The sequence below is a fragment of the Rhinoderma darwinii genome, chromosome 2 (assembly GCF_050947455.1).
Source record: "Rhinoderma darwinii isolate aRhiDar2 chromosome 2, aRhiDar2.hap1, whole genome shotgun sequence".
In the NCBI taxonomy this organism is placed as follows: domain Eukaryota; kingdom Metazoa; phylum Chordata; class Amphibia; order Anura; family Rhinodermatidae; genus Rhinoderma; species Rhinoderma darwinii.
This window is the reverse complement of record NC_134688.1, coordinates 37052537-37190402: the sequence shown is the minus strand read 5'-3', so window position 1 is coordinate 37190402 and position 137866 is coordinate 37052537. Positions and strand designations below refer to the sequence as shown.

The 137866-nt window shown below is 45.3% G+C and overlaps 2 protein-coding genes and 1 long non-coding RNA gene across 3 annotated transcripts; 2 read left to right on the top strand and 1 right to left on the bottom strand.

The window, feature by feature from the left end:
- Positions 1 to 36539: 36539 nt before the first annotated feature.
- On the top strand, positions 36540 to 50872 carry LOC142742101 (stromelysin-1-like). Its single transcript, XM_075851534.1, has 5 exons — positions 36540 to 36668; positions 38272 to 38492; positions 47768 to 47916; positions 48568 to 48693; positions 49680 to 50872. The coding sequence occupies exons 1-5, from the start codon at positions 36558 to 36560 to the stop codon at positions 49856 to 49858; spliced, it is 786 nt and encodes a 261-aa protein (XP_075707649.1). The 5' UTR covers positions 36540 to 36557; the 3' UTR covers positions 49859 to 50872.
- Positions 50873 to 68988: 18116 nt separating this feature from the next.
- LOC142742103 (uncharacterized) lies at positions 68989 to 129080 on the bottom strand. Its single transcript, XR_012881304.1, has 4 exons — positions 128951 to 129080; positions 128620 to 128734; positions 127959 to 128053; positions 68989 to 69100 (listed from the first exon to the last, which is right to left on the bottom strand). It is a non-coding gene; the product is annotated as an uncharacterized LOC142742103 (long non-coding RNA).
- On the top strand, positions 94442 to 128121 carry LOC142742102 (stromelysin-1-like). Its single transcript, XM_075851535.1, has 9 exons — positions 94442 to 94668; positions 102569 to 102717; positions 102796 to 102921; positions 111273 to 111443; positions 115182 to 115503; positions 118246 to 118376; positions 120125 to 120284; positions 126987 to 127090; positions 127954 to 128121. Exons 1-9 carry the CDS (start codon positions 94517 to 94519, stop codon positions 128055 to 128057), a joined length of 1419 nt encoding a protein of 472 aa, XP_075707650.1. The 5' UTR covers positions 94442 to 94516; the 3' UTR covers positions 128058 to 128121.
- Positions 129081 to 137866: the final 8786 nt, after the last annotated feature.

Sequence of the window (137866 nt, the reverse complement as noted above, 5' to 3'; positions counted from 1 at the left end):
GACACGTGACAATACGCTTGAAACTTTAGATATTATTCATCATGCACAAACACACCATATTCCTCTCGTGATTCTGTCCCTAGACGCCGAAAAGGCATTTGATAGAATATCCTGGCCTGGTCCACGCCACACTCTTCAACATATAGGACTGGGCGCCTTCCTCACTAATAAAATACTAGCCCTCTATCAATCACCCTCCACCCAATTCAAAATTAATGGTTCCCTTTCTGCGCCATTTACCATCCATAATGGCACTAGTCAGGGATGCCCATTGTCCCCATTGCTATATGTCCTCGTTATGGAACATCTGATGGCTTCTATTCGAGTTAGCTTGGATAGTAAAGGCATTTCCATAAGTGGAGTGGAATAAAAGTGCTCAACATTTGCTGATGACCTGCTGGTTTATCTCACTAATCCGCATGTATCTCTTCCCTTGTTGATGTCCGAGCTGTCCCGTTTTGGAGCGTGGTCCAACTTTAATATTAACCTTTCTGAATCAGAGGCTTTAAATGTTTCCCTTTCTACCTCAACAGTGTCACTCCTTAAAAGTAACTTCCCCTTTTCCTGGCCTACTGGGGGTATAACCTATCTGGGAATACGAATAACTAAAGACCTCTCCCATTTGTTCACACACAACTTCGTCCCCCTTCTATCCAAATTTCGTATAGATCACGCATCTTGGAATAAAAAAAGAATTCTCCTGGTTTGGCCGTATTAATATAATAAAAATGTCACTTCTATCTAGATTATTGTACCTCCTGCAGACGATCCACATCCCCTATCCCATACTCCTTTTGGCTGCATGTCCAAAGATGCTTTGGGTCCTTCATTTGGCCATCAGGTCGACCTCTAATTGGTAGGTGAATTCTTACACTCACAAGAGAAGTTGGTGGGGTTGGTCTGCCGGATTGTCATCTCTATTACCTTGCGGCGACTCATGTCGCCACTCAAAAACTTGGGTTCGCCTAGCCCAACAATTAAGCACCCGTGATCCATCCACTCTCCCGTGGACCTCGCCCAGGACTGATCTGACTCAATTGATCCGATTTCTTTTGTTGTCTCTCAGACCCTCTTGGCGCTGCGTTCCACAGGAGTGGGAGGCTGCCTTGCAGACACATTAGGCCCACTGACCCCCGTCACTGACTTCCCAGCAGGACAAACTCGTCTGTCCTTCTTGGGTAGTTCTTCCAATAATCCCATGTACTTTACTCAAGTCCTCTCTGACTCTTCCCTAGTCCCATTAACCGAGATCCTCTCAACTGAGACCCCCTCAACACGCAACAAGTTTGAATATAATCAATTAAAACACTTTTACAATGTAACGAAACGTCATGCCCATCTTCATCGCACATTAACAGACTTTGAATGCTTGAGTGTTTCCACCATGTCCCCCACGCACATTATTTCTGTATTGTATAAATTTCTCCTCTCCCAACGTTCACAACAACTCCCATCATATTGCAAGACTTGGTAGAAGGAATTGGACAAAAAATTTGCTGACATGCAATGGAAGAGGTGTTTTTTCCTCTCACAGAAGTCCGCCATTGCAGTGCGGGCTCAAGAAACTAGTTATAAAATCATCTCTAGATGGTATCGGGTCCCTACCTCTCTCCATAAATGGTACCCATCCGTACCAGACAACTTCTGGCGTTGTGGTGCCGGGGGTGGTTCTATGTCTATTTGGTGGGCTGCCCCTCCTTGCAGAGTTTTTGGAATGTTGTACTTAGAATTATATACGTGGTCACTGGGGTGGTAGTCCCCAGTTTCCCTGAAGCAGCTTTGTTGTTTATGTTCCCTATGCCTCTATCCACATACAAAAGATCTCTAGCTAGACATCTTCTACAGGCTGCAGGCTGCTAAGTCAGTCACCCCACGTAAATGGAAACCGGTGGATCCTCCCACTCTGGATGAGTGGTTTCAGGAAATCGCCATGATGCAGAGAATGGAACACCTAATGGCACAATCTTCAACTGCCTCCGCACGATATATTTCTACATGGTCCCATTGGACTACTTTCCTTTCTTCGCCCACATATCTTACTTTGGTAACTTGAGACTCACCCTCCCTTTCGTGGGAGCCCGCATTGCACTGGAGAAGACATAGTTTTGTGACACATTCCGTAAGACTTGCTGCTCACGTCCTTTATTATAATAATAATCCGGAACTGTAGTCCAGGTTCACCATGACTTCAGTTGTTCTAAAAAATAAACAGTTAAATAAAGTTTTTTTAAATTTACAAAAAAATATATTAAAAGTTCAAGAAACCCCTCTTTTTCTTATTTTTTAAGTAATGTTAAAAAAGTGAAAAGTTAAAATAACTGCGTAAAAGTCCTAACTATTACAATATAACATTATTTAACATTCACGTGAATGCCGTAAAAAAAATTAAGACGTGGAATAAGCTAATCAGAAAGTTGCCTGTATCCCAAAATTGCACCAATAAGGGTATGTTCACATGGCCTATTTTCAGACGTAATTCGGGCGTTTTACGCCTCGAATTACGACTGAAAATACGGCTCCATTACGCCTTCAAACATCTGCCCATTGTTGCAATGGGTTTTACAATGTTCTGTTCAGACGAGGTGTCATTTTACGCGTAGCTGTCAAAAGACGGCGCGTAAAAAGATGTCACTTCTTTGGACGTTTTTGGAGCCGTTTTTCATTGACTCCATTGAAAAACAGCTCCAATTACGTCCGTAATGGATGCAAAAACTTCTGAAATTCAGGAGCTGTTTGCGCCTGAAAACAGACGTAATTTGTTAAGACGTGTGAACATACCCTAAAAGCTACAGCTTGCCCCGCAAGAAATAAGGCTTCACACTGCTAAATAGACAAAAATAAAAAAGTTATGGCTCTCAGAATATGGCGACACAAATAAAAAAATTTAAACAAATATTTTTTTTTATAAAAGTGGTAAAACATATAAAAAAACCATATAAATGTGGTATTGCCGTAATCTTATCAACCCATAGAATAAAGTGAACATGTCGTTTTTACCGTTCAACACTGCAAAAACGAAACCCCAAAGAAAATGACACAATCGCTGGTTTTTGCCCATTTCACTCCACAAATACTTTATTTTTAGTTTCCCATTACATTATATGGTATAGTAAATGGTGTCATCAAAAACTACAACTTGTCCCTCAAAAAATAAGCCCTCATATGGCTATGTCAACAAAAAATAAAAAAAATGGTGGTTTTTGGAAGGCTGGGAGGATGGAAAAAATGAACACTTACCTTGCCATTAAAGGCTATGTACACCTTTGAAAACGTTATCGATCACATCTAAGTTATGAACTGTCAGAGACATGCAGGACCTGCTGACACTGAACCCGTCAGTCCCGCTGATCTGACGGATATAGGTTTCAGCGCTAGATACAGCTGCTCCGTATACAGGATACAAAGCAGCTGTATCTCAAAAAGTTAAAATAATTTTTAATACAATGTAATTAGAAAGTTGCACCAATCACACCGATACACTGTTGTTTTATTATTATTAATAATAATAATAATAATAATAATAATAATAAACTAAAAAATTCTAACGTTTTCATAGATGGTAAGGGGCAAAAATGATTGCAATTATGTAACTTACCTCTGACTTCAGGTAGGAACATCTTAAAATTGCACATGATATCATTTCCTTCCCTAATATTCTATCAAGTAAACAACTCCATTAAGCAGTTTCTATGTGAGGAAATATATTTAAACTGTAGGTTCACTATACATGTGTATTTTCTAACCACCTATACAGTCATTATCTAATGTACTTCTGCTATCAGAATCGTCACATTTATGAGAGAGAGAGAAATTCACAATGCCAGCAATTCTCTAATTTTACAATTTGAGGTAGGTGCACCCCTTTAAGTATTTTAGGTAAATGTATTCTGCTGGACAGCCTGCAAGCTATACAGTTAGGTCCAGAATTATTTGGACAGTGACACAGTCTTCATGATTTGGGCTCTTCATGCCACAACATTGGATTTGAAATGAAACAACTGAGATGCAATTGAATTGTAGACTTTCAGGTTTAATTCAAGGGGTTGAACAAAAATATCGTGTGAAACGTTTAGGAATTGCAACTATTTTTTACACAGCCTCCTCATTTCAGGGACCCAAAAGTAATTGGACAAATTAACATTACCATAAATAAAATGTTTTTTTTGTAATACTTTGTAGAAAATCCTTTGCAGGCAATGACGGCCTGAAGTCTGGAACCCATGGACATCACCACACGCCAGGTTTCCTTCTTTGTAATGCTTTGCACAGCCTTTACTGCAGTTGTCTTCAATTTTTGCTTGTTTGTGGGTCTTTCTGCCTTAATGGGGTTGTCCACTTTCTGACAACTGATGACCTATCCACCGGATAGGTCATCAGTATGTCATCGGTGTAGGTCCGACAACCGGACCCAGCACCAATAAGCCGCTCCGTTGGCCTGCGGGCACCGAATGTTGTGGCCCATAATGCTATGTACGGAGCCCGGAAGCAGTTGGTTCTGTACATAGCATAGCGGCCGTGCTGCAGAACTGCAGGTCCGCTCCTATTCACTTGTGCTAACTGCTTCCGGCTTTATATGTCCGATGCACAGAGGCACCGGACCAGCTGATCAGTGAGGGGCCCAGGTGTCGGACCCCCACAGATCATGTACTGATGACCTATCCGGAGGTCATCAGTTGTCAGAAGCTGAAAAAACCCTTTAAGTATTGTCTTAAGCAAGTGCATGCTCCATCCGGTTGAGATCTGGTGATTGACTTGGCCATTGCAGAATATTCCACCTAAAAAAACTCCTGGTTTGCTTTCGCAGTATGTTTTGGGTCATTGTCCATCTGTCCTGTGAAGCGATGTCCAATCAACCTTGCTGCATTTGGTTGAATCTGAGCAGAAAGTAAATCCCTGAACACTTCAGAATTCATCCAGCTGCTTCTGTCTTCAGTCACATCATCAATAAACACTAGTGACCCAGTGCATTTGGCAGCCATGCATGCCCATGCCATCACACTGCCTCCACCATGTTTTACAGAGGACGTGGTGTACTTTGGATCAAGAGCCGCTCCAAGCCTTCTCCATACTTTCTTCCTCCCATCATTCTGGTACAGGTTGATCTTAGTTTCATGCTGTTCCAGAACTGGGCGGCTTCTTTACATGTTTTTTGGGGCTAATTAATGGTTTGCACCTTGTGGGGAACCTCTGTATTTGCTCTCATGAAGTCTTCTCTTTATGGTACACTTAGATACTGATACTCCTACTTCCAGGAGAGTGTTCTTCACCTGGGTAGCTGTTGTGAAGAGGTTTTTCTTTACCATGGAAAGGATTCTGCGATCATCCACCACTGTTGTCTTCCGTGGACGTCCTGGCCTTTTGGAGTTCACGAGATCACCAGTTCGCTCTTTTTTTTCAAGAATGTACCACACTGTTGATTTGGCCACTCCTAACATTTGTGTTATATCTCTGATGGATTTATTCTTTTTTTTCAGCCTAACGATGGTCTGTTTCACTTGCATTGAGAGCTCCTTTGACCTCATGTTATGGGTTCACAGCAACAGCTTTCAGATGCAAATGCCACAAAGGGAATCAACTCCAGACCTTTTACCTGCTTAATTGATGATGGATTAAAGAGGCAATAGCCCATGCAGCCTATTAAATAGCTTTTGAGATAATTGTCCAATTACCTTTGGTCCCTTGAAAAAGAGGCAGCTACATATTAAAGAGCTGTAATACCTAAACTCTTCCCTTTAAATTAGGATGTAAATACCCTCAAATCAAAGCTGATAGTCTGCACGTTAAGCCCATATTGATTATATAACTGTATATTCAATGTTTTGGTAAACAGCTAAAATGCCCAAACTTGTGTCACTGTCCAAATAATTCTGGACCTAACTGTACATACACTATATGGCCAAAAGTACGTGGACACCCCTCCTAAATATTGAGTTCAGGTGTTTCAGTCACACACGCATTGCAAACAGGTGCATAAAATCAAGCACACAGCCATGCAATCCCAATAGACAAACATTGGTAGTAGTATGGTTTGTACTGAAGAGCTGAGTGACTTTAAACATGGCACTGTCATAGGATGGCATCTTTGCCACAAGTCAGTTCATGACATTTCTGATCTGCTAGATCTGTCCCGGTTACCTGTATTGTGAAGTGGAAGCGTCTAGGAGTAACAACAGCTCAGCCACAAAGCAGTAGACCACACAAACACACACAGCGGGCCACTGAGTGCTGAAACACATGGTGTGTCAAAATCACCTATCCTCTCTTGTATCACTCACTACAGAGATCCACACTGAATCTGGCAGTGACATCAGCACCAGAACTGTGAGTCCAGAGTTTTATGAAATGGATTTCCATGGTTGAGCAGCAGCACACAAGTCTAAGATCATAATGCACAATGCCAAGCGTGTGCTGGAGTGGTGTAAAGCATGTCATCACTGAACTCTGGAGCAGCATGTTCTCTGGAGTGATGAATCACTGCTCACTATCTGGCAGTCTGATGGAGGAATCTGGGTTTGGCAGATGCCAAAACGCTACCTACTGGGATGCATCATGCTACTGTAACATTTGGGGGAGGAGAAATAATGGTCTGGGCTGTTTTTCAGGGTTTGGCCCTATATTTTTAGTGAATAGACATTTTACACAATTTAGCTTCTAACCTTCTAGTATCAGTTTGGTGTTTGGCCTTTTCCTGCTCCAGAAAGACTGTACCCCAGTGCACACAGCGAACTCCATAAAGACTTGGTGTGAGGAGTTCAGTGAGGAGGTACTCGAGTGGTTGCAACAAGGCCTGACTTCAACCTCATCCAACACCTTTGAAATAAATTGGAAGGCTGATTGTGAGCCAGACCTTCTCCCCCAACATTAGTGTCTGACTGCACAAATTTTCTTTTGACCGAATGGGCCCAAATTCCAACATAAAAACTCCAAAATCTTATGGAAAACCTTCTTAAAACCATTAGGAGGCTGCTATAGTCACAAAGGGGGCTTAACTCCACACAAACACCCATAGTTTTGGACTGGTATGTCCAACAAGCTCATATAGGTGTGATGGTCACGTGTCCAGATACTTTTGCCCATATAGTGTATGAGCGATCCTCCAAAGCCATCAGACTACCAGTGATTCTGTAGCAGGATATTTCTTTTGACATACTAAATATTTCATGTATGTTCCATCTGAGCTAAAGGCTGAATGGCACTAGTCAAAGGCAGATCAGGAATAGTATATTCCTGTAATGGCAGGAAGGAGGTGAAGGGAAAGTGAGCCCTAATCTACCCACCGCCCTGTCCCTGCCTACTTGCAACGACCCGCCCTAGGCGACGAGGTACAACTGGGCGGCGGTCCCTACGCTGGCTAAGTGCACAGGAAGACAAACAGGGAACACGCAAGGGAAGGGGCAGTAGCCACGGAACGCCACGAGGAAACGGGGCGGCGAACGAACAGTCAGGACCAGGATGAAGTGAGTACAACCGAGCGGGCATGGAGACAGAAGCAAGCCAGGGGCAAAGCAAAGCAGATCAAGCAGAACTGCAGCAAGGCAGAAGCACGGCAGAAGCAGGCTGGAGCAAGCAGCAGTGGGGCCAGGAATCCAAAAGAATTACAAGCACCGAGGGAGAGCACAGGGCAGGTAATAAAGGGCAGGGGGCGGAGCTAACTCCGACAGACCAGGCCGCGATAGGCTCTCCCACTCCTGAGCCTGCCACCCTGGTTGGTGGGAGATGGTGTCAGTCGAACAGGTCTGGCCTCAGGTGTGGATTGATTAATCCCAGGAGTATAGCTAGATGAAGTACCTGGCAGATCCCTAACAGTACTCCCCCTTTTATGAGGGGCCACCGGACCCTTACTAAGGGGACCCGGTTTAGTGGGGAAGAGGAGGTGGAACCTCCTGATCAATACCCCAGCGTGAACATCACGGGCAGGTACCCAAGTCCTCTCCTCCGGCCCGTATCCTCTCCAATGGACCAGGTACTGGAGGGAGCCCTGGACCATCCTACTGTCCATAATCTTGGCCACCTCGAATTCCACCCCCTCAGGGGTGAGAACGGGGACAGGAGGTATCCTCGAGGGGGACCAGGACGGGGAGCAGCGTTTAAGGAGGGAGGCATGGAAGACGTCATGTATGCGAAAGGATGGGGGGAGCTCCAGACGGAAGGATACAGGGTTGAGGACTTCAATGATCTTATAAGGTCCAATAAATCGGGGAGCAAACTTCCTGGACGGGACCTTAAGGCGCAAGTTCCTGGACGACAACCAGACCAAATCCCCGACGACAAACCGGGGGTTAGCAGAACGTCTACTATCCGCCTGAATCTTTTGTGCGCTCTGGGACGCCTCTAGGTTCTTCTGAACCTGGGCCCAGACAGTGCACAGTTCCCGATGAACCTCCTCTACCTCAGGATTATTGGAACAACCAGGGGAGACGGAGGAGAACCTTGGGTTAAACCCGAAATTACAGAAAAACGGGGAGACCCCTGACGAGTTACTGACCCGGTTATTCAGGGAAAATTCAGCAAGGGGAAGGAATGAGACCCAATCGAATTGACAGTCAGAGATGAAGCACCTTAAATATTGTTCCAGGGATTGGTTGGTCCTTTCCGTTTGGCCATTAGTTTCGGGATGGAAGGCGGAGGAGAAGGACAGATCAATCTCCAACTTTTTACAAAAAGCTCTCCAAAATAAGGAAACAAATTGTACCCCTCTGTCAGAAACGATATTGACTGGGGCCCCATGGAGACGCAGGATGTGTTTCACAAACAAAGAAGCTAACGTCTTGGCGTTAGGTAGCTTCTTAAGGGGCACAAAGTGGCACATCTTGCTGAAGCGGTCGACTACCACCCACACCACCGACTTGCCCTGAGATGGAGGCAAATCGGTGATAAAATCCATGGAGATATGGGTCCAAGGTCTCTGGGGAATGGGCAAGGAACGTAGTAGGCCCGCAGGTCGGGACCTAGGGGTTTTGGACCTAGCGCAAACCTCACAAGCGGCGACGTAAGCCCTAACATCTTTAGGCAACCCAGGCCACCAATAGTTTCTGGTAATGAGGTGTTTGGTGCCCAAGATGCCAGGATGACCAGATAGAGCGGAGTCATGGTTTTCCCTGAGTACCCTCAGCCGGTATTGCAGGGGAACAAACAGTTTGTCCCCAGGGACGTTCCCGGGAGCTGCACCCTGATCAGCCGCGATATCAGAAGCTAAATCAGAATCCGTGGCAGAGACGATTATACCAGGGGGTAAAATACAAGCAGGATCCTTCTCGGAAGGAGGATTGGCCATGAAACTACGTGACAGAGCGTCAGCCTTAATATTCTTGGACCCAGCCCTATAGGTAACCAAGAAATTAAATCTGGTAAAGAATAGTGCCCACCGAGCTTGTCTAGGATTAAGCCTCCGGGCCGATTCTAGGAAAACCAGATTCTTGTGATCCGTAAGGACCGTTACCTGGTGTCTGGCCCCCTCCAGGAAGTGCCGCCACTCCTCAAAAGCCCATTTAATGGCTAGAAGTTCGCGGTTGCCAATATCATAGTTACTCTCCGTGGGCGAAAACTTCCTAGAGAAGTAAGCACAGGGGCGGAGATGGGTGAGGGAGCTGGTACCCTGGGACAAGACGGCCCCCACTCCCACCTCGGAAGCGTCAACCTCCACAATAAATGGCTCCTCTTTGTTGGGCTGAATCAGCACGGGGGCCGAGATAAAGCACTTCTTGAGAGTCTCAAAGGCCTGGACGGCCTCAGGGGGCCAATGGAGGACATCGGCACCCTTGCGGGTAAGGTCCGTAAGAGGCTTAGCGACGACCGAGAAGTTGGCAATAAATCTCCTGTAATAGTTGGCGAACCCTAAAAAACACTGTAACGCCTTAAGGGAGGCAGGTTGGACCCATTCCGCCACAGCTTGAACCTTGGCAGGGTCCATGCGGAATTCATGAGGAGTGAGGATTTGCCCTAAAAATGGTATCTCCTGTACCCCAAAGACACATTTTTCAGTCTTAGCAAACAGATTATTCTCCCGAAGGACCTGGAGCACCTTCCTGACATGCTCCACGTGGGAGGACCAGTCCTTGGAAAACACCAGTATGTCATCAAGGTACACAACAAGAAAATTACCCAGGTACTCTCTCAGGATTTCATTAATAAAATTCTGGAAGACAGCAGGGGCATTACACAACCCAAAGGGCATGACCAGGTATTCGAAATGACCCTCGAGTGTGTTGAACGCAGTTTTCCACTCATCCCCCTCTTTGATGCGGATAAGGTTATATGCCCCCCGTAGATCGAACTTAGAAAACCATTGGGCTCCCTGAACCTGATTAAAAAGATCCGGAATCAAAGGAAGTGGGTACTGGTTCCTTACGGTGACCTTATTCAGGTTACGATAATCAATGCACGGCCTAAGACCACCATCCTTCTTCCCCACGAAGAAGAAGCCAGCATCTACAGGAGAAGTCGAGGGGCGAATGAAACCCTTGGCCAGGCATTCTTGGATATACACCCTCATCGCTTCACGTTCAGGACATGAAAGATTAAATATCCTACCCTTAGGAAGCTTGGCACCAGGCACCAAATCGATAGCGCAATCGTAATCTCTATGGGGGGGCAACACCTCGGAGGCCTCCTTAGAAAACACATCGGCGAAGTCCTGAACAAACTCAGGAAGCGTGTTTACCTCCTCCCGGGGAGAAATAGAGTTAACGGAAAGACATGACATAAGACATTCATTACCCCATTTGGTGAGATCCCCAGTATTCCAATCAAATGTGGGATTATGCAACTGCAACCAGGGAAGACCTAATACCAGATCAGACGATAATCCCTGCATCACCAGTACAGAGCACTGCTCCAAATGCATGGAGCCAACCAGGAGTTCAAAAACAGGAGTATGCTGAGTAAAATAACCATTAGCAAGGGGGGTTGAGTCGATTCCTACTACAGGGATAGGATAAGGTAAATCAATACAAGGCATCTTTAGAGACATAGCAAATTCCACAGACATGATATTAGCAGATGAGCCAGAATCCACGAAAGCACTGCCCGTGGCAGACCGGCCAGCAAACGAGACCTGAAAGGGAAGCAAAATTTTATTGCGTTTCACATTAACGGGAAATACCTGTGCGCCCAAGTGACCTCCCCGATGATCACTTAGGCGCGGAAGTTTTCCGGCTTCTTATTCTTGCGCCTGGGACAGGTGTTCAGTAGATGCTTGTCGTCCCCACAGTAGAAGCAGAGACCATTCATTCTGCGAAACTCCCTACGTTGTCGAGGGGACATGGAGGCCCCGAGTTGCATAGGTACCTCCGAGTCCTCCGTGGAGGGGCGAGGAGACGGGACCTCGGGGGGGATCGCAGAAAAGTCAGAGGGGAGCACACTGAAGCGTTCCAGCTGACGTTCCCTGAGACGTCGGTCAAGTCGTACTGCTAGGGCCATAACCTGGTCAAGGGAGTCAGGCGAGGGGTAGCTAACCAGCAGATCCTTCAGGGCGTCAGATAATCCTAACCTAAACTGGCACCTTAGGGCCGGATCGTTCCACTGAGAAGCTACGCACCACTTCCTAAAATCAGAACAGTATTCCTCAACCGGTCTCCTACCCTGACGTAAGGTCACCAGCTGACTCTCGGCTAAAGCAGTCCTGTCAGTCTCGTCGTAAATGAGTCCGAGGGCAGAGAAAAAACGATCAACAGAGGAAAGTTCAGGGGCGTCAGGAGCCAAGGAGAAGGCCCACTCTTGGGGCCCTTCCTGGAGTCGGGATATGATGATACCCACCCGCTGGTTCTCGGAACCTGAGGAGTGGGGCTTTAGGCGGAAATACAGTCTGCAACTCTCCCGGAAGGAGAGAAACGTCTTACGGTCCCCTGAAAACCGGTCAGGTAACTTGAGGTCGGGTTCTAGAGGTGAGGTGAGGGGTACTACTAAAGCAGCGTCACCCTGATTGACCCTTTGGGCCAGGGCCTGGACCTGTAGGGAGAGGCCCTGCATCTGCTGGGTCAGGGTCTCAAGGGGGTCCATGACAGCGTCAGCGTAGGAGAAAGGGTAGACTAGGTAAGGGCTTGTAATTATGTAATGGCAGGAAGGAGGTGAAGGGAAAGTGAGCCCTAATCTACCCACCGCCCTGTCCCTGCCTACTTGCAACGACCCGCCCTAGGCGACGAGGTACAACTGGGCGGCGGTCCCTACGCTGGCTAAGTGCACAGGAAGACAAACAGGGAACACGCAAGGGAAGGGGCAGTAGCCACGGAACGCCACGAGGAAACGGGGCGGCGAACGAACAGTCAGGACCAGGACGAAGTGAGTACAACCGAGCGGGCACGGAGACAGAAGCAAGCCAGGGGCAAAGCAAAGCAGGTCAAGCAGAACTGCAGCAAGGCAGAAGCACGGCAGAAGCAGGCTGGAGCAAGCAGCAGTGGGGCCAGGAATCCAAAAGAATTACAAGCACCGAGGGAGAGCACAGGGCAGGTAATAAAGGGCAGGGGGCGGAGCTAACTCCGACAGACCAGGCCGCGATAGGCTCTCCCACTCCTGAGCCTGCCACCCTGGTTGGTGGGAGATGGTGTCAGTCGAACAGGTCTGGCCTCAGGTGTGGATTGATTAATCCCAGGAGTATAGCTAGATGAAGTACCTGGCAGATCCCTAACAATTCCATTGGAACACAAAAGTGCACAGTCAAAGAGAAGAATTGGTATGAGAAATGACCAGTTAAAGTGAATGTTCAATTTTCTTCTTTAATTTCAATAGATCCAATATTCTGTACTGATTAATTTTATAATATATATCTTTACAGCAGATTGAGCCCTGTTTTTCTGTTACAGAGCTCCAAATCCCCAGCATAGCTACAGAGTAAAAATTATAACATTCTGCATCCTCCGCATCCGTTCCATATGTTCCATAGGTTTGACTTGAATTGGCAAGTACGAGCCGTAAACACTGAAAGGAATAGGACTTGCTCTGAGTTTTGCTGCCCGGTCCCAAGGCCCCCACACAGATCTGTGAAAACATCGGTCGTGTGCATGTAGCCTTACTCCGCAATACTACAGGCCCTCTGACTTGTATGGCCCACGTTGGCTCACCATTTAGGCAACTTTCACTTGGTTCCGGTACACTCACCATGAAGCGGGCCTGTAGTTTATCTTTCAAAATCTTCGGAAACGGGTCTCACAAGGAAAAAGCTCTGGGGCCACTGCTTAATACTCTACACACTAACACATCTCTAAGCCAACACGCTGGACCCCACATCTGGATTAATAATAAAACTTTAGGCACACATTTCTGTTTTGCATATCCACAAGAGGAGGATCCTGGGAGGGAATATTTCCATCCACATGTTAGAACAAGAAAGTCCACACTATAAGTACACATGACTATAGAACGTGGTGGAACAGAGCCAATAACATGACTTTAGGAAACAGTAAAAACACCTGCAGCATGTTCAAGTGACAGCGTCAATAAATATTTAGTGCTTTCTTTCGGACACCACATATTTGCCCCCGGTTAAAAAGGATCTGTCACTAGTTTAGTAATGCCCAATCTCCTATCTAATCTAATAGGCGCTGTCACACTGATAATACTAGTGAAAATTGTGTCCCAAAACATCTATTATTTTTAAAAGTTATGAGCTTTTTTTCTAAATATGCAAATGAGCTTATACTAGACAAGTGGGAGGTAACATTAGCGATTCTCCTGAGGTGGAGCCTCCTCAGAGCCACTGACGCTGTCCTATCCGCATGAAGCTGCTTTAGGCTACATTCAGACCAGCGTGGGCAACCTCGGAAGTGAAAAACAGAAGAGTTAAACGCTCGTCTGTATAAGCCCTTACACACAGTGTGAGAGACTGTGGCTGGAGGAAAGGGGGATCACTTCAAATAGCCATATCTCCAGCCGTGGACCACCTAGAACAGCGGTTCCTGTGGCATATGAAAGATGATATTTTAATCTTTTATATGGCGCCAGTTCTAGCTGTGAAACAACAACGGCGGTATCACCAATTGAAAACTCAGTCGGGAATGGAAGGTGTATACGATATGATCACGCTGTGTTGCTGATCAGGGAAGGGGGAGAAGCTGTATGCTGATTGGACAGAGTCATACAGAAAACATAACACATAAAAGAAAGAGTCACCTCCTATTTGGCAAGTATAGCCAAATTAGCATATTTATTAAAATGCTCAGAACTTTGAAAATATGAAATCTTTTTGAAGAAAAAAAATTACACTGTAGTTATCAGCATCATAGCACCTATTAGAATAGTTAGGAGATAGGGAATTAATAAACTAGTGACAGATCCTCTTTAAGTAGTGTTGCTGTGGTGATATCGGGTGTTTGGTATCGCCGTTGTGGGTGATATAATCCAGGCGGACGCAGAAAATAGTTTAACAGTTAAAATAGAGTGTTTATTTGAGGGAGACACAGGGGGCACAGTACACATAACACTCGCTGTGATAAAGTCTATTGGTTGATGGTAAATACTCTGCTTTCTTTCTTTACTCTGGACCCTGGATACCCCATCTGTAAATGGCTCACTCCAACCTCCAATTGCTTTTTCTTACCAACTGTCATGCAACACCAGCCACGCCTCCTGCGCACGCAACAGTCCAAAAGGGGAAATTCTATGAGGGGAGATAGAGGGGAATAATGGGAGAGTCCAGGAGGGGAAATAGAGGGGAATAAAGGGACGATACAAGGGCCGATTACCAGGCTTCCTTTAAGAACAACTGTCTAAATGTGGTACGGGTGGGAAAGACTGACATGATCTGACACTTGGCGCCAGAACACCACTCCCGTTCTGCCACAGTTGCCTTTAACAATTCCTTTCCTGCAACGAGAACGCACAGAATAATACAACATAACCTTTACACTCCTGTAAGACTAATTACTTCACTCCTTTAAGGGAAATTATCCATAATGCAATTCCTGTGAAATATAAAAGATAAGGTGACTTGCATTAATTAAATACAATGGAAATTATAAGGCAACATTTTAGCATCTGTAAAGGCCCTTTTACATGGGCCAATTATGGGGCAAACAAGCGTTCATAGAACGCTCGTTCCCGATCATTGCTGTGTGTAAATAGGGCAAGGATCAGCCGATAAACGAGCAAACACTCGTTCATCGGCTGACTGTATAGTTTATGCAGCTGAAAATATTATCGTTGTCGGCAGCATATCACCTTGTGTAAACAGGGAGACGTGCTGCCGACATGATAGAAATGTATGTGGACGAGCTGCCTCGTTGATCGGCACTGGTTTGCACGGCCCATGTCGGGCTGTGTAAGAGGACCCTAAGGCCCATAAAATATCTGTTACTTGTTCTCCATTACTCTGCAGTGACGATATTCACATCTTAAGTAGACTTTGGCACCATAAGTTCCTCAGCATGGGATTTGGGCACCACGGGTGCAATATGGATACAAGATGGATGTCCAGTAAAATATCTGTTTTTCTTTCAAAATGGCATCAGCCAACTGTGGGTCAAACAATGACAATGTTTTCCGGCCCAACAAGAAGCAAATAAAGGGACTCCTGCCCAACAGGGATAATTTGTACTGTGCCATGCTTTGGGTGCACACAAATGTCTCTTTACTCCAGATATTTTGCAGGCCTTTTTTCCTCTGGTAGACCTCTCTGACCTTCTAGGAGGGTCGCTAACAGTAGGTGGCAATAAATCAATAGGTACACTTTGGCCAGGAACAGTTTGTGGGCCACTTTGTTGCATCCAAGTTCCAAAAGGCCGGCTAACGGAGAACATATGACCTGCCTCTTCCATGGGTAGCCCCATTATCTCCTAAGGGGATGTCTCATCTGGAGTGATTTCTTCACTGGAGTCCTCCGACAGACCAAACTTCAAGTGATTACGGTGCACCACTTTGGTATTCTCTTGGTCCTCTTTCCTGATCTCATAGATTTTTGTTCCTTTCACATTGAACAGGCTGGGTTCCCATTTGTCGTCTAGCTTGCTGGTTCTATGTTTTTCTTTAACCAAACTCGATCTCCTATTTTCAAAGGTTCAGCTTTTGGCTGATGTATGCTACTTTTTAGGCAGCAGTGGAATACATCGTAGGTATACTTCAAGGCTTACTCCCAGCAACATAGCTCCGACATTTAGCCCAAACGCAATGTGAACAGAGCCATAGAATGACTTATATTGAAATGAAGTAAAGCAAATCTGCTGTGATATTTACTTTAACTTATACAATTTGAATACAATTTGTCTGAAGTCTGAATAAAAATTAACAAAATCCTTCTTTTTTACGCATCCATCATTTAAAAAAGCTTATGTAAATTAAACACTACCATATAAGTACCTGAAACTGATGCCTACAAAAAAAGGAACAACTCGCCCTACAAAAAAATTTCGACATAGCCTTCAAAATAAACAATGGCTAGGAGGTAATGCTAGTAGGTAAAAACAAAAAATTTCCTTAGTTCTTAAAGGGGTTGTCTCATAAGCCCCTATAAGAGCATGAAAATTGCAAAGGGGAGCTCCCTCCATTGGTACCCCCCCCCCCAATGACCCAGAAAGGAGAGCCATTTAAATGATCGCCATGTAATACTACATTCAGCCAACTTGCCTTGGGAAAATCAGCTGTTTGCCACTGGTGCTGAGAGCCTAACCGCGGCTCTTTTCTCAAAGGGGTTGTCTCAGATGAGACAAACCATTTAAGGCCAAAATTGTCTCGGTCCTTAAGAAGTTAAAGGAACAGTGTCATGGCAAATAATTTTTTTTATATGTTAAAGATGTTAGTGCTTTAATAAAAACGTTTTTATTCATTTGTGTGTTTGTGTTTTACTTTTTCTTATTTTTACACTTTTTCTTCCCTATGGGGGCTGCCATTTTTTGTTCCATTTCTGTGTGTGTCGATTAACGACACACACAGACATTGAGTACGGCAGCCACAGTCCCATAGGGACTGTGAACGGCTCCCGTCCCATTCACGTCCGTGTACGGCGTTTGTGTGGGAACTGCGCATGCGCCGCTCCCACACAGTCCTATTCGAAATTGGCGCCGTCCGGCGCCATTTTCCTGTGGACCGGAAGTCGCGGCCGGACTGTAATATTACTACTTCCGGTCGCGGCTTCCGGACTTGTGCACATGGAACAGCGACAGCAAAGGGAGCGGACGGGCCGGAGGGAGCCGCGGCGGCAGGAGCAGGTAAGCGATTTCAATGTATGTTAGTGTTTGTGTGTGTTTACTACTGTATGTAAACCTACTACACTGTGGGTTACCTCAAAAAATGGCGACACACAGTGTAGGAGGTTAAACCTTTCAAACCCCTCGTTTATCCCGGCACTAGCTAGGATAAAGGAGGGGGGATGCAGAGAGCTCACTAGAGCGAGAGCTTTTAACCCAATGTTGCAATGCTGCAATTTTGGGAACTAGCTCCAACTAGCTCCATCTAGTGACCAAAAATGGGTAGTATTATAAATTTTGAAAAATTTGAAAAAATTTATAATATTTCCTGACTCGCGAAAAAAATAAAAAAAATTTGAACAATGTTTAATCACCCACACACTAAATGTTTAAATTTTAAAAAAAAAACATGTTTTTGGGGCGACACCATGCCTTTAATCTTGTTTCTTAAGGGTAGTTCAAAGTTAATTTTGAAGATGCTTTGGATCATTGTCTATTTATCTTCACTATTTTCACTGACTTTGGGACATGCATCAAGGATTTGTTGATATTTGTATAATCGGTTCTTTCCTCTGTCGGCACAATATTTCCAATGTTACTGGCTGCCACACAACTTCACAGCAGAACAGAAGCACCCGCATACCAAACTGTTGACAATGTGTATTATCCTGAAGGCCTCATACCAAGTTAAATTAACATTTATTGGATATCCCTGTTACTCACCTATCCCATACCAGTGCCATGATCCCCCTGGCAGCTGATATTCGGCAACATGACTCACCAGTCCTTGCTCCAGCGAAGCCCTTTGCTGGCGGCCATAGACCTGCTCCTCAAGTCTGCGGCACTCCATCTTTCCACTGCTGTTCACGTTGGATTGCCGCCTGTGCTTTTAGGTGACGCTTGCCCAGATAGTCTATTTATAGGGGACACCAGCCTGAACACCCTGTCTGCAGATTAAGGAACACTCTTGTTTGGCTCTTTGTTCCTGATCCTAACCCTCACCTTTACCTTATCATTGATCCTGACCCTGATCTTGGCTTTGTTTTTGGATTTGGCTTTTGTCTTGCTTCTTGGATTTGTCGCCTGGTACTGTACCTGTAGTTCTACTCATGGTCCTGACCCTTGGCCGTTCTCTGATTACAATTACGATCTCTTGCTCTGACTTGACGCATCCTGATCACTTCTCTGTTGATGTCTTATGGATTAGTTCCTGACTATGCTACAGTTTCTTCAGCGCACCTGCCGCCAATCGGTGACTGTTTGTGGGACTGTGACCTGGGAATCCGACCAGTAAAGTACATATCTCCTTGCAGGGGTTAAGGGTGAAGAACTGGGAGTTTACTTAGACTCCGCACCCCAGTCTAGCCACCGCCAAACCGATTGTAGCTAAGAGGATCCACTTCTCTGGTGAAAACCGTAATATTCCCATTAGAAAGCAGAAATACTGGCAATAATTGAGACTCGATAAAGGGAATGAGGTAACTATACAGTCTATAATTTCAAGTAGAAACATCCAAAATTGCACATGTATTCATTTCCTTCCTTAATATTATATCAAGTAAACAACTAGATTCAATTGTTTCTATGGTGAGGAAATGTATAGGCTCATTAAACTTGCAGTGGAAAACAAGTCCATGGGGTCAATAAGTCCAGGGAGGCCATCTGCCACATCGATCCATTCAAGGTTTAGCACACAAGTTCTTGATGTTCTTGACCAGCTTCAGGAGGTTGATTACAGCTGCGCATCCAAGGTCCTGACGCTAAGTAATATTAGGGTGTTGTGCGCTACGACACATATAACATCCTGAAGCTGGCGTCAACACCTGTGTGCAGCGCTCTGGAGACAAGAGAAGTCAGAGAGAGGAGAAGTAAGTCAATACCTGTTACATTTTTTATAGTTTGATTGCTTTTAGGCTCTCATTGTTTTTTGTATGTGGTCTGCCTAAGAGATCTGACTTAAAGTCCTCTTATATGGCCGAACATGGCCATGAAAACTAGCGCCAATCAACGAGGTAGCTCCTTGATCGGTGCTCATTTGCTCCTTTGAAAGCGATCAATGATCAGTAATGTATGGGGACGAGCGATCATTACTACAATCGGTCGTCCCCATACATTTCTATCATGTCGACAGCACATCCCTCTGTTTACACAAAGAGATGTCCTGCGGACAACGATAATATTTCTTGCTGCATGAAAGATATAATCAGCTGATGAACAAGCATTTGCTCATTCATCGGCTGATCGTTCCCCTGTTTAAACAGGGCAATTATCGGGAACGAGCGTTCATATGAACGCTCGTTTGCCCGATCATTGGCCCATTTAAAAGGCCCCTTAGAGATCTGATCTGGGGTCTGAATAATTTAGTAGTCTGGTGTCTAATTTAGGGGTTTGACCTGGAGTCTGAATCAATTTGGGGGTCTGGTTTGGGGTCTCAATTTATTGTGGGGTTTGGTCTGCGGTCTGAATTAATTTTGGGGTCTAATTTAGGAGACTGATCTTGGGTCTGATTAATTTAGGTGTCTGGTCTGGGGATTCAATGATTAAGGGTCTGGTCAGGGGCCTGATTTAGTGGTCTGGTCTGGGCAGTGGCGTAACTACCGCTGTAGCAGTCATAGCGGCTGCTACGGGGCCCGCAGCATGAGGGGGCCCATGCCATCAGCCGGCACAGCCCCCCCCATGCCCGGAGGTTTTGCTAGCAGCCGCTACGGCTGCTACAGTGGTAGCGACGCCACACTCAATAGTGTCTGCATGCTTCGGCGGTATCTCCCTGCTCTGCCATAGGCTACTGTTAATTGTGCCGCAGCTCTAGGGGTCGCAATTGCGACAGGCCCCTAAGCAGGGGCGTAACTAGGAAAGACTGGGCCCCATAGCAAACTTTTGACTGGGGCCCCCCCTCCCCCGGGTGTCACACAACCCCCCCCCCTTGTAAATAGTGCCTTTTTTACAAACCCCCCCTTTTATAACGCCATACAGCCCCCCTGTAGATAACAGCATACAGCCCCCTTTGTAGATATCTACAGAGCGGGCTGTATGGTGTTATCTACAGGGGGGCTGTATGGCGTTATCTACGGGGGGACTGTATGGCGTTATCTACAGGGGGACTGTATGGCGTTATCTACAGGGGGACTGTTTGGCGTTATCTACGGGGGGACTGTATGGCGTTATCTACAGGGGGGCTGTATGGCGTTATCTACGGGGGGACTGTGTGGCGTTATCTACAGGGGGGACTGTATGGCGTTATCTATGTGGGGACTGTATGGCGTTCCCTACAGGGGGGACTGTATGGCGCTATCTACAGAGGGGTCTGTATGGCGTTATCTAGAGGGGGGGCTGTATGGCGTTATCTAGAGGGGGGACTGTATGGCGTTATCTACGAGGGGGGCTGTATGGCGTTCCCTACAGAGGGGGCTGTCTGGCGTTATCTACAGGGGGGACTGTATGGCGTTACCTACAGGGAGTCTGTATGGCGTTCCCTACAGGGGTGGTCTGTAGGGAACGCCATAAAGCCCCCGCCTGTAGGGAATGCCATACAGCCCCCCCATGTAGGGAACGCCATACAGCGTCCCCCCTCCCAAAAAAATGCGACCTACAGTGTGTCCTAATAAAAGACATGTATCCCCTACCCACAGGACAGGGGATACATGTGTGATCGCTGGCAGCGATAGGGAGAACGGGGGACTGAAAGTCCCCCTGAAGTTCTCCATGACTAACCTCTGACTTCTGGCGTCTGCGCAGCTCAATAAAAATGAAAGGAGCGCTGGTCACGCATGCGCACAAGCGGGACCGGCGCTCCATTCATTTCTCCGGAGCTGCAGACAGACCCCGGAAGTCCAAAGTTTGTGATGGAGAACTTCAGGGGACTTTCAGTCCCCCGTTCTCCTTATCGCTGCCAGCGATCACACATGTATCCCCTGTCCTGTGGATAGGGGATACATGTCTTTTGTTTAATGGCAGAGCGGGGAGATACCTCCGTGCTCTGCCGTAGTGATCAGTGGTGTCCCGCTGTAGCAGCCATAGCGGCTGCTAGCGGAGCCTCCGGCCATGGTGGGGGCCCGTGCCAGCGGGCCACATGGGCCCCCTCATGCTGCGGGCCCCGTAGCAGCCGCTACTGCTGCTACGGCGGTAGTTACGCCACTGCCCCTAAGCCTGGGGGGCCCGCTGGGCCCCCGTAGCCACGCAGCGCTAAGTGCGCTGGTCCCGCTTCCTGATACAGTTTTAATGCTGGAGCACGGAGCAGACAGCTCCGTGCTCCAGCATTCACTCTGCCGTGAGCGGCTTGGCGTAGGCCGGAGCGATGTAGTGACGTCATCATGCCTGTCTGCTCCGTGTCCCTCACAGCATAGACCAGAGGAGGAGGATCCACCAACCGTCGTGGGAACGGTGATAGGTAAGCAAATATGTTATTATTTTTCTATTAGGCACTATGGGGCATTATACTGGGTAGGGAAGGGGGGCTGATATGGTGGGTGCTATGGGAGCATTTTACTATATGGGGGGCATTATACTGTATGTGGGGCTTTATACTGTGGGGACAGCTATGGGGGCATTATACTGTGGGGGCAGCTATGGGGGCCATTATACGGTGTGGGCAGTTATGGTGGCATTATACTGTGTGGGGCATTATACTGTGGGGGCTTCTATAAGGGCATTATACTGTATGGGGCAGCTATGAGGGGGCATTATACTGTGTGGGGTGCAGCTATGGGGGACATTCTACTGTATGGTGCAGCTATGGGGGCATTATACTGTGTGGGGCATTATACTGTGGGGGCTGCTATGGGGGCATTATACTGTGTGGGGCCGCTATGGGGGTTATTATACTGTGTGGGGCATTATACTGTAGGGGCAGTTATGGGGGGCATTATACTGTGGGCGGCATTATACTGTGTGGGCTGCCATAAGGGCATTATACTGTATGGGGCAGCTATGAGGGGGCATTATACTGTGTGGGGTGCAGCTATGGGAAATTCTACTGTATGGGCAGCTATGGGGGCGTTATACTGTGTGGGGCATTATACTGTGGGGGCTGCTATAGGGGCATTATACTGTGTGGGGCAGCTATGGGGGGGCATTATACTTTGTGGGGCATTATACTGTGGGGGCAGCTATGGAGAGAATTATACTGTGGTGGTCAGCTATGGGTGGCATTATACTGTGGTGGCAGCTATGAGGGGCATTATACTGTGGTGGTCAACTATGGGTGGTGTTACACTGTGGGGGCAGCTATGTGGGGGCATTATACTGTGTGGGGCATTATACTGTGGGGGCAGCTATGGGTGGCATTATACGGTGGTGGCAGCTATGAGGGGCATTATACTGTAATGGGCAGCTCAGGTGGTATTATGCTGCATGTGGGCAGCTATGGGGCATAATGCTGTATGGGAGAATTTGGGCATTGTACTGCATCGGGGCATCTGTGTGTGCATTATACTGTATGGGGCATCTGTGTGGGCATTATACTGTATGGGGCATCTGTGTGAGCATTATACTGTATGGGGGCATTATACTGTGTGGGGGGCACTATGGGAGCATGATACTGTGTGCTGAACCGGGTGTGTATGGCCGCAGATTGGGTGGGATTAGAGACGTGGCTTAAAAGGAAAAAAAATGCTGCTGTGCGCCGCATCGCACTTTGTCACACTTTGTGATTCTTGAAAGTATAGCACTATCTACAGGGAGGGCTTTATAGCACTGTATGGGGAGGCTGTATAGCCCTGTCTACAGGGGGCGCTGTGTAGTACTGTCTACAGGGGGCCTGTATAGCATAGTCTACAAGACGGGGCTGTATAGCACTATTTACAGGGGGGCACTATCTACACGGACGGGCTGTGTGTGGCACCCAGGGGTGGGGGGCCCAGTCAAAAGTTTGCTATGGGGCCCAGTGTTTCCTAGTTACGCCCCTGGGTCTGGGGTCTGGTCATTTATCACATCATGCTGGGAGTTTTCACAGAGTGTCTTCACCCTAATTTTCACTCGGAGGTGGAAAATGCTCGGAAAAGGGGGCATTCAAACCTTTGGTATGGGCCCAGGCATTTTCTAGTTACGCCACTGTACATTTGTATATTTTGTAATTGCATATACAGTTATTAGCTAATATTCTTCTGCTTTTACAATCGCCACCTTTATGAGTCGATCTACGCCAACGCTAGGGTTGCACGATGCCGTGCACCCATGGTTCAATACCATTAATTCATGTATTTCGATACTACGCTGTGCGGCCACAGATAGAGGAAGTTGCAACAAATTTATTAAGAGGCGTACGAGACGCAAGTCATAATCTGTTTCTCAGTGTCCAAACATTTCTTGTAGCCAGCAAAGAGTCTTTGTACTTTTTGCTGTAGGGGTTTTTCCCCACTCTTCCTTGTGGCTTCTATATCAGAAATATTCTTTAGCCGTTTTGGATACACATCATGTTTGAGATTCTACCCACAGATGTTCGCTAATTTTCACTTCTTATGACTGTAAGGCCCTGTTCACAGAGTTTTTTGCGTCCTTTGAAACTAATGCAAGGTCCGCGGGCAAAAAAACGCAGCAAAAAAACACTCGGAAGTGAGCGTTGCATGTTCTTCTGCCTCTCATTTATTTCAATGGAAAGTCAGAGACAAAACCACGGCAAGAAAGGGAAGGGCATGCAGCTTTTATTTCCCGGCCAAAAGCCTCTCAGGAAAAAAAACCACCTCTGCTTCCCATTGAAATCAATGGTTGGCGATTTCGGAAGTTTTTTGGTGCTGATTTTGACGCGCTTTTTGCGTCAAATTCAGTGCCAAAAAAACTCTGTGTGAACAGGTCCTAAAGGTCATTCCAAAATTGTAATCTTTGAGTTTTTTCTAAATAGTTCAAGATTGATTTTGAAGTATGTTTTGGATCACTGTCTTTTCTGTCTCTTTTAACTTCAGTTTCTTCACTAACTGAATTTCAGGATTTAGATCAACAATAGCGGAAGACATACATGTAATGTTACTACCAAAATAGTCAAAAAGTGTATAATCATTAAGGGTAAGCCCACAGGTAGCGTAAATACTGCAGATTTTCCGCAATTTATTTTATTGCGGAAAATCCGCAACATTTACAGTAGCAGCAGAGTGGATGAGATTTGAACAAATCTCATCCACAAACTGCGTAAAAAATCAGCTGAAAAAACGTTCATAAATTGACCTACAGTGCGTTTTTTTAATCCACAACATGTTAATTTATGAAGCGGAATCGCTTGTTTTAAGTTGCGGGTTTTCCCCATTGAATTCAGTGGGAGGTAAAACCTGCCCAAATAGCAGATGTTGCGATTTTTGACGCAAGAATTGCAAATCAGAAAAAAGAAATGATTATACTTACCCGGATCTCTCTGCTTCTGCATCCAGGTCGGCCTTCAGGGATGACATTTCATCCCATGTGACTGCTGCAGTCAGAGGGACACGTCGCCATAACTACGGGCAAGTATAAGAATAATGTTTTTACCTGCTGTTTTCCGCAGCGGACATTCTGACTGAAAAACTGCACCACAATTTGGTGCGTTTTTTCGCCGGAAATAACCTGCGGGGTCCAGGGCAGATACGCCCTGGTCTTAGACTGAAATAGATAACAAGAGTGCATGAAGAGCCAAATGTAGTATTAAAAAGTATCCATTCATATAATCAAATGCACACATAAGAAATGAGTCCCACAATATAGAAAGGATGGCATCCACAGGTCATATTCATCCACCATAAAAATCAACATGATATCATTTAACATGAACTCAGGGGCGTAGCTAGGGGGGGCAGGTGGGTCATGTGCCCCGGGCGCAACTTAGACCCAGGGCGCCAGCCCCACCTCCTCCTGTACTATAATTGTACCTGCGTCTATAGGACACAGGTACAATTAGAAGCAATGAATTGCCGGGTACGTTCCGTGCCCGGCCATTCAGCTCTTTTCTACGTGCCACACAGACCCCCTTGTAGATAGTGCCACACCGACCCCCCTGTAGATAGTGCCACACAGACCCCCCCTGTAGATAGTGCCATGCAGACCCCCTGTAGATAGTGCCACACAGACCGCCTGTAGATAGTGCCACACATACCTCCTGTAGATAGTGCCACACAGACCCCCTGTAGATTATGCCACACAGCCCCCAGTAGATATTGCCACACAGACCCCCCTGTAGATAGTGCCACACACAGACCCCCCTGTAGATAGTGCCACACACAGCTCCCTTCTATATATAGTGCCACACAGCCCCTTGTATATAGTGCCACACAGCAATCCCTCCTGTATATAGTGCTACACAACAATTCCCCCCTGTATATATTGCTAGACAGCCCTCTTCTCCCCTTGTATATAGTGCTACACAGCCCCCTCTCCCCTTGTATATAGTGCTACACAGCCCCCCTTTCCCCTTGTATATAGTGCTACACAGCCCCCCTCTCCTCTTGTATATAGTGCTACACAGCACCCTCCTCCTCTCATGTATATAGTGCTGCACAGCCCCCCTCCCCTTGTATATAGTGCTACACACATACCTCCCAACCGTCCTGGATTCAGTGGGACAGTCCCAGATTACGGGCGGTGTCCTGCTGTCCCAGCCGGGCGGCCGTGGTTATGTCCCACTATCAAACTAATTGTGAAGCAGGGAACCATCAGCTCCCTGCTTCAGAAGTAGTTCATAGCGGAGGAGCAGAGGGAGCTCCTCCGCTCGCCAAAGACTCCCCGGACACAGCGCTATTTTAAGCGCTGTGCTCGTGAAAGCCCTTGACGAAACTGTCCATTTATGAGCAGAATCCCCAGTGAGAGTCGGCAAGGGGGTTTCCGCTCAAGGATTAGCCACTGACATCACTGTCCATATATGGACAGTACCGTCAAGGGCTTTCCCGAGCACAGCGCTTAAAGTAGCGGTGTGTCCGGGGAGCCTTCAGCGAACGGAGGAGCTCCCTCCGCTCTGAACTAATTATAAAGCAGGGAGCTGATAGTTCCCTGCTTCAGAATTAGTGGCTACTCCTTGAGCGGAATCCCCGTTGCCTATGATCGAGCCAGGGATTCTGCTCCTAGTGGAAACCCCTGAGGTCACTGTCCATATATGGGCATTGATGTCAGTGGCTCCTCCTGGAGCGGAATCCCTGGCTACAGTCGGCAAGGGGGATTCGCTCAAGGAGTAGCCACTGACATCACTGTCCATATATGGACAGTGACATCAGGGCTTCCCTCTAGGAGCGGAATCCCCGGCCTATGCTCTGGCTGGAGGTTCCGCTCCTAGAGGGTTGTCCAAATGGCGCTATATACAGGGCGGGGGAAGCGCTATCTACTTGGGGTGGCACTATCAACATGGAAACTGTGGCACTATATAGGGGCTTTATCTACATGGGCACTGTGGCACTATCAAGAGGGCACTGGCACTTTGTATATGGGTACTGGCATTAGGTGCAGCTTTAGGGGTATTATGCTGAATAAGGGCATCTATGGGGGCATTATGCTGTAGGGGGGCTTTAAGCTGTATGGGGCAGCTATGGGGCTTTATACTGTATGGGGCAGTTATGGGGCATTATAATGTATGGGGCAGCTATGGGGGCATTATACTGTATGGGGGCATCTGTATTGGGTATTTTACTGTATGGCGCAGCTGTGGGGGCATTATGCTGCATGGGGCAGCTATGGGGTATTATACTGCATGGGGCATCTGTATGGGCATTAGACAGCATGGGAGAATCTATGTGGGCATTATACTGTATGGTGGCAGCAAGAGGGCAATATACTGTGGCACTACCTACTTGGGCACTGTGTCACTATCTCCAAGGGCACTGGAACTAGGGGCAGCTAACGGAGCATTATACTGTATTGGGGCAGATATGGGGGCATTATGCTGTATGGGGGATGCTATGGGGCATTATGCTGTATGGGGGAATTTGTTTTGGCATTATACTGCATGGGGTATCTGTATGGGCATTATACTGCATGGGAGAATATGTGTGGGCATTATACTGTATGGGGGCATCTATGTTAGCTTTATACTGTATGGGTGCATCTATGGGGCATTATACTGTATGGTGGCAGCTATGGGGGCATTATACTGGATGGTGGCAGCTAAAGGGCATTATACTGTGATGGGGCAGCTATTTGGTATTATACTGTGTGGGAGGCACTATGGGATCATGATACTGTGTGGGCTGAATCGTGTGTGTATGGATGGGGATTGTGTGGGATTAGAGGCGTGGCTTTAAAAAAATTGACTGCCCCCCTCCCCTTGTATATAGTGCTACACAGCCCCCCCCCCTCTCCCCTTGTATATAGTGCTACACAGCCCCCCTCCTCCCCTCATGTATATAGTGCTGCACAGCCCCCCCTCTCCCCATGTATATCGTGCTACACAGCCCCCCTCCCCTTGTATACAGCGCTACACAGCAATTCCCCCTGTATATAGTGTTACACAGCCCCCTCCTCCCCTTGTATATAGTGCTACACAGCCCCACTCCTCCCCTTGTATGTAGTGCTACACAGCTCCCCTCCTCCCCTTGTATATAATGCTACACAGCGCCCCTCCTCCCCTTGTGTATATAGTGCTACACAGCCGCCCTCCTTTTGTATATAGTTCTACACAGCCCCACTCCTCCCCTTGTATGTAGTTCTACACAGCCCCCTTCCTCCCCTTGTATATAGTGCTACACAGCCCCCTTCCTCTCCTTGTGTATATAGTGCTACACAGCCCCCTCCCCTTGTATATAGTGCTACACAGCCCCACTCCTCCCCTTGTACAAAGTTCTACATTGCCCCCCTCCTCCCCTTTTGTATATAGTGCTATACAGCCCCCTCACCTTGTGTATAGTGCTACATAGCCCCATCCTTCCCTTGTGTATATAGTGTTGCACAGCCCCTCTCCTCCCCTTGTATATAGTGCTACACAGCCCCCCTCCCCTTGTATATAGTGCAAGCAACAAACCACTGGGCACCAGGCACTGAGGGAACAAACTACTGGGGCCTCCAAGACAGTATTCTGTACAAAGCAGTGCTGTAGTATATATACACAGTTAGGTCCAGAATTATTTGGACAGTGACACAATCTTCATGATTTGGGCTCTTCATGCCACAACATTGGATTTGAAATGAAACAACTGAGATACAATTGAATTGTAGACTTTCAGGTTTAATTCAAGGGGTTGAACAAAAATATCCTGTGAAACGTTTAGGAATTGCAACCATTTTTCTACACAGCCTCCTCATTTCAGGGGCTCAAAAGTAATTGGACAAATTAACATTACCATAAATAAAATGTTTTTTAATACTTTGTAGAGAATCCTTTGCAGGCAATGACTGCCTGAAGTCTGGAACCCATGGACATCACCAGACGCTGGGTTTACTCCTTTTTGATGCTTTGCCGGCCTTTACTGCAGCATCTTCAGTTGTTGCTTGTTTGTGGGTCTTTCTGCCTTAAGTTTTGTCTTAAGCAAGTGAAATGCAGCTCGATCGGGTTGAGATCTGGTGATTGACTCGGCTATTGCAGAATATTCCACTTCCTCGCCTTAAAAAACTCCTGGGTTGCTTTCGCAGTATGTTTTGGGTCATTGTCCATCTGTCCTGTGAAGCGACGTCCAATCAACCTTGCTGCAGTTGGATGAATCTGAGCAGAAAGTAAATCCCTGAACACTTCAGAATTCATCCGGCTGCTTCTCTCTTCAGTCACATCATCAATAAACACTAGTGACCCAGTGCCTTTGGCAGCCATGCATGCCCATGCTGTCACACTACCACCACCATGCCATCACACTGCCCCCACTATGCCATCACACTGCCCCCACCATGTTTTACAGAGGACGTGGTGTACTTTGGATCAAGAGCCGCTCCAAGCCTTCTCCATACTTTCTTCCTCCCATCATTCTGGTACAGGTTGATCTTAGTTTCATGCTGTTCCAGAACTGGGCGGCTTCTTTACATGTTTTTTGGGGCTAATTAATGGTTTGCACCTTGTGGGGAACCTCTGTATTTGCTCTCATGAAGTCTTCTCTTTATGGTAGACTTAGATACTGATACACCAACTTCCAGGAGAGAGTTCTTCACCTGGGTAGATGTTGTGAAGGGGTTTTTCTTCACCATGGAAAGGATTCTGCGATCATTCACCACTGTTGTCTTCCGTGGACGTTCAGGCCTTTTGGAGTTCACGAGATCACCTTTTTTCAAGAATGTACCAAACTGTTGATTTGGCCACTACTAACATTTGTTCTATCTCTCTGATGGATTTCTTCATTGTTTTCAGCCTAACGACGGTCTGTTTCACTTGCATTGAGAGCTCTTTTGACCTCATTTTGTGGGTTCACAGCAACAGCTTCCAAATGCAAATGCCACACCTGGAACCAACTCCAAACCTTTTACCTGCTTAATTGATGATGGATTAACAAGGGAATAGCCCATGCAGCCCATTAAATAGCTTTTGAGATAATTGTCCAATTACCTTTGGTCCCTTGAAAAAGAGACAGCTACATATTAAAGAGCTGTAATTCCTAAACCCTTCATCAAATTAGGATGTGAATACCCTCAAATTAAAGCTGAGAGTCTGCACTTTAAGCCCATATTGATTATATAACTATATATTCTATATGTTTTGGTAAACAGCTAAAATGCCAAAACTTGTGTCACTGTCCAAATAATTCTGGATCTAACTGTATATGAGTGATCACAGAATATAATAAAACAGTAACAGTATACTGTACTTCATGATTCACTGTAAGCATAACTGTGTGAAAAAGATCATCCGGCTGACACATTCACGTCAAGTACATTTACGATTTGACACACAGTTGTGTGCACTTCTATCTGACCATTATATGTAGGTATTTATCCGAATGGTACAGTTACTATTTTGTTGTAATATTACGTTTTAACACTTTAAAGGCGTTCTCCCTTTTCTAGTAAATAAAGTTTAAAAGGAAATTATGTACATTGTGCTTCATGTACAGATGTAGCCACGTTTATCTTGAGTCTGATAACTTGTTGCAGCGTGATATCACACAACAAAAGCCATTAAAAAGTCAAGTTAAAGTTTCTTGTCGCTGTGTATTTAACGCGTTAAAAGTCAAGATAAGGATGACTACATCTGTATACACCAGTTCTTTACACAGACTGCTTCAGGAGCTGTATACGCGCAATGTTGTTGTCTATTATCCAAGGGAGATAGCGGTTTTCATTCACTGCGGCTGCATGTGCAGCAGTAAAACATCATCTACATTCAGACATGTATGGGGAGAATTTATTAAATGTTCTACGAAATGCAAATGCATAAAATTTGTGATTTTTTTTTAACCTTTGATGGATTTATGCCACTCATACCACTTTAGCAAAAAGTGGGTGGAGCTTGTGGAAGGGGCAGGGCCATCTGTAGTCCAACACCTTTACTATATGCATACATTATAGCAGTAATCTACACTGGCTTGTAGCTGGTGTAGAATTCCCTTTCTGGCGCACGGAAAATAAGGGCAAATATTTTATGAGGTGTGCGTCTCTTATTAAATTAGGCTCAGTTCACATCTGGTTTTGTGCATCTGGTTTTTAAAGTTACAAAAACGTATGCATTTGTAACATATGCTTACTTTTTTTGTAGTATACGTCGTATATGTTTTTATACGTTTCTGTCCGTGCTTACTTATAAAAACGTATACCATGTTTTGTTCTTTAGCTAAATTAAACTTTGGAAAGTCACGATTTCCCATGTAAGGTTTCAAAAATGTGTACATTTTACGTATGCAAACATAGCGTTTAATATTGCATACGTCGTCCATGCGTCGCCATTGACTTCAATACAAATGTGCACGCTGTGGTACACGTTTTAACAAGGTTTTCTCGTGTCAAAACGTGCACGTCAGACGTAAAGTAAAAACGAGATGTGAACACAGCCTTAGGCCGGATTCACACGAGCGTGTGCGTTTTGCGCGCGCAAAAAATGTGGCAAAAGGTCCATAACAGCTCCATGTGTCATCGCCATATGATGCGTGGCTACGTGATATTCGCGCAGCCGCCATCATTATGACACTCTGTTTGTATGTTTGTAAACAGAAAAGCAAGTGGTGCTTTTCTGTTTTCATTCATAGTTTTGACTGCTGTATCGCGCATCAGGCGCGGCACACGGAAGTGCGTCTGTGTGCCGTGCGCGGTTTTCACGCACCCATTGACTTCAATGGGTGCGTGATGCGCGAAAAACGGCCAAATATAGGACATGTGGTGAGTTTTACGCAGCGGACATACGATGCATAAAAATCAGTGACTGTCTGCACGGCCCCATAGACTAACATAGGTCCGTGCGCCGCACGCAAAAATCATGCGCATAGCAAGGACGTATTACACGTTCGTCTGAATAAGCCATTAGCTGCATTTTACTCCTGCAGGCTTCATGCTGATTGGTTAATGACACACCAGTCTTAGTTAATCTGCCCCGTAGTGTGTATGTGTCTCCAGTCAGTGATCTTTCAACACAGGACTTTGGCATAAAGAACCTAAGAGCGCAGCTGTCAATCACACTGCAGTCCCACCCCTGGACACCAAACGAGCTAGTGACAAAGAGCAAAAAGTCTGCCATCACACAGGCACTCAACAAAAACAGGGTGCATGCGAGTATAACAGGAAGGGGGGCCCTACTACCAAAGAGAACATTGATAAGGACCTCCTGAATAGGACAGAAGACTGCTGTCCTGTAGACCTGAGCAAGACATTGTACTAAAAACATTTTTGTCAAAAACCAAGCACTGCGTTGAAACATAAAAATCTCATCCGAACTGTGAAATGCAGTGTTGACAGAGTCAAGGTTGACTGCCCTGATGGCTCGCCTTTATTATTACCACTATGGGAGAACATTAGGACATCTGTATGTGATCAGAACAGAACCTGAAGAGAAGGTGGGTCTTTTTGCAAGACAACACCCCTAAAAACCAAAGTCAATCTACCAAAAATTTACTAAATTTAGAATTTAAAAATTGTCAACTCAAATTCCAGAGCTTAATCCAACAGAAATATTGTGGTAGGACCCAAAATGGGGTGCATGGAAACATTATTGGGTTAAAAAGCCGTTCTGTAAGGAGTAGTGCACCGATATTCCTACATGTGTGGCCTGGTCAAGTGTTACCGTAAACAGTTGGTTAGTGACGTTCAAGGTGACCATACCATTTTATAAAAGCCTAGGTTTACAGTACATATTTTTCCCAACACCCGCATTTAAAAGGGTGTCCCCAACTGGACAACGCCTGATGAAAGCAAGTATGTGTCCGAGAGTCCGGCTATTTTATTGTAACTCCTCTGCGATTAAATGATATCACGGCGGTAGCTGTGGGTGGCTAAACATTTCCCTGCAGTAAACATTGTGCTCCTGAGTCCGTCAGAGCAGGAGACGCTCTTTGCAGTGGTTCTCCACCCTAGTGATGGACCACCCCTCTATAATATCTATATGTCCTAATAGTGCATCACAGGATGCTCATAGGATACGGCTTGTGCACTATTCACCTGCATCTGGTATTTTACAATTTAACAAGACTTTTTGTTTTAGGATTGATCTGTGTTATCGGGAAACAAGAGTGTACGTACCAAAGAGACTGCTATGGGGCCCTTGAAAAGAGGGGGCTCAGCCCTGGTTGGTCCCATCCCCTTTGCTTTTAGGCAGCGTGAGCCCCCGCAGTACTCCCTTTTCAAAGGAACTGCATTTCTAGCAAACAAGGGGTAGGAAATTGGCATAAGGGTCTAGAAAAGGGCATGGGTGGGGAAGCAAATACTAGGCCCTTCAGTCCTGGGTGAAAAATCCGGGCACCATACTGAGTGGCCCGGTTTGAACTATGTTATGGGGCTCTTCTCTGTACACCACCGTACATATTTCCAAATGTGCATTTCCATTGTATGTCCAAACTCTTGTTTGTTTTAAACACATAAACCAAAGTCTCTTACGGAATCAATGGTGAAGAACCACAACTATTGGGTAAACGATGCCCGCTTTCCAGACACAGCAGTTCCTCTTTAGTCACTTTGAGCAATGCAATACTTGAATACATAGAAATTTGACGGTACATTAAATGTAAGTTGAGATTGTGTAAGAAATATAAGAAACTTCCTCAGTGTGGTTATATATTTCTTTTCTAGGAAGTCTCAGTGTGATTTTTATGTAAGATTTTAATAGGCTAGAATATAGAAGTGAATCATCGTCTGATTAAAAAAAAACGTACAAGAATGATTTTTTTCATATGGGAGTTCAAAAGATTCATTAACCCCTTAACAATATGTCACGTACAAGTTCGTGACAGCCATTAAGGGGAAGTATGGAGCAGGCTCACGGGCTGAGCGCGCTCCATACTCAGCGGGTGACGACTGTGTTATACAACCGACACCTCACTGCAATTGGCGGAATCAAAGATCACTTTTAACATCTTAAATGGCGCGGTCTATTGCAGCCACGGCATTTAAATTGCTAGAATCAGGGGTTCGCCCCGCTCCAACGCGTCATCGCCCACTCCACGACGCGATCGGGGGGTGCCAATGATTGTCATGGCAGCCTGGGGGCCTAATAAAGCAGAGGAGTAGCTAGATTCTCCTAAACCGGGCAAAGATTCTGATTGGCACCCCCCCCCCACTTCTTTCCCGACATTTCCTTCCCCCTCGACATGTTTGCTTTCTCTCCAATCAATGAGATATAATTTTTTTTTCACCTTTTTTTAATGTACAGATGTAGCCGTCTTTATCTTGTAGATAGCGCCACACACAGCCCCCTGTAGATAGCGCCACACACAGCCCCGTGTAGATAGCGCCACATACAGCCCCGTGTAGATAGCGCCACACACAGCCCCCTGTAGATAGCGCCATACACAGCCCCCTGTAGATAGTGACACGCACAGCCCCCTTGTAGATAGCGCCACATATAGCCCCCTGTAGATAGTGCCACACACAGCCCCCCTTGTAGATAGCGCCACACACAGCTCCCTGTAGATAGCTCCACACACCACACCCTTGTAGATAGCGCCACACACCGCCCCCTGTAGATAGTGCCATACACAGCCCCCCTTGTAGATAGCATCACACACAGCCCCGTGTAGATGGCTCCACTTACAGCCCCCTGTACATAGTGCCACACACAGCCCCCCTGTAGATAGCTCCACACATAGCCCCCCTGTAGATAACTCCACACACAGCCCCCCTGTAGATAGCTCCAGATACAGCCCCCCAGTACATAGCGCCAGGGAGCTGCTCCGCCATAGTATTCAATTGTATCTGCAACGCTAGCACACATTTGTTAATATTTTGTTATCACCGGGGAAGACAGGTCTAGGTATACATGCAGGAGAAAAGTAACATTACATGGACGTCAATGTAATGAATGGACTCGTCTGGTCCACCAGAGCGGGAATCGCTGTAATAGGGCATATGGACAGAGATAGTCACCCTGGAACAATCCCTTTAACTTAATGAACATATGAGGGACACAAAGAATATTAATTTTTAAATAATAACAAACAAAAAAGCCTATTGCCATGTATAGCCCAGACTAATACCTTATTAGCCAGATTAAAGAACCCCTGCAAAGATCTGTTCTCCATCTGATTAAGGCCTCATGCACACGGCCGTGCCAATAATCACGGCCCGTGATTGCGGGCACGGCCGCCAACGGTCGCGGGCTGCAGCCCGCATTTCAGGGCCGTTCTCCAATACAAAGTTTGGGAGCATGGCCCGTAAAATACGAAAAGTAGGATATGCTTCATAATTACAGGCACAGTTCTACGGCACGGACACCTATCCGTAGTGATACGAAAAGGTGTCCGTGGCCAATAGAACTGAACGGGTCCATACTTGCGGACAGTATTGCGGTCCGCAATTACAGAGATTTTTTTACGGCCGTGTGCATGGGGCCTAACCAGTGAGACCCTCAGAGATCAACTAATCCTGTGCCCATTATAGAATTGATGGGAAAAAAAACATGGTTGGATATCAATTTTGATCAATATGTGCATTAAGAAACTCACATTTACATTTTGCTTTGCATGAATTAATCACTTTAACATTTCGAGGAGCAAACCATGTTTTTTTTCTCTTTTTTTAAATGTTATTGCTTTTATATACTTGGTGGTCCTGCACAATTATGTATTATTATGTTTCTCTTGACATGACCTGACCAGTGGTTGTTCTAACAGCTGCTTATGCATATTTCTATGAAAGGCACAGTATACCGGAATAGATACAGTAAGCATGCCCGTATATTGTATTTATAAAAATCTAAGTAAAGTTTAATTAAAAAAGTAACAAAATATAAATAAAATAAAGTATCATTAAAGATAAAAGAAACAAAAAGGTTATAAAACTTTGCAGTATAAAAATAACAACGTAGTGTATACTCTTATTTTAGGAAATAAACAACATTAAAAAAAGGGGGAAAAAACATGTCAGAATAGTTTTTTTTCTTTTGCTTGTCCCCCAAAAGTAGAAAGAGTAGAAAGTAACACTTAGGGTATGTGCACACGACCTCTTTTCAGACGTAATGGAGGCGTTTTACGCCTCGAATTACGCCGAAAAAGACGGCTCCATTATGTTGGCAAACATCTGCCCATTGCTTGTAATGGGTCTTATGATGTTCTGTGCAGACGAGCTGTCATTTTACGCGTCGCTGTCAAAAGACGGCGCATAAAATTAAGCCCGCGGCAAAGAAGTGCAGGACACTTCTTGGGACGTAATTGGAGCCATTTTTCATTGACTCCAATGAAAACCAGCTCCTATTACGTCCGTAAAAGACGCCGGGAAAAACGCGTGCACTTGTAAAAACGTCTGAAATTCAGAAGCTGTTTTCTCCTGAGAACAGCTCCATAATTTCAGACGTATTTGGCGTTGTCGTGTGCACATACCCTTAGGGTATGTTCACACGGCCTATTTTCAGCCATTTTTCGGGCCGTAAACGCCCGAAAAACGGACGAGAAATCGGAAGCAGAACGCCTCCAAACATCTCCCCATTTATTTCAATGGGAAAACGGCGTTCTGTTTCGACCGAGTGTTTTTGGCTGCGTTTTTTTACGCGTTAAAAAACGGCCGTGAAAAAAACGTGCAGGACACTTCTTGGGACATTTTTTGAGCCGTTTTCCATAGACTCTATTGAAAAAAGCTTCAAAAACGGCCATGAAAATCGCGAGTGGCACAAAAACCGTCTGAAAATCAAACAGTTAAGCCAAAAATAGAAAAAATATATTAAAAAAATTATAAAACTGCTCAAACGGTTCAGCAACAAAATGAGAAGTTAATATCTAGTTTAATTGTGTGGGTTTCCGATAGACTGAATGACCACATAGAATGAAATACCTGGGTTGATATTTGCTGATTTATGATTACAATGGACATTTGTCTGTACAGTTATAGGAATATTAGCGTGAAAAGACCTGAGGTTAATTTTGCAATGAATCACGACATTGCAACACACCTTCCTCTATAAAATATGATGCTGTGAGTGGCACGGCACAGTGCAGGCTCTGAACTCTGACTGCCACAATGCTGAAAGTACATTGCCTGGTCCTCGCTTCACTGTGCTATGGCGCACTTGCCATGCCGGTACCTGAAACCGACCCGGGCATCAGTTCTACAGATCAGGACTTTGCACAGGTATGTATAAATATAAATATTACTAGAGACTTTTATACATATATATATATATATATATATATATATATATATATATATATATATATATATATATATATATATATATATACATACCTTTTGTATTCATTTCTACCGGTTTTTAAGATCTCTGCTTGTTGTCATTCAGTAGGAACATTCATTGTTTACTTCCAGTGGATACAGTTCTGTCCATGGTCATGTGCTGGGATCGTTACAAGGCACGGCTCTGATACACAAACTGTAACGAGTTGTGCACCTGTGTGTCCATCACATGACCATGGACAGAACTGTATCCACTGGAAGTAAACAATAAATGTTATTACTAAATAACAACAAGCAGGGATTTTGATAACCGTGAGGAATTAATACGGAACATATATTGGTAAGTTGTATAACTTTAAATTATAAAAAAAAAAAAATAACAATAATTTGCTATAAACAGGAGTACCTCTTTAAGGGTGTGTTACATGTGCGGTTTCACAGGGCACATTAGTTGCTCCTGCTAAAGGGGGCAGCACAGATAGCCTAGCACCCAAGGCTTGTGACCCCCAGGAGTCTAATTACTAAGGGCAGGTTCAGACGTGGGGGAATTGCTGTGGAATTCTCCAGCGGCCGTTTTTTACATTTGTTTCAATACATTTTTAGGCAAGTTAGTTCAGACGATGCGGAAAACTTGGCTGTGGTGCAGATTTTCCCTCCGCAGCATGCACTGTCTGTTGCGGAGAAGAAGCGGAATTTCACTGCGGATTTTAGCCTTTGCAATGCAAAAACTGAAATCTGTAACCGCTGTGTTTTCTGCAACGTCTGAATTACCTGTCAAATATGCAAATGTTGGTGCAGATTCGTTCCGTATTTGCCCCAAATCTGCACCAACATTTGCAGCGGAAAAATTCAGTGATTAAAGGGGTTCTCCGGGCATTTTATAGGTCATCAATATCATATCAGTGAGGGTCCGACTCCTGGCACTCCCACCAATCAGCCTTAAGAGATTTTTATATAGACATCTATATTTTTTTGAATTAACCCCTATTTCTGATTGCTGGATCAGTGTAGAGTTTGTTTGTAGTCTGTGACCATGGAAACGTATAGGTCTGCATAAGAACTTTGGAGACAAATAATCAATTTCTAAATAAGACTATTTGTAAAGTTTCTTCATTTTATATGTTACATGCATTAGAACAATAAAATAATTGACTCCAAAGGTGAACCTTCGCTTCATTCTGAAATCTGATAACTTTTTGTATGTTAGGAAAAACCTTGTTAAGCAATACAGTAAGTTTTATACTTCATAAAAGGCTGTGCAATAATAGAACATAGTCACCAAGGTGACATTTGTCCATCTGTATACTCTGCAATATTATGGGTCCAGTCCACAAACGGGACCACAAAGAGGTGTGGCTTATGTCGATTTGCATAAAAAGGGGCATTTCTATAGCAATTTTTGGGGTATTCCGGGTAGAATGTGCCTTGTTCACTTACACATACTAAGGCATACTCCCTTGTGTACTTAATATATGTGTGATGAGATCAATTAGGATATTTGTAATTTTATAAAGCAATATTTTTGCACTTTCCCCACACATAGCAATACTTGAAAAATTTTTACCCATCCACTGCTAGAGGAAAAAACACATTTCAGGAAAGGCTTGAGGAAATGCAAAAATTCTTCAGGATGAAAGTAACAGGAAAGCTGGACACAGACACAATGAATATGATGAAAACCCCAAGATGTGGTATGCCAGATGTGGCGGCGTTCACAACATTCAATGGAAGACCAAGATGGCAGACAGCCTCCATTACCTACAGGTGGGTTTTATACATCAGAACATTACCCAAAGAACAAGTCTGGGGGTCTTATATGTATATATATATATATATATATACATATATATATATATATATTATTCTTTTTTTACTAGCATGAAAGGCAATCCGTATTATTATGAACATCGGTTACTAATAGTAATTTGCCCCCATTATTACAGCATGGGAATTTTTTAAAAGAACGGTCCCCGATTCAGGATCCTCATCTATTAGCTGCAGCAGAGAGCACCTACAAAAAAATCTGCCTCCTTCAAAAGGACCCAACATATCCATTTTATTCTTTTTTTTTTCTCTCTCTACATTGCCTTAAAGGGCAGTCCCACCCAAAACGTAGAAATGGCCATATATTAGTAAATCCGAGGATTAAGGAATGGCAACAGTTTCGTAGCTGGTGGTAAAACTACCACTTTGTTATTGATAGAACATACTGAGCATCAGAGGCGTAGCTAGGTTCTCCAGCACCCGGGGCAAAGATTCAGTTTGGCGCCCCCCCCCCAACCTCTTTCCCGACATCTCCTTCCCCCTCGCCGTGTTTGTTTTCTCTACCAATCGACGTGTCATTGCTTTTTATGTAAAACATTTGTACATCTTACAAGCAATATGGTTCTATACACAACACCAGAACCAAGCTCAGTACATAAATACAACACCAGCACAAATACAGCTCAATTTAGTGCAACCCCTGCCGTATAGGTGTGTATGGCGTAAAACTACAGCTCCCAGCATGGCCCTGAACAATGGTAAGGATATGCTGGGAGATGCTGTTTCACAAAAATAAATCATATCATAATCATCTCGCTGCAGATCACACAGTGACTACATTACTGATTAGAGGCAGAATAAACATTTACATTAAGTGACTCACCGGCAGGGCTGCCATCAGGAATATCTGGGCCCCATACTGCCAATGAGTCTGGGCCCCCGCCCCCCTCGTTATTAGGAGGGGGTGTGAAATGTAAAGGGGCGGGAGGTAGGGCACATTAAATAGAAAACTCTTTGGAGGAGCAGGGCAGAGACAGGAGGTGGGTGTCGGAGGGCAAAGGGGAGAAACTAAGTGCCAGGGCTGGGAGAACTGAAGGTAGCAGTGGTAGCCAGGGGGGAGACGCAACCTCACAGGGGCTCTGTGGAGTGACAAGGAAGAGACGAGACAGCGGCTCTGTGGGGGGCAAAAAGGGAAAGTGAGTGTGTGTGTGTGTGTGTGTGTGTGTGTGTATGTAGAATCTGTCAGGGTGTAGGAGGGCAATATAAACAAAAATCATTGCACTGAAGCCCTATACACAGCAGTCACTCACCAAAATGTAGTCCCTAAGATCTCCCACCGCCACGGGCATGTCTGGATGATGCTTTTGCATTCTCTTCACACGCTGCACACACGTTATCTGTGTGTAGCGCTATCTACAGGGGGCTGTGTGTGGCGCTATCTGCAGGGGTGGGTGAGGCGCTATCTACAGAGGGGGTGTGTGGCGCTATCTACAGGGTGGGTGTGGCGCTATCTACATGGGATTGTGTGGCGCTATCTACATGGGATTGTGTGGCGCTATCTACAGGGGGCAGTGTGTGACTATCTACAGGGGAGTGTGTGTGTGGCGCTATCTACAGGGGGTATGTTCGGTGCTAACTACAGGGGAGTGTGTGGCACTCTCTACAGGGGATTCCAGTCCAGGAGGAGACCCTGACCTCACTGTCCATATATGGACAGTGACCTCAGGGGCTACCTCTAGGAGAGGAATCCCCGACCAGAGTGTCGGCAACTCTCTGGCCGGGGATTCCGCTCCTGGATGGGTGAATGGCAGAGCTGGAAGCTGATACTTTCCTGCTCTGCCATAGTATTCAATTGTATCTGCATCCTGTGGACGCAGATACAATTGAATATGGCAGTGGCTGAGACACGTCTGGGACAGTAATTTGCCGGGACTGCCTCTTTAGATTCAGGACAGTCCCTGCAAATTCAGGACTGTTGCTAACTATGCCTCCGGTATAAGCTTTCTCCCCCTACCCAGGTATACTCTCTCCTTCCTCTACCCCTCCCCATGTATAATTTCTCCCCTCCCTTCAGATATCATCACTTTTCACCCAATTATTACCCCCCCCCCATTGTATAATGCCTCCTCCAGTGGAGGGATGTCACGATACCAGAATTAAGGACTTCGGTACCGATGCTTTGTGTAGTATTGCGATTCCGATAACAAAGCGATACTTTGCCAACAGTAATAAAAAAAAAAAACAGTTCTTCCATTTCTTATGTGAGGCGCGAGGTGTGATGGTAAATTTAACCTCCATGTGCCTCACATTAATAGTAATTAACCCCATCATGTTCCTGAATTATAAAGGGTTAATGTGTAAGGTACATGATGGGGTTAATTACTATTAATGTGAGGCACATGGAGGTTCAAAATTCATAATACCTCGTGCCTCACATTAATAAGTGAAAGAAGTTTTTATTTTATTTTTTACAACGTACACATCATAAATGATGCAAAAAAATTGTTGTGCAGGTTATTACGGCCGCGCCAATACTGAATGTGAATATTTTATGTATTGAAACTTATTTTAATGTGTTTTGTAAAAAAAGTGTATGTGTATTTTTTTTTAATTTAACATTACTTTATGTTTTTACTTTCTTTTTGAAACTTTAATGTACTGGTATATATCTATATACGGATAGTACACAGGCAGTTGTTAGGACAGACCTGAGTATGCCCTAACAGGAAATATGGTAAGACAGCCCTGGGGTCCTTCATTGGACCTTGGGCTGTCTGCCCATATATGGTATGTCCCTCAATCGCGTCACAGGGATTCCTGTGACGTGATCCAAGGGGCATCCCCCCTTCTTATTTTCCCCTGAATGCTGCAGTCAGCTTTGGTCGCAGCATTCAGGGGAATAGCGGAGGAGATGAGAGGTTTCTTTGATCTCTGCCTTTATAGAGTGGGACTGCGGCTGTGTAATACAACCATTGCCCCGCCCCGCACGCGGTCAGCACGAGGTGATGCGGGCGGCGCTGCACTAATGAGCAGCGGTTCAGGCACTGAAGACAGAACATGTGTGGGTGTTTTGTAGTGCGCCCGCCATGTTCTGTTTTCAGTGCCGCCGCTCATTAGTGCAGCGCTGGCCGCATCACATAATCCTGGCGGCGCGCACATGTCAGGACTCCGGAGCAGGGCCGTGACTGTGTTACACAGCCGCAGCTCCGCTCTCATACATTCATGTATTACAATATTGAGCTGTGCGGCCGCACAGCTTAGTATCGAAATACATGAAATAACGGTATTGAACCGTTTGGGGGTGCACGGTATCGAAACCGTATCGAAGTTTTGATGCATCGTGCATCCCTACTCAAGTGCCATCCTCCCTCCATTATTATCTCCTTCCCACTCTAGCATCATTTCCCTCCCTACACAATGCCATCTCCCTGCCCCGTTATCATCTCCCTGCCCCCATTATCATCTCCCTGCCCCCATTATCATCTCACTGCCCCATTATCATCTCCCTGCCCCATTATCATCTCCCTGCCCCCATTATCATCTCCCTGCCCCATTATCATCTCCCTGCCCCCATTATTATCTCCCTGCCCCCATTATCATCTCCCTGCCCCCATTATCATCTCCCTGCCCCCATTATCATCTCCCTGCCCCATTATCATCTCCCTGCCCCCATTATCATCTCCCTGCCCCCATTATCATCTCCCTGCCCCATTATCATCTCCCTGCCCCCATTATCATCTCCCTGCCCCATTATCATCTCCCTGCCCCCATTTTCATCTCCCTGCCCCATTATCATCTCCCTGCCCCCATTATCATCTCCCTGCCCCATTATCATCTCCCTGCCCCATTATCATCTCCCTGCCCCCATTATCATCTCCCTGCCCCCATTATCATGTCCCTGCCCCCATTATCATCTCCCTGCCCCCATTATCATCTCCCTGCCCCCATTATCATCTCCCTGCCCCCATTATCATCTATCTGCCCCCATTATCATCTCCCTGCCCCCATTATCATCTCCCTGCCCCCATTATCATCTATCTGCCCCCATTATCATCTCCCTGCCCCATTATCATCTCCCTGCCCCCATTATCATCTCCCTGCCCCCATTATCATCTCCCTGCCCCCATTATCATGTCCCTGCCCCCATTATCATCTCCCTGCCCCCATTATCATCTCCCTGCCCCCATTATCATCTCCCTGCCCCCATTATCATCTCCCTGCCCCCATTATCATCTCCCTGCCCCATTATCATCTCCCTGCCCCCACTAACATCTCCCTGCCCCCATTATCATCTCCCTGCCCCCATTATCATCTCCCTGCCACCATTATCATCTCCCTGCCCCCATTATCATCTCCCTGCCCCCATTATCATCTCCCTGCCCCCACTAACATCTCCCTGCCCCCATTATCATCTCCCTGCCTCCATTATCATCTAAGGCCTCATGCACACGACCGTGTTTTTGCGTCCGCAATTCAACCGCAAATCCACGGGTTAATTGCGGACCCATTCATTTCTATGTGGCCATACCCACTATCCGTGTTTTCACGGCTCTCCGCATGTCCGCACATCCGTGCCGCAGAAACTCCGGACATGTCCTATTATGGGCCGCAAATGCGGTGCGGACATGCCAATAGAAGTCAATGGGCCCGTGGAAATTGCGGATACACCGCCGTGTGTCATCCGCAGTTTGCGGATTTGCGGATCATGTGACCTTCTAAAGGGGGTTTGACCAAGCTTTTGGCATCCTGTTTAAAAGTCCTTTTTTTTTTTTTTTTTTTTCATCCGCATTTTTGCGGATTACATACGGATGAACTGCGGATTACATACGGATGAACTGCGGATGACATTCCACGGAACACGGTCCTGGAATTTGCGGACCAGAAAAACACCACGGTCGTGTGCATGAGGCCTAACTCTACCCCCTCCCCATAGAAAGCACGTCTGTATTAGTTTACATTGCAGCATAGGATTGTATCACTATCAGCTCTTATCTCCTGTCCTGTGTAAACAGAGGGAGAAGACAGGTTTATTGCCACATGTTACACAGGACGGGAGATAAGAGCCGTAGGGCTGATACAATCCTATGCTGCAGCGTTAAAGGCATGTTGTTGCCCGAAAAACATGTTTTTTTTTTAAAATTTAAACATTTAGTGTGTGGGTGATTAAACATTGTTCAAATTTTTTTTATTTTTTTCGCGAGTCAGGAAATATTATAAATTTTTTCTAATTTTTTCTAATTTATAATACTACCCATTTTTGGTCACTAGATGGAGCTAGTTCCCAAAATTGCAGCATTGCAACATTGGGTTAAAAGCTCTCGCTCTAGTGAGCTCTCAGCATCCCCCCCTCCTTTATCCTGGCTAGTGCCGGGATAAACGAGGGGTTTGAAAGGTTTAACCTCCTACACTGTGTGTCGCCATTTTTTGAGGTAACCCACAGTGTAGTAGGTTTACATACAGTAGTAAACACACACAAACACTAACATACATTGAAATCTCTTACCTGCTCCTGCCGCCGCGGCTCCCTCCGGCCCGTCCGCTCCCTTTGCTGCCGCTGTTCCATGTGCACAAGTCCGGAAGCCGCGACCGGAAGTAGTAATATTACTGTCCGGCCGCGACTTCCGGTCCACAGGAAAATGGCGCCGGACGGCGCCAATTTCGAATAGGACTGTGTGGGAGCGGCGCATGCGCAGTTCCCACACAGACGCCGTACACGGCAGTCAATGGGACGGGAGCCGTTCGCAGTCCCTATGGGACTGTGGCTGCCGTATTCCATGTCTGTGTGTGTCGTTAATCGACACACACAGTAATGGAAACAAAAATGGCAGCCCCCATAGAGAAGTAAATCAATTAAAAACGTAAAAAGTACAACACAGCAACATACATTAATAAAATTTATTGATCTATCACACTAAAACACATAACATATTAAAAAAAAAGTTGGTCGTGACACTCTTCCTTTAACATAATACAGAGGTGGGTAAGATATTTACTTTCTATGGGGGCAGGAGGAGATTTTTTCAGGAGGCTCCAGGCAGCAGCAGCCGGACACAGACATAACTTAGTACTCACTGAAGGTGACGACTGCTGCTGCTGCTGGACGTATCCTCCGAGGCTGAGCTCATAACTCCCGCTGCTGTGATGTCTCCACCCCTTGTCTTCTCCCCACACGCTGTCACGCTGTTGTGGAGGAGGAGGGGCGGGCACATCTCACTCTCCAGCGGGCCCTTACGATTTTATTCTGATGTAATGAACGGGCCCCTGCTTCGTGATGGGACCTGTTCCTTTCACCGAAATGAAATCGTAAGAGTCACACTGCCGTGAGTATATTAATTCCAGCGGCAGAGTGCGGGCCCCTTTTTTTAAAATTTATGCCCGGGCCCCTCACTGCAGTACCCCCAGTCCCCCCCTGATGGCGGCCCTGCTCACCGGTGACGTCTCAGATTCTAGTTCTTTTTCTCCATCCGGTCCAGACCTCTATGACGACTTCTCCCGGTCCATTTCTGCAGTTTGCCGCTCACATGTCTTCAGCTTCTCACTTTACCAACATTTCTGCACCTATAAATAAATATAAAGTTATCATTATACCACACACTACACCCCTAAATATAATAGTGCCATACACTGCACCTCTAATTATAATAGCACCATACACCGTGTCCCACACACACACTGTGCCCCCTGTAGATAGTGCCTGCCATAGAGCGCCCTGTAGATAGTGCCCCCATATAGCCCACCCCTGTATAGTGTCCCACAAATAACTCCTCCTATAGTGCTCTACAGATAGCCCACCCCTGTATATAGCCCCCTGTAGATATAGCCCAGCCCTGTATATAGTGCTCCACGTATGGCCCAAACCTGTATATAGCCCCCTGTAGATATAGCCCACCCCTTTATATAGTGCTCTACAGATAGCACACCCCTGTATATAGCCCCCTGTAGATATAGCCCGCCCCGTAGATAAAGTCCCCCTTGTAGATGAAGGCCCCCCCGTGAAGAAAAAGTCCCCCCCCCCCGTAGATAAAGTTCCCCCCATAGACAAAGTCGTCCCCCCTGTAGATACAGCCGCACACTTTTATTACAATTAAAAATAAAAAAAACCCAATTCAAACTCACCTTATTCCCGCTCCCACGCCGTCCGGCAGCCATGGAGACCTGCTCTCTTCTGCGCAGGTCTCCTGGGGGTTGAACGCAGCATCTATGAAAGGCGCTGATTGGCTGGGCAGGATGACTTTCCCTGTCAGTCAGCACCTTTCATCGACAGAAGCGTCACTGGTACAAAAGGTACCAGTCGCTTCATTCGTGGAAAGGCGCTGAATGGCCGGGCACGGAACGTGCCCGGTCATTCATTGCTTCTAATTATACCTGTGTCCTTGCGACACAGGTACAATTATAGTGCAGGAGGAGGTGGTGCTGGCGCCCCCCTCTAAACTGCGCCCGGGGCACATGCCCCGCCTGCCCCCCCCTAGCTACGCCCCTGCTGAGCATTTACAAGTTTATAAAGTTGAACGTCAGTTTCTGAGAAGATCAATATGGCTGCCCTTTCTTTTGTCAGCTTAGCAAAAGTAGGCGCAGTAACAAAATAATGCAATAAAGTAAAACATAATGGGGGGAATTTATAAAATTTTCTCTACCAGTTCTGTTGCGTAGAAAAGTCAATAACGACTCAAAAGTTGCCATTTGCAAGAACATTTTTTTACTTTTTGACTGTTTACATCGCTCTTGACACTTTTCTAAGAAGTGGGTGGAGCTTAGTCAAAAGGGCGGATCCCCCCACGGCCCATCAAATTTATTATAATTTAGCTGGCGTAAATCTCACTCTGTTGCCAGGCACCATACCGTCCCAAAACATGATCGCTCATTAAAATAAAATAAATATAAATGAAAAAAATATATATTACTAAATCACCGCTTCTTCCCCTGGATCTTCTTAGGCGCCTACATTAGTCCATGGCGCATACAAGGCCCTGATGCTGGGCAGCGTCAGGGCCTTTTATGCGACACAACATCCTAACACTGGGCGTTGTGTGCTGTGTTGTATATAACGTCATGTCGCTGCTTGGCGTCAGGACCTTGTATGTGCTGATGTGGGAGCCTCAGAAGATCCGAGGGAGTGGGAGAAGCGGAGCGGTGAGTATTTTTTTTTATGTTAAGTCGGATCGGTGGCGGGGAGGAGACGGATTGTGCACATTTATTAAGATTTTGCATTGGGGCCCAGGATAGAAGGACAATGGGACATAATACTTTGACGGAGCTTCCATAATTTAAGTAGTTGTCACCCATGTCACCTAGTGCCCTTTTCGATGCTCTCAAATAATACAATCTCTTGCAAATTATTGGCCTAATTTATCAAAACTGTCTAATAGGAAAACCATCCTTGCTGCCACTCCTTGCTGCCCCAATCAGAGCTCAGCTTTTATTCCTAAAACTCCTCTGAAAAAATTAAAGCTGTACTCTAACGGGTTGCTATGGGCAACAAGGCAGGGTTTTTCTATTAGACAAACGAAACCAATAGTGTGTAGAAAGTTTCCAGTCATGCGTATAGTCAGTTGACATTGACCTTATTTTTCAAAACCATCTGACAGAAAAACTGGTCTAGTTGCCCATAGCAACCAATCACAGTGCAGCTTTCATTTTCCTAGAGGACTTTAGAGGGGTTGTCCCAAGATTAAATGTTATCCTTTAACCACCGCTGGGACTTCCGATGATGACGAGAACGGGGGTCTGGTTCCTCCGAATGAATTGAGCGGAAAGTTGAGCATGCGCACTGCCGCTCCATTCACTGTCTATGAGGCTGCCAGAGATAGCCAAATACAGCCCCTTTAAGAAAGGAAAGCTAAGTTCTGATTGGTTGCTATGGGCAACAAGGACCGTTTTACTGTCAGACAGTTTTGATAGGTAAAGCCATATTAAATTGTGCATTAATTAAGACATTTCAGTTTTACCACCATAGTTTTACTTGCCTAAGGGTCAGTTCACACGGCGGATTCCTCATCCAATTATCTTTAATGGGAGGTTTGGGCAATATCCGCCCAAAGATTGGGCAGGACACTTCTTTATCCCGCTAGCTGAAAAAAATCAGCTAGGTGGAAACAGAAGCTTCCGGCTCCCATTGAAATAAATGGGAAGCAGAATTTTGATGCCGAATCCGCGGGGGATTCCACCACAAAAATTCTGCCGTGTGAACATACCCTTGTAGTTAAGTATTTTTGTTTTGCTTTTACTTGAAAAATAAAGGATTAAATCTAAATGCTGTATATTTTCTTCTTGTGTAGAATCATAAATTACACCCCTGATCTTCCCCCCAATGTGGTTGACGACGCGATCCAGAGAGCATTAAATGTATGGAGCCAAGTCACTCCACTCAGATTCAATAAAGTCACCACTGGAGATGCCGATATTCTCATCCAGTTCAATCCACGGGGTAAGAATATTTATTTTTATTAAAAAGAAAATAGAATATATAATATATTACATGGTATAAGGGTATTTTCACATCTGCAACGTTATATCAGTTTTTTGGAACCCCGGAAATTCCGGATCCGTCACATGACAGACACCAATGACGCCTGAAGGAACAAAATGACTTCAATAGGTTCTGTCGGATTTCTGTAATTTTCCAGGAGAAAATAGCACTGCACGCTGCTCTATTTTGTCCAGGATTTTTGGCGGAATCCGTGACAAAAGACAGATGCCTGCAACACGGATGTGAACACAACCTAAGGATCTGTTCACATTTGGGTTAATGGAATAGTTCATTAACCCATTAGTCCAGTCTGCAGCAAAAATACCAGAACCTTGAAGGACCCCATTAAAGTCAGTGGAGGGATTCACCAGTATCCATTCTAGAAATGGATCCGCCATAGCTATCATGGCTCTGTTATCAATGGAACCCATGATGCTAGTGTGAACAGAGCCTAAAATTGATAAAATGAGAGGCCTTACATATCATAAGTGAGATCTACTGTAAATGTCTAACTAAGTATATATATATATATATTTGATAAAGCAAACTATTAATACAGTTAATAATATACTGTAATGTACATAATACCATGACTACATTATTTTGCAGGACACGGTGATCAGAGTCCATTTGATGGCCCCAATGGTGTACTAGCTCATGCCTATGCTCCCGGTCCTAGAATAGGTGGTGATGCTCATTTTGATGAAGATGAAAGATGGACAAATAACCGAGCAGGTACACTGCGACATAGTTACACTGTGTATACATTTTTTGGTGATTTCTTCAAAATAATATAAAGATACATAAAACTCTCTGGTCTGCCTTAGGCTGAGTTCACACAGAGTTATTTGCAGGAGGAAAATCTGTCTCAAAATTCCGTTTAGAATTTTGAGGCAGATTTTACTCTGCCTGCTCGTCCATTGAGCGCCGCGGGCATAAAACGCAGCGAAATACGCTTTCTCTGCCCCCCATTGATGTCAATGGGAGGTCAGAGGCGTAAACGCCCGAAGATAGGGCATGTCCCTTCTTATTCCCACGAGCTGGTTTTTCCGATCGTGGGAAAAAACGCCTCCACTTCCCATTGAAATCAATGGGAGGCATTTTTGGCCGTTTTTTGGCGCGTTTTGAGACGCGGTTTCTGCGTCAAAAAACTTGTCAAAAAAACTCAGTGTGAACTGGCCCTAACAAGGAATGTCTCATGTATTTCATTTTAGTTTCATTCATTAGATTTAATTATGTACAAAAAAAATAATGTTTTAACCATTTATTTTTTACTTTTAAAAACTTCCGGGTGGCAGCCATATTTGAGGCCACCACGTAATCGAGTTCAGCCTTTTCTGGCAGGAGAGATGCATACAGAGGCTTATCTGTGTGTGTATAGCGTTGCTATCCTGCCTTATCTAGGACTCCAGTAGTACTATAAATCCTCTGCACCCTGCAGAGACTGTCCCAGTCTACACAGCAAAGCAGACAAGTGGTCTACAGAAAATAGGAAATGTCAGTTTGTTGTGTGTACTCTAGTGGCTAGTGTGAAAACTGAGTAGTCACGTAAAAAAAAACACAATTTTTTTAATATGTATATTTTAAAAAAAAATGATTTATATAATAGGTCACATTTTGATAATATATCTGTATTTGCCTTGCTACAAAACGACAATAACAGGTAAAGAAGTTTTGTACATTATATATCTCCTTTTAAGCTATATATGCTATTTTCTTAGGCTTCAATCTATTTCTGGTGGCTGCACATGAGTTTGGTCATTCCTTGGGACTGAATCACTCCGATGACCCTCAGGCTCTGATGTTCCCCACCTACCGTTATGTGAACACAAACAATTTCCGCTTGTCACAAGACGACGTCAATGGAATACAGTCACTGTATGGAAGAAGGCGCAAGTAACTCCAAGATACAAGTCAAATGGCCCCTTATCCAAGAATGCTATGAACGAAGTGCATGAAATGCTTATATGTTGGTACAAACGGGCAATAAATATAAAATATAAATATCTGAAATATCTACAAATATATAAAAAACACACAGCAAAAGTTAGCTTGCCACACTTGTAGTATAAATGTACTTATGCTGGTAATGACTTGCAAAATACAAGAAAAACTGTATAAATTAGTACTTTACATATGTTGCATCTAGAGGACTTGACATTAAAATGAAAACATATAATAGGTAAAACCACAATTGGGAGGAAATTGCCCATAGTCCTAGTAACATATGGAAATAACAATCTATTATAGGACAGTTTCAAGAAAAAGAAAAGACTAAGGCTTATATCTTTAAGGCATTGGCAGTACAACTACCTGGTAAAGCATAGCAAAGTTGATATTTTTTTTTTATATCAGTGAAAGTTGCCAATGAGCGGTAGGAGTTTAATTTCCCCCTGGCCCCTTTTGCCAGGCCTTTGGCAATTGGGCTTTTGTATCTATAAAAGATCATTTTAAGTGTATTTCCCCTTTAAAGGCGCCATCAAGGAACAGCGCCACTCTTGGCCATTGGCTGTGTCTGGTACTGAAGCCCAATATAATTCATGCGAATGGAGCTTAGTTGCAATACCTGGCAAATCCCATAGAGAAGAGTGGCATTGTTTCTGAGGGGAAAGAAAGCAAACTATGTTTTTCTTTTCCTGGACAGCCCCTTTAAGATTTATAGATAACTCCAGTAAAACTCCAGAAAAAAAAAAACAGTTTGAACTGGTACCGCTCCCACTTAGTTTTACTTACCCTTCTTAGTTTTACTTACTTCTAGTCTTGGTACTGGGGTTATAGGGACACATATTAAATACAGACACAATGACAGTTCAGAGCTACTCTAATCTCACGCAAAGGAAATTCTAAGCAGGTAAACAATACAGCGTAAAATGTTGCTCAGTTATCTATACAGCAATAAAATCAATTGATAAAATATCTGTGCCTTGTTGTCTTTACACATGAACAAAAAAATTTGTACTGGAATGTTAGCCATTTTTTAAAGAAACTCCGGGCAAAACTGATATTATATCTAGTGTACGACCTGAGGGGGCGGAGCATGACACAAGAATTCTCTCTTAGGATTTCTTTAAATCACTACCCGTGTTTCCCCGAAAGTAAGACAGTGTCTTACTTTCTTTTTATCCCCAAAAGCCCCACTATGTCTTACTTTCGGGGTATGTCTTATATTGGAAAAAAATTGTCGAATTATTTATTTATTTTTTTTCACAAACTTTATTTAACTGTTTTACATTTTTTTTTTTAGTCCCACCAGGGGACTTCACTATGCGATGTGCCGATCGCATATATAATGCTTTGGTATACTTAGTATACCAAAGCATTATTGCCTGTCAGTGTAAAACTGACAGGCAACCTATTAGGTCATGCCTCCGGCATCGCCTAACAGGCAGATGCTGAAGGCAGACCTGGGGGTCTTTGTTAGACCCCCGGCTGTCATGGAAACCCGACGGCGACCCGCGATTTGTTTGCGGGGGCGCCGATCGGGTGACAGAGGGAGCTCCCCCCTCTGTCAAACACATTAAATGCCGCTGTCACTATTGACAGCGGCATTTAATGGGTTAAACTGCCGGAATCGGCGCGCGCTTCGATTCCGGCAGTTGCAGCAGGAGCCAGGCTGTGTATAACAGCCGTGCTCCTGCCGCTGATCGCCTACCGTATTTTAAGCAGGAGGCGGCATTGACAAGTGCAGGGGACGGCGCGGTGACGTATGGAGACGTATGGAGAGGGGGGCGGCGCGGAAGTGGGCAGGAGGCGGCAATACCCCCGTGTTTCCCCGAAAGTAAGACATACGTCTTACTTTCGGGGTACGGCTTATATTAGCCGACCCCCCTGAAACCCCCGATACGTCTTACAATCGGGGATGTCTTACTATCGGGGAAACACGGTATGTCATGCAACGCCTCTTTTTGTGTATATGTTTTGCTTGGAGTGTTCCTTTAATGATCTCCTGCAGATTATTTATGTATTTTTCTGATTCACAGCTGAATCCCCTTTAATATTAAAATTCCCTTTTAGGGAGAATTCAACTAAAGATGACCACAGGGCTGTAGCTAGGTTTTCCTTTACCCATGGCAAATATTCACTTTGCAGCCCCCCATTCCTGTGTCTAAATATCCTGGCCAAGGCAAAGTGTCTTGTTGGCAATCCCTCCTGGCACCTAGCACCCTCCAACTATGCCCTGGGTGACCATGAGTTTAACTATAATTCTCAATCATGTGACTATAGTGAACAAGCAATGTGTCTATGGGAGAATAGCTCCGTAATACAGTGCCTTATTAAATTGTTGGCATACAGAGGTACAGTAAGGACCTATTCACCCCTAAGGATGCCATAATATGTGTTTATACAACTTTGAGGTTTTGCATGAGGCATATTACTGCTGTCATCTAGATTTTTATTTTTGAACTTGATATAGACTCAATATTTGCAAGCCACAAACTACACTGAACATCCATACAGTGCATTTGGAAAGTCTTCAGACCCTTTCACTTTTTTCCCATTTTGTTATGTTGAGGCCTTGTGCTTAAATAAAATAAAAATTAAAGTTTTCCCCATCATTCTGCACTCAATACCCTATAATGACAGAGTGAAAATGGAATTTTGTAAATTTTTGCAAGTTTATTAAAAATGAAAACCTCAAATTTTGCATGGACATAAGTATTCAGACCCTTTGCTATGACACTTGAAATTTAGCTCTGGTGGTCCCCATTTCTCTAGATCAGGGGTCTCAAGCATGCGGGCCGCATGCGGCCCCTGAGGCTGTCATCTGCGGCCCGCGAGACACAGAGCCGCTAGTACAAGCTTTGCTCCGGGACTCTGTGGAGTCCCAGACAGAGCGCTAGTACATGCTCTGCTCTGGGACTCTGTGGAATTCCCTGACATCACTGTCCATATATGGACAGTGTTGTCATGGTCTTCCCCAGAGCGGAGTCCCGGGCAGAGCGCTAGTATAGGCTCTGCTCCGGGACTTTGTGGAATTGTCTGACATCGCTGTCCATATATGGACAGTGTAGTCAGGGTCTTCCCCAGAACGGAGTCCCGGACAGAGGGCACTGTGGCAGCATCTACAGACTACAGAAGGCACTGTGGCAGCATCTACAGAGGGCACTGTGGCAGCATCTACAGACTACAGAAGGCACTGTGGCAGCATCTACAGAGGGGACTGTGGCAATATCTACAGCTGGAACTGTGGCAGCATCGACAGGGGGCACTGTGGCAGCATCTACAGGGGGCACTGTGGCAGCATCTACAGAGGGCACTGTGGCAGTATCTACAGAGGGCACTGTGGCAGCATCTACAGAGGGCACTGTGGCAGTATCTACAGAGGGCACTGTGGTATTATCTATGGGTGGGTGTGTGGCAGTATCTATAGAGGTCATTGTGGCAGTATCTACAGAGGACACTGTGGCATTATCTAGGGGTATGTGGCATTATCTACAGAGGGCACTGTGGCAGCATCTACAGAGGGCACTGTGGCAGTATCTACAGAGGGCACTGTGGCAGCATCTACATAGGGCAATGTGACATTATCTATGGGTGTGTGTGGCAGTATCTACAGAGGGCACTGTGACAGCATCTACCGAGGGCACTGTGGCATTATCTACAGAGGGCACTGTGGCATTATCTACAGAGGGCACTGTGGCAGTATCTACAGAGTGCACTGTGGCAGTATCTACAGAGGTGTCTGGGAAGAAAAAACGTACACAGCGCCACATGGTGCAAGATAAACCTGATAGGTAGGTTAATTAGTAGTGGTGGTAAGTTATAGCACTCACCTAAAGAAGTTTGTACTGGCAGGTACAACTTAGGGATGTAGGCAGTAGTAAAAATAGGTTGCAGCTTTCAATATCCAGAAGCCGGCATCAATTGTATTGTGCCGTGAGAAAAGCCATTTAAAAAGTATATATTTTTTAGAAAAATATATATTAAAAATGGATATAGGAAAGCGCTACACAAATGCAGAACCTGCGTCTTCATCAGGCCTAAAAATTTGTCATTTTTTGGCCAGATGAAGACGCAGGTTCTGCGTTGAAACGCGTTGCCCTTCTTTTCAAAATAAATCCACCTATTATTACTCCCTTGTGTAGCGCTTTCCTATATCCATTTTTAATATATATTTTTTTCTAAAAAATATATACTTTTTTAAATAGTATCTACAGAGGGCACTGTGGCAGTATCTACAGAGGGCTCTGTGGCACTATCTTAAAAGGGGCTGCCCTGGTTATTTTTTATAACCAGCCAGATACAATAAAGCAGCAGCAGCCTAGCATCACCAGGGTAGGAAGGGCCACTGTTTTTGGCCTTTCCCCTCCTGATAATACCAGCCTGCGGCCACCCCAGTGGCCGACCATCACTACAGATGGTCAGGTACTGGATCGTACCCGGCTCTTCCCAGCACCCCTGGTGGCGGTGGGTACCGGGGTAATAAAGGGGGTTAGTGTTAGCCTCTGCATCGGCTAACACTAAGCCCCGCCTTAGCAATGGATGCTGTCAATCAGCCGGCGGCCATTACTAAGGCGGTAGTAATATAGTTTAAAAAAAAACACAAAGACATAGAAAAAATATTTTATTGAAATAAAAAAAAAAACACACAACCCTCATTAACCATTTTATTGATAATAAAAAAAAAAGCTGTCATCGAAGTAGTCCTGGAATCCGACGTAGTCCAACGACCGAACCTGTAAGAAAACACACAAGAAAAACGATTAGTAACACATGTGTTAGGCTTAGATACAGGGCCCATGTGTGATGCTGTCTGTGGGACCCTGTATCTAAGCCTACCACAAGGTAGGCTTAGATACAGGGTCCAGCAGACTGTAATCTTATACAGTATAAGATTACTGTGTGCTGGGGCCCTGTAGCTAAACCTACAGTGTGGTAGGCTTATATACAGGGCCCATTAGACAGGATCACACATGGGCCATGTATCTAAGCCTACCATGTGATTGGCTTAGATACAGGGCCCAGCAGACAGGATCACGCATGGGCCATGTATCTAAGCCTACCATGTGATTGGCTTAGATACAGGGCCCAGCAGACAGGATCACACATGGACCATGTATCTAAGCCTACCATGTGATTGGCTTAGAGACAGGGCCCAGCAGACAGGATCACGCATGGACCATGTATCTAAGCCTACCATGTGATTGGCTTAGATACAGGGCCCAGCAGACAGCATCACACAATCTGTGATCCTGTCTCATGGGCCCCCTAAGCCTGCTACATCGTAGGCTTAGGGGTTGTACAGTCCCTAAACATTGATGGCCTATCCTCAGGATAGGCCATCAATAGCTGATGTGTCTCTCGGGACCCGCAAATCAGCTGTTTTGAAGGGCCCGCAGCACTCGTACGAGAGCTGCTTCCCCTTCATTTCACTACTCGCCCACACTGTGAATCGCCGACACGGATTCACAGTGTGACCTGAATGAAGTGACAGGAATGGAGGGGAGCAGCTCTCGTACGAGTGCTGCGGCCCCTTCAAAACAGCTGATTGGCGGGTCCCGGGAGTCGGACCCCGCCAGTCAGGGCTAACCTTACCTTCCTCTTCGGCCGCGGCGGGAGTTCTGTCGTCTCGATGCTGTGCGCGGCGCATAGCGCTGTGACGTCATGCGCTGCGCACAGCGCTTGACGTCAGGACCTCCGCTGCGATCCGGAACCAGGAAGGTAAGTAAAGTATGTTACTATAGTAACAGGGGCCCGCGGCCCGAGTTACTATAGTAACTTTTTATTGATGTGGTGCGGGGGGCGACCGCTGCGACCCCAATAGCTACGCCAGTGCTTACAGCTGAAAATGCATATCAGAGCAAAAACCAAGCCATGAGGAGAAAATAACTGCCTGTAGAGCTCATAGACAGGATTGTGTAGAGCCACAGATCTGGAGAAGGGTACAAACAAAATTCTGCTGCACCACTGAAAGCTCCCAAGAGCACAGTGTCCTCCATAATTCTCAAATGAAAGAAGTTTGGAACAACCAGAACTTTGCCTAGAGCTGGCCTCCCCACCAAACTAAGTAATCGAGGAGAAGGATATTGGTAAGAGAGGTGACCAAGAACCCAATGGTCACTCTGGCAGATCTCCAAAGATCCTGCGTGCAGATTGGAGAAACTTCCAGAAGGTCAACCATCACTGCAGTCCTCCACCAATCTGGGCTTTATGGCAGAGTGGCAAGAAAGTAGCCTCTCCTCAGTAAAAGAAACATGAAAGCCGCCTGCAAAAAAGCACCCAATCCAGCAAAATCTGCACTCCACTTCTGAAAAGTTTACAACCGCATATGGGGTATTTCACTACTCTGGAGAAGTTGCTTTACAAATGTTGCATGGCTTTTTCTCCTTTACTCCCCGTGGAAACAGTTTTTTCATCTTTTTGGGAAAAATTTAAATTTTTAATTTTCACGTCCAAATTCCAATAAAATCCATGAAACACGTCTGGGGTCAAACTGCTCATTACGCCCCTAGGTGAATTTCTTTTCGGCATTGTTTTCAAAATGGGTATTTTTTGGGGTGTTTCCTTTGTTTTGGTACCACAAGACCTCTTCTAACCTGACATTGTGACTAAAATATAATCTAATAAAAAGTCCCAAAATCCACTAGGGGCGCCTTTGCTTCTAAGGCCGCTGTTTCAGTCCATTAGCACAATAGGGCCACATGTGGGATATTTCCTAAAACCGCAGAATCTTAGCAAAAAATATTGATTTTTTTTGTTTCTTTGGTAAAAAACCGTATGTGTTACAGAAAAAATGGATTAAAATGGAATTTCTGCAAAAAAAATGAAATTTGTAAATTTCACCTTCACTTTTCTTTAAAGTGTAGCTAAACGTTTGACAAACTTCTGACATGTCATAGGGACTTGTCAGAAGTTTTTATTGGTGGAGACCCCCACCAATCGCTAGAACGAAGCAGCTGAAGCCCTCGTGTGAGCGCTCAGCCGCTTCATGTCTGTTCGGCTTTTTCCAGAAAGCCGATGTATCAGAGTACGGACTCATAGACTTACTATTGAGTCCGTACACAGCTTCAGCTGCTTCGTTCTAGCGATTGGTGGGGGTCTCAGTGCTCGGACCTCACCAATCCAAACTTCTGACATGTCTCTATGACATGTCAGAAGTTTGTCAAACGTTTAGCTACACTTTAACTCCTTAAAGGAACAGTGTCATCACAATTTTTTTTTTAATATGTTAAAGATGTTAGTGCTTTATTAAAAACGTTTGGATTAATTTGTGTGTTTGTGTGTTACTTTTTCTTATTTTTACACTTTTTCTTCCCTATGGGGGCTGCCATTTTTTTTTCCATTTCTGTATGTGTCGATTAACGACACATACAGACATGGAATACGGCAGCCACAGTCCCATAGGGACTGCGAACGGGTCCCGTCCCATCCACTTCTGTGTACGCCGTCTGTGTGGGAACTGCGCATGCGCCGCTCCCACACAGTCCAATTTGAAATGCGCGCCGTCCGGCGCCATTTTCCTGTGGACCGTAAGTTGCGGCCGGGCAGTAAGATTACTACTTCCGGTCGCGGCTTCCGGACTTGTGCACTTGGACCAGCGGCAGCAGACGGAGCGGACGGGCCGGAGGGAGCCGCGGCGGCAGGAGCAGGTAAGAGATTTCTATGTATGTTCGTGTTTGTGTGCGTTTACTACTGTATGTAAACCTACTACACTGTGTGTTAGCTCAAAAAATGGCGACACACAGTGTAGGAGGTTAGACCGTTCAAACCCCTCGTTTATCCCGGCACTAGCCAGGATAAAGGAGGGGGGGATTTTCAGAGCTCACTAGAGCGAGTGCTTTTTTCCCAATTTTGCAGCAAAAAGCAATGTGGTTGCTTTACCACATGCAATGCTGCAATTTTGGGAATAGCTCCATCTAGTGACCAGCAATGGGAAATATTATAAATTAGAATCTAATTTATAATATTTCCTGACTCGTGAAAAAAAATAAAAAAATTTGAACAATGTTTAATCACCTACACACTAAATGTTTAATTAAAAAAAAACAAACATGTTTTGCTGGCACACACATTCCCTTTAACGACCGCCCACCATCTTTTGACGGCAGGCGGTGCAGGTGCTTAGTCTACAGCGACGTCTTTTGGCGTCGATGTAGAAGAGGCTGATGAGCGTTCCTGTGGGCGCTCATCCTCTAAGCAGGAGCTGTAACTAACAGCTCCTGATCTTACAGCAGCCTGCTGAATACAGCTGGTGTCGGAAAACATTCGGACCCCAGCTGTTTGACCCTTTGATCGCCGCAGTCCGTGACCGCGGCAAGATCAAAGGGAACTCCCCGCTTTGATCTCGTCATCAGAAACCCGGTGACGTGATCAAACACCAGGGAATCCCTCTGCAGTCAGCCCTGGGGACCTACAAAGGACCCCAGGACTGTCTGTTCAGTTTGCCTGCTGTTAGGGCACACTATGTGCTGCTCTAACAGCAGCCTGTGTCATAGTGACACAGCAGGGGCGTAGCTAGCGGGGGGCAGGCGGGGCATTTGCCCCAGGCGCAACTTGGTGGTAGGGAAGGGGGGCCCCGTAGAGCAGCTGACCGCTGCTGATTGGCGCCCTGTATGTCAGACACCTGCAGCGATCAGCTTTAGGAAGAGCCAGGAGATCACGCAGCGGTGTTCTGACTCGGGTCCACTCCCGTGCAGCACCCTCCCAGCATGTAGGGGGCGCCGCTAAGCTGTGCGTCTACTCTGTGCTCTGCACACACACGGAGTAAATAACAGCCGGAAGCAGAAGAGGAAGCTCCGCCCACAGCCCGTCCTGCAAAAAACCTCTATTCCTGTCAGCAGAGATACTTGGTGAGTGTCGATGTGTGTCTGTCTATATATGTGTGTGTAGTGCGTATACAGTATGTTTCTCTGCATTTGTAAGCACTGGCGTAGCTATAGGGGTCGCAGCGGTCGCAATTGCGACCGGGCCCCGAAGCCAGGGGGGCCCACAGCCCCCCGCACCACATCGATAAAAAGTTACTATAGTAACTCGGGCCGCGGGCCCCTGTTACTATAGTAACAGACTGTACTTACCTTCCTGGTCCCGGATCGCAGCGGAGGTCCTGACGTCAAGCGCTGTGCGCAGCGCATGACGTCACAGCGCTATGCGCCGCGCACAACATCGAGAGGACAGAACTTCCGCCCCGGCTGAAGAGGAAGGTAAGATTAGTAGCCCTGACTGGCGTGGTCCGACTCCCAGGACCCGCCAGTCAGCTGTTTTGAAGGGGCCAAAGCACTCGTACGAGAGCTGCTTCCCCTTCATTCCGGTCACACTGTGAATCAGTGTCGGCGATTCACAGTGTGAGCGAGTAGTGAAATGAAACAGCTGATTGGCGGGTCCCGGGATACGGACCCCGACACATCAGCTATTGATGGCCTATCCTGAGGATAGGCCATCAATGTTTAGGGACTGGAATACCCATTTAAGCCTACGATGTAGCAGGCTTAGAGGGCCCATTAGACAGGATCACAGATTGTGTGATGCTGTCTGCTGGGCCCTGTATCTAAGCCAATCACATGGTAGGCTTAGATACATGGCCCATGTGTGATCCTGTCTGATGGGCCCTGTATATAATCCTACCACACTGTAGGTTTAGATACAGGGCTCCAGCACACAGTAATCTTATACTGTATAAGATTACAGTCTGCTGGCCCCTGTATCTAAGCCTACCTTGTGGTAGGCTTAGATACAGGGTCCCACAGACAGTATCACACATGGGCCCTGTATCTAAGCCTACCACATGTGTTACTAATTGTTTTTTTTGTGTTTTCTTACAGGTTCGGTCTTTGGACTACGTCGGATTCCAGGACTACTTCGATGACGGCTTTTTTTTTATTATCAATAAAACGGTTAATGAGGGTTGAGTGTTTTTTTTTTATTTCAATAAAATATTTTTTCTATGTCTTTGTTTTTTTTTAAACTATATTACTACCGCCTTAGTAATGGCCGCCGGCTGATTGACAGCATCCATTGCTAAGGCGGGGCTTAGTGTTAGCCGGTGCAGAGGCTAACACTAACCCCCTTTATTACCCCGGTACCCACCACCACCAGGGGTGCTGTGAAGAGCCGGGTACCATCCAGTACTTGACCATCTGTAGTGATGGTCAGCCACTGGGGTGGCCGCAGGCTGGTATTATCAGGAGCGGAAAGGCCAAAAACAGTGGCCCTTCCCACCCTGGTAATGCGAGGCTGCTGCTGCTTTATTGTATCTGGTTGGTTATGAAAAATGGGGGGGACCCCACGTCATTTAAAAAAAATAAAATAAAAAATAATTGGAAAGAACAATGTCGGGTCCCCCCCAATTTTCATAACCAGCCAGATACAACACAGCAGCAGCAGGCAGCATTACCAGGGTGGTAGGTGCCACTGTTTTTGGCCTTCCCCAGCCTGATACTACCAGCCTGCGTCCACCCCGGTGCCTGCCCGTCACTACAGATGGACGGGTACTGGTTCGTACCCGGCTCTTCCCAGTACCCCTGGTGGCGGTGGGTACTGGGGTAATAATGGGGGTTAGTGTTGGCCTTTGCACCGGCTAACATTAAGCCACGCCTTAGTAATGGAGGTTGTCAATCAGCCAGCGGCCATTACTAAGGCGGTGATAATAAAGTTTAAAAAGATACAAGCACAAAGAAAAAAATATTTTATTGAAATAAAAAAACACAACCCTCATTAACCATTTTATTGAGAATAAAAAAACGCTGTCATTGAAGTCCTCGTATCCGAAGTCCAACAACCGAACCTGTAAATAAACACAAACACACAAAAATAATCAGTAACACATAAAGAAGCAAAATTATTATTCTTACCTTTCCTGGGTCCAGCGCTGGAGCCGCAATGTCAGCGAGCTGAGTCCTGTATCTAATCCTATCATGTGTGATACTGTCTGCTGGGCCCTGTATCTAATCCAATCATGTGTGATACTGTCTGCTGAGCCACTGCATCTAATCCTATCATGTGTGATACTGCCTTCTGAGCCACTGTATCTAATCCTATCATGTGTGATACTGTCTGCTGAGCCACTGTATCTAATCCTATCATGTGTGATACTGTCTGGTGAGCCACTGTATCTAATCCTATCATGTGTGATACTGTCTGCTGAGCCAATGTATCTAATCCTATCCATAGTTTATAGGGTCGTAGTGCTATAGATATGATATGCTGTCTCCTATACACACATTTTTTTTTGGGCGGACACATATGTATTGGGGCCATTTCCCCTGACCTTTTAAGCCCTTAGTGACGCCCCACTATATTTTCAAAAACGTTATTTGACTGTTTTTAATTATTTATTTAAGTCCCACTAGTGGACTTCACCAAGCGATCTTCTGATCGCAGATATAATGCTTTGGTATACTTAGTATACCAAAGCATTATTGCCTGTCAGTGTAAAACTGACAGGCAATCTATTAGGCCATGCCTCTGGCACGGCATAATAGGCATATAGCCAGGGCAGGCCTGAGGGTCTTTGTTAGACACCCGGCTGCCATGGCAACCCATTGGAAGCCTGAGATCGCATTCGCGGGCCGCCAATGGGTGACAGAGGGAGCTCCCTCCCTCTGTCAATAGATTTAAATGCTGCGGTCGCTATTGACTGCGGCATTTAATGGGTTAAATGGCTGAGATTGATGGTTTCTTCAATCTCGGCAGTTGCAGCGGGAGCCCAGCTGTCAGTCATAGCCGGGCTCCCACGGCGATCGCGCGGCCACAGCTTCTGTGCCCGCACGATCTCCATCACGTACATGCACGTGGGAATGCGCGAACAGGCTGCATTCCCCGACGTGCATGTACGTGAATATGCGGGAAGGGGTTCAATTGCATAAAATATATTTTATTGCCCCTACACTAAATAAAAACAAAAAACCTACACATATTAGTTATCTAAACGACCGTAATAACCTGAAGACTTAATCTAACAGGTTATTTAGCGTGAAACGTGAACAGGATAACAAATAAATAAGAAAAATGATGCCAAGAATTGCTTTTTCTTATATTCACGCCATAAAAATATTTTTTTTCTGCCTCCAAACTATAAAAAAAATAATACAATTTCTCCCGCATAAAACAAGGCCTCATTCGGCCACGTCAATGACAAAATTAAAAAAAATTTTTGCCTGCTGAAATGCAGAGAGGTAAAAACTGAAAAATGTAGCTGGTCATTAAGACCTTTTTGAGGTCCGGTCATTAAGGGGTTAATTCCTGTGAAGCACCTAAAGGGTTCATAAAATTTCTAAATGGTGTTTTGAAAACTTTGAGCGGTGCAGTTTTTAAAATGGGGTGATTTATTGGGGTTTAAAATATATAGGCACCCCAAAGTCACTTCAATACTGGTGCCTAAAAAAAGAGGCTTTTGAAATTTTCTGGAAAATGTGAGAAATTTCTGCTAAAATTATAAACCTTGTTGAGTCCTATAAAAATAAAAGGATGTTCAAAAAACAATTCCAACATAAAGTAAACGTATGGGAAATGTTGATTAGTAACTATTTTGTGTGCTGTCTTTCAAGCAGATACATTAAAATTTCCAAAAATGCTAATTTTTGCAAATTTTCACAAATAAATGCTGAATGTATTGAACAAATTTTTCTTCCTCTGACATAAAGTACAATATGTCACGAGAAAACAATCTCAGAATCGCTTGGATTGGTAAAAAACATTCCAAAGTTATTACCACATAAAGTGACACATGTCAAATTTGATAAATATGGCTCTGTCAGGAAGGTCAATAGTAGCTGCAGCAGCAAGGGGTTAAAGAGGTTAGTGGACACCCTCTTTCTCTCCATTCAACTACTACTACTAGTGGACCCCCTTACCTTCTAGACCCCTGTTGCACATATGATATGTCCGCCCCTGCATAAACGTATCTTGTAGGAAAAACCCTTTAGTATTATGAATCATTTGGAAATTTTGCTAAAATTCCATACAACTCCTTTATCTCTGGAACCCAGGTGATACATTTATGTCATGAATATTGCAATGTTAAATACCTTTGTGTCACAAAAGTGTTTGATATCTTTTTGACTAACCCAAAAAATGATCTATGCAAGCTGTCAGAGAACACAGGCTCCTTCGTCAGGCAAATTTACAAATGAATAAGGCTTCGTTCACATCTGCGTCAGGGTCCCGTTCCAACGTTTCGTCTGAGCTTTCCATCAGAACGGAACCCTGACTGACACAAACGGAAACCAAAGGTTTCCATTTCCATCACCATTGATTTCAATGGTGACAGATCCGGTCCCAATGGTTTCCATTTGTCTCAGTTGGGCAGGGGTTCCGTCGTTTTGACTGAATCAATAGCGTCGTTTAGAGATCCCCACCGATCGCTAAAATGAAGCTCTGTGTGAGCACTGAGCCACTTAGTTTGTGATCCGCTTTTCTCCAAAAGTCAAGCAATTGGTGTACGGGCTCAATAGAACCTCTATGAACCTGTACACCAATAGCTCAGCCTTACGACAAAAGCCGTTCAGAAACTAAGCGGCTCAGCGCTCACACAAGCAGTTCTGCCGCTTCGTTTTATCGCTCAGACTCTCACCGATCAAAACTTCTGACATGTCACTATGACATGTCAAATGTTTTGTGAAAGTTTAGTTACCCTTTAAAATGACCATTCTGTCTTAGGACTTTTAAATCTACTATACTGTCTTCTAGTCCAGAGAAGGGTTTTCCCACGGATGTATCCAGCTGCTGTTTTAGTGTATGTCTGTGTAGATTCATTCTGATTTGTAGTTTTTGTTTAGTTTCTCCAATGTAGATTCCTTTACTGATGAAACTTGTACACAGTATCACGTACACCACATTGAAGGATGTACAGTAGAACGTGCCAGTGATTTTATAGTCCTGTTGTGTGCTTGGTATGTGGTTTGAAACACCAAGAAGGAAAAGTTTTGGAATTGTGGAAATCACAGGATCGATAGACGTGTTAATGATATGCAAATGAAAGAAAAATGGAAACAAAATATTCCAAACATCTTGATTTATTCAGTATCAAGTATGAGTGCCACATGCAGGAATAAACGCACTTACATGCCTCGGCATGCTATCAATGAGGTTATTAGTGGTTGTCTGAGGAATGTTATGCAATGCTGAATGCACTTGGGCACACAACTTATGAAGATTGGCTGCTGACTCCCATTTCATTTGCCGAACAATGATGTCCCAGATGTGTGACAAGTTTGGAGATGATGCAGGCCATGGTAGCACGTTTAGGTCGCGCAGTCTGCTCACAGTAGCACGAGCAACATGTGGCCTGACATTGTCCTGTTGAAAAATGGCTTCTTGGACACTTTGGAGAAAAGGCCGTACCTCTTGTTCTACGACCAAATCAATGTAACGCCGAGCTGTTAGTGTGCCTGAAATGAAGAGTAGCGGGGTCCGGCTACCATACATTATGCCACCCCTCACCATTATCCGAGGAGCAGGATCATTCTCCGGCTATCATTGTGTCCGAGACAAAAGCGGGACTAATCACTGAATAGGATAGACCTCCATTCCAGTCTCCATTGCTGTCTTGTTGTGCACCATGATAGCGTTTTAGAGCGGTGACGTGTGGTCAATGGAACACCTGTAGCTGGACGTCTGGCTCGTACCCCAATGTCGTGAAAACTCCTTCTGATGGTTTGCGTCGACACTGGTTGGGATTTGAGACCCAATTTCACTTGCAGTACAGATCCAATCAGTACAATCAGACGATCCATCCGTGCTGAGGTTCGCCTCGGGGGAACCTCTTGCTGTAATTTCCCGTTTGTAGTTGTTCTCCCAACTTCCGGGACACGCAACATTAAACAGTGCTGACATTTTGGCCTAGGCACGTAGCGATCTGCCAGAGTGATAAACCAAGGTCTCTCAGATCAAGGATTCTGCCCCTCCGAGTTTGCGACATGTGGCGATAACTGCCATGTGGACGAGCAGGTGGCATCTTATAATCACCTCACATCACTTGATCCGATTTTTGAGGTTTCATGTGACTAAAAAAACTTTGCTTTTAATCTGGATTTTATGCCCCCCACATATTGGAGATAAGTGCTTGAAAATTTAATCATTTGCATATCTTAGCGACACCAGCCGTTTTTAATTTAGCGTGTGAATGTAGCCTTAGTGTTGCAATTTCAATGTTGAGGGGTGTATAACACTTTTGTCTTTTTTTCTTTTTCTTGCACTATTTTTTCCTGTACCCCGTGTCATCAATATATTAATCTTCTGGATATCAGGAAAAAAATTCCTTCAAAATCTTCATTACTTGCATTATAACTAATGTGGACAAGCAGGGGCGTAGCTAAAGGCTCATGGGCCCTGGTGCAAGAATTCAGCTTGGGCCCCCCTAACCCTCCCCAACACCACAAGATCCCTGCACGCACCTATGCCCAGCCGCCTTGCCCAACAGCCCCATAGAAGCCTCCACAGTATAATGCCCCTCATAGCTGCCCCCACACCGTAAATGCTCCCCATAGCTGCCCCACACACAGTATAAGGCCCCCCATACCTGTCCCCACACAGAATAATGCCCCCCATAGCTGCCTCCACGGTATAATGCCCCCCACAGTATCATTCCCCCATAGCTGCCCCCACTATAGTATATAGTATATTGCCACCCTTCGCTGTCTCCACAGTATAATGCTCCCCATAGCTGCCCCCACTGTATAATGCCCCTCAAAGATAACCACCACAGTATAGTGCTCCCCCATAGCTGCCCCCACAGTATAATGCCACTACAGAGTATAATGCCCCCCATAACTGCCCCATACAGTATAATGCCTCCCATACAGTATAATGCCCCCCATAGCTGCCTCCAGAGTATATAGCCACTCATAGCTGCCTAACAGTATATTGCCACTCATAACTGCCCCATACAGTATAATGCCCCCATACAGTATAATGCCCCCTATACAGTATCAATTCCCCCATACAATATAATGCCCCCATACAGTATAATGCCTCCCACAGCTGCTCCCATACAGTATAACGTCACTACATAACGCCTGACTGCGCTGAGCCGCTCACGGCACAGTGAATGCTGGAGCAAGGAGCCGTCAGCTCCTTGCTCCAGCATTGAATTCAACTGTATCTGCATCATAAGGATGCAGATACAGTTGACACTGGGACCTCGGTGAGTGGCTTGCAACCCCCGGAGGTCTTCACACGACCCACCAGGGGGTCTCGACCTACAGTTTGTAATGTATTGTGCTGTCTGTGTTTGCGGGGAAGAGGGGGGAGCTGTAATTTAAAGGCCCCCCCCCCCTCCTCTCTTCAGCACACAGCACCAACACACATACATTACCCTCTGCAGCTCACCAGGATCTTACGCACCGGCTCTTCCACACTGGCTGGAACCCCCCTCACGTGACATCACGGTCACATGATACACTGAGTGTACGTCTAAGGAGCCCTGCCCGTATCCAGGAAGTGCCGTCGTCACTTCACATAGAGAATTAAATCCCTAGCGCGCTGTGTGGCAACCGGGCCGTGTGGGCCCCCCAGGCTTAGGGGTCCGGTCGCAACTGTGACCATTGTGACCCCTATAGCTACGCCACTGTGCACAAGTCAGCTCATGCTTACAGCGCCCGTCACCTTTGTGTGTCTTACAATTAGCTCGCATGTTGCTCTTGTTTGATTTCAAGGTTCATGTATAAGAATGTTTATCTCGCAGGCATGTGCAATTCAGGAACAAGAGTAAAAAAAAAATGTAGCCTGAAGGCTAATATCATTCCAACATATACATAACAGGAAAAGGATTACGCAAACGCTGTGGAATTGTTTACATTGAAGGACTGACACATTTACTGTATGTTGGTGACGAAAAGAAACAAAACAGAAATGTTAATACAAAAACGAACCTTTGTGAAGGCAGCATGGTTCTTCTGTGGTTCTTCGTACAAAGTCTCCTAGTAAAGGTTTCCATTGTTGAGCTGTGGCCCATGACAGGAGTTGTCTATGAATCGGCCACATGGGAAGCTGCAAATTCCAAAGAAATCACTAAGGAAGACTTGATTAAGGCTCAGGTAAGTGTTTGAGGATTTGTGTGTATTTATTAGTAGTTATTATAGCGTATATTATAGGATAGGTCCTGGTTTCTTCAGAATACAATTGAAAACATTGGACCTCATCAGGACCGGCCTTAGGTTGGATGGCGACCTGTGCGGGACTCTCTATTGCCACCCCCTACACAAACCAAAAAGTAACCACATATATAGACACGCACATAGTGGAACGAATATACTGCACATACATAAAGACATATATTTAGATATACAGGCAAATATACATACACACATTCTGGAATATATACATACAGGTAAATATATAGACGTACAGACACATATACACACACACACCAGCAGATAAATACACAGACAGAAACATATACAAAAACATAAAAGACACATATATACAAGCACAGACACATTCACAAACAGACACATATATACCCACAAAAGCACATATATACCCAGTACAGATAATGTCGTAGATTTCACATGCAGTCCTTTGTAACACCACAGATAACACACAGTAATAACTCTCTGAGTACAGATGATCAGATAAGAGAACGAAAAAAGGAGAACCACGGTATAGCGCTGCTACCATCAAGAACAGACAGTGAAGAATTATGTTAAGGAACCATTTATTAATTAAATTGGACTACGCGTTTCAACGCCGCATCGGCGTCTTCATCAGGTCAAGTTTAGTGAGGTGACAAAAACTGATTTAAATAGTGATTGACAGCAGTGTTTTGACATGTAAAAAAACGCCAAAAACTGGGGTCAGAGAGCCTCTATGACGTCTTCACAGGTCAAATGTATATAAGAACATAACAAAAACAATTGTATACATTTTTTATTTTTTTTAAATATACCTAAAAGAAATATCAATGCAGGGGATAATTATAAACAGTAGAAAATGTTTAAAATGTTTAGAAATGTTACTAAGTACATAAAAGTATGAATATAATGAATATAATTGCTTTTGTTATGTTCTTATATACATTTGACCTGTGATGACGTCATAGAGGCTCTCTGACGCCGTTTTTTTGGATTTTTTTTCCATCTCAAAACACTGCTGTCAATCACTATTTAAATCAGTTTTTGTCTCCTCACTAAACTTGACCTGATGAAGACGCCGATGCGGCGTTGAAACGCGTAGTCCAGATTAATTAATAAATGGTTCCTTAACATAATTCTTCACTGTCTGTTCTTGATGGTAGCAGCGCTATACCGTGGTTCTCCTTTTTTCATTCTCTTATCTGATATTTCAAGCGGTTCCCTTGCCAGTGGACTAGCTTCTGTACCCAGCTGCAGCTCCATCACATAGCTATTGCTTTTACCAGTGTTGTGTCTGCTGTTGCACAACTGGAATAGGTGAGTTCTTATCACCTATCTTGCTTTTATTTTACACCGTGTGATCTGCACCATGTGGCACCGTGTTTTTTGTCCTCGTTTCTAGATGAGTGCAGATAATGTCATAGATGATAACTATACCCACAGGCACCTATAAACACATATAGAGTTGTGTGTGTGTGTGTGTGTGTGTGTGTGTGTGTGTGTGTGTGCGTGCGTGCGTGCGTGTGTGTGTGTGTGTACTAGTATATGTATGTATATCATGCAGTGCACTTCCAAACTGGAGATGCACTTTAAAAATATTATTTCCATTAATTTATTGCCATGAATAAATAATTGACAAAAACGACTTGGGGCCCCACCATTTTCATAACCAGCCAGCTACAATAAGGCAGCCGCAGGCAAGCATTACAAGAGTGGGAACGTCCACAGTTTTTGGCCCTTTCCAGCCTCGTATTACCAGCCTGCGGCCGCCCCAGTCCCCGACCATCGCTCGAGATGGTCGGGTACTGGATTGTACCCAGCTGTTGCCGATACTCCTAGTGGCGGTGGGTACTGGGGTAATAATGGGGGGTTAGTGTTAGCCTTTTTACTGGCTAAGACTAAACCCCGCCTTAGTAATGGAAGCTGTCAAACAGACAACTGCCATTACCAAGGCGCTAATAAAGTATTAAAAAAACACAGAGACATAAAATATTTTTATTGAAATAAAAGCTCCCCCACACAACCGTCGTTCACCATTTTATTTAAAAAAAACAAAAACGTAGATCGCAGTAGTCCAGCAAATCCACGACGTAGTCCAACGAATCTACGACCTATTCCAATAGGTCCAGCGGAACCTGCAACACAAAAAAAAATGCAAATAGTAAAAAAAGTTAGTAGTATGAAAAATAAAAATACTTATACTCACCTACAGCAGACTGTCTTCTCCCCTGCGCCGTAATGGAAACTAGAGGTCAATTAAAACTAATTCCCTTAGAGCATGTTCACACGGTGCTAAAAAAAAATGACGCGTAAACGTGTCGAATACACTAGCGTTTCTTGTGAAGAACTTTTTAAAATACAGGCATTTTTGACACTTTTTTTTCACGCGTTGTGTGCGCACTTTTTGCAATTTTTTTTGCCTCGTAATTAGGACTCCCACTGACTCTGGGAACATTTGGCGGATTTTACACACCAAAAAATTGACCCAGCGCTTCTTTTTTATGCAACACGTTTTTTAAAGCGCTTGCATAATAAAGCACGTTATATGTACTAACTGCTCACTTTCCCATTGATGCAAATGGGAAGCTTATACAAGCATTTTTTTGACGATTTATACACCCATTATAAGCCATACTTGGCAGATGTGCGTGGTGCCCATACACATCAGATGACACTCGGCCAAACCAACCAATTTCAGCAGGAGCAACCGACTATGTGATGTGTATGGGGGTGTCCTGACTTTACCCTGACGGCAGATGTTAGAGGAAAGAAGGATTGGGCATGTTGTATTTCAACATGGCTAATACTTTGTTTCCACAGATGTTAAGCCATACCTCCCAACCATCCGGGATCCAGTGGGATAGTCCTAGATTTCAGGTGCTGTCCCAAGAGGTCAGTATATGTCATAATCACCTAACCGGTTCCCCCGGAATTTCCCGGGTCACATTCTAATTGCATACAGATTGACAGCGATTAACTCTTCACCTGAAGGCCGCAACAGTATAAATACTTAGTATTTTATGTATATAGACACCCTGTACATTAAACACAGCAGCATAATTACTATATACAATGTACAAATGTTCAGCATCAATTGACATTATACATATTATTAAAGAAACAACAGTGGTTTCCAACGCCAGTCTCTACTTCCTGCGCCAGCGATGCTGTCCCAACACGGATATGTGACAGCTGTAGCCAATCACTGACAGAGGAATAGCTATCATCTGAACGAGTGTTTGGCCAACAGCCATCTCAAGTGTATGTGGTATTGCAGTATAAGGGCCGGTTCACATCAGCGTTCGCTTTCCGTTCAGGGGTTCCATCGTGGAACCCCGCAACGGAAAGTCAAACGGAAACCACAGCTTCCGTTTGCATCACCATTGATATCAATGGTGACAGAAACATTGCTAATGGATTACATTTGTCTCCGTTCCGGCAGGTTTCCGTTTTTTCGACGGAATCAATAGCGCAGTTGACGGAACCCCTGAATGCAAACCAACACCGATGTGAACAGGCCCTAACACCTATTTCCAGCTGAAAATAGCTAAAAACAGCCCTTTGTGTGGCGCTGTTCCCTTTTTGGTTCAAATCTTTTCCTTGTTTTCAGTGTTAGATATTTAGAGACAACACTAAAGGCATCCGTATAGGAAAGTTCTGTAACCCCTTCCCACCGCAGCCCTGTTTCAGTTTTTCATTTTCGTTTTTTCCTCCCCACCTTCCAAAAGCCATAACATCTTTATTTTTCTGTCAATATAGTGCTATGAGGGCTTGATTTTTGCGGGACAAGTTGTAGTTTTTCATAGCTCCATTTATTGTGCCATATAATGTACTAGAAGACGATAAAAAAAATATTTGTGTGGTAGAAAATGAAAAAAACAGCGATTCCTCCATGGTTTCTTGCGCGCCGTTTTTACGGAATTCACTGTGTAATTAAAACAACATGTTACCTTTATTCTCTGGGTCAATACGATTACGGCGATACCAAATATATATATAGTTTTTTTCTATATTTTTTCTACTTTTACAAGTAAAAACCTAAGTGTAAAAAAGAAAATTTATTTTGTGTCGCCAAATTCCGAGAGCCATAACTTTTTTATTTTTCCGTCGATTAAGTGGTATAAGGGTTTATTTTTTGCGGGATAAGCTGTAGTTTTTAATAATACAATTTTGGTGTAAATGCGACGGTTTGATCACTTTTTATTTCATTTTTTGTGGGAGATTAGGTGACCAAAAAATAGAGATTCTGGCGTTTACAATTTTTTTTTTTACGGCGTTCACCGTGCGGGTTAAATAATGATATATTGAAATAGTTCAGCCTTTTACGGAAGCGGCGATACAAATTATGTTTATTTATTTATTTATTTACTATACTCTAGGGGGAAAATGGGAAAAGGGGAGTTTTTTGAACTTTTAATATTTATTTATTTTTTTACACAATAAAAAACCAACTTTATTTAACAAATTTTTACTTTTTTTATTACTCTCCCTAGGGGACTTCAACCAGCGATCGTTAAATCGCTTGCACGATATACTGCAATACTAATGTAATGAAGTACATCGTGATTCTGACAGGCATCTATTAAGCCCTTCATTAGGCCCCCAGGCAGCCGTAGGAACCATCGCCCCCCCCCCCCGCTGTTGCGTTGCGGGGGGCGCGATGAGCTGTTAGAGGGGGTCTTCCCCCTCTTTCTAACGATTTAAATGCTGCGGTCTCTGTTGACCGCAGCATTTAACAAGCTAAACTAGCGGGATCGCGCTCGAGCGCGATGCCGCTAGTTACTTTGAGGTAACAAACAGCCAATTAACAGCCCGCTCCATACTTCTCCTACCTGACTTTGCCGTATGGATACGTCAAATGTCGGGAAGGGGTTAATGGTAGTGACACAGGCGACGCATTTCGGTTTCGTATTGTCAATACCTTTTTATTCTTGTGATATTTCTGTGTGTGGGGGGATCTGCAATGTGTGGCACAGTCACAATTTTTGGTAGGGGCGCCCTGAGGACATTTTTTTTTCCCAGGAGTGCCTCGAGTCCGAAAACGTTGGGAAACTATGTACTAGGCTACAGAATCACGCGTGGGAACGGGGCCTAGGTGAGTACAATTTGTTTTTTGTTTGGAGGCACTGTCTACATGGGGGAGGTGGGGGACTGTGTAGCGTCCATGGCCGCGGGCCGTCGGGTTCACTCACCTCCCGACGCCTGCAGCTATGGATCTGTGAGCCCTGGTCCCCATCTCCTTTCTAGGAGATACCAGCGCTCACTTCCGCTCCGGTCCGCTGTGTCCCACAGGGTGCACACACGCGCTCACGACCGCTCTTAAAGGGCCAGCGCTCGCACATGAAAATAATCATCAACATCAACCTACATGATTTCCTGGTCTATAAGGAGGCCCTAGCCCTTCAGATCCTTGCCTGAGCGTTGTTAGTTTATCCCAAGTCTTGCAAATGGTCCTTTAGTGTTTCCCGTTCCAGTTGTTACCCATGCCCTGTTACCTGTTCCTGTATCCCGTGCTGTGTTCTTGTTCCTGTGCCTATTAGAGTTGTGTCCTACTGCACCTGCTGTTGTTTGCCACGTCCAGAGTCTTGTGCCACGTCCAGTGTCTTGTACCACGTCCAGTGTCTTCTGCCACGTCCAGTGTCTTCTGCCACCTCCAGTTTCTTCTGCCATGTCTTGTACTGCCCACCACATCTGGCGCAACCTGCTGCACCGACCTCCATCCGTACTGAAGCCACAGCCCCTGTCTGGACTAGTTCAGGTACCCGAGTGTTACGAACTGCTGTAGACTATCGTATAGACTGAGACTTGGTCAGCTGCCTCTCCGCTACGGCAGAGCGGCCTAGTGGGTCCACATACCCTGTGACTGTGACAGACTGTATGGCACGATCTACAAGGGGGAGGTGGGGGATGTATGGCCCTGTCTACAAGGAGGAGGTGGGGGATTAGGTCACTGTCTACAAGGAGGAGGTGGGGGATTGTGGCACTGTCTACAGGTGGGGACTATCTTTAAGGGAGGGCTGTGTGTGGTAGCCAGGGAAAGGCAGCATTATACTGTGTGGAGGCCACTAAGCGGACATTATACTGTGTATGGGCACTACAGGTGCAATATACTGTGTGTGGCACTTAGGGGGCAAAATACTGTGTAGGCAAAATTAGAGGACAAAATACTGTATCCTTGAAGGGGTTATAATATATAATATTATTAAATATTATTATTATGCTGTATGGGGGCACTAAAGGGGCATTATAATGTGTGGGGGCACTATATACGGCATTATACTGTGGGGAGCATTATACTTTTTTATGAGGCATTTTTTTATGATGGGGTGGGGCGACGAAAGACAATCTCCCACGGGGCGGAATCTATCCTAAGACCGGCCCTGTTTGGGACGTCTCCAATATCCTCATGGGTGGCGATTTCAATGGGGTGATAATTTGACAGTTGATAGGTCGTGCTCGTCGGGATCCTCCATATCTAGTGGGATTACTCCAATCCAATTCCTGATGGAACATTTGGATCTGACAGATCCCTGGCGTTTACAGCATCCTGACAATCACGATTTTACTAATTTCTCTCATGCTCACAATTCGCATGCACGTATTGCGTACTGGTTAGTTTCCTCATCACTTTTTACTTCCATTGCTAACATATGTATTCATAATATCCATATCTCGGATCATGCACCCACTATCATTGAAACTTTCCTAGTTAATCGTATTACATAATTGAAACACTGGCGGTTCCCATCTTATTGGTACCAATCCAATCACGTTCGCCACATTCTTAAAGGATTTTGGGAGACTTATCTCGATGACAATATTGAACATTTAGATGACATTAATCTTTTTTGGGCCACCTCTAAGGCTTAGAGGACAGATTATTGAATATGTCTCTTGAAAGCGAAAATTGTTATTTCAAGCAATTAGACAAGCCCAGATGGCTCTAGCAGTGGCATATAGTAGAGACAAATTGAACGACACACCCAAGAATTGCCAAACATACTTAGACGCTAAAAGTGCGGCTGACGCGTTAGCACATGAAAAAGCTCTTGGTAATTGGGAGTACCAAAAACATAAATACTTTAGATGGGGTAACAAACCCAGTAGACTACTTGCATCTCTGACAAAACCCTTCAGAACGGAAACTAAAGTAACAAAACGTAGTAATTCAACAGGTTCTGTGATAACAGATCTTCAGACTATTAGTGCCGAATTTGGTGCATTTTACACGTTTTACTATGAGGACGTGCCTACAGATTTGCACGAGGGTATACAATTTTTAAAGGCGGTTAAGACCCCCAAGTTATCTAATGACCACCAGACAATTCTTAATTCTCCAATAACTATTGAGGAAATTCAGGTGGCTGTGAAATCCCTTAAACTTAGTAAAGCCACAGGCCCTGATGCTTTCAAAAATTAATATTATACAATTCTGGGTCCTCTTTTCAACAATCACTTATCTCTTTTTAAAAATATTATTCAAACCAAAACTATTCCGCATAGGTTTAATGAAGCTTGTATAACAGTTCTACCAAAGCCTGGTAAAGATCCCCTTCTCACAAACTCTTACAGCCCCATAGTATTAAATACAGAAGCTTATCTTCCTATTGACCCTACCTCTGCACGGCCGGAAGTTCTGCTTTGCATGCAAGTGTTTTTTTATTTCGACACAGGCTCGACGTAAGTCTTATATAAATAAATGGTAGTTACGGAAACAGCGTAGCTCGCATGCTACGCTGATTCCGTAACTGCCATTCACTACTATGGGGCTCACAAAAACAGCGTAGCTCGTCGGGAAACACACGCTTCATCACAACATAGAGCAGTAGAACGGTGTTTAGGGGGCCCCGTTCTAGAGATAGGTGTAGGTCCCAGAGGTGCGACCCACATTTATCTGACATTTATGACATATCCTGTGGATATGTCTCTGATGGGAAAATCCCTTCAAGTGGTTTGCCAAAATTCTAACAGATTACAATCTATTCTTCCAGATATTATCACCCCTACCCAAACAGGATTAACTCATGGCAGATATTTGACCTATATATTAGAACAAAGATTAGTACTATTGCTCACTCTTGACTTCAACGACAAATTAAAAATATCTTGATCAGTTTAGATGCCGATAAAGCCTTTGACAGGGTATCTTGGGCCCACATTTTTAGAATTTTGAAGTTTCAAAGGTTTGGGAAAGATTTTATATATGCAGTCCAAGCTATATATTTTAGTCCCCAGTCCCCAGTTTGTAGGTAGGGGGACAAACAGGGATGCCCACTTCCCCCTCTTTTATTTAACTTATCTCTTGATCCTCTTCTTCGATTTTTACTTGATCTACCCTCATTTCGAGGTATACAGATTGATAGTGAAGAAACCAAGCTTTTGACTTTCGATGATGATATTCTTTTGCTTATTGCTAATCCTAGACAACCGATTCCTGATATTATGTCCATAATTAACAACTTTGGCAACATCTCAGGATTCATGATTAATTTTAATAAATCAGAGGCGTTAACTATATTTAAAACATTTGGGCCAGAGCTTTACATTTCAATGGAGTTCTGACTTTATTACCTTTTAAGGAATAAAATTGTCATCGGACCCAGCTTCTCTATGTTCATTGAACTTCACGCCTATCATTGCCTCCCTCGTGCAACTACTGAAATTGTGGCAGAATTATAAAATAGCTGTCTCGGGTCGTTGTCCTTTAATTAAGATGGTGGTATTCCTCAAACTACTTTATCCTATTCAAACACTCCCGTTACAACTTAGAAAATCGAATGTAAAACTTCTATCTAAGGCCTTAAGGACCTTCATTTGGGGGGGGGGGTCAATGGCATAATCGCATCAGTCTTTTTAAATTACAAAAACATAAATCGCTGGGCGGCTTTAATTTACCCAACCTTCAGCTGTATAGTTTGGTGGCTAATGTTCGCTACATGTGTGACTGGCTACCGCATTTCGCTAACACATGCCTAGAAGCTCAATATTATCCTCACATTATTCTAAAATCACTGTTACGACTTGGAACTCCCAGTAGGGGTGAGAGATATTCCAGTGCTTTGGTCCACAATCCAGGCATGGAGACAAATGAGGAAATTATGTAAAGTAGATAGTAGACATTCTATATTCTTGTCATTCTGAGGTAACCCACGTTTTTTGGAGGGATGGCCAAAAGCAATTTACAAGGGGTTGTCTAACCAGGGTTGAAATTTACTTGTAGATCTGCTGGATCAGAATCATTCCATATTGAATCTCTAGATTACTGCATTAACTTGTTTCTGAAGTAGGCGAGAATTCAGCTCAGTTCTATTAACTCCATTTACAGGTTTATTATACATTCTATAGAATGGGATAAGATTACAACCTTCTGTAATGATGGAGTAGGGAGACAGACAGGTGAGCCCTAATCTACCCGCCACTCAGTCCATGCCTACTTGCAACGACCCGCCCTAGGCGACGGGGTACAACTGGGCAACGGTCCCTACACTCAATAGGTGCACGACAGACAAACAGACAAGGGTACAAAGAAGCCGGGGAAATGGGGAAGTTGCCCACGGGAACACCGTGAGCAACAAGCGAGGTGAACGAGCCAGTCAAACCAGGAGATGAGCGAGGTACAAAACGCAGAGCAGAAGAGTGGTCAGTAAAGCCAAGGTCAAACAAGCAGAGGGTCAGTAGTTCAAGAAGCTGCAGCAGGGCCAGGAAACCAGCAGAGATGAATCACAAGCAAAGGAGGAACAGGAAAGACAGGTATAAATAGACAGAGGGAGGGAGCTAGCTCCGTCTGGCCAGGCTGCGATAGGCTCTCCCACTCCTAAGCCTGCCATCCTGAGTGGTGGAAGATGGAGTCAGTCTCACAGATATAGAAGCAGGTGCAGACTGATTACCTATGGGCGTTGACACAGAAGCTGTGTCTGGCAGATCCTTTACAGTACCCCCCCCTTTTATGAGGGGCCACCGGACCCTTTCTAGGTGGACCTGGTTTATTGGGGAAACGAAGGTGGAACCTCCTGACCAATACCCCAGCGTGAACATCCCGGGCGGGTACCCAAGTCCTCTCCTCCGGCCCGTATCCTCTCCAATGGACCAGGTACTGGAGGGAGCCTTGGACCATCCTGCTGTCCACAATCTTGGCCACCTCGAATTCTACCCCCTCAGGGGTGAGAACAGGGACCAGAGGTTTCCTCGAGGGCGCCAAGGATGGGGAGCAGCGTTTAAGGAGGGAGGCATGAAACACATCATGTACTCGAAAAGACGGGGGCAACTCCAGTCGGAAGGAGACAGGGTTGAGGACTTCGATGACCTTGTACGGCCCTATAAACCGGGGAGCAAACTTCTTGGACGGGACTTTAAGGCGCACATTTTTGACGATAGCCACACCACATCCCCGACCACAAACAAGGGGTTAGCAGAACGTCTTCTATCTGCCTGAGTCTTTTGTATGCTCTGGGACGCCTCTAGGTTCTTCTGAACCTGGGCCCAGACTGTGCACAGTTCCCGATGAACGAACTCTACATCGGGATTGTTGGAACTACCAGGTGAAACGGAGGAGAACCGTGGATTAAACCCAAAATTACAGAAAAAGGGGGAGACCCCTGACGAGTTACTGACCCGGTTATTAAGGGAAAATTTGGCGAGGGGAATGAATGAGACCCAATCATATTGACAGTCAGAGATAAAACACCTTAAATATTGTTCTAGAGACTGATTAGTCCTCTCAGTTTGGCCATTAGTTTCAGGATGGAAGGCAGAGGAGAAGGACAGATCAATCTCCAACTTTTTACAGAAGGCTCTCCAAAACAATGAAACAAATTGTACCCCTCTGTCAGAAACAATATTGACAGGGACCCCATGGAGATGCAGGATGTGTGTTGACAAACAAGATAGCTAACGTCTTAGCATTGGGTAGTTTCTTGAGGGGCACAAAGTGGCACATCTTACTGAAGCGGTGAACTACAACCCACACCACCAACTTGCCTTGAGATGGAGGCAAATCGGTGATAAAATCCATGGAGATATGGGTCCAAGGTCTCTGGGGAATGGGCAAAGAACATAGTAAGCCCGCTGGTCGGGACCTGGGAGTCTTGGACCTAGCACAAACTTCACAAGCGGCGACGTAGGCCTTAACGTCTTTAGGCAACCCAGGCCACCAATAGTTTCTGGCAATGAGGTGCTTGGTACCCAGGATGCCTGGATGACCAGATAGTGCGGAGTCATGATTTTCCCCAAGTACCCTTAGCCGGAATTGCAGGGGAACAAACAACTTATTCTCAGGAAGGTTCCCGGGAGCTGAACCTTGATCAGCCGCAATTTCAGAGACTAAATCAGAATCAATAGAGGAAATGATTATACCTGGAGGCAAAACACAAGCAGGATCTTCCTCCAAAGGAGAGCTGGCCATGAAGCTACGTGACAGTGCATTAGCCTTAATATTTTTAGACCCAGCCCTACCCTTAGGGAGTTTAGGTCCTGGTACCAAATCAATTGCGCAATCGTATTCTCTATGAGGAGGTAACACTTCGGAGGCCTCTTTAGAGAAAACATCAGCGAAGTCCTGAACAAACTCAGGTAGAGTGTTCACCTCCTCAGGGGGAGAAATAGAATTAACAGAAAAACATGACGTCATGCATTCATTACCCCATTTGGTAAGATCCCCAGTATTCCAGTCAAACGTGGGATTATGCAACTGCAACCAGGGAAGGCCTAAAACCAAATCGGACGATAATCCCTACCTCACCAGTACAGAGCACTGCTCCAAATGCATGGAGCCAACAAGGAGTTCAAAAACAGGGGTATGCTGTGTAAAATAACCATTAGCAAGAGGAGTGGAGTCGATACCCACTACCGGGACAGGTTTAGGCAAATCAATCAATGGTATAGCTAGACACATATCAAATTCCACAGACATAATATTAGCAGAAGACCCTGAATCCACGAAGGCACTGCCGTTAGCAGACCTACCACCAAAAGAGACCTGAAAGGGAAGCAAGATTTTATTACGTTTCATATTTACGGGAAATACCTGTGCGCCCAAGTGACCTCCCCGATGGTCACTTAGGCGCGGAAGTTCCTCCGACTGGTTATTCTTACGCCTAGGGCATTTGTTCACTTGATGCTTGTCATCCCCACAGTAGAAGCAGAGACCATTCTTCCTGCAGAACTCTCTACGTTGTTGGGGGGACACGGAGGCCCCGAGTTGCATAGGTACCTCCGAATCTTCCGTGGAAGAACGAAGCAACGGAACCTCGGGAGGCATCATGGGGGAGTCAGAGGAGAAAACACAAAAACGTTCAAGTCGTCGTTCCCTGAGACGTCGGTCAAGTCGTACCGCTAAAGCCATAACCTGATCTAGGGAGTCAGAAGAGGGATAGCTAAATAGCAGGTCTTTCAGGGCGTTCGACAGACCCAATCTAAACTGGCACCTTAAGGCAGGGTCATTCCACCGAGAAGCTACACACCACTTCCTAAAGGCAGAACAATACTCCTCAACAGGTCTCTCACCCTGACGTAAGGTCACCAGCTGACTCTCGGCAAAGGCAGTCTTGTCAGGCTCGTCATAAATGAGCCCGAGAGCAGAAAAGAAAAGACGATGGCCTTGATGATATTCCATAGAGCATACATCAGCCCTTATATCCAATGGATGCAATCTGTGAAAAACGCAGCGAAATAGCGGAAAACGGCATTCTATATTTTTGTCATTCTGAGGTAACCCACGTTTTTTGGAGGGATGGCCACCTGTGATTTCCAAGGGGTTGTCTAACCAGGGTTGTAATTTACTTGTAGATCTGCTGAATCAGAATCATTCCATATTGTCCTTTAAAGAGTCTTGTCTCAAATTCCCGGCTTTGGAAGGCTCTCAATTTCTTTTCCTAGACGCTCGCAGCTAAGGAATTACAAACCTTAACCGAAATTAGGACTGAATCTCTAGATTACTGCATTAACTTGTTTCTGAAGTAGGCGAGAATTCAGCTCAGTTCTATTAACTCCATTTACAGGTTTATTATACCCTCTATAGAATGGGATAAGCTTACAACCTTCTAAATGGTCTCGGGATATTCCTGACCTCGAAGTGGACGATGTTTTAAATGCCACTTTAAAACCACAAAAAGCCATTCCAGTTAGTAATTATCAGGACATGGCCTTGATGATATTCCATAGAGCATACATCAGCCCTTATATCCAATGGATGCAATCTGTGAAAAACGCAGCGAAATAGCGGAAAACGGCGTGCAGGCAGATCAAAATTTGCCTCAAAATTCCGTCTGCCCGCAAAAAATTCTCTGTATTATGAAAAACGAATAAAAACAACATTCTAGCAAAATCCTTCTGAGCCCTGACGTGTGCCCAGGCTGCACATTACATCCACATGTGGAGTATTGCCGTACCCAGGAAGGTAGGAAGGTGCGAATCTCTGGTGGCACAAGCTAGGCACAACATTTTAGGCACTGAAATCGCATAAATTAGGAAAATTTTGCAATACCCACTGCGCATTAAAATCTGAGAAACAGCTGTTGGGTCAAAATGCTCACTACACCCCTAGATGAATTCCTTGAGGGGTGCAGTTTACTAAATTGGGTTAAATCTGGGGGGTTTCCACTGTACTGGTCCCTCAGGGGCTTTGAAATGTCTACATGGCATCAGAAAACCATTCCAGCAAAATCTGTGCTCCGCTCCTTCGCTTCTGAACCTTGCCGTGTACCTAAACAGAGTTTACGACCACATATGGGAAATTGTCGTACTTGGGAGAAATTGTGTAACAAATTTTGGGGTGCCTATTCTCCTATAGTCCTGGCATAAATTCACTAAACGCGTGTGGAGTCAAAATGTTCAAACCCCACCCCCCCCCCCTCCCCCCCCCCGCGATGGATTTCTTGAGGTGTGTAGCTTTCTAAATGGGGTCTTTTTTGGGGTGTCTCTTATGCTTGGCATCTCAAGGCTTCTGTAAACCTATAGTGGTGACTGAAAACATCCTAATAAAAAGAAGGCCCCACAATCCACAAGGTGCACCTTAATTTCTGAGACCTGTGTTTGAGTCAAGAAGCACCAGAGGCCACACGTGGGATATTTCTGAAAACTGCAGAATCCGGGTAACTGATCTGTGTTTCTCTCTTCTCTGTTACCGTGTTACAATAATAATATGATTAAAATGTAATATTTGCGTGCGTGGCCAAGACTCAGACGGGGGAGGACGCACATCAGAAAGACTCTGCTGGCACCGGGTAAAATCTCCGGCCATCCTCCTTTCCAGAGCTGCGGGCAGTGAGACAGACCATTATGCTGCACTCCCTATCATCAGGGGAACATTTTGAGACCTTCAGAGTGTGGCTCATCCGTCCGGTGAGTCAGTGCCTGCCTAGTATAGGGGCCGGAACCCCGGACTAAATTTTGAAGCGGCTACGAGCTGCGGCGACCTGTTCCCCTCGCAACGGGGATGGACACCTACTGTGGATCCCCACCACCCTGGGATTCATTCTTACAGCCGCCTGGTGAGATCACAAGTCCTAATGGAGAGGCAGGATCTTAAATTAACGACGTCCTGCGCAAATTGCGGCCTAATCCCTCTCATCATGTGCTGGGGACACGCAACACAGGGTTGCCTGGCTTAGAAATTCACCCTGCTAATACGGGTGCATGTGCCCCTATTGACATTGTTTCTCACACATCCAAACTGTGAGATTCTGAGCATTGGATGAGCAGCCATTTGTGTTCCTCTCTGAAGCACTCCACTGGGGTGACATAACATATTTTGATATAAGACATATCTTGCTCCTGACTCACAGAAAGCGCTTGATTGTATTCACCAGAATATTTACCTTCATTGCCGACTTGTACCACCAGAACCTATGCTGCACAATATCTATAGGTGAATCTATATTTTCTCATACATTTTATATAGTTAGCACTTGGAGGTGCTATCTTATAGCCAACATTGCCATCTAGTGGGCATTTCCCATTACTAGAACTAACTACAGTACCACAGAACTTTCATACCTCCCAACTTTCAAGCATCACAAAGAGGGACAACCGATGTGGCACATGCAGGGCATCGCGGCAATTTTTTTTCTTTTAATCCACACCTCTAATACCACCCAATCCCCGCCCATACACACCCGGCCACATCAGCCCACACAGTATCATGCTCCCATAGTGCATCCCACACAGTATAATTCCAAATAGCTGTCCCCACACAGTATAATGCCCCCATAGATGCCACCATACAGTATAATGCCCCCATAGATGCCACCATACAGCATAATGCCCCCATAGCTGCCCCATACAGTATAATGCCCCCATACAGTATAATGCCCATATAGATGCCCCCATACAGAATATTGCCCCCATAGCTGTCCCATACAGTATAATGCCTCATAGCTGCCCCATACAGCATAATGCCCCAATGCTGCCCCCATACAGTACAATGCCCCCGTAGCTGGCCTTATACAGTATAATGCCCCCTTAGCTGCCCCTAGTGACACAGTGCCCATGTAGATAGCGCCACAGTGTCCCATGTATATAGTGCCCCTATATAGTGCCACAGTGTCCATGTAGATAGTGCCACACACACCCCTTGAAGATAGCACCACACCCCCCTTGAAGATAGCGCCACACCCCCCCCCCCTGTAGATAGCGCCATTGGGACACACTCTAGGAGCGAAATCCCCAGCCAAAGCATAAGCCGGGGATTCCAATCATAGAGGGAAGCCCTGATGTCACTGTCCATATATGGACAGTGATGTCAGTGGCTACTCCTTGAGCGGAAACTGTTGCACCAAGATTTGCATAACATATGGGACAGGGTCAAAGAAACTGGAAACCACATATTTTACTAGAGGATACTGTGGCGCTATTACCGGAGCGGGTATCTACTCTGCAAAGGAAAGTTGATCTCTGGCATCAGAAATGTGATGACATGGAGAACAGACTTCGCCGCAACAACTTTAGGATCTCTCGATTTCCAGAACATGCAGAAGGCACAAACCCAGCTGAGTTTCTAGAACATTGGCTCAAAAGCATGTTCCCGGAAGCCCCCTTCTCCACAACTTTTGGTTGAAAGGGCACATTGTGTGCCTGCCCGGATTCCACCAACGGGAGCTCCACCTCGACCCTTGCCAGCCAGACTGCTAAATTGGAAGGATTGTGACCTAGTTTTATAATTTGCACGACGGAAGCAAGAAATTTGTGTTGAAAATTTGTTCATTTTAATATTTTCAGATTTCTCTGCGAAATCTCCCTACATAGGGATATCTGTCTTCTAGATGAGTTTGCTGCTGTAAAGGATTTGCCAGACACAGGTTCTGTGTCGACGCCCGTGGGCAATCAGTCTGCACCTGCTCCTATGTCTGTGAGACTGACTCCATCTTCCACCACTCAGAATGGCAGGCTTAAGAGTGGGAGAGCCTATCACAGCCTGGCCAGACGGAGCTAGTTCCCGCCCACTGTCTATTTATACCTGCCTTTCCTGTTCCTCCTTTGCCTGTGATTCTTCTATGCTTGTTTCCTGGCTTGCTGCTGCTGCTTGTACTACTGATCCTCTGCTTGTTATTGACCTTGGCTTTCTGACCACTCTCCTGCTCAGCGTTTTGTACCTCGCTCTCTCCTGGTTTGACTCGGCTCGTTCACCACTCTTGTTGCTCACGGTGTCTCCGTGGGCAGCTGCCCCGTTTCCCTAGCTTCTTTGTACCCCTGTCTGTTTTGTCTGTCTTGCACTTACTGAGCGTAGGGACCGTCGCCCAGTTGTACCCCGTCGCTTAGGACGGGTCGTTGCAAGTAGGCAGGGACTGAGTGGCGGGTAGATTAGGGCTCACCTGTCTGTCTCCCTACCCTGTCATTACAGCTGCAGTCTTGGGCCTCTGTATAAACTAGAGCAAATCTGCTCTAATGCCGCTGTGGGATTCAGATTAGCCCTCCGTAGACTGTAATCTACCGGTGGTGAAGGATTTTAACTGGTTCCCGACCGCTGGCTGTATTTTTCCACCCAGCGGTCAGGGTCCTTAAAACCCGAGCCATAGACTTTTTAGGGCTCGAGATTAAACTTGCTGCCCACGCGATCGGGCAGCTGAATGTCGGGTCTCCGGCTGTCAGTCACTGCCGGGGACCCTGAGGAGAGGATAGAAGCAGCTTTCGCTGCTTCTGTCTTCTCTGATGACTTGTACACAGCGCTCAATGTGCGCTGTGAATAGGAATAGAGACAGCAACAGCGGCGCTGTTACTTTTCCTCCCGGTGATCATGTGACTTGTCACATGATCGCCGGGTTCCGTTACTGACAGACTGCTGCTGGGTCTAACTAGACCCAGCACAGCCCTATTAGTGACAATCGTCACTATGAGAGGGCTGAGCATGGTGTAAAATAAAGAAAAAAAATATATAAAGTTCCACAAAGGTCTTTTTTGACCTTTGAGGGACAGACCATAGTAATAAAAAAAATAGTAAAGTAATGTGCAACAAAAAATTAAATAATAAATACACATAAAATACCCACCCCCAAGAAAAACGTTCCCCCCCCCCCCCCCCCCCCGCCAATCATTGTTGGAACGCTAGCGCTGACCAAATTACCCTAATATAGACATGTAATATATTAAAATTTACGGTAGACAATGATGATCACAAATAAAAGGTCTATTTTAGGGTAAAACTATGTTATTACCAAAAAAAATTTGCTGAAACGTAAAAAAGCTTATTTTTTTACTATTATTTTCAATCTTTATGAATAAAAATTCTAAAATAGCAAAAAAGGTGTGTATAAAAACGATAAAAAAAGAAACCTGCATTGTCTACGGAAAAAACGTCGCAAAAATCACATCGTTAGCCCAACAAATAAAAAAATAATACCCATTTAACTAACACGTGCTAAAAATGGCTAAACGGTGTCTGGTCCTGAAGGCGCAAAATAGCCCGGTCCTGAACTGGTTGAATACTTAGGCCTCATGCACACTTCCGTTTTTTCCTTCAGGGTGCTATCCGTTTTTGTCACTGATAGCACCCTGAACCCATTCATTTCAACGGGGCCATGCACACCTCAGTTTTTTTGACGGTCCGTTGATCCTTTCCGTTCCAAAGTAGAGCATGTCCTACTTTGGTCCGGGATTCCGTGACCGTGAGGCCCATGCAAGTCAATGGGGCCGTCAAAAAAACTGAAGGCACACGGAAGGCATCCGTGTGCCGTCCGTGTGTGACGGAGCCGTTGCCTAGCAACCGCCGGGCGAGCAGAAAAACATAACAAAAATATTACACTAATCGGCAGCCACTTGTCTCTATCAATAACTGATAGAGAAAAGAGGCTGCTGATTAAAAATAAAATAAAAAGCCTTTCATACGTACCCGGTCGTTGTCTTCGTGACAAGTCCCTCTTCTTCCTCCAGTCCGACCTTCTTTTGTGACGCGGCAGCCTGTGATTGGCTGCCGAGGCCGCGGCAGCCTGTGACTGGCTGCCGAGGGCGCGGCAGCCTGTGGTTGGCTGCCGAGGGCGCGGCAGCCTGTGATTGGCTGCCGAGGGCACGGCAGCCTGTGATTGGCTGCCGAGGCCGCGGCAGCCTGTGATTGGCTGCCGAGGCGACATGGATTGAACGTCATCGCTGGAGGCCATACAGGAGGAATGTAAGTATGAATTATTATTTTTTTTATTACATTATTTCCGCTCGCCAAGCATGGTACTGTCACACTGGATAGTACCATGCTCGGCGCACGGAAACGGAAACACGGAGTGCACACGGGAGTGCACACTGAAACCACATGGCCGCTAAAACGGGTTCACGGACCCGTCAAAAGCGGCCGCGAAAAAGATGTCGGAAGTGTGCATGAGGCCTTAGGCATTTATATTTCTAAACATGGTAACTAATCACATGCAAAAAAACATTTACCCACTACTAGAATATACAGACTCCAAATATAAAGTTTGGGGGACATTACCCTTATCTACTCCTGGAAGCATCAATTTGATTAAAATGATACTCCTCCTGTAAAGGATCTGCCAGGCACTACGTCTGGGTATACTCCCAGGATTAATCAGTCGACACCTGAGGCCAGACCTCTGAGACTGACACCGGCTCCCACCAATCAGGGTGGCAGGCTCAGGAGTGGGAGAGCCTATCGCGGCCTGGTCAGTTGGAGGTAGCTCCGCCCCCTGTCCATTTATACCTGCCGTTTTCTCTTCCTCTTTGCTTGTTATTCTTCTTGGATTCCTGGCCCCACTGCTGCCTTGCTCCAGCCTGCTTCTGCCGTGCTTCTGCCTTGCTTCAGTTCCGTTTATCCTGCTTCGCTCTGCCCCTGCCTTGCTTCAGTTCCCGCTTATCCTGCTTCGCTTTGCCCCTGGCTTGCTTCCTGCTCCGTGCTCCCGTTTGTATACTCCACTACATCCTGATCCTGACTGGCTCATTCACCGCTCCGTTTCCTCGCGGCGTTCCGTGGGCTACTGCCCCTTCCCTTGCTTGTTCCCTGTTTGTATTTCCCTTGCACTTAGACAGCGTAGGGACCGCCGCCAAGTTGTACCCCGTCGCCTAGGGCGGGTCGTTGCAAGTAGGCAGGGACAGGGCGGTGGGTAGATTAGGGCTCACTTGTTCCCTTCACCTCCTTCCTGCCATAACATAATAACAAGCCCATACCTAGTCTACCATTTCTTCTACGCTGACGCTATCATGGACCCCCTTGAGACCCTGACCCAGCAGATGCAGGGCCTCTCCCTACAGGTCCAGGCCCTGGCTCAGAGGGTCAACCAGTCTGACGCTGCCTTAGTAGTACCCCTCACCTCACCTCTAGAACCCGACCTCAAGTTACCTGACCGGTTCTCAGGGGACCGTAAGACTTTTCTCTCCTTCCGGGAGAGTTGCAGACTTTATTTCCGCCTAAGACCTCACTCCTCAGGTTCCGAGAACCAGCGGGTGGGTATCATTATATCCCGACTCCAGGAAGGGCCCCAAGAGTGGGCCTTCTCCTTGGCTCCTGACGCCCCTGAACTTTCCTCCGTTGATCGTTTTTTCTCTGCCCTCGGACTCATTTACGACGAGACTGACAGGACTGCCTTAGACGAGAGTCAGCTGGTGACCTTACGTCAGGGTAGGAGACCTGTTGAGGAATACTGTTCTGATTTTAGAAAGTGGTGCGTAGCTTCTCGGTGGAACGACCCGGCCCTAAGGTGCCAGTTTAGGTTAGGATTATCTGACGCCCTGAAGGATCTGCTGGTTAGCTACCCCTCTTCTGACTCCCTAGACCAGGTTATGGCCCTAGCAGTACGACTTGACCGATGTCTCAGGGAACGTCAGCTTGAACGTTTCAATGTTTTCCCCTCTGACTTCCCTGCGATTCCCCCGAGGTCCCGTCTCCTCGCTCTTCCACGGAGGACTCGGAGGTACCTATGCAACTCGGGGCCTCCATGTCCCCTCGACAACGTAGAGAGTTTCGCAGGAAGAATGGTCTCTGCTTCTATTGTGGGGACGACAAGCATCTACTGAACACCTGTCCCAGGCGCAAGAATAAGCAGCTGGAAAACTTCCGCGCCTAAGTGATCATCGGGGAGGTCACTTGGGCGCACAGGTATTTCCCGTTAATACGAAACGCAATAAAATTTTGCTTCCCTTTCAGGTCTCGTTTGCTGGCCGGTCTGCCACTGGCAGTGCCTTCGTGGATTCTGGCTCATCTGCTAATATCATGTCTGTGGAATTTGCTATGTCTCTAAAAATGCCTTTTATTGATTTACCTTATCCTATCCCGGTAGTGGGTATCGACTCCACTCCTCTTGCTAATGGTTATTTTACTCAGCATACTCCTGTTTTTGAACTCCTTGTTGGCTCCATGCATTTGGAGCAGTGCTCTGTACTGTTGATGCAGGGATTATCGTCCGATCTGGTATTAGGTCTTCCCTGGTTGCAGCTGCATAATCCCACGTTTTATTGGAATACTGGGGATCTCACCAAATGGGGTAGTGATTGCCTGATGTCATGTCTTTCGGTTAACTCTATTTCTCCCCGGGAGGAGGTAAACACGCTTCCTGAGTTTGTTCAGGACTTCGCTGATGTGTTTTCTAAGGAGGCCTCCGAGGTGTTGCCCCCTCATAGAGATTACGATTGCGCCATCGATTTGGTGCCTGGTGCCAAGCTTCCTAAGGGGAGGATATTTAATCTTTCATGTCCTGAACGTAAAGCTATGAGGGAGTATATCCAAGAATGCCTGGCCAAGGGTTTCATTTGCCCCTCAACTTCTCCTGTAGGTGCTGGCTTCTTCTTCGTGGGGAAGAAGGATAGGGGTCTTAGGCCGTGCATTGATTATCGGAACTTGAATAAGGTCACAGTAAGGAACCAGTATCCCCTTCCTTTGATTCCGGATCTTTTTAATCAGGTTCAGGGGGCCCAATGGTTCTCTAAGTTCGATCTACGGGGGGCATATAACCTTATCCGCATCAAAGAGGGGGATGAGTGGAAAACTGCGTTCAACACGCCCGAAGGTCATTTCGAATACCTAGTCATGCCCTTTGGGTTGTGTAATGCCCCTGCCGTCTTCCAGAATTTTATTAATGAAATTCTGAGAGATTACCTGAGTAATTTTCTTGTAGTGTACCTTGATGACATACTGGTGTTTTCCAAGGACTGGTCCTCCCACGTGGAGCATGTCAGGAAGGTCATCCAGGTCCTCCGGAAAAATAATCTGTTTGCGAAGACCGAAAAATGTGTGTTTGGGGTACAGGAGATACCATTTTTAGGTCAAATCCTCACTCCTCATGAATTCCGCATGGACCCTGTCAAGGTTCAGGCTGTGGCGGAATGGGTCCAACCTGCCTCCCTGAAGGCGCTACAGTGTTTTTTGGGGTTCGCTAACTACTACAGGAGATTTATTGCCAACTTCTCGGTCGTCGCTAAGCCTCTTACGGACCTCACTCGCAAGGGTGCTGATGTCCTCCATTGGCCCCCTGAGGCCGTCCAGGCTTTTGAGACCCTCAAGAAGTGCTTTATCTCGGCCCCCGTGCTAGTTCAGCCCAACCAAAGGGAGCCATTTATTGTGGAGGTTGACGCGTCCGAGTTGGGAGTGGGGGCCGTCTTGTCCCAGGGTACCAGCTCCCTCACCCATCTCCGCCCCTGTGCTTACTTCTCTAGGAAGTTTTCGCCCACGGAGAGTAACTATGATATTGGCAACCGCGAACTTTTAGCCATTAAATGGGCTTTTGAAGAGTGGCGTCACTTCCTGGAGGGGCCAGACACCAGGTAACGGTCCTTACTGACAACAAGAATCTGGTTTTCCTAGAATCTGCCCGGAGGCTTAATCCTAGACAAGCTCGTTGGGCACTATTCTTTACCAGATTTAATTTCTTGGTTACCTATAGGGCTGGCTCCAAAAATATTAAGGCTGATGCACTATCACGTAGTTTCATGGCCAATCCTCCTTCTGAGAAGGATCCTGCTTGTATTTTACCCCCTGGTATAATTGTTTCTGCCACTGATTCTGATTTAGCCTCTGACATCGCGGCTGATCAAGGTTCAGCTCCCGGGAACCTCCCTGGGGACAAACTGTTTGTCCCCCTGCAATACCGGCTAAGGGTACTCAGGGAAAACCATGACTCCGCACTATCTGGTCATCCTGGCATCTTGGGTACCAAACTCCTCATTACCAGAAACTATTGGTGGCCTGGGTTGCCTAAAGACGTTAGGGCTTACGTCGCCGCTTGTGAGGTCTGTGCTAGGTCCAAGACCCCTAGGTCCCGCCCTGCGGGCTTACTACGTTCCTTGCCCATTCCCCAGAGACCTTGGACCCATATCTCCATGGATTTTATCACCGATTTGCCTCCATCTCAGGGCAAGTTGGTAGTGTGGGTGGTAGTAGACCGCTTCAGCAAGATGTGCCACTTTGTGCCCCTTAAGAAACTACCTAACGCCAAGACGTTAGCTTCTTTGTTTGTTAAACACATTCTGCGTCTCCATGGGGCCCCAGTCAATATCGTTTCTGACAGAGGGGTACAATTTGTTTCCTTATTTTGGAGAGCTTTTTGTAAAAAGTTGGAGATTGATCTGTCCTTCTCCTCCGCCTTCCATCCCGAAACTAATGGCCAAACGGAAAGGACTAACCAATCCCTGGAACAATATTTGACTGTCAATTTGATTGGGTCTCATTCCTTCCCCTCGCCGAATTTTCCCTGAATAACCGGGTCAGTAACTCGTCAGGGGTCTCCCCGTTTTTCTGTAATTTCGGGTTTAATCCAAGGTTCTCCTCCGTTTCCCCTGGTTGTTCCACTAATCCCGAGGTAGAGGACGTTCATCGGGAACTGTGCACAGTCTGGGCCCAGGTTCAGAAGAACCTAGAGGCGTCCCAGAGCGTACAAAAGATTCAGGCTGATTGTAGACGTTCTGCTAATCCCCGGTTTGTCGTCGGGGATCTGGTGTGGTTGTCGTCGAGGAACTTGCGCCTTAAGGTCCCGTCCAGGAAGTTTGCTCCCCGATTTATTGGACCTTATAAGGTCATTGAAGTCCTCAACCCTGTATCCTTCCGTCTGGAGCTGCCCCCATCCTTTCGCATACACGACGTCTTCCATGCCTCCCTCCTTAAACGCTGCTCCCCGTCCTGGTCCCCCTCGAGGAAACCTCCTGTTCCCGTTCTCACCCCTGAGGGGGTGGAATTCGAGGTGGCCAAGATTGTGGACAGTAGGATGATACTGGGCTCCCTCCAGTACCTCGTCCATTGGAGAGGATACGGGCCGGAGGAGAGGACTTGGGTACCTGCTCGAGATGTTCACGCTGGGGTATTGATCAGGAGGTTCCACCTTCTCTTCCCCACTAAACCGGGTCCTCTTAGTAAGGGTCCGGTGGCCCCTCATAAAAGGGGGAGTACTGTAAAGGATCTGCCAGGCACTACGTCTGGGTATACTCCCAGGATTAATCAGTCGACACCTGAGGCCAGACCTCTGAGACTGACACCGGCTCCCACCAATCAGGGTGGCAGGCTCAGGAGTGGGAGAGCCTATTGCGGCCTGGTCAGTCGGAGTTAGCTCTGCCCCCTGTCCATTTATACCTGCCGTTTTCTCTTCCTCTTTGCTTGTTATTCTTCTTGGATTCCTGGCCCCACTGCTGCCTTGCTCCAGCCTGCTTCTGCCTTGCTTCAGTTCCGTTTATCCTGCTTCGCTCTGCCCCTGCCTTGCTTCAGTTCCCGCTTATCCTGCTTCGCTTTGCCCCTGGCTTGCTTCCTGCTCCGTGCTCCCGTTTGTATACTCCACTACATCCTGATCCTGACTGGCTCATTCACCGCTCCGTTTCCTCGCGGCGTTCCGTGGGCTACTGCCCCTTCCCTTGCTTGTTCCCTGTTTGTATTTCCCTTGCACTTAGACAGCGTAGGGACCGCCGCCAAGTTGTACCCCGTCGCCTAGGGTGGGTCGTTGCAAGTAGGCAGGGACAGGGCGGTGGGTAGATTAGGGCTCACTTGTTCCCTTCACCTCCTTCCTGCCATAACACCTCCCGAAAGGGTTATACCTTCTTGAACATGCCTCAGGTCCCATTCCCAAATCCTTTTTTTTCTAAATGACAGTCCTTATTAACTTCCTTTATATGGGGAAACTCCAGACATAAATTAAGTGTGAGTATCCTGCAAAGACCCAAAACACAGGGGGCATGGTCCTGCTGGACTTTTATCTATATTTTTTAGCAGGTCAGCTCCGCTTTCTTCATGTATGGACCCAAACTAGTGTCGAATATTACTTAGCACATTCTTTGTAAATGGCCACATTGTGGCCGATCCTGGAAAAACCAATCCTATTTCCTCATCGTTTGCTATTGCTTCATAAGTTGGCCATTCAGGTTTGAAGCGCTGCTAAGGAGTTATCTATTTACCATGACCTTCACCCCACGGTATCTCTTTGGGATAACCCCATGTATCCACATCTCTCACTTGTTAAGGAGGATATGTTTTGGGCCTCACATGCTGTCGATACTTTGGGGGATCTAAACAGCGATTGGGCTCTCCGTTCCTTTAGACAAATACAGGAGCAATATCAAGTACCTTGTACATCATAGGTATCTGCAACTGAGACACGCTATTCAGAGCCAATTTCCAAATATGTCATGCCCCATATCTGGTTATCCTTTAATTGGGATTTTTATATCTCAGGGGTCCAGAGGTATCATATCAGCCGTGTACACATATCTCTTGGGGAATAGATTGAAATCCACTCGGTTGGCATCCGAGGCTAGATGGAGGACACTTGTTCCTGATGTGTCTTCGGACGATTGGGAGGAGGTACTGGCATCCCCACTTTACGTCTCTCCTGCCATTAACAACCGCATGACCCAACTGTATTTTCTGCATTCATGTTATTTATCTTCAACACGTCTTCATAAAATGGGGAGAATCTCACACACCAGATGTCATAGATGTTCTAAACCGCATGATGACTTCTGGCATATGACATGGGAATGTTCATAAATTAATTCATTTTGGAATGAGATCATATCGCAGTTGACATCTATTCTGGGGATTCCAGTGACATTCACCCCTGAGGTTTGCCTTCTTGGTCTCTTAGATGAGTCATCCTGGTCACATCATACTAGGATTTTTCTTAGAGAACCTTTATTTTTTGCTCGGAAGGCCATTGCACTTAGGTGGATGGGAGATAGATCTCCGACCTTTGGTCAGTGGAAGAGATTGATCAATACGACGGTTCCCTATGAGAGAATGGTATATGCCCACAGAGGTTGCCCCAAAAAATTCCAGAAGGTGTGGGGGATGTGGAACGCATCCTCATTGGCTCTTTCTTCCCCAAGATTGTTGAGAGCGGGTCTCTCCTCTGATCTTTGAGGTTCCTGGAGGGTCTAATAACAGGATATATGGATGGTCCCATCACTGAACGTAACTGTCACTAGAATGGCTTGGAGGCATTGTAACCCATTTCCGTTAATATATCAGACTTTAGTAATGCAATGATAAGGTGTTGTGTGCGAAACTCACATGTGCCGTGTTAAGTTCTATTATGTTTTGCCTTTTGTTTTTCTTTAAGTTCATCAACAAAATATGTCTAACACATTACATGCACCACTTTGGTTTATGCTGTACATTTTATGACTGAATGCAAGACTTAAGTATCGTTTCAGGTATGACCGGATACTCATTCTACTATTATTTTTCTTCATTCCATTCTGTATGCGAACATGTAAAGTGATGTCACTGTTTCTTTATTGATGTACAAATTTTATTCAATAACTGTTCAATAAAATGAGTTTAAAAAATAAATATTTGCAAAAACAATTAAATTTTTACATTTCCCAAACTTCCTAAATGATGTTTTAAATATGTTGAGGGGTGCCGTTTTTGAAAATTGGGAGATTTATGAGGGGTTTCTAATAGATTGGCCCCTCAAAGCCACTTCAGAACTGAAGAGGTGTCTAAAAAAGGTTTTTCAAATTTTGTTACAAATTTTAAAAACTGCTAGTAAATTAATAAAATGTAAAATTAAAAACTAAATTAAAGACATATGGTAAGCCTTATTTATTTAAATATTTATGCGGTATCATTATCTATTTTAGATGCAGAGGATTTCAAATGTATGAAAATGCAAATATTTCCAAATTCTCTCTACATTTTGAATTTTTTTTATATATAAAGAGAAAACATATAGACTAAAATTTACCACAAACATAAAATACAATGTGTCACTAAAAAACAATCTCAGAATCACTTGGATAAATAAAAGCATTCCAAAGTTATTACCACAGCAAGTGACACGTCAGATTTGAAAAATGGGTATGCGATCTGAAGTTCAAAACAGGCCGTGTATTTAAGGTGTAGATCCATTCCAATTACAGGAAATCCTTTAAATCGCTTCTCGATGTATGGCAAATACTTGCATCATAGCCAGTTAGGGGAAGTATGGAGCAGGCTCACATGCTGAGCCCGCTCTGTACAACACATGTGTTGGCTGTAGGATCCCATAGTGAGGTCACATGACCCAACTGAAGAGAACAATTTAGATAGAAAGAAAAAACTAAACAGGTCAGGTATCTAATGATAAAAAAAAACATGGATTGCTTGTTTAAGGTTCAGATATATATTCATATTTTATATTGTACCTTAGTGCACTAGGCAGCAGCCTACTCTGCCTACTCCTCAACCAAACCAAACTGTCAAACTGAGTTGGGTATCCTTTTTCTGTAGGCCCTATAGTAGCTGCCTTGGTTGCCTCTATGCTATGTATGCCCTTGCCTGTTATATCACCTAAGATTCATTGCTGATCAAAAGCAAAATGTAATTGATCAAAACCCTCACTGAATTCTACAAGCTCCACCTCATAGACTTATTTACATAAAATTAAAATTCCTCAAAAAATAGCAAAAAGGGCCACTAAGAAAGTAAAAATTAATATTTTACTGAATCCGCCCAAGAGATTAGATTGATTCTACCTCATAAAATAGTGACAGCTGCTCATTAAATAAATAATAAAAATTTAATTGTATAGTTCTTGTTACATGTTTTCAAATTGGAAATTAGCAAATAAAAGTATCTGTTGTATCAGGAATATATAGATCGATTCTACAATGCATTTACTGTGTCAAGAAGACTGAGCAGTCCAACTGAAGAAAAAATCAAGGCCATGCAAACTTTTTTTGCTCTTAACATCACCGGGAAAATAAACAAGGAAACTCTGCAAGTTATGCGTAAACCCCGATGTGGAGTCCCTGACGTCCAGAGGTTCAGCCATTTTCCTGGAAAGCCTAAATGGGAGAAAACTTCCCTGACCTACAGGTAGATTGAGTGTGTTTCCTTTAATACAGAACATTAATTTATAAAAAAAAATGTAATGCTCAGATTTTATAGGGTTTTTACATCAATCTGCAAAAAAAAAGTTTGTAATATACTAGCCATCAAAATTACTTGATGGCGCTGCCACTGGTCCTCCCTGCTCCTGTGCAATGACTGAGCAGTAGTGACATATGGCAACAAGGTAAATCAAAGAAAAAGCAGTAAGAAAAGTTGAATGCACTCACTTATGGATGTCGTGCTTGGAGGCACTAATGGCACTAAAAGGTATGCGTATAGCAGAGAGACATAGGGGTAGCTCAGTCAGCGCTGCTGCAATGAAGAGTAGTCCATTCAGGAACCAGGTATAACAGATCTCACCGGTTTGTTCGTGGATCCTCGGTGTCGTCTGGGAGATGGTGCTTGGAACCCAGGCAGCGCTTGGCACAGCGGGTAGAGGCGGTCGGATGGATAGGCAGAAGTCAGGACAGGCAGCAGACGTCGTAACGGGTATGGCAGCAATAGGTCAGGGTAGGCGGCAGGCGTTTGTAACGGGTGTGGAAACAGTAGGTCAAGGCAGGCGGCAGTCAAGGATAGTCAAGTTCAGGCAGAGGTCAGCAACGGGAAATCCAGACAAAAGGCAGAAGAGACGGAAACAGGGAACCAGGGCACAGGGAAACTCACGGGAAACTTGGTTGAACAAGCATGGATGCAAGGAAGGAGGAACCTTAAATAGGAAGTCTTAGGAATTAAGGCGCGCGCTGGCCCTTTAAGACAGGACGAGTCAGTGCGCGCGCCCTCTAGTGACTGCAGCCGCACATCGAGGATGACGGCCGCGGAGGGAGGTAAAGGAAGCATTTACCTGATGCTGTCCAGGGCCAGCAGAGCGTCCGGATCGGGTAAGTGGAGCTCGGGATGAGCATGTGGTAATGGAGGACACCGGAACCGGAGCAGAGGCCGTGGGGAAGGCGGGGAATGGCGCGGCAGCCGTTACAGTACCCTCCTTTGCGCCCCCTCTTTTTAGGCTTGCTTGGAAATCTTCGCTCAAAGTCCTTGATGAGAGCTGGGGCGTTGATATTCTCCACGGGCTCCCATGATCTCTCCTCAGGACCATAATCTTTCCAGTCCACTAGGTACCATAATCTCCCCCGTGATCATTTGACATCCAGGATTTCTTGAATTTCACATTTGGCATCAGCCGCTGGCGCAGGATGGACAGGAATTTTCTTTGAAAAACGGTTGCTTATAGTGGGTTTCAGCAGAGAAATGTGGAAGGAATTAGAGATTTTCAGAGACTGAGGAAGGCGAAGTCTGAAAGTTACTGGATTGATTTGTTTTGTTATTTCATAGGGACCCAGAAACCGAGGAGCTAGCTTGTAACAAGGGGTCTTTAGACGTATGTACCGGGTGGACAGTCAGACTTTATCCCCAGGAAGGATCTGCGGTGGTATCCTGTGTCTTTTATCCGCATCTCTCTTAAACCTGGCGACGGCTTTGTGGATGGATTCCTTGGCCTTCTGCCAAATCCGTACAAAGTCCCAGTGGACCGTGTTAGCAGCTGGAACCTCAGAAGGCACAGAGACTGGTAGGGGAATTCCTGGGTGCTGGCCATACACCACGAAGAAGGGAGAAAAGCGGGTAGATTCCCCCGTATGGTTGTTGTAGGCAAATTCGGACCATGGAAGCAAACCTGCCCAGTCGTCTTGTCGCGGAGACACGAAATTCCTGAGGAAACGTTCAAGTATTTGGTTTATCCGCTCTACTTGACCATTGGATTGAGGATTGTACGCGGAAGAGAAGTCTAGTTTGACCTCCAGCAGTTTGCACAAGGCTCTCCAGAACTTGGATGTGAACTGAACTCCTCTGTCAGAAACAATATGCTTAGGAAGACCATGCAGGCGAAAGATGTGCTTGATAAACAGCGTTGCCAGTCGGGAAGATGACGGAAGGCCTGAGAGAGGTACGAAGTGCGCCATCTTGGAAAAGCGTTCCGCTACAAACCCAGATCACGGTACACCCAGCAGAACTAGGCAGATCGGTGATGAAGTCCATGGCAATGTGCGACCAGGGAGAGTCAGGCACGGGCAAAGGGTGCAAAAGGCCAGCAGGTCTTGAATGGGAGACTTTATTCTGAGAGCAGGTGGATCAGGCTGAAACAAAGTCTTTAGTGTCTTGGGACATGGAAGGCCACCAGTACTGACGGCCAATCAAATTGAGAGTCTTTTTGATGCCAGGGTGCCCAAAAACCCTGGAGGCATGACCCCAACGAAGAACATAATCCCTATGTTTAGGGGGTACGTAGGTCTTTCCTCGGCGAATGTGTACCACTTCAGCTGGAGCAGCGATCACAATACGTTTAGGATCTATAATAAACCGTGGACTGGGCTCTTGGTCTGTGGGGTCAAAACAGCGAGATAAAGCGTCAGCTTTGGTATTCTTTCCAGCGGGTCTGTAGTGAAGCTGAAAATCGAATCTGGAGAAGAATAATACCCACCGAGCTTGACGAGAATTTAGGCGTTGAGCAGTCTGCAAGTATAGGAGGTTCTTATGATCTGTGTAAATGATGATGGGATGCCGTGCACCCTCAAGCAAATGTCTCCATTCCTCCAGGGCCAATTTAATAGCTAAAATTTCTTTATCTCCAATTCCATAATTTTTTTCAGCGGATGTGAATGATTTGGAGAAAAAAACGCATGCCGCCAGTCTCCCTCTACAAGTCTTTTGTGAAAGGATAGCTCCGACTCCCACAGATGAAGCATCGACCTCCAGAACAAAGGGTTTGGTGGAATCCGGTCTATATAGGACTGAAGCAGAAGAGAAGGCAACTTTAAGAGCTTGGAATACAGATTCTGCCTCCGTGGTACAGTCTTTAGCATTAACCCTTTTTTTGGTCAGAGCAGAAATAGGAGCTGTCATAGAGGAGAAATGAGGAAAAAAATGGCCGTAATAATTTGCAAATCCCAGCAGGCGTTGGACCGCTTTGAGTCCTTGTGGACGAGGCCAGTTGAGAATAGAACACAGCTTGGCTGGATCCATTTGAAGTCCCTGGTCGGAAATGACATACCCCAGGAAAGGCAGACTGGTTTTCTCGAAGAGGCATTTCTCTAGCTTGGCAAACAGAGTGTTCTCACGCAGACGCTTGGAGCTTGGTGGAACTACAAGGATAAGAATTACCATCCACACCCTCATTGGATTGCGGACTGTCCACTGAATTTTTCTGGGAGAGAGCCCATACTGATTGATATTGGACTGTTACCAGTGCCGTCTGAGCGGTAAACTTCACTGTACTTTATAGCTGTACAACAGATCTCGAAAAATGTCATTAACAAAAGCCTGTAAAACTGCAGGAGCATTACAAATTCCAAAGGGCATGACGAGGTATTCAAAATGCCCATCATGAGTGTTGAAGGCGGTTTTCCATTCGTCTCCCTCGCGGATGCGGATGAGGTTATAAGCTCCACGAAGGTCTAGTTTGGTAAAGATTTTCGCTCCCTGTAGGCGGTCAAAGAGTTCTGAGATCAATGGTAATGGGTACTTGTTCTTTAAAGTGATATTATTCAATCCTCGGTAATCAATACAAGGACGCAGGGAGCCGTCTTTTTTTCCCACAAATAAAAACCCTGCGCCAGCAGGAGAGGAGGATTTACGAATGAATCCTCTCTCCAGATTTTCTTGGATATACCGAGACATGGCCTCAGTCTCAGGCAAGGACAAAGGGTATACTCTACCTCTGGGAGGCGTGGCGTTGGGGACCAGGTCTATGGCACAGTCGTATGGCCTGTGTGGACGTAGCGATTCAGCTTGTTGTTTACAGAAGACATCCGAGAAGCTTTTGTATGGAGTAGGAAGTCCTACTGAGTTAGGTTCTGTAGGCTGAGGCATGGGTGGGCGAATAGATTGTAGATAATGTTGGTGACAGAAGTAACTCCAGCGGGTAATTTGACCTCCAGTCCAGTCAATAACAGGAGAGTCCTTCTGCAACCATGGTAGACCTAGAAGCAAAGGGTTCAGAGAGTTCTTTAAAACATAGAAGGAGATACGTTCCTGGTGCAGTGCCCCTTTTAACAGGAGAATGGGCTCGGTGACGAGATAGATAGTTTCCTGTAGAAGCCTCCCATCCACAGAAGCAATGGACAACGGTTTGGTTAGTTTTTGTACTAGGATTTGGTAGCGATTTACCAAGGACTGGCACAGAAGATTCCCAGCGGATCCGGAATCTAGGAAGGCCTGAACGCAGAAAGTGGTTCCTGCAAAGGACAGCTTTGCTGGTATGGCCATCTTCTGAGAGGAAGGTATTCCACCTAGGGTAGCCTCTCCTACTTGCCCTAGGCGTTGGAGTTTTCTGGCCTCACTGGACAGTCTCCGAGGAAGTGCGTTTTACCACCACAATATAAACATAAATTGAACTTGCGTCTATTCTGGCGCTCCTCAGGCGTGAGTCTTGTTCTCTCCACCTGCATGGGTTCGTCCGACCGAGAGGAAGATGAGGTCAGAAGCGGTCTTTGGAAGGTTGGTGCCAACCGGGATGTCCGATTGCCCCGAGCAGATTCTTGTGGTCTCTCACGGAAACGTATATCTATACGATTAGCAAGTGTAATCAAGTCATCCAAGGACGATGGAAGGTCTCGGCCAGCAAGTTCATCCTTGATTCGGCCCGCCAGACCCTCCCAGAAGGTAGATACCAAAGCCTCATTATTCCACTGGAGTTCAGTAGCCAGGGTGTGAAATTGAATGGCGTATTGGCCTACAGTGGAGGTTCCTTGCTGGTGCTTGAGTAGAGAGGAAGCTGCAGAAGAGGCTCAACCCGGTTCTTTAAACACCCTTTTAAACATGGCGAGAAAGTTGTGAATGTTGTACATGATGGGGTCGTTACTCTCCCACAAGGGCGATGCCCAAGCCAGTGCTTCACCAGACAGCAGGGACAGGATGTAGGCCACCTTAGCCCGGTCTGAGGAAAAATGATGCGCCATGACTTCAAAGTGGATGGTGCATTGGTTAACAAATCCCCTGCAGGTCTTGGGGTCTCCCTCATAGCGGGCAGACGTAGGTAAATGTAGTCCAGGACTGTAGAAAGGAGCTTGCGGTGGTGGTGGTAGTATCGGGGGCGCCGGAGGCGCTAGTTCGTTCAAACGAGTGGACACATTCTGCAGTAGCTGAAACAGCTGATCTTGGCGGATTCGTTGTCTGGAAAGCTCCTGAGCCATATCTGCTGTATCAGGCAGGGCTGTGTCAAGGGAATCCATAGCTTGTTCAACCTATAACGGTTCTCACTGGTTTATTCGTGGATCCTCTGTGTCGTCTGGGAGATAGTGCTTGGAACCCAGGAAGCGCTTGGCACAGCGGGTAGAGGCAGTCGGATGTATAGGCAGAAGTCAGGACAGGCAGCAGACGTCGTAATGGGTATGGCAGCAATAGGTCAGGGCAGGCGTCGTAACGGATATGGAAGCAATAGGTCAAGGCAGGCGGCAGGCAAGGATAGTCAAGTTCAGGCAGAGGTCAGCAACGAGAAATCCAGGCAAAAGGCAGAAGAGACGGAAACAGGGAACCAGGGCACAGGAAAACTCACGGGGAACTTGGTTGAACAAGCATGGATGCAAGGAAGGAGGAACCTTAAATAGGAAGTCTAATGAATTAGGGTGCGTGCTGGCCCTTTAAGACAGGAAGAGTCAGCGCGCGCGCCCTCTAGTGACTGAAGCTGCACATCGAGGATGCCAGCCATGGGGGGAGGTAAGGGAAGCCCTTACCTAACTCCGTCCAGGGCCAGCAGAGCATCCGGATCGGGTAAGTGGAGCTCGGTATGAGCATGTGGTAATGGAGGACGCCGGAACCGGAGCAGAGGCCGTGGGGAAGGCAGGGAACGGCGCAGCAGCCGTTACACCAGGAAGCCAAGTCTTGATGCCGACCTGGGCATATCCTTCTGTTTTTCTGGTTCCTGAATTTGCTTTATACCACCTCTTCGTTGGTCTTTTTAAAGTCCACATTTTTTTGTGCCAAAATTTTGTCACAATTTGCTGTATCTTGAACCACGTCCCCTTTCCTGCTAAGCCATGCCTTCCTGTTGGATGAGACACAATTTTTTTGGGGGTGCATTCCATTGATAAATTTGTTTACAATTATTTGCACCAAAAAGAAGGTGCAATAGGCCAAAATTCTGGCTCAACACCAATAGTGAATATGCCTCATTGTGTTCACAGTGACATCAGGTCACATGGCCACATCATCCTTGGTTAGCTTTAATAAACAGGCTTGATGGTATTGTAGTGGGGTTCAAGGACAACAGACCCAACTGCTATTTATGGCCTAAAATAACAAATATGTACAAACTCACCTATGTCCTCTGTTGCTCTGGCCAACAGCAGCTGCCAGATGTTTGGTTTTTTTTAAAGCTGAAAAAGACTTTTTGTGAATAATCTCTGTATATTTAGAGCTTTCTAAAAAGCACCTACTATCAATCAGTATAAATTTTGTCTTAATATATTGTATGTTTTGTCACAAACAGAAATCACGTCCACCTTTGCAAATAGTCTTGACTAAAAATCTCTTACCATTTTGTGTATGCAGATTCTATGCACATATACCGGTATGTAGTCTAATTCTACAGTCATGAGTTACCCCCTTCTCTCTGACTCAAATATTTAGACCCAGACAATGTCTCTTTTTAGGCTTTGTTCACATCTGCGTTGTGCAAGTGAGCCCTAATCTACCCGCCACTCAGTCCCTGCCTACTTGCAACGACCCGCCCTAGGCGACGGGGTACAACTGGGCGACAGTCCCTACGCTCAATAAGTGCACAACAGACAAACAGACAAGGGTACACAGAAGCAAGGGAAAAGGGGCAGTTGCCCACGGCAACACCGTGAGCAACAAGAGTGGTGAACGAGCCGAGTCAAACCAGGAGTGTACGAGGTACCAAACGCAGAGCAGGAGAGTAGTGAACAAGCCGAGTCAAGCCAGGAGTGTACGAGGTACCAAACGCAGAGCAGGAGAGTAGTCAGTAAGCCAGGGTCAATATGAAGCAGGGTCAAATAATTCAAGAAGCTGCAGCAGGGCCAGGAAACCACATGGGAAGAATCACAAGCAAGGAGGAACAGGAAAGGCAGGTATAAATAGACAGAGGGCGGGAGCTAGCTCCGTCTGGTCAGGCTGTGAAAGGCTCTCCCACTCCTAAGCCTACCATCCTGAGTGGTGGAAGATGGAGTCAGTCTCACAGCCATAGAAGCAGGTACAGACTGATTACCTATTGGCGTAGATACAGAAGCTGTGCCTGGCAGCTCCTTAACACTAGGTTCTCTGGATTCTTGCCTCTTTATTTTTCTTACCTTGATTACCTAATTAGTCTCACCCTTTTTGTCTTCCTATTTAAGCCTGGTCCTTACAATTCCTCCTTGCCAGACTCTTGAGCTTTTTGCCTCTTGTCTAGTTCCTTGCTTCCTCTCTACAATCTGTTGCTGCTTATTTGTGTACCCAACTTGGATTGTTTCTTGACCACATCCCTGCATCTCATGCTACAAACTGTTGTCACTTATCTGTCTTCCGAACTTGGAATGTTTCCTGACCATGTCTCTGTCTCACGCTACAAACTGTTGTCCCTTATCTGTGCACCGAACATGGACTGTTACTTGACTACTCTTGCTATTATTACCCTCCTGCCTAATCGTTTCAGCCATGGGACTCTGACTCTGCTACAGACCTTGACAACCTTACTTATTGCTAACATACAGACAATAGAAGATGAAGTAGATTACACACAGGGTTGATTAGGAACAGCATACACAAAACAATAGTATAATTTTAATCAAGACTATTTGTAAAATTGCTTCATTTTCATTTTAGATGCATTGGAGCTATTAGTAATATTATTGACACAGTAATAAGTTTATGTTATTATTTTTACTTCTCTTTAAAGAATTGTCAACTACACTCCAGATATCACCAACTCAGAAGTAGATTATGCCATTGCACAGGCTTTTAGACTATGGAGTGAGATTACGCCGTTGAATTTTCGCCAAATTTATAGTGGTGAAGGTGATATTATGATATCTTTTGGATACAGAGGTATGTATTAATATTAATTATAATAGTGTTGTGAAAACTGGAAGTAATTGTTAAACAAAGATTGCATTACTTGTGCAGACCATGGGGATTTCTTTCCATTTGATGGGCCACTTGGAATTTTGGCACATGCTTTCGCACCAGGTAATGGAATTGGAGGAGATGCTCACTTTGATGAAGAAGAGAAATGGACGTTGGGTCGGCAAGGTAAGATTAGCACTTCAAGAATCTTCTTAAAAATAGTTTAAGGTCTCGTTCACATCTGCGCCGGGCTTCCGTTCATGGGTTCCGTTAGACCTTTCAGTAAGGGCAACCCATCAACGGAAAGCCAAACGAAAACCATAGCTTCCATTTGCATTACCATTGACTTCAATAATAATGCTTCCGTTGCAAATGGTTTCCAACTGTCTCTGTTCCGTAAGGTTTCCGTTTTCTTAGCGGAAACAATAGCGTAGTCGATTGCGCTATTGTTTCTGCTAAAGAGATGGAAACATTTACGGAACGTAGACAAACGGAAACCATTTGCAACGGAAGCATTACCATTGAAATCAATGGTAATGGAAGCTATGGTTTCCATTTGGCTCTCCGTTCATCGGTTCGCCTGGTGGAAAGGTCTAACGGAACCCATGAACAGAACCCCAACGCAGGTGTGAACAAGGCATAAATAAGTTATTCACATCTGTCCAAGTTGTCCTGGTGTTGATGCCAGCCCTACAAAGAGAAGTACATGCCTTTCCATACCAAAACCTGCCCATAGATATATCCTGAAAGAGTGTCCTTTTGGGACAAGTTTGGCCGATATACTTATTTTTCAACTGTACTGAAAAGCATAGCCCAATATGCTTTATAATACAATGCTAAAAACATACACCATGAAAGTCAATGGTCTATACAGTTAAATACATTTGGTGGCACACTTTAAATGTGCACACCAAATATATGTCCCAATGTAATGTGAACAAAGCCCAGGTAGTTTATTATATTCACAATGTTGCTTTACTTTTCTTTAAGATGATTATGAAGATAAAAACATAGAAAACGTCTTTGAGACGACTACCCAAAATTTGTAAAGTGGTCCTCTAGAGCAGTGTTTCTTAACCTCCTAACAGTTTCGGACTGCAGGAAAAGGACCTTACAGTTTAGACCAAACACAGCTCGGGCAGTGATCGCAAAGGAAGCTGCTACTCTAAAGGCTCTACCTCTGACTAGAACAGAGCATATACTATTCTTGCAGCTCACACTTCAGCCTGAAGAGAAATGCTGACCGTGGCACCTGACTGTTTTTGCAGAAAAAAAAAAAAATAAACTTTTTTCTCCCTTACACAATGTTTTATAATGGGGGGGGGGGGGGGATACACGTAATTGGTATAGTTGAATTCATAACAACCTATAATATAAAATGAATATGCTATTTATCCCACTTGATAAACGCCATACAAAAAAAAACAATGGCAGAGGTTAAAACTAGTTACGCCACTAAGGGGGTAAAACGCACTTAATTAACTATATTTAACTGAAACATAACTTCAAAATTTGCAATAGAAAAAGCGACATTTTCGAGTGAGTTTTTCCAATTTTAATGTGACTGTTAGAGGGTTAAAGTGTACCACTAGTGAAAAACAAACACCACAGTGCTCTTACGTCTTTATGCACAGCACTTTTGTGAAGCATTTGACATTAAGGGTATGTTCACACGCACTAATTACGGACATAATTCGGGCGTTTTTGCCCCGAATTACGTCCGAAAATAGCGCCTCAATAGCGCTGACAAACATCTGGCCATTGAAAGCAATGGGCAGACGTTTGTCTGTTCACACGAGGCGTAATTTACGCGCCGCTGTCAAATGACGGGGCGTAAATAGACGCCCGCGTCAAAGAAGTGACCTGTCACTTCTTTGGGCGCAATTGGAGCCGTTATTCATTGACTCCAATGAATAGCAGCGCCAATTACGTCCGTAATGGATGCGGCGTTCAAGCGCCTGCACATGCCGTTACGGCTGAAATTACGGGGATGTTTTCAGGCTGAAACATCCCCGTAATTTCAGCCGTTACGGACGCCCTCGTGTGAACATACCCTAAATCTCAGTCGTTTGTGCTCCTTCTTCCTACTTAAAGAGGCTCTGTCACCAGATTTTGCAACCCCTATCTGCTATTGCAGCAGATAGGCGCTGCAATGTAGATTACAGTAACGTTTTTATTTTTAAAAAACGAGCATTTTTGGCCAAGTTATGACCATTTTCGTATTTATGCAAATGAGGCTTGCAAGAGTACAACTGGGCGTGTTGAAAAGTAAAAGTACAACTGGGCGTGTATTATGTGCGTACATCGGGGCGTGTTTACTACTTTTACTAGCTGGGCGTTCTGATGAGAAGTATCATCCACTTCTCTTCAGAACGCCCAGCTTCTGGCAGTGCAGATCTGTGACGTCACTCACAGGTCCTGCATCGTGTCGGCACCAGAGGCTACAGTTGATTCTGCAGCATCAGCATTTGCAGGTAAGTAGCTACATCGACTTACCTGCAAACGCCGATGCTGCTGCAGAATCATCTGTAGCCTCTGGTGCCGATGTGTCCTCGCTCGTCTGACACGATGCAGGACCTGTGAGTGACGACACAGTGTGATCTCTTGAGAACACGGCTGTGTCTGCACTGCCAGAAGCTGGGCGTTGTGAAGAGAAGTGGATGATACTTCTCATCAGAGCGCCCAGCTAGTAAAAGTAGTAAACACGCCCCGATGTACGCACATAATACACGCCCAGTTGTACTTTTACTTTTCAACACGCCCAGTTGTACTTTTGCAAGCCTCATTTGCATAAATCCGAAAATGGTCATAACTTGGCCAAAAATGCTCGTTTTTTAAAAATAAAAACGTTACTGTAATCTACATTGCAGCGCCGATCTGCTGCAATAGCAGATAGGGGTTGCAAAATCTGGTGACAGAGCCTCTTTAACTGGTTGCCGACACAGGAAGAGAATGCTCGTCATGAGCGGCGAGTACTTCGCGCATTAGGACGAGCATTCTCGTCCTGTGTGACAGCCGTCTCTGCGCGCGATTGAGAGCGAGGCAACAGCTGCAATACACAGCCACGGCCCCGCTCTGACAGCGGAGAGAAGAGAAACATCTCTCCGCCGTTAACTCTTTGATGAAAGCTGATCGCGCTGTTCAAGGAGAGGGGACTGCACATTGATCGCGTCACAGAAGATAACTGTGACGCGATCAAAGCCCACAACTCATATGGCCAGACAGTCCAGTGTCCATTGAAGGACCCCAGGGCTGTCTGAACATATTTCCTGTTGTAAGGGCATACTGAGGTATGCCCTAACAACTGCCTGTGTACAATCAGTACACAGGCTAATGTACCGGCATATAGATCTATGCCAGTACATTGCAGTTACAAAATAAAAATAAAAATGATAAATCCCTTTATGAGATTAAAAAAAAAAGTTAAATGAATGTACATTTTTTTGATGATAAATAAGTAATTAAAAAGTAAAAAAAATACAGAAGAAACACACATTTTTTATAATAAATAAACTTTTTAAAATATAAGTCCCAAAACATGAAATAATATAGACATATTTGGTATCGCCACGACCGTAACAACCTGTGCAACACATGTATAATATTATTTATGATGATCGGTGTATGGTGTAGAAAAATAAATATTAAAACTGCTGCGGAACTTCTTTTTTTCTGCAATTCCGCCAAAATAAAAATGTATAGAAATTAAACGATAATGTATTTGTACCAAAAAATGGTACCGACAAAGTACAACTCGTCCCGCAAAAAACAAAGCCTCATACTACTACGTCGTACAAAAAATAAAGAGTTATGAGCGTCGGGATGCAAAGAGGGAAATCTAAAAAAATTGCTCTGTCCACAAGGCCAAAATTGTCCGTGTTCTTAAGGGGTTAACCCCTTAATGACTAGCCTATTTTAAACCTTAATGACCAAGCCATTTTTTACGTTTTTCCATCGTCGTATTCCAAGAGCTATAACCTTATTATTTTTGCGTCGACATCGCTGTATAAGGTCTTGTTTTTTGCGGGACAAGTTGTATTTTTTAATAGCACCATTTTGGGGAACATATTATTTATTGATTAACTTTTATAAACTTTTTTTTGGGGGGAAATAGAAAAAAACCTGAAATTTCGCCACTCTTTTTCGCGTCTTAAATCTACGCCGTTTACCGTGTGGTATAAATAACACAATAACTTTATTCAGCGGGTTGTTACGATTGCAACGATACCAAATTTGTATAGTTTTTGTACGTTTTACTACTTACACAGTAAAAACGCTTTTTTTTCAAAATTATTTCTTATTGTGTCTCCATATTTGAAGAGCCGTAACGTTTTTATTTTTTCGCCGATGCGGGATGACTTGTAGTTTTTATTGGTACCATTTTGGAGTAGATGCGACTTTTTGATCACTTTTTATCACATTTTTTTTAAGTCAGGATTCACAGAAAACAGCAATTTTTCCATAGTTTTTTATTACATTTTTTACGGCGTCCAACGTGCGGGTTAAATAATGTAATAGATTTATAGTCGGGGTCGTTACGGACGCGGCGATACCAAATATGTGTAACTTTTTTACTTTATTTTGTTTTTTTATAGTAAAGCATTTTGTAAGGGGAAAAGCTGGGTTTTTCATTTTTTTTCACATTTTTTTTAAAATTAACTTTATTAAACTTTTTTTTTACTTTTTTACTAGTCCCACTAGGGGACTTTAATATGCGATTCTCCGATCGCTATTATAATACACTGCAATACTTTTGTATTGCAGTGTATTACTGCCTGTCCGTTTAAAACGGACAGGCATCTGCTAGGTCATGCCTCCGACATGATCTAGCAGGCATTCGCTCCAGGCAGACCTGGGGGCATTTATTAGTCCCCCGGCTGCCATTAGAGACCCAGACACTCGGCGATCGTATCGCCGGGTGTCGGTGGGAGAGAGAGGGAGCTCCCTCTCTCCAAAACCACTCAGATGCAGTGCACGCTATTGTGCACCGCATCGGAGGGGTAAAACGGGTGAGATCGATACTAATATCGATCTCACCCGGCAGAGCAGGGACGCCCCCAGCCCTCAGCTGCCTCTGGCTTATGCATCAGAATAAAGCCCGTTAGTGGCCGCCGTGAAAAGGCGTATTGGCGGTCACTAACGGGTTAAAGGAGTTTTGCAGAGATATAAAATTGATGGCCTATCCTCATATCTGATTTGTGGGGGTCCGACTCTCAGCATCCCCTGCCAAAGAGCTGTTTTTGAAGGGGCCGCAACGCTTGTGAGCAGGGCAAGCGTCAGCAACTAGTGAACCCAATATCAGTTGTCTTGTGCGCGCCGTAACTAAATGAACAGCGTAATACATGCTAACCGGCACTTTGTTAATATAAACTGAATAACCAGACAAATTATACCCCTGAGGACGCTCCCCTATATGGTGCAGAAACGCGTTGGGAAGTGTGTCTGTTATATTTGTGGCAATCAGATTTATTTGAATATTTGCCAGCACACGTGGCAAGATAATGCTATAAAGTCTATCTGACATACTAGGCACTTCTGAATAGGTGCATGCTGTATGTCTACATTACGCAAGCCTCTGTGTGCAATCTGGATCTGTTTGCCAACGCCTGTATCTGGATCTTTTGGCACTCTATGCCCTACTAATTTTAATGATAAATTTTGTTAATTAAAACTTATTTTAAACGTTTACACAGGCAGAATAATTGCAACTAGTGAACCCGGGCAAGTGCCGGGGCCCACTATACTTGGGGGGGGGGCACTTGGCCGCCAGGTGCTGACATTGCCGTCGTCACGGCATCACTGGACAGTGATGTAAGAAGGAGAGAAGGAGTCCCAGGCAAAGCGCTAGCGGCTCTGCTCCGGGACTCCGTCTCTGGGGAAGCCCCTGAGATCACTGTCCATCTATGGACAGTGTTGTCAGGAGCAGAGCAGTGTCCCAGGCAGTGGCGTAGCTCTAGGGGTCGCAATGGTCGCAACTACGACCGGGCCCCTAACCCTGGGGAGCCTGCAGGGCCCCCGTTGCCACACAGCGCTGACCACGCTGGTCCCGCTTCCAACTGAATCTGCATCCACAGGACGCACATTCAATTGGGTTCAATGCTGGAGCCTTGCTTCAGCATTCACTGTTCCGCGAGCGGCTCGGCGCTGGCAGGCACAATGTAGTGACGTCATCGCGCCTGTCTGCGCCGAGTCACTTGGAGGATCTCCTCCACCCGTGTGGGAACGGGGATAGGTAATTAATTATGTTATTATTTTTCCATTAGGTATGTAGGCATTATACTGGGTATGGGAGGGGGGCTCATATGGTAGCTGCTGAGGGGCATTATACTGTATGGGGGGCATTATACAGTATGGGACAGCTAAGGGAGGCATTATACTGTATGGGAGACATTATACTGTGTAGGGCAGCAATGGGGGAATTATACTGCATGGGGACATTATACTGTACGGGGCAGCTATGCAGGGCATTATATTATGTGGGGGGAATTATATTGTATGTGGCAGCTATGTGTGGCAATTTACTGTGTGGGCAGCTGTAGGGGCATTATACTGTGGGGGCAGCTATGGGGGGCATTATACTGTGGGGGGAGCTATGGGGGCAAAATACTGTGGGGGCAACTATGGGGGCATTATACTGTGGTGGTCAGCTATGGGGAGCATTATACTGTGTGGGTCAGCTATGGGGGCATTATACTGTGTGGGGACAGCTATGGGGGGGCATTATACTGTGTGGTTGCATTATAATGTGGGGGCTTTCATGGGGTCTGTCAGTACCTGGGAAGAGGGGGCTGTGTGGCACTAGCTGGCATGAGGGACTGTGTGGCACTACCTGGGAGGGGGGGCTGTGTGGTACTAGCTGGGAGGAGGGAATGTGTGGCACTACCTGGGAGGGGGACTGTGTGGCATTATCTACAGAGGGCACTACATTTATGGGGGTACAAACTGGGGACCTAACTTCTATATAGGGGCATAAACTGGGCCTAACGTCGAGATTTTACTGCTGCCGTGAGTTCCCCCGCAAGGGGGCCTGCTTAGTCTGTGTCGCCCAAGGGCCCACATAAACCTGGAGCCGGCCCTGCTTGTGACAGTGCTGTTTCTCCTACATCGCTCACGCTGCTCAATACTGTTAAACGCAGACACACTTGTAATTAGAAAAGGCTGTAAAACTGTAATGGAAGAAGGCTGTAATACTGTAATTGGAGAAGGCCATAACCACTGCTTCAGGTGTGTTGGGGCTTGACAGTATTGAGCAGCATGAGCAATGAAGGGGAAGCAGCGCTCACTTCAAAACAGCTGATCGGCAGGGTGCCGAGAATCAGACCCCCACCGATCAGATATTTATGGCCTATTCTGAGGATTTCATATGTCTGAAAAAAAACCTTGAACTAACAGGAAGTTGTTATTATTGTCTGCCATACTACAAATACAGTGGAGCTACAGTCCGGTCACAGTCACTGGGTGTGACTGCTAGCTCATATTACAATTGCCACTCCCCACCCCCCTTTCCTGTTAGTATATGTCTTCAAACTGCTTGTAAAACAGGTTAGAATTTCCTATTTCGGTAATAAGTTTAAGTTATTTTATCTATCTTTTTCTCTCTTTCTGCTACTGCAGACATCAGCAGAAAGAAACGTAAAGAGGAAGGACTGCAGTATGTCAAGTCTCCTACTCTGCCCCATACTAAAATAAATGGGGAGCAAATGAATGAAGCTACCAAACAGAATAAAACACTATTTAATTCTAGATTAGAAATTTAAATTTTCACACTGAGGTGCCTCTCCTAAGAGTTTGATTTTTTACTGGAATCTTTAGATGTATGCTTTAATGTGTCTAAGCCAAATACCCTATATAAAAAAAATCTCAATTCAATCATCATACACTGTGATACACCCATTAAAAACACAATGCAAGTATCCCCTGGGGCACATGTACCCCAGGGTGAGAACATTTGTTCTAGAAAGAACAGGGTGAATATACATAGGAAATAAGGGGAATGAAAATGCATCACAGAACAATCTAGCATGGAGTGGTCGTTTCAAAGAGGTAGTCTTTTGGAAAGATTTTACTATAGATAGACAGATAGATATACGATAGAATGGCAATGAAAGATGAACATCCACTTTTCTTTAAGGTTTTTACAACATTAAGGCCTCATGCACACGACCGTAACCGTGTGCACGGCCGTGATTTTCGGGTCGGGCGGCTGCGGACTGTCAGCCGCGGGCCGCCCGCAAATCGTACGACATGCACATGGCCGCCGTCATTGTTTTCAATGAGCCCGGACCGCAGAAGATGTCCGTAATAGGACATGCCCGTTCTTTCTGCGGTGCGGGTTCCCGGCCCATGCACGGACCGTAAAAACTACGGTCGTGTGCATGGCCCCATAGAAAAGAATGGGGCCGCAATTCTCCCGTGGATTTTCGGGGGAATTGCGGCCGCAAAAACACGTTCGTGTGCATGGGGCCAGCATACTGTAGATTGTCATACAATGTCTTTGATTCAGAAAAGCTAAATTTTACAAATTTTTTTCTTTTCAGGTACCAATATTTTCTTAGTTGCTCTTCATGAATTGGGCCATGCTCTGGGACTGGAGCACTCGAGATATGAGAAAGCAATAATGTATCCAACTCTATTAGAGAATTCATTTGTGGACCCGACCAAGTTTAAATTATTTAAAGATGACATTGAAGGCATCCAAGCTCTTTATGGTAAAACAATGTTTTGCATATTTAGTCATCTTTAGTATAATGATAAATTAACGGCTGCAATGTAATTGTCAGGAAAATGCCTGTTCCCTTAAGGTTTCAGAAAAAAAAAGAGAGATCAACAGCACATCACAGTCCCAGAGAGCATTCACAGGGAGCTTTTAAACGGGAAGGAATTTTTTCAGTCGGTGCAGGCAATGCAGAGTCGCAGCCAAACAACTCCAAAATAGGCACAAAAAGATAGGAAAAACCGCAGCACACTCGTTATCCAAGTACAAAAAGAGGTGTCTTTATTTCACCAAAACAGCGACGTTTCGACCCCAAGGAAGAAAGACCCTTGGCGTCGAAACGTCGCTGTTTTGGTGAAATAAAGAAACCTCTCTTTGTACTTGGATAACAAGTGTGCTGCGGTTTTTCCTATCTTTTTGTTCCCTTAAGGTTGCCATGACTATGGTTCTGGCTTCTGGGCGTGTCTGTTTTACCTTGAGCCTATCTCTTTTGTCTGTCTTTCTGCCTACAAGTGTAGAATTAGTATTTATACCCAGCCTCCTCCACCTGTAAGTGCCTGTAAATTTACCTGTCCTCTGGTGTCTGATCAAGCTTCCTACATCCCCTGCACTCCTGACTTCTGGACCTCTTGGAAACTGACCTCGGCTTCTCTCTTGTTAACCCCTTGTTTGCTGATTTTGGATTATCTTCCCCCAGCCGGTTTCGACCTTTGCTATTCCTGATACCCGCTTGCCTTTTGATTTGGACTTTATGTTTAACCCCTGGCTGTCTGGTTTCCTGATCAGGTTAGTCTGCATTGCACCACCTATCCAACGCTGAACTCTGCTAAGACAACCTGGGTCCTAAGCAGCAAAGTCCATCCCACCTTGCGGTCGGCTCTGGCGAACACCTTAGGGTCACTGTAGACACTGTCGATCAGAGTTGTGATGGATTTGAGGTTGCGGTTTTATGTGCACGCACTCTCCCGGCACTCTCCAGTAGCCTTTGGGGAATCGCTCAAATCGCAATACCATAACAGTAATATTTTTGTGTGTATACTGTATGTGTATATATATATAGGACACAAATATTATTGAATGCTATAACAGAGCAGGGAGGTATCTCCTTGCTCTGCCATAGGCTACCTTCCAACTGTCCCGGATTCAGCGGGACAGTCCCGGATTCCGAGTGGTGTCCCATTGTCCTGGGCTGCTGGGGGTATGACCCACTGTGAACTGTATCTGCGTCCTCAGGATGCAGATACAGTTGAACCCAATTCTAAAGCAAGGAACCACCAGCTCCCTGCTTCAGAAATAGTTCGTAGCGAAGGAGCAGAGGGAGCTCCTCCACTCGCCGAGGACTCCCCGGGCACAGTGCTACTTTAGGAGCTGTGCTTGGAGAAGCCCTGATGTGTTAGTGGCTACTCCTTGAGCTGAATCCCCATTGCCAATGATCTGGCCAGGGATTCCGCTCCTAGAGGTAACCCCTGAGGTCACTGTCCATATATGGATAATATTGATGTCAGGGCCTCCTCCTGGAGCAGAATCCCTGGCCGGGGTCGGCAACAGGGATTCCACTCGAGAAGTAGCCACTGACGTCGCAGCCCATATATGGACAGTGACATCAGGGCTTCCCTCTAGAAGCAGAATCCCCAGCCTATGCTTTGAGTCCCAATGGGGCTATCTACAGGGGGGGTTGGGGCTAGCCATATCCTCAAGGCACTATCTACACAGACACTGTGGCACTATATAGGGGCACTATCTACATGGGCACTGCGTCACTATGTTCAAGGGCACTGGCACTAGGGGCAGCTAAGAGGGAATTATACTGTATAAGGGCAGCTAGGGGGCATTATACCCTATTCGGGCAGATATGGGGGCATTAAGCTGTATGGGGCAGCTTTGGGGGCATTAAGCTGTATGGGACAGCTATTGGCAAATTATACTGTATGGGGCAGCTATGGCGGCATTAAACTGTAAGGGGCAGCAATGGGGGCATTATGCTGCATGGGGCAGCTATGGGGTATTAGGCTGTATGGGGGAATTTGTTTGGGCATTATACTGCATGGGGCATCTGTTGGCATTATACTGTATGGGGGCATCTGTGTGGGCATTATACTGTTTGGGGCATCTGTGTGGGTATTATACTGTATGGGGGCAACTATGCTGGCATTATACTGTATGGGGGCATCTATGGGTCAGTATACTGTTTGGTGGCAGCTATGGGGGCATTATACTGTGTTGGGGCAGCTATTTAGTATTATACTGTGTGGGAGGCACTATGGGAGCATGATACTGTGTGGGCTGAACCGGGTGTGTATGGGCGGGGATTGCGTAAGATTAGAGGCATGGCTTAAAATAAAAAAAATTGACGTGATGCGCTGCATCGGTTGTCCCTCTTTGTGATACTTGAAAGTATAGCACTGTCTACAGGGAGGGCTGTATAGCACAGTATGGGGAGACTGTATAGCCCTGTCTACAAGTGGCGCTGTGTAGCACTGTCTACAGGGTGTGCTGTGTAGCACTGTCTACAGGGGGGCTGTATAGCACTGTCTACAGGGGGGCTGTATAGTACTGTCTACAGGGGTGGATGTATAGCACTGTATGGGGAGACTATATAGCACTGTCTACAGGGGGCACTGTATAGTACTGCCTACAGGGGGGCTGTATAGTAGTCCACAGGGGGGGCTGTATAGCACTGTCTACAGGGGGGGCACTATAGCACTGTCTACAGGGGGGCTGTATAGCACTGTCTACAGGAGGGCTGTATAACACAATCTACAGTAGGGGGCTGTATGGAACTATCTACAAAGGCGAGCTGTGTGTGGCACCTAGGGGAGAGGGCCCAGTCAAAAGTTTGCTATGGGGCTCAGTGTTTCCTAGTTACACCCCTGGTGTGGCAGTATCTACAAGAGGGCTGTTTGGTACAATCTACATGGGGGCTGTTTGGAAGTATCTACAAGGGGGATGTGGCACTATCTACCAGGGGGCTGTGTGGCAGTATCTACAAGGGGGGTGTGGCCCTATCTACAGGGGGCTGTCTGGCACTATCTACAAGAGGAGGCTGTTCATTATGTCACCATATATTCTCATTAGACTCAGTTATACAATCTCTTTTAGTCAGGCACAATGACCTCTTTAATGTATCTTCTTTTAATTTATTGTTATGTTAACGCCCTAACATAACTATATTGCTTGTAAAATATACAAATGCTTTTATGCTCGAGTTACATAAAAAGAATGTGGGAAAAAAAATTACACCTCATTGATTAGTAGAGAAAGCAAATATGGCGAGGGGGAAGGAGATGTGGGGATAGAGGTTGGGGGGGAGGCGCCAAACTGAATCGTTGCCCGGAGTGCAGGAGAACCTATTGGCCAAATACATATCATTCTATATTAGTGTGCACTAATACCGATTTTAAGTGAATGCTATAGAAATCAATGGCAATCATATGGCAAATTAGTATATGTGAACTGCAATACAGCAGTAACCTGTAGATGGCCATGTTCAAAAGTTTAAAGTAATAGTAAAATGTTCAATGGTGAATGGCTGTGTATATTTCTTTCTAGTCAGTATTCATTGCAAAGATGAGAAGGAGGTAAGTTTGTGCCTTCAGGGTACTGAGTCCTCAGTTGTCGATGTCCCTATTGGGAGTGCCATATGCTTTATCAGTGGTGTCTTAGCCACTTTCGCATTCTTACATTGCTTTAAAAAAGAACCGAAAAATCTATAATATATTTATTTTATATGCAGGACGCCGAATTCCCAATGTGCCAAAACCAAATCCAACAGTGAAACTGCCTCCTGGGCCAACAAAGAAACCTCAACCTAAACCACCAAAGCAACCTCAACCAAAGCCACCAAAGATACCTGAATCTAAGCCACCAAAGAAACCTCAACCTAAGCCTACAAAGAAACCTGAATCTAAGCCAACAAGGAAGCCACAGGCAAAGCCAAAACCAACCAAGGAGTCAAAACCAGTAGATGTCCCAAAATACCCAACAAAATGTGACCGAGAATTAAAGTTTGATGCAATTACTAGCATGAGAGGAGATTTACTATTCTTTAAGGAGGGGTACTTATAAACTGATCATTTACTTTATAATTTAATGCAGATTTATAGCAAGACAGCAATTCCTTGCAGGGGTTCTTCCACCTGGATAACCCCTTCTCTAAATAAAGACCCGCTGGTAATTAGCTGATCACAATGAGTCTTGCAGCTTAAAGGTATGTTCACACGGGCTATTTTCAGCCGTTTTTTGGGCCGTAAACGCTCGAAAAACGGCTAAAAATGCGGGGGCTGAATGCCTCTAAATATCAGCCCATTAATTTCAGAGGGAAGAACGTCATTCCGTTCCCACAGGGGGTTTTAATGTAAAAAAAAGCCTCGTAAAAAGAAGTGCGTCACTTCCTGAGCCGTTTTTGGAACCGTAAAACGGCTGTAAAAAACGCAGCAAAAAACGCAAGCTGCTTAAAAAACGGCTGAAAATCAGAGGCTGTTTTCCCTTGAAAACAGCTCCGTATTTTCAGCCGTTTTTTGTTAAGCGTGTGAACATAGCCTAATTCTCTAGCGATCAGCTGTTATTGCTGGGAGAAGCTAAAGATGGCCATACATTTATCCTGCAGTAGCCTGTGAATGCGTGGGCATGCAATACATGGTTGTGTTGAATCTGCCAGAGAGGGAGCAGCTTATAGAGTAGCAGAGGTGTAACTTGAAGTTCCTGGTCCTCAATGCAAAATCTGTAACAGGCCAACAACACGACCATGTGCCATATATAATACTGGTGTCATCTTATGTGTCAAACAGGTCCTTGGGCCCATTAGGCACTAGACCCAGGTGTGACTGCTACCTCTGCACCCACTATAGCTATGCCACTGTAGAGTAGGGTCCTGATTGGGGAACTCCTGTTCTATGACATCTAAATGCTGTAATATGACTTATGAAAAGGGGTTCTTAAGATGGGACAACTCCTTTAAAAGTGTTTTACATTATTTAAAAAATATAGCAGTTTTCTTCCAGAAACAGCACCACCCTTGTCCACAGGTCGTGCGTGGTAATGCAGGTCATCCCCATTATCTTCAATGGAGCTGAGCTGCAATTTCAGACATATCCAATGGACAGGTGTGGTGCAGTTTCTGGAAGAGAGAAGCCATGTTTTTCTAATCCTTAGCAACCCCTTGAATTTAGCATACATCTCCATACCTGGAGTAGCTTCACCTCATAGGCTTACACAATTTAATAATAATATTAATAATAATCTTTATTTATATGGCGCCAAGGTATTCTGCAGCGTTTTATACTTGGTAATGTAACAAACAAATAATGAAAACAAATGAACCAACAATGAGACAAAAGGAGTGTGGTCCCTGCCCGTAAGAGCCTACATTCAAAATATATTCGAAGATAAGGAGTGACAAAATAGGTACATGGTGCTAATTTTATTCAGGGGACCAGCCACTTGTAGATAGGGGGGAATAAAAAAAATACATGAACGAGTCAATCAGTCAGTATTTAAGCCAACACGGATATAAAATTCAGAAAGATACGACAAGGGTAGCAAGTTAAGGACGGAAGAGTTAAAAGGAGATATCTGTTACCGGTTCAGGACTATGGTTGTAGACAAAGTAGTTATATGACATAGACTTCCTTGAAGAAGACACAATTAGACAGGGAATATTAGGGGCAAGTCTAATGGTCTGGGACAGCAATTTCCACAGAAAGAGGATGAAAGTCGTACATCATTGGCTGAACGTAGAGCACAAGAGGGTTGGTTGACAGGGACAAGAGCGAGATGTATGACGGTTCAGCATTGTGGAGAGCTTTGTAGTGTTTCTAGCAGTGTCAGTGATGAGGAAGGGACGGAAATATTTTTGTGTCAATTAATGTTTTTTTAAAGTTTTATAACAAACATAGTAAATAGTAACAACAGCAGAAAGAGACGGTCAGAGCCATATACTGTATACAAAAAGTAAGAGTATGGTAAGGCAGCACTTCCCATAATGTGTCAGATTCAATTCTAGAGGAAACCTATAATCCCATCCATAGACTATTACCCCCGTCTAGCGGAAAGGGTCTGCACATCAGTAGTCAACACCAAAAATTTATAGCCTATACCTTGATGAAAGGTCGAGAACTGCAACTAAAGACAAAGACAAGACACATAGAGACACACGACAAAGGAGGGAGAAGGAGGAAGAGAAGGAGAAGAAAAGAAGACAGGAAAATAAAAAAGGGGGGAAGAAGGTTAAAGGGGTTTTCCAGTTAAAATTGATGGCCTATCCTCAGGATAGGCCATCAATAGCTGATCGGTCAGGCTCCGACTCCTGGCACCCCTACCAATAAGCAGTTTTGAAGGGGGTGCAGCACTCTTACGAGCGCTGCTTCCCCTTCATTTCTACCAGCTCACTGTGAATCATGGACGAGCATGTAGCGGCGATTAACAGGTATTGCAGCCGTCTTCTCCCATTGAAGTGAATGAGAGAAAAGGCTGCAATGTGTATCGCCGCTACATCCGTGTCGACGATTCACAGTGAGCAAGTAGAAATGAAGGGGAAGCAGCGCTCGTATGAGTTCTGCACCCCCTTTAAAACAGCTGATCGGCGGGGATCCCGGAAGTTGGACACCAACTGATCAGCTATTAATGGCCTATCCTGAGGATAGGCCATCAATTTTTACTGGCTGGATATCCCATTTAAGGGAAAAGAACTGTCTATATCTGTAATTCCGATTTCATAGTGAAGTTTAGCGTAAGTAAGGGGACGTAGATATTTTGAAGGTTAATTAAAACCTTTTTTTGTTACATTTTGTCTTACTAAGGATAATCTGGAGGAAAAGTCTAACAAAAAGCAATATTGATACCATCTCACTTAATGCTACTTGGCCAAACCTACAAAGCGTTGATGCAGCCTATGAAGTTCCGCAGAGAGACATTGTCTACCTTTTCAAAGGTTAGCTTTAAGTAATGTTCATCAGTTATTAGTATTATCCCAAAAAGAAATCACACAGTGATAGCCAAGGCATACAGTATTTATTAAGAGTACCCCATTGAGTCATTTAGTGCACAGTTCCCATTAAATTTCTTTTGACAACCAAATGAACACTGTGTCTGAGTCGCTGATAATCCTGCACAGCCGTACATACATATATGAATACACGTAGACATATTACTGGGTGTATCATGGCCTAAAGTTGTGGGCTGAACAATGGTCCATTCAACAACTATCATGCAAAACATTAGGGTTGGGGGGCTAAGGGTTAATTCTGAAACCCCTACCCTGGGCACCAAGACGGCTTGTCTTAGGCCTCATTTACACGAGCGTATTATACGCGCGTGCGACGCGCGTGCTTTGCACGCATGTCGTACGCACCTATATTAGTCAATGGGGCAGTTTAGACGATGCGTGAATTGCGCTCAGCGCGTGTGCGCAGAAAAAAACTCACGACATGTTCTATAATCGTGCGTTTTTCGCGCACTCACGCACCCATTGAAGTCAATGGGTGCGTGAAAACCACGCATGCCGCACGGAAGCACTTCCGTGCGAACTGCGTGATTCGCGCAAGAGCTGTCAAACTCCTGAATGTAAACAGAAAAGCACCACGTGCTTTTCTGTTTACAAACATCCAAACGGAGTGTCAAATTCGAGATGAGCGCACCGAACTTCACCGGGTTCGGCCAAACTCGTTTTGACCGAAACCGGTAAAAAATGTTCGGGTACGCAACGTCAGGAGACAGTCACTGTCCACGGTGCTGAAAGCGTTAAACTGGTTCAGCACCATGGACAGTGACTTCCGCTCCGAAAATCCATGAACCTGTAAAAAAAAAAAGACGTTCTGACTTACCGATAACTCCGGTCCGACCTCCCGGGATGACAGTAAAGTCCAAGTGACAGCTGCAGCCAATCACAGGCCAAGCACAGGCTGCAGCCAATCACAGGCTGCAGCGGTCTCATGGACTGCGGCGTCATCCTGGGAGGTGGGGCCGGATGACAAGAGAGGGACGCGTCACCAAGGCAACGGCCGGGAGCCCGGACTGGGGGAAGCAGGAAGTTCTTGGTAAGTATGAAAGTCTTTTTTTATTCACAGGTTGGTGTATATTGTGTTCGGCATTCACTGTCGAGGGTGCTGAAAGAGTTACTGCCGATCAGTTAGCTCTTTCAGCACCTTGGACAGTGACGGGCGTCGACTAGCCTCATCTCTATGATGGCGGCTGCGCGAAAATCACGCAGCCGCGCATCATACACGGATGACACACGGAGCTGCCAAGTGCCTTTTGCGCGCGCAAAACGCAGCGTTTTTTGCGCGCGCAAAACGCACACGCTCGTGTAAATGAGGCCTTACTCAGACTAAAGTAGCATTGACCTGAATGGGGCTTGCATTTCCCTGCACTTCGATTGGCCTGGCATGCTACTGAGCAGGGAATGAGCCGAAGGAACCATGGTGGATTTTTTTCTCGTGATTGGCAGTGGTCCCTGAGATTGGACCCCCACCTAGGGATATGTCATAACATTATAAGACTGGAATACCCCTTTAAGCCTTGGTTATATTCCTCACCAGGCAATGTGCAATATTAAGGAAGATGGCGCACGTTACCCTAGTGTAATAGACTGCCAGTATTAGTAAACCCCTCCCACTACATCTAAAAGCAAATTTGGCCATAACAAATCCATTGGAACATTAAACTGTTTTTCTTACACAGGTCGACACTTTTGGATTACAAGAGGTTTCACCATGGTCCGGGACTATCCACAAGATATCTCCCAGTTTGGTTTTCCTAGTTCTGTCAAGAAAATAGATGCTGCGTTGTTCCTTAAAGAAGATAGGAAAGCAATTTTCTTTGTGCGAGATAAGTACTGGAGGTCAGTAGATGTATGTGAAGTTCATTGTGTCTACTTAATATTAGCAAACTATTGATACTCATGGGTGAAGCTATAGGAAGAGCAGAGGTAGAAGTCTCACTGGGCCTTGGAGCCTGAGGGGGGCCAAAGTCCCTCATTAGAAGACACTGGTTTTATAAAGGACACATGGTAGATTAGAACCATGAGAGAGCTTATAGTGGGGCTGAGGAATTTCAAGTTACACCTCTGATCTCACTGATGCCTCCTTAGAACCTCAATTATAAAGACCTCGACACAAGAAGAAACAAGTCATCCCTTTCTGCCCCTGAATAGAAACACCATATACATAGGAGGAGACTTCAAGACATCAAAGGGCATAGAGACGACCATCTTCCCAACACTTTAACAATGCCCATTTAACCAAATAACATTTGTAGATTGCTATTAAAGGAACACTCTGGGCAAAACTGATAAACTGTGGTAAGTCAAGTGCAGGGCGGTGACATAAGCTTCTGTCTTTGGTGTTCCTTGGATCCTTGTGTCAGGCACCGCCCCCTCAGTCCCTGCACTAGACATAACACAGTGTAGCAGTCTTGCCTGGAGTGTTCCTTTAAACTAATATTACTCAGTTTATGGACTCATTTTCACTGTGACTTTCTTTTTTTGGTTTATACCAATGAGTAAATGTGCTCAGCACCGACACCCAGATCCTGCACCGATCAGCCATTCCGGCTGCCTGAGGGCGCCGGAAGCTACGCAGGGACGGTGCTGGAGACAGGTAAATAAAAACAGAGCTGCAGTAATTCAGCACGGATGCTATACAGTGTACGGAGCCCTCCGCTTCCGGCACCCAGAGGCACCCTGAAAGGCTGATTGGTGCGGGGACCCACACCGATCCTATACTGAAGACCTAACCTGCGGATAGGTCATCAGTATAAAAAAAACACCCCTGAGCTTGGACAGCCGCTTTAAGTTAAAGCTTATAGTAAGTACTGCAGCATATGATTTTTTATTTACAACACTTTAACCCTTTCCCGTCGCTAATATGTGTACTTACGCCGGGAAAGGGTTTTTTAAAAATGGCGCCCGCTCAAAAGCAGAGCGGGTGCCATAGCCGCCGGGTCTCTGCTGTGTTAAGCCTGATTTACACGAGCGTGTGCGTTTTGCGCACGCAAAAAACACGGCGTTTTGCGTGCGCAAAAGGCACTTAACAGCTGCGTGTGTCATCAGTGTATGATGCGCGGCTGCGTGATTTTCGCGCAGCCGCCATCATCATGACACTCCGTTTGAATGTTTGTAAACAGAAAAGCACGTGGTGCTTTTCTGTTTACATTCAGAGTTTGACAGCTGTTGCGCGAACAACGCAGTTCGCACGGAAGTGCTTCCGTGCGACCTGCGTGGTTTTCACGCACCCATTGACTTCAATGGGTGCGTGATGCGCGAACAGCGCACAAAGAAAGGACATGTCGTGAGTTCTACGGAACGCACTCGCGCTGCGCAAAACTCACGCACTGTCTGCACTGCCCCATAGCCTAATATAGGTGTGTACGACACGCGTGAAAAGCACGCGTGTCGCACGCGCGTATATTACGCTCGTGTAAATGATGCCTTACACAGCAGGGACCCAGCTGAAATGCTTGTGATCAGAAAAATTTCTGATCGCAAGCATTGAACCCCTCAGATGCCGGTGTCAGATGTGACCACCGGCATCTGAGGGGTTTTTACTGCCCCTTTCGCTTCGGGGCGGTCACCCGCTCCCGCACGGTGATATTGCAGGAGCCGGTATAATCCTATAGCAGCTGGGAGCTTTGTGAACGCTCCCAGCCTTGCTATAGGAAGATTGCTGTCGAGACCTGCATGTGGCAGATCTCAATAGCAAAGCACTGATTTTGCCATAGACTGCAATATTGTGATATTGCAGTCTATGGCATAAGCGATCTAATGATCGCATGTTCAAGCCCCAAAGAGGGGCTAAATAAAAGTTTAAAAAAAAAATGTTTTAAAAAAAATATAAAAATTCAAATCACCCCCTTTCCCTTGATCAAATATAAAAATAAATAAACAAAAATAAACATAAACACATTAAGTATCCCCGCGTCCAAAAATGCCAGAACTATAAAAATATTTATCCAATACGGTGAACATCGTAGCGGGGAAAAAGGTCAAAATGTCAGAATCGCAGGTTTTTTTCCCACTTCAATCTCCACAAAAAATGTAATAAAAAGTGATCAAAATGCCAGACATTCCCCCAAATGGTAATAATAAAAACGACATCTTTCCACGTAAAAAAAAAAGACGCCCTACACAGCTCTGTACACAGAAATATGCAAAAAAAACTTTTTTAAAGGTACTAAAACATAACAAATACTATATAAATTTGGTATCCCCGTGATCGTACTGACCCACAGAAGAAAGGTAACATGTCATGTTCACCATACATTGAACACCGTAAAAAAGAAACCCATAAGAAAATGGCCGAACTCCTGTTTTATTCCAATTCAACCCCATTCTCAATTTTTTCCAGCATTCCAGTACATTGCACATAATATTTACTCCTTCCCACTCCTGGACGTACTATTAGGTCATGATAAGCGCATCGTTCGCGCTCCATGACCTAATAGTATGTCCTGCATGAAACAAAGCACCGTTCGTGCCGGGCGCGTGCATGAGCTGTGATAGCTGTTGTTTCCGACAGCAGACTATCACAGCTCAATGTGCCGGGACCAATAGAGATGGTCCCACCTCAGCGATCGCCGCTATTGGTTAGACAGTGACTGACCAGTAGCGGCGATCGTTGTCTTCACTTCCTCTCCCTGACATCAGTTCCTGCCGCACCCGCCCTGAACGTCTGTTGGAGTTAGAGAGGCGTTCAGAGCGGTTGTGAGCAGAGAGAGAAAAAGTGAAAAAAGGTTTTTTTTAAATCACTTTTTTCAGCTTTCCACCTACCCCATCCACTTTCCACTCCTGTTCCCTTCCTCCTTGTGTTCCCCTATGGGTATGTGCACACACACTAATTACGTCCGTAATTGACGGACGTATTTCGGCCGCAAGTCCCGGACCGAACACAGTGCAAGGAGCCGGGCTCCTAGCATCATACTTATGTACGATGCTAGGAGTCACTGCCTCGCTGCAGGACAACTGTCCCGTACTGTAAACATGATTACACTACGGGACAGTTGTCCTGCAGCGAGGCAGGGACTCCTAGCATCGTACATAAGTATGATGCTAGGAGCCCGGCTCCTTGCACTGTGTTCGGTCCGGGACTTGCGGCCGAAATACGTCCGTCAATTACGGACGTAATTAGTGTGTGTGCACATACCCTATGTGTCTCCTATCACTGACCACTTATTAGTCTTCAGGACCAAATTTCTTGGTCCCTGGGGATTTTTTTTTATTTTCGTACACAGGCTAATGCACTGGGATATAAATATATGCCAGTACATTAAAGTTTAAAAACATAAAGTAATGTTAAATTAAAAAATACAAACACACATTTTTTTCAATAAAACATTAAAATAAGTCTCAATACATAAAATATACACATATTCGGTATTGGCGCGGCCGTAATAACCTGCACAACAAATGTTTTGCGTCATTTATGATATGTATGCTATAAAAAAAATCAAATAAAAACCTATTTCTTTCACTTATTCATGTAAGGCACGAGGTGTGATGAATTTAACCTCCATGAGCCTCACATTAATAGTAATTAACCCCATCATGTACCTTAAACATTAACCCAATGTTGTCCATTATAACTGGGAAACATGATGGGTTAATTACTATTAATGTGAGGCACATTCAAAATTCATCACACCTCGCGCCTCACATCAGAAAATGGAAGAAGTTGGTTTTTTTTTTATTACTGTTGGCAAAGTATCTTTCTGGTATTGAAAATCGTAATTCTACACAAAGTATTGGTATCGAAGTCCAAATTCTGGTATGGTGACTACGATCATTTCTACTGTTTTGGCACCTCAACACCTCTTCAAACCTGGCTTGGTATCTAAAATATATTCTAATAAAAAAAGGCCCCAAAATCCACTAGGTGCTTCTTTGCTTCTGGGGCTTGTGTTTTAGTCCACAAGCGCAGTAGAGCCACATCGGGGACATTTCTAAAAACTGTAGAATCTGGACAATATATATTTGTTAGTGTTTCTCTGGTAAAACCTTCTGTGTTACAGAAATATGGAGTAAAATTGAATTTCTGCAACAAAAATGAAATTTTCAAATTTCACCTCCACTTTCCTTTAATTCCTGTGAAACGCCTAAAGAGTTAAGAAACTTTCTAAATGCTGTTTTGAATACTTTGAGGGTCCAGTTTATAATGGGGTGTTTATGGGGGTTTCTAATACATAGGCCCCTCAAAGCTGCTTCAGAACTGAACAGGTACCTTACAAAAAAGGCTTTTGAAATTTTCTTGAAAATGTGAGAAATTGCTGTTTATGTTCTAAGCCTTGTAACATCCAAGAAAAATAAAAGAATGTTCAAAAAACGATACCAATCTAAAGTAGACATATGTGAAATATTAATTAGTAACTATTTTGTGTGGTATAACCATCTCCCTTACAAGCATATACATTTAAATTCAGGAAAATGCAAATTTTTAAACAGTTTTGTCAGACGAGCGAGGACACATCGGCACCAGAGGCTACAGTTGATTCTGCAGCAGCATCAGCGTTTGCAGGTAAGTAGCTACATCGACTTACCTGCAAACGCTGATGCTGCTGCAGAATCAACTGTAGCCTCTGGTGCCGATGTGTCCTCGCTCGTCTGACACGATGCAGGACCTGTGAGTGACGTCAGTCCAAGTGGGTGTGTTTAAAAGTAAAAGTCCAAGTGGGCGTGTATTATGTGCGTACATCGGGGCGTTTTTAATACTTTTACTAGCTGGGCGCTCTGACGAGAAGTATCATCCACTTCTCTTCAGAACGCCCAGCTTCTGGCAGTGCAGACACAGCCGTGTTCTCGAGAGATCACGCTGTGACGTCACTCACAGGTCCTGCATCGTGTCAGACGAGCGAGGACACATCGGCACCAGAGGCTTCAGTTGATTCTGCAGCAGCATCGGCGTTAGCAGGTAAGTCGATGTAGCTACTTACCTGCAAACGCATGCTGCTGCAGAATCAACTGTAGCCTCTGGTGCCGATGTGTCCGACACGATGCAGGACCTGTGAGTGACGTCACAGCGTGATCTGGCAGAAGCTGGGCGTTCTGAAGAGAAGTGGATGATACTTCTCATCAGAACGCGCAGCTAGTAAAAGTATTAAAAACGCCCCGATGTACGCACATAATACACGCCCACTTGGACTTTTACTTTTAAACACACCCACTTGGACTTTTGCAAGCCTCATTTGCATAACTACAAAAATGGTCATAACTTGGCCAAAAATGCTCGTTTTTTAAAAATAAAAACGTTACTGTAATCTACATTGCAGCGCCTATCTGCTGCAATAGCAGATAGGGGTTGCAAAATCTGGTGACAGAGCCTCTTTAAGGCCAAAACTAGGCTGAGTCATTAAGAAGTTAAATAGTACAATCAGAAAGTACAATTTGTCCCCTAAAAACTAAACCCGCATAAAAAAATAAAAGCGTTATGACTTTTTGAAGGCGGGGAGGAAAAAATAAAACCATAAAAAAGAAAATTAGTCTGGTCCTGAAAGGATTAAATAAAAAATACCAGGAAGGGTAGAGATCCTCCAGGAAAAGTTTAGTGCCAAAAGTACTATGACATTGTATTTTAACCATTGATGTCTTCTAATTTTGCTGCTTCACATAAATCTGGCACTGTATTACAGGGAATGCCTACCTTATATGCATACCTCCCAACCATCCCGGATTCAGCAGTACATTCTCAGATTCTGGGCGTTTTCCCACTGTCCCGGGCGGCGGGAGGTATGTCCTCACGACGCAGATACAGTTGAACCCAATTCTGAAGCAGGGAACCATCAGCTCCCTGCTTCAGAATTAGTTCAAAGTGTAAGGAGCAGAGGGATCAACGGGCCAGACTCAGCAAGTAGCCACTGACGTCAATGTCCATATATGGACAGTGACATCAGGGCTTCCCTATAGGAGCAGAATCCCTGGCCTATGCTCTGGCTGGGGAGTCTGCTCCTAGAGGGAGTCCCAATGGCGCTATCTACAGGGGGGTGGCCATATCTTCAAGGGGGTGTGGCACTATCTACATGGACACAGTGGCACTATATAGGGGCACTATATACAGGGGACACTGTGGCGCTATTTACATGGGCACTATCTATATGGGCAATGTGGCACTATCTACAAGGGCACTGGCACTAGGGGCAGCTAAGGGGGATTATACTGTGTGGTGGCAGCTATTTGGTATGATACTGTTTGGGAGGCACTATGGGAGCATGATACTGTGTGGGCTGAATCGGGTGTGTCTGGGCAGGGATTGGGTGGGATTAGAGGCGTGCCTTAAATGGAAAAAAAATTCCTGCTCGCGCCGCATCGGTTATCCCTCTTTGTAAAACTTGAGAGTTGAGAGGTATGTATATGTCAACTGGGGAGAATACAATTTATTTTTTACTCATGGATTCCATATAAATCCAACATAAAGAAAAATCTCTATAGTCGTCTTTCATCTGCTGCAAATCTTGGAGCTTGTTCGAGCTGTAATACGGTCACATGCATGAGCCCTAAGGGTTCTCTTCCACTGCTACTTATCATGGATTTTTTATGATATCATTATTTATATTTCAGCTATGATCATGTAAGTCTCAAAATGGACTCCAAGGTTCCAAGGAAGATAAAACGTGGCTTTCCTGGAATCGGGAAAATAGTGGATGCAGCTTTTCAGGATAATGGTGTGTTTATGTGCAATTTCATTTTCTGTTTAATTGACAGCAAGAATTTTTTAGGTGTAATTTATGATGAATAATGTAACCCAGGTTATAAAATGGTTAAAGGTTTTCCAGGTTTAAACATTAATGTCTTAGAATTAGGATAGAGCATCAATGTATGATATAGAGACCCCCAGGACTCCCACCGATAAGCAGAACGAAGGGGCCGCTACCCTCTATGCAGCTGTGTCTGGTGCTGCAACTCAGCCACAGCTCAGAGATATGAGTGCCCCTTACACGCTGATGTCTTAAAGGAAATGGAATAAAGGATCATTTTAACTAATTGGTTAATGTTGCAAGTTTCTCTACTTCATTTATATTTCTAATATTTCACCATTATATTACCTGGATTATATACAGTATATAGGCAGAGATTGGCGATGAACCTTGCTGTATACACAGTGTCAGACATAGCCACATGCACAGGGATGTGATGTCATAGCAGTTGGCCTGGAAAAAACACCACTGGGACTTTCTGTGTGAGAGATGCCTGGCAAAGTGCAGGAGAGACACATTAAAAATGTCTCCCCTGTCTTCAAATGTCTATATATCGATGTTTAGATCGCGTTTTGCCGCGCTCTATAGAGAGAAATAAACAACCTCAGGCACAATAAATAATGTTAAACAAGCTTAATTTACCCCTTTATTGGACATGGCATTATGTATGCATTAAAATAAGGTATTATCTGCTCTGGCTTATAAACTGGTACATTTGACAAGGATTTATTCTTATTAAATTTAGTGGGAACATTATATCAATAGTATATAATGAATAACACGATATACAGTATATTAATAATAATAATACTTGATTCTCTTTATATCAGATCACCTGTATTTCTCCGAAGGAGCCAACCAGATTGAATATAACCCAAGGAGGAAACTTGTTGTCCGCAAAACACCAAATTATCGAAGGCTGAACTGCAACTGAAGATATTAGCGTTCAGATTCATTATAAAATATGGAATGTGCTTCAAATTTAATGCATGATATATGTATAGGCATACAGACATAAACTTAAATGTTAAATAAAAATATATACGGCTTTATTAGAGACTTTTCATACATAAGGGTATGTTCAAATGGTCAAAATTTACACTGGGCAAATCTGCCAAGTATTTTCAACATAATCATTGGCATTGGTTTACGGATCCATATGGCGTTTTAGTTCCATTAGAGTTCAATGCAGTATCCACGTCAATAATGAACATGCTGTGGATTATAAAATCTGTGGCACAGTCATTATTACACATTATTTTTTACAGAGCATATGAAGTGGGCATAAAATACCCCATTTACATGCATTGTTGATGGAATGCTTGCGTATTCAGTCCGGATTGAGGCGCGTTTGTTCTTTAGCTGCTTTGGCCCATAGAGGGGAGTCCTTAATAGGGCACATGGACAGGGGTTGTCTTTGTGAGAGTCCTCTGTCTAACAGATAGCAAAAAATTGCACAACCAAAAATGCTTTTAAATATAACTATGTGTGTTCACCTTTGCACAACTGGGAAGTACGATGGCATTGCGGACATATATTTTTACCTCCTGTCAATGGCACATCTGCTTATCTTTGCCCATCCTCATATTTACGTCACTAAACTAATAAATTCTGTAAAGAAAAGATAAAATAACAGATTAGAAGTTTTAGATATAAAGTAGAAAATAGCTGCAGAGAAGATCTCTCAGAGGAAAAGGATATCCCATCGATCTTCACAGCGGGATTTTCCTATAAGCAGACGTTTGGTAGACTGGACCTCATGACATCATCAAAGGAAAATGTTAGGGCCGCATGCACACGACCAGTAATTGCAGATAAAATACTGACCCATTCATTTTTATCGGCCACGGACATCTTCCCATATATTTACAGGCAGTGGAGTAGCTATAAAGGTCGCAGCGGTCGCAGTTGCGCCCAGGCCCACGGCCCCCCGTTGCCATACCACATGCTTGTTAAATAAATCTTCTGTGCCGTGAAGCCGGCACTTCCTGGTTACGGCCACATGGTACACTTAGTGTACCATGTGACCGTGTTGTCACGTGACACGTCTTCCAGCCAGTGCAGTGGAAGAGCCGGTACGGTCTGTATTGTAATGTAATGTGTTGTGTTGTATTGTGTTGGCTTGTAATGTAATGTATTGTGTTGTGTTGCCTTATAATGTATTGTTTTGTATTGTGCTGTTTGCGGTGGAGAGGGGTGGCCCGTTAAATTATAGCCTCCCCTCCTCTCTCCACCGCAAACTGCACAATACAACACAATACATTACACACTGTGGGTCGCGTCCCCCTGGGGATTCGTGTGAAGACCTCCGGGGGGTCGCGAGTCACTCTCTGAGGTCCCGGTTCCATTCAATGCTGGAGCAAGGAGCTGACGTCTCCTTGATCCAGCATTCACTGTGCCCTGAGCGGCTCGACGCAGGCTGGCGGGATGTAGCGACATCATCTGCGCCAAGTCACTCATAGCACACACCGGAGGAGGCGAAGGATCCTCCACCTGGCATGGGAACGAGGATAGGTAAGTGATTATGCTATTTTTCTATTATGCACATATGGGGGCATTATACTGTATGGGGGGCGATATTGTGGGGGGGGCATTATACTGCATGGGGGGCTGATATGACATGGGGGCTGATAAGATGGGGGCATTATACTGCATGGGGGCTGATATGGCGGAATTATACTGTATGGGGGGCTGATATGGGGGGCATTATACTGTATGGGGGGCCCATATGGGGGGGATTATACTGTATGGGGAACTCATATGGGGGCATTTTACTGTATGGGGAGATGATATGGGGGCATTATACTGTATGGGGGGAATATACTGTATGGGTAGCTCATATGGGGGGCATTATACTGTATGGGGAGCTGATATGGGGGCATTTTACTGTATGGGGAGCTGATATAGAGGGGCATTATACTGTATGGGAGTCGATATGGAGGGGCGTTATACTTTATGGGGAGCTCATATGGGGGCATTATACTGTATGGGAAGCTCATATGGGGGGCATTGTACTGTATGGGTAGCTCATATGGGGGGCATTGTACTGTATGGGGAGCTGAAATGGGGGCATTATACTGTATGGGGAGCTGATATGGGGGCATTATACTGTATGGGGGCTGATATGGGGGACACTATAATGTATGGGGGCAGCTATGTGGGGCATTATACTGTGGAGCTGATATGGGGAGCATTACACGGTATGGGCTGTTATGGGCAGGCATTATACGTTATGGGGCATTATACTGTATGGGGGGCTGATATGGGGGGATTATACTGTATGGGGAGCTCATATGGGGGGCATTTTACTCTATGGGGAGCTGATATGGGGCATTATACTGTATGGGGGGCTGATATTGAGGGGGAATATACTGTATGGGTAGCTCATATGGGGGGCATTATACTGTATGGGGAGCTGATATGGGGCAATTTTACTGTATGGGGAGCTGATATGGAGGGGCATTATAATGTATGAGAGCTGATATGGAGGGGCATTGTACTGTATGGGTAGCTCATAAGGGGGGCATTGTACTGTATGGGGAGCTCATATGGGGTGCATTTTACTGTATGGGGAGCTGATATGGTGGCATTATACTGTATGGGGAGCTGATATGGGGGGCATTATACTGTATGGGGGCTGATATGGGGGATACTATAATGTATGGGGGCAGCTCTGTGGGGCATTATACTGTGGGGGCTGATATGGGGAGCATTATATGGTATGGGGCTGTTATGGGGGGCTTTATACGTTATGGGGCATTATACTGTGTGGGGGCAGCTATGGGAGCATTATACTGTGTGGGGGCATTATACTATGGGGGCTGTTGGTCAAGGTGTCTGCGCATAGGCGCGCGCAGGGGTCTGATGATGGTGGTGTTGGGGAGGGGTAGGGGGGCCCAAGCTGAATTCTTGCACCCGGGCCCATGAGCCATTATCTACGCCCCTGTTTACAGGTGTGTGTCCGGGCCGTAGAAATGACCATATTCACTGACCATAAATACTGCACGGTCGTGTGCATGAGGGCTAAATTTGGACTGAAATGTTGATTAATAAAAACAAGCAACGCTGAAACAAAAAAATTATACAATTCTAAAACATTTACATTAGAAAGATCCCAATCCCAAAGAGGAGTTGATAGGAATTTATTATTTATTATTAAAACGTTTTGTTTTTTTTGTGTGATTGGAGGGGTGTAGTTGCAGGGAGGAAGGGAGTAAAAGTTGGGGGTAGTAATACACAATAAAATATTGCCATACCTCATAAAATGGATGAAGGAGGGACTTTAAAACCTACTAGGAATAAAATAATTTTGGAAGATGGTAAACTATTTCTGAAAGATTTTGCAAACATGTTTTAGCCATGTTAAATCTATAAGACTATTGACTAGATGTGTAAGGGTATGTTCACACGTCTTTACAAATTACGTCTGAAATTACAGAGCTGTTTTCAGGTGAAAACAGCTCCTGAATTTCAGACGTTTTTGCAAGCACTCGCGTTTTTCGCGGCCTCTTTTACGGACGTAATTGGAGCTGTTTTTCAATGAAAAACGTCTCCAAAAACGTCCAAAGAAGTGACATGCACTTCTTTGACGCGGGCGTCTTTTTACGCACCGTCTTTTGACAGCGACGCGTAAAATTGCAAGCAATGGGTAGAATTTTGTAAGCGTAATGGAGCCGTCGTTCCAGGCGTAATTCGAGGCGTAAAACGCCCGAATTACGTCTGAAAATAGGCTGTGTGAACATACCCTAATAGTAAGGCAACCTGAACCAAGTTTAATAGAGGGATATACAAAGAATAACGCCTCATGCACATGACAGTGTGTGCCGGCCGGGTGCCGTCAGTGATCTGTGGAAATATGGGACATGTCCTATCTCTCCACGGATAGTCGCTAAAGTGAATGGGTCTGTGAAAGCTATCGGGTGCCACTCAAGTGCCGTGAAAACAGGCCGAGTGGCACTCGGTAGTATGCAACTGCACTGATACTAATAATACCTCCAGGATATGTTATAACTAGCATTATCCTGGGGTAAGAAATTGTCAATGATTCCCCCCAAACTCAAGGTTGTATATTTTTGTAATTTCACTGTATTTCAATCTGAGGAACTATATGTAGTTGTTGATATTTCACAAAGTGTGATATACATGTGTCCCCCCCCCCCCTTTCTTTTATGCATAAGAATAAATAAAGAGTTTATAAAAAATAAAAAATATCCCAATCCCAAAAATTTAGTTTAGGGGGATCAGCTTTAAATCCTACAAGCAGTATAAAGACAAGCACCGCTCTCATAATTCTGGCACCTGACATTGGAACATCAGACATTTTTAGCATTCAAGTTTTCATTAGGCATTGTAATTTGAAGAACATTTATATACAAAGGTGGTGGACAGCACAGTGGCTCAGTGGCAGAGCGTAGCTAGCAGGGGGTCGGTGGCCCTGGACGCGCTAAGATGGTGGGGACCAGGGCTGGTCCCCCAGCAGTGGCATGTCCCCTTCTCAACTTTATCTGCATACCGAGCCACGCATTGCACAAACTGGAGAAGCAGAGGGATCTGGGTGCTGGGTATGGGGGCAGCTATGGAGCAATATACTTTATAGTAGTATTATACTGTATGGGGGCAGCTATCGGAGCATTATACTGTAAAAGGGCAGCTATGGGGACATTACACTATATGGGTGCAGCTATGGGGTATTATACTATATGGGGCAGCTATGGGGTATTATACTGTGTGGGGGCAGCTATGGGGGCATTTATACTGTGTGGGGCACTAAAGGGTCATTATCAATGGCGGATCATCATGTGGGCGGTTCGGGCGGCCGCCCAGGGCCTGAGGCTCCCAGGGGGCCCATGGCCGCCCGCACTGCACATAATCTTAAAAAACTATGCATCGCTCTAGCGCTGCTAACTGCCACTGTGGAGAGTGGTGTAGCTATAGGGGTTGCAACGGTCGCGGTTGTGACCGGACCCCTAAGCCTGTGGGCCCGCTGGGCCCTCGTTGCCACACAGCGCTGACCACGCTGGTCCCGCTTCCAACTGAACCTGCGTCCGCAGGACGCAGATTCAGTTGGGTTGAATGCTGGAGCCTCGCTCCAGCATTCATGCTGCCGTGAGCGGCTCGGCGCAGCCAGGTGGGATGTAGTGACGTCATTGTGCCTGTCTGCACCGAGCCACTCATGGGACAGGGCAGAGGAGGAGAAGCATCTTCCACCCGTCGTGGGAATGGGGATAGGTGAGTAATTATGTTATTATTTTTCTATTAGGTACATACATATGGGAGCATTATACTGTATGGGACAGCTATGGGGCATTATACTGTATGGGGCAGCTATGGAGGGCATTATACTGTGTGGCAGCTATGGGGGCATTATACTGTATGGGGCAGCTATGGAGGCCATTATACTGTGTGGTAGCTATGGGGGCATTATACTGTATGGGGTAGCTATAGGGGGCATTATACTGTATGGGACAGCTATGGAGGGCATTATACTGTGTGGCAGCTATGGGGCATTATACTGTATGGGGCAGCTATAGGGGGTATTATACTGTATGGGGCAGCTATGGAGAGAATTATACTGTATGGGGCAGCTATGGGGGGCATTATACTGTATGGGGCATTATAGTGTATGGGGCAGCTATGGGTGGCAAGCAATATACTGTGGGGACAGCTATGGGGGACATTATACTGTGGGGGAAGCTATGGGGGACATTATACTGAGCAATTACAAGAGCTGCAGGTCCAAGAGGGGGAGGCGCTGTGTAGCACCATATACAAGAGGGGGTGGCGCTGTATAGCAGTATATAGAAGGGGGAGCACTGTGTATCACTATATCTAAGGGGGGATTGCTGTGTAGCACTATATACAAAGGGGGCTGTGTGGCACTATATACAAGAGGCGGATGACAGTGTGATGCCTATTTACAGCAGTCTGTGTGTAGCGCTATCTACAGGGGCAGTGTGGCACTATTTAAAGAGGGGGATGGCTGTGTAGTGCTATTTACACGGGTCTGTGTGTAGCCCTATCTACAGGGGGGCAGTGTGTGTCTATCTACAGGGGTCTGTGTGTGAAGCTATCTACAGGGGGCTGTGCGTGATGCTATCTACAGGGGGGCTGTGTGTGATGCTATCTACAGGGGGTGTGTGTGACGCTATCTACAGGGGCTGCGTGTGGTGCTATCTGCAGGGGGTGGCGCTATCTACAGGGGGTTGTGTGTGGCGCTATCTACAGGTGTAGTGTGGCGCTATCTACAAGGGTTTGTGTGTGGCGCTACCCAGAGGGGGGTGTGGTGCTATCCACAGGGGGTGGTGCTATCCACAGGGTGGGTGTGGCGCTATCCACAGGGGGGGTGGCGCTATCCACATGGGGATGTGTGTGGCGCTATCCACAGGGGGGTGTGGTGCTATCCACAGGGGGGGTTGCGCTACCCACAGGCGGATGTGTGTGGCGCTCTCTACAGGGGGTGTGGCGCTGTTCACAGGGGTATGTGTGTGTGATACTATCTACAGGGGCTGTGTGTATGTGGTGCTTTACTTTACAGTGTTTGACACAATTATATTCAGGGGCGCAGTCTATGGTGCTATAATATTTAGGGACACAGCGTTTGGTACTATTTTATTCAGGGGCGCAGTGTTTGGTGCTATTATATTTAGGGGCACAGTGTGTGGCACCATGATAATTTTATCTTTGTTTATAGGTGTGGAAATGTTGGAAAAGTGAGAAGCCGTAGACATCTGAGTGGCAAATTCTGCAGAAATGGGTCATGGCCGGGAGAAGTTGTCATGAAGTCTGGACCAGATGGAGTAGAAAAGAGGAAAAAAACTATGTGAGTCACTAGATTTATAGAGAATCTGTCATCTCTCCTGACATGTTTATTATAGGAAATCCTTGTATTTCACAAAAAGTCTATGTGCCGTCCAGGACTGATAGACAAATAAGTGTTACCATTCCCATTGTCAGGAGAATGTGTCCCTACACAGTGCGATACTGTCAGCGATGGTTGGAGACTGTCAGTATGTAGGGACAAAGCCTTTTGACAAGGGGAATCATAACACCCATATGTTAATGCCTGGACAAAAAGGAAGTGTTAACAATAGTTACAGGGCGGTGGTGGAGAAGGGGGGGCCCAACTTTGGGTAACAGCCCAGGGCCTATGGTCTACTTAATCCGCCACTGGTCATTATATGTGGGCAACTTTGGGTGCATTATACTGTGTGGGGGCAGCTATAAGAATATTATACTGTGTGGGAGCCACTAAGGAGTCAGTATATTGTGTAGGGGGCCCACTCCGATGTGTTTCGCCCTCTTCCTGTGCTAAAACCCTAGCTACGCCTCTGCTCAGTGGTTAGCATTGCTGCCTTTTCGGGGTCCATCTGCATGTTTGTATGTGTGGGTTTGCCCTGGGTTCTCCCATACTCCAAAAACATACAGATCGGTAAATAGATGGATGGATGAGGTGATGTGTGCTGTGCTGCTGCCCGCAAATACAGAAGAGGAAGAGATACTGAGAACTACACCTGGCACTGTGATAAACTCTCATGGGAGTACAGATACATTGTACAGTCACTACTACTTACTAATGCAAATTGAAGCAGGTACTACTGAAGAGTGGTTTTCAGTGCTCTCGAGACGTGGCACTGTATAGAAACAAGTAAACTCCAGGGACAGCACAATACTAAAAATAGGCGACTTTGCATGTGTTGAGACACAGGTGGAGAAAAAAGTGTGTATTTCTAACTAAGGCTATGTTCACATCTGCATCAGGGCTCCGTTCCGACGTTCCGTCTGAGCTTTCCATCGGAACGGAGACCTGACTGACACAAACTGAAATCAAAGATTTCCATTTCCATCACCATTGATTTAAATGGCGACGGATCTGGTGCCAAAGGTTTCAGTTTGTCTCCGTCGTGCAAGGGTTCCGTCGTTTTGACCGGATGAATACCGTAGTCGACTATTATTATTATCAATTGAATTGATGTGTAAATCACGCACAACAAACGTGATTTTCACGCACCCATTGACTTCAATGGGTGCATAGTGCGTGAAAAACGCACCAATATAGGACATGCAGTGAGTTTTACGCAACGGACACACGTTGCGTGAAAAATTCTGCATGCGTGAATGGCCCCATTGAAATCAATGGGTCAGTGTGATACGCGTGATTTTCACGCACAGCACACGGATGAGTTTTACGCTGAATGAGCCCTTATACTACAATACAATGGTCAACATCTTTAATATTATTATTATTATTAATAAAATTAAAATGACAATTAATTGAAATCAATATGACTAGGAAATATTTTCTCACACAGATGTGGTTCCTGGACATAATAATAACCCCGAGCAGGAGGTGAGCGCACGATGATGCCCCCGTGGAGAGAAAGTGAACCGCTTTATGATACGTCCGTACAGTGGAAGGATACAGGATGCAGTAAATGTCAGGAAAGGACAGGAAGGAAATACATTGTCAGTGTTTGCATCAAGAATATTTATTATTAACAACGTACAGATGGCTCCAAGAATAAAAATAACATTCACATATCTTCTCAAGCTTTTCTAAACCGGCGCTGGAGTTTTCACAGTTTTCCAGCTTGATAAGGATAGCAAGCTGAATAGTACCCAGAAAGATCCCCTTAAAGGGGTTGTCCCCATTTAGCAACTAAATGTTATTCATTGAGTATGTTTTGATATACCTTCTATATTAATATTTATTAATATAAATGTTCTGATATACCTTCTATATTAATTCCTCATGATTTTCAAGATCTCTGCTTGCAGACTTTCAAAAATAACTTTTACTGTTTTCTCCCAGGGGATAAAAATTGGTCCATGGTCATGTGATGGACACACAGGAGCACGGCTCGTTACAGTTACATTATCTGTATCAGGACTGTGTCTTCTAAGAGCCCAGCACCTGTGTGTCCATCCCATGAGCAGAAAAAAGTTTTATCCTTTGGGAGTAAACAATGAAAGTTCCTATGGAATGACAGCAAGCTGAGATCTTGAAAGTGTGAGGAATTGTGAAAGTATATTGAAAAATGGTATAATTTGTATAATCATACAAAGCAGAAAATGTATTTACTGAAAGCGGAATTATTTTATTAATAAATCTGCTTGCTTGGACTTTCTTGGACTTTTTTGAAAGGCGTCATGTTATTGTTTTGGTGTCGAAAAGTGTTCATAAAAGTGGCAGGGTCTACCAAGAGGGGTGGGGCCTCCACTTTACCGACAGATGAACCATCACTTACACCAGATATTGGCGTAAGGGATGTCGCAAATGTACACCCGTTCATAGCAGGCATAGATTTCATTTTCTGCCGCATGGACAGCCGACGATGCATCAAATTTATTTAGAAGAGGGGGTCTCGATGGGGGCAGAGCACCACAACGAAGGGGACGCTGTCACAGCACCACTATCCCGTCTATGCAGATGTTTTTATAACATCCTGTACTATTATCAGAAATATATTTCCCTACATACACGGAAAAAATACAAGCGGTATCTCATCGGGCCTAACTTTGCATACAGAATAAATTCTCACTAGATACATTAAGGTTGAGATTACGTGTAAATAATCTAGTGTTGTATTTCTTATATAGAGTGTAATGCACACGGTTAATTTGTGAACACTTTTGCTTCTGAAATGTTTACACATTATATAAATATATTAGCACTTTGTCAATTATAATGACAATATTTCAGTTCCTAGAGTGAATAATACAGGCCCAGGACAAGGCATTGTCAGG

Bases quoted from the DNA above. Each gene is read 5' to 3' on its own strand.
- LOC142742101 (XM_075851534.1), top strand. From the start codon at position 36,558: ATGCTGAAAGTACATTGCCTGGTCCTCGCTTCACTGTGCTATGGCGCA. The intron at 47,917-48,567 runs GTAAGAATATTT...ATTATTTTGCAG, and splicing joins CATCCAGTTCAATCCACGGG to GACACGGTGATCAGAGTCCA. The intron at 48,694-49,679 runs GTACACTGCGAC...CTATTTTCTTAG, and splicing joins ATGGACAAATAACCGAGCAG to GCTTCAATCTATTTCTGGTG.
- LOC142742102 (XM_075851535.1), top strand. From the start codon at position 94,517: ATGCAAACTTTTTTTGCTCTTAACATCACCGGGAAAATAAACAAGGAA. The intron at 118,377-120,124 runs GTTAGCTTTAAG...TTTCTTACACAG, and splicing joins CATTGTCTACCTTTTCAAAG to GTCGACACTTTTGGATTACA. The intron at 120,285-126,986 runs GTCAGTAGATGT...TTTATATTTCAG, and splicing joins GTGCGAGATAAGTACTGGAG to CTATGATCATGTAAGTCTCA.